Genomic DNA, 144,179 nt, shown 5'->3' with positions numbered 1-144,179 from the left:
TTAAGCAACAAACTTCCTGCAAAAATAAATAATAAAAAATCCATGGCATGCAAGCAAAATACCATTGAAAGGTTACCACCCTGTGTGCCACATGCATCCGAGTAGTTCTTTTTTTTCTTTTTTTTTTTATGAAGATCAATTTATTTAATCAGAAAAGAAGCACAAAAGAGATCCATGATAAGGGCAACACGTTAAAATTAGTCATGTGATGACAAATTATTGGAGTATTGTAAATAATAACATGGTTTGTGAAATGCGTATGGTGGCTAATCTCAAAGGCTTGAAATGGTGCGTCCTTCCCAACGAATTCTTTCTAGATTCCAATAGATGAACACATCCTTTCTGCCTTTGAGATAAGTGACAAAAAGAAATCCAGTAAACTTTCCAGTTTTTGAGGAACATTGACACTAAAATAGGATTACCATTTTCCCTCAAACAAGAAATCCTGGGCTTCCATAGATGCTTCCTGACCTACAACCAGTAGCAAGTTTATAACGCTCTTTCAAATCTGGAAGGTGAAATCCCTAATTTTAAAAATTCTCAAATTCCCAAAATCCCCAAATCCCCAATTTGTAAAATCAGAAAAACCCAAATTTAGGGTCCACATTCAAATCTGTAAGCCCTAAAATCCCCAAATCCCTAAATGAGGGTCCACATTCGAATTGGAAATCCACAAATTACTAAATCCCCAAATTCATATATCAACATTGAGATTGATAGAGAAAGAAGGAGAGAGAAATACCTCGCGTTCGTGAATCTAATTCAATCGAGCTTCAGAGAGAGAGAGAGAGAGAGAGAGAGAGAGAGAGAGAGAGAGAAGAGGAGGTCGTGATTGAGAGAGGAATGAAGGTGTTGCATGATAGGGAGGGCCTTGGGCCACCACTCGGCCAAACGAGGATGGGCAGGGAGAGAGATAGGGCATCGAGGATGGGGCTGTTTTTGTCGGGAGTCAAGATGGAGAGAGATTGAGAGAGATGGGGAGTTGAGATGGAGAGAGATGGGGAGTTGAGATGTAGAGAGAATGAGAGAGAGAGAGAAGTGGGGAGAAGATGGAGAGAAAGGAGTGAGAGGGCTATGATTGTTGGCGCTGGAATGAAAGGTGGATGCGAGAATGAAATTAGGTTTCCTTTTATGCGCGCGGACGCCCACTTGAGACGAATGGTGATGTGTTAGGGCTACGTGTGGCCCACCATAATATATGTCATTTATCTGTGCCATTAATTAAATTAAAATCATTTTTTAGGGCTTTATCCCAAAAAATTTGGCAAATAGAAGGCTCACATGTACCACACCAGAAATCAACGAAAGGCACCTAATCTCCATTGTTTCCCATGGTGTGGTCCACTTGAGCTTTCAATTTATCTAATTTTTGGGACTAATGCATTAAAATGAATTTCAAAATGGATGGACGGCTTAAATTAAATACAAAAATTGTGGTGGGCCCCATAGAACTTTTAACGGATGTGCCTTTGTGGTGGTGGTACAGTTATTTAGCTACGGATTAAATCCGTAGTAATATAGCTACGGTTTATATCCGTAGCTAAAACCTCTCATAATCCATAGCCTTTGCTCGATTTTTTGGTAGTGTAAACTACGTAAGGTACTAATGTATCGAATATCCTAAGGCGGGGTCCACTGAAAGGATGGTGGATCTAACCCATGAATCAAGATAAACTACAATAGTGGATATACCAAATCTGATACCACATATTCTTCCATCTACAGCAAGGGGTGATGATATACTAATCAATGGATGGTCTAGGCATCATGCTTATAATAAGAAGGGGCCTCACAAGTGAGTCTAATGGTTATACAATAAGGTGAGTTGAGAGGGTGAAACTATGTACAACAAGTGGACTTCATCACCCTGTATCATACAACAAACTGGGTCTTCCTATGGGGCTTGATATGAATATAAAATGGGTTCTTAGGTTTGGATGATTACTATAAGGCATGGTGGAAAGCACCATCATCAATGGGGGCCCAATGGATTTGGATAGCCCAATAAGGGAAGGTGGGGAGTGGCTTTACAATGGGCCCTAGGGAGATTTACACTGGTGGGCCTTTAACCACTATTGTTCCTAAGGTACGACCCATTTGGGACTTTGGTTTGACTAACAATGGGGCCCACGGCCCTTATACTATCTAGAGGACAGATGGATAGTGCGTGTACAACACACACGTCATGGTGGGCCTCATAAGGTAGCCCATAGCCTAGGAATAATGGGTGGATAGTGTGTATAACACATACATTAAAGTGGGCCTCATGGGGCAGCCCATGGCCCCAAAAAGTGGATGGACAACATGCATACAAAACATATATCATGGTGGGACTCATACATCACAATGGGCCTCATCATATGGGCCTACCCATCACCATGCGCCTCACACACGGGCCTCATATATACAATGGGCCTCATACATAAACAAGTGGACCTCATTACAGCAGGTGGGCCCTGCACATACAGCATCTGGGCCTTGCACAAATAGCAGGTGGGTCAGCACCGTCCCAGCTGGACGGTGTGGATACAGTACATACATCACGTGGGTTCCATGTCCAGGGACTGGACGGCGTGGAATAAAACACATTCATCAAGGTGGTCCCACGTCCAGCCTATTTGGACGATGGGGATAAAACACTTACATCATGTGGGTCCCACATCCACATGGATGGACAGTGTGGTGACAACACATATATCATGGTAGGGCCCACATGATCTGGACGGTCTAAATAAAACAGATACGTCACATGGGCCCACCGTCCCAGCTAGACGGTGGAGATGAAGCACATACATCGGGTGGGTCAGCACCGTCCCAACTGGATGGTGTGGATGCAACACATATGCCTGGTGGGTCCCACTATCCCATGCAGTTGGACGATGTGGACGCCACACGTACATCAAGGTGCATCTAGCTCCGTCCCAACTAGACAGTGTACGTATAATAGGTGGACCCCACCGTCCTTAGCTTGACGGTGTAGGTAAAACAGATACATCAGGTGGGTCCACACGTGTGGCCCATCAACCTTGAATAGCTGCTATTTGTGTTTTCCCTTCATCAGGGCTTGTCCAAAATGGACAGGCAGGTGGACCTGTCTGCTGGACGTCAACAAGGTGGGCCCATCAAACGAGACGACATGGATACAACACATAATTCATGGTGGGGTCCACATGTGTGGGCCACCTTGCTCCCAAACCAAGATAACATTTGTGTTTTCCCTAGTCCAGGCCTGCTGAGAGTTAAACACTTTCTATCCAAAACCAATCACACATCAATCCTAAACTCATGCACAAAACATAAAATATTTACAAGAGAGAGGGAGAGAGAGAGAGAGAGAGAGAGAGAGAGAGAGAGAGAGAGAGAGAGAAAAAAGTGTAGGGGAGGGGTGCCGTATACCCTCCCTATAATGATCAAAATAATCAAAGGGTCCCAACTGTGGGCCCTTAAACTAAAACAATGGTGGACACCCTTTCTAAATCTTTGATCAAGTCCTTCAACAAAGGAAAAAAGATCATGATGGGGTATAAATGGTCTAGGGCCCCTACCCATAAAAGCCAAATTTGCCTTAAAATGAATTGAAAACGGACGGATGGCATGGGTAATGTAAAGAATTGTTGTATTTTAAAAAGGAATTTAAAATAAATATACCAAAGTAAAAAATGAGAAATTAAAATACCCAAAATTCAGTTTAGGGTTTCCGTTGTTCAAGGACAACCACACAAAAAAATTTATTAACAATTATTTCTTGCTTTTATTATCAAAACAAAGGGTTAAAAAAAAAAAACCAATTGAAATCATTAAAATACAAGAAACCCTAAAGAAGTTGGATTCATAATTTAAAATGAAATTGAAAACAAATCGAGCATAGCAGAAAGTAAATTCAAGCTATTACAACATTCTCAAATGGAAAACAAATTTATTAATAAAAACAAAAGGAATAAAAAAATGAGGAATAGACAATCAAAAATAAAGGTTTAAGGGTTTGCCCGTGTGCACCAATTATCCAACAAACAAAAATTATCCACTCCAATTCCTCACAAGGGAATTGCTTCACTAAAGATGGTTTTCCAGTTCACCCAAAATTAAATTTGGCGTATGTGGGCTTACACTTAAAAACCCCACTTCGGTTTTTTGGCTTTCCTCGAAACCAATATAACAAGATTTTTCCGCAAATCTTGAAAGAAACCAAAATAATAGAAAGGAATTTACAATATGTAAAATACGAATTTTCTTCGTTAAGCGGTAGAACCAAATCAAAGAGATGATTGAAGCCAATTCAATGTAAACTTGATTACAATGGCTATTCTAATAATTTTAAGGGAACCTAAGTTTGGGTTCCTATTGGAGCTCTAACGGCAACATGTTTAGACCAAGATGGAAATCCAATCGAGCCTATAAAGTTGGGAAGTTTAAATAAGCACACTTACTTAATGGAGCAGTTATTTCAAGTTGACAGGATTGGCTTGAATCTTAATTAAATCGTTTTCCAGATTCTGATTTTATTAAAAGTCTTGTCTTGTGTTAGAGTGTCTTGAAGTCAAACTTAAAAGATATTTGAAAAATTAGGGGATTGCCCTTTCACACGGGTGTAGGCACCTACACTTGTATTTGCCACTCTAAACCCAAAGGTTCCATACTTCATCAATTTTCATTCAAATCCCGCATTCATGGGTCAATATTCTGGACATCGAACTAAAATTTTTCCAATATTAACATGAGAAATCTCCTGACAATTCCCAAGGACTAGTCGAAGAAGGCATAGGACAAGTCGAAGAACAGACCAATCACATTAAAAATAACATTCGACTTATGAATCTTCAAGGTCATCCTATGGTCAAAAAAACCTCAATCATGAAGTATGGACTTGAAGCATTAGGAACAAGTACCTTGAAGCCTTGAATTTGATGTATTGAATCTTCATGAACCAACGAAATGGTTTTTCCCTTACTTATTCCTTACTTTAATTGATCGAGTTCACTTGAGTTTCAATCGATTTCAGTTGAGTCTTCCTTTACTTTCTTTTAATTATCACATTCTTTCATTCAAACACTTGTCAAGAGTTTTCTTTTTATTATTGTTAATGAATGTTGTGCTTAAAGCTTCACTTAACAAGTTATGTATAAAGTATAATGGATTTTGGCACTACAAATTTGACAACAAGGAGGGATAGAAACTATAGCACTCACAATCTAAACTATTGACAAAACACAACCATAATAAACAAAAGGATAACAACGGTTAATACCCAAATCAAATTCAATATTCAACATTCCCAGCCATTATCATTCAACAAGTCAAACATATTTCCCTTGAAATCCCCGATAAATAAAATGTACTCCTTTCACAATCACATTAAAACAAACCATTCCCCCTTTTTGTAAATATGAAAAGGAAACTAAAAAAGGAATGGAGTAAACATGAGGAGGAAATAGGTAAGCAAAAGAGTCAAATACCAAGATGCATCACAATTCCAAAGATAAATAGAATTAAGAACAAATATCCAAAAAAAATAACTAAATAATCAAAAAGAGCAAAGTAATAAAGTTTTCTCCAAAAGTTTCAAGAAATAGGAATTAGAATTGAAGGAGAGGAAAGTGGTTTGGTCAGTTTTTCAACCCAAATTTCCATGTTTTAATTGAAATCAGAGAAAAGCATTTTCCCAATTAAAAAATTTAACTTTACTTTAAGACTGGGAGGTCAACATCGATGGTCAAAAGGAATCTAATGATCCTAAGGTGTGTTCGGGTGTGTTATAGGGGTCGATGTATAACTCAGGTGGGTCAACCTTTAATCAACGTGGGACTGTGTTCACGTTGAACCAGGAATTCATTTACGTGCATTGATTCACGTAAAATCTGGACTTGCATGCACAGCTAGGGAAAAATCAGGTGGGGTCCACAGTGATGCTTGTTAAGAAATCCACTCCGTCCACCAGCTTTAAAAATCATGTTTTATTACCCGAACGAGGATACAGATTAGACACAAAGATTCTGTGGAGAATTCTGTATTTGGGTAACAAATACCTTGCGGGGAGCGCATTCCCTTTTTGAGTCCATTGAACATCCATATTGCACAAGTCTTTAGTTAGCATACGTTTTTCAGCCATTGAGGGTTTATCAGTTAAATTATGAATTGGAATACCCTCATCATTCACAGGAATTTCCATAAGGGCTGAAATTAAATGACGATCAACGTCAAATGGCCCTTCTCTAGTAGAAATTTAGAAAGTTAAATTATCCTGTGAAAATGCACTAATACATGAAAACATGGATTGGGCAATGGACCGGTATGCAGGCCCACCCCAATGCAATAAGTTAGTCCAACCTATAGCTTCAAGCATAGGAAGGATGTCAAATGGAGCAATGTGATTGACATCAACAGAATGTTCAACGATAACCTTACGAGATCTAATGTCCCTAACAAATGATGGATCATCATTGGGAACAAGAAGATGACGTTTAGAGATAGGGGTTGATCTGGAGGAAGAAGAAGGACCACGTGAAGTAGTTTTCCTTCCTCTAGAAGCCATTTGCAACAAGGAATTAAAGGAATAAAGAAGTTGCAAAGGATTGAGAAGTGGGTTTGCTTAAAACAGATTTTTCAAAATCTCAACCCCAAATCTCAATGATTTTCAAGATAGAAAGCTTCAAGAGAGAAAAGGAAGCAATCTTGACACAAATATGCAAGAAAAATGGATTTGAAACACTAACCTTGAAGAACTTGAAGGATGGGTTCGACGAGTCGAAGTTCGGCTCCAAGGAGAAGAAAGAAGAAATGAGGAAGAAAGAGAAAAATTCCTAATTTCAAGTGAAACCCGTGCTACACGACTGGTCGTGGGTATCTACGACCAGTCGTAGTACGACTGGTCGTGTATACTCACGACTGGTCGTACAAACCCCAAAAATTCAATTTTACTTGCAATTTAAATAAAAAATAGGAATTCAATCTAGCAAATATATACAATATTATATAAGAAGGCATAAATTATCAATTTAAAATGCACATGCCAAGATCAAATTTCATCTTTTTGAACCTGCTTTTATCAAGAGGTTTTGTGAAAATATCAGCACGTTGATCTTCAGTAGGAATATATTCTAGAGATATAAATTTTTCTTCTACTAATTCCCTTATATAATGAAATCTAATGTCAATATGCTTAGTACGAGAATGCTGAATAGGATTTTTTGAAATATTTATCGCACTGGAATTATCACAATGTAATAACATAGAATCCTGTTTAATTCCATAATCACTTAGCATTCGTTGCATCCAAACAAGCTGTGTACATGCATTACCAGCTATACTTCAGCTTTTGAAAGTGATATAGAATTTTATTTCTTACTAAACCAGAAACTAGACAATTTCCAATAAAAAACAACCACCACGGTTAATTTTCTATCATCTAGATTACCAGCCCAGACCAGCATCCGAGTACCCAGATAATTGGACATTGGTTTCATGAGGATACCAGAGACCTAGATTTACAATATTTGCGACATATCTAATAATTCGCTGAAATCAAGTGAGATTCTTTTGGATCGATTGATATCTTGCGCAAATACCAACACTTAGTGAAATATCAGGTCTACTAGCAGTTAAATATAACAAACTACCAATCATACTCCGATAAAGTTTTGAGTCAACATTTTTACCATTAGAGTCTTTTGATAGTTTCAGGGTAGTACTCATAGGAGTATCGAAATTCTTTTCATTCTTAAATCCAAATCTCTTGATTAGATTCAAGGCATACTTAGATTGAGAAATGAATATTCCTTTAGGTTATTGCTTTACTTGCAATCCAAGGAAATAAGTCAATTCCCCAACCATGCTCATTTCAAACTGTGATTTCATCAAATCTGCAAACTCAGTAGTCAAGTCAGTACAAGTTGATCCATAAATGATATCATCAACATAAATTTGTACCATTAAGATATGATCATTATGTTTTTTAACAAAAAGAGTTTTATCAATAGATCCCATTTGAAAATTATGAGTTAAAAGAAATTTTGTTATTTTCTCATACCATGCCCTAGGTGCTTGTTTTAATCCATAAAGTGCCTTTTTAAGCCGATATACATGATCAATATTTTTGGAATCTTCAAATCCCATTGGCTGTTCAACATAGACTTCTTCATGTAAATCGCCATTTAGAAAAGCACTTTTCACATCCATCTGATAGATCTTTATCTTTCTAAAACATGCAATGGATATAAATAGTCTGATAGATTCAAGACGTGCTACTGGTGCAAAGGTTTCATCGAAATCAATCCCTTCAATTTGAGTATAACCTTGTACCACCAGTCTAGCCTTGTTTCTAATTATATTTCCACATTCATCAGACTTATTTTTGAAAATCCATTTTGTTCCAATGATGTGTTTATCTTTAGGTCTTGGTACGAGATACCAAACATCATTTCTTATGAATTGGTTGAGTTCATCTTGCATCGCAACAATCCGGTTCTCATCAGCCAGAGCTTCTTTTACGTTGATGGTTCAATTTGGGATGTAAAACATACATAATTACATATATCCTCAAGTTGTCTACGGGTGCGAACACCGGTGAGAGGGTTTCCAAGAATTTGTGTGGTTGAATGATCTTTAACAGTCCACAACTCAGAATCAGTTTGATTCGATGAAGTATCGGGTTTATCAATGAGTAGTACTTCATCATTATTTGAATTAGAAGTTGGTGTGTTTAAATGATCATCAATGACAACATTAATGGATTCTTGAATCACACCATCCTTTTGTTCAGGACCCTATAAGCTCGACTGTTTAAAGAGTATCCTAGAAAAATACCTTCATCACTCTTCGTATCGAACTTTCCCAAATTTTCACGATCACGTAAAATATAGCACTTGCTGCCAAAAACTCGAAAGTATTTAATAGTAGGCTTTTTATTAAACCACATTTCGTAAGCCGTTTTATTATTATCTTTTCTAGTGTAGACTCGGTTAATAATATAGCAAGCTGTGTTGACTGCTTCAGCCCAAAGATTTTTAGAGAGCTTCATGCTATTCAACATAACATTAGCCATTTCTTGAAGCACCCTATTCTTCCTTTCTACAATTCCATTTTGTTGTGGAGTTTTGGGAGCAAAGAATTCATGTAATATTCCTTGGTCGGTACAGAACTTCTCAAAATTGCTATTCTCAAATTCAGATCCATGATCACTACGAATTTTACTGATTTGAGAAGATTTTTCAGTTTGAATCCTTTTGAGAACTTTTCTTACTTCTTCAAGGGTTTCAGATTTATCCCTTAAGAAGACTACCCAAGTGAATCTGGTAAAGTCATCGACTATTACCAAGATGTACTTTTTACCACCACGACTTTCCGTTCTGGTAGGTCCTATCAGGTCCATGTGGAGAAGTTCGAGTGGTCTTGATGTGGTATTTGAATTCACCTTTTTGTGTGAGTTCTTTGTTTGTTTGCCTATCTGGCACTCACCACATATTTTATCTAATTTCTAAAGTTTGGGTAAACCTCTTACAAGTTCTCGTTTGCTCAATCGATATAAATTTCGATAATGTACATGTCCAAGACGTTTGTGCCATAAGTCGGTCTCATCTGTATGGACCATGTAACATGTTTGATTAGATGAGCTGGATTCACTAATAATATAGCAATTTTCAGACGTTCTACGTCCAGTTAATATTACAGAACCCTTATTGTTTAGTATTTCACAGCTTTGATTAGAAAACCGAACATTATGGTTATTATCACATATTTGTGATATACTAAGCAAGTTGTGCTTTAGGCCTTCAACGTATAAAACATTGTTAAACACGAGAAGATTAGAAGGTTGAAGCGTACCTTGGCCTATTATCTTGCGATTGCTACCATCACCAAATGTGGTTGAACCATCAGCATGTCTTTGAGATCGGTGAATAAAGCTTTGTCACTTGTCAATGCCTGGAGCATCCACCGTCTAGGTACCACTTTGAATGACTTGTTGCTTTGAAAGCGTGTGAGCAACCAAGCGGGTGACTTTAGGAACCCATTTCATAAGCTGTTTTGGGTTTAGGAACATAGTTGGTCTTCTTTTGTGTATACTTGTAGGAATGACCTATAGAGTTAGATTTTAATAGCTCCTTGAGTAAATCAACTATCTTTTCAGCTAGTGGATTTCGATTCTGATTAAAGTTGACTTGGCTGTTTCTAGGTTTTTGAAAAGTTTTTGAATTTTTTGAAAAATCTTGATAAGTATTTTTCCCTTTTGAGTTTGAGGACTCTCCTTTAACAAACATAGGAGGAGTATACATTTGTTTAAGAGATAAATTTTTATCATAGCCCAACCCGGATCGATCGCCACATTTTCTTGATCCGGATAACAGTTTTTCTAACTTTGGATCACCTTGGGCATATTTCCATGTGTCCTTTAAACTTAGAAGAGAAGATACTTCAGTTTTAAGATTCTCAATTTCAGATTTTAAATCAACAATTAGTGAGTTTTTGAATTCCAAATCACATTTTGATTTTTCAAAATTATCTGAAATTTGTGATTTTTCTAAGACAAGTGAATCAAAACAATTTTTGAGTTTGGAAAACTTTTCTTTTTGAAGTTTAAGTTTGCACAATTTTACAACTTTCCTTATATAGGGCATTGTAAGCATCTTGAAGATCATCTTCATTTTCACATTCACTATTCAGATTTTCTTCACTTGTAGAGTCATTATCTGAAAATGTGAATTTGGCTAAAGTCATAAGAGCTTTGACTTCATTGCCCGACTCAGTTTCAGAATCTTCTGATTCAGAAGAACCTTCAGAATCAGATGATTCATCCCATGTAGCCAACATACCCTTCTTCTTGGGTTTGTCCCTTTTAGGACATCTATTTGCTAAGTGCCCATATTCTAGACAGTTGTAACATTGACTATCTTTCAAGGATTTTCGAGATTTGGGTCTAAACTTCTTTTTGTCATTTGATTTTTGAAAATCAACCCTTTTCTTGCTTTTGAAAATCTTATAAAATTTTTTAGCTAAAAGAGCCATATCATCTTCTGAATCAGAATTTTCTTCTGAATTACATTTAGAAGATTTTAGTGCGATAGATTTACCTTTAGGAGCTTTAAAGTTTAACTCGTAGGTTTGTAGTGAACCAACTAGTTCTTCTACCCTCATATTATCCGTATCACGAAGTTCCTGGATCGCGGTTACTTTTGAATTGAACCGTTCAGGAAGTGAGCGTAATATTTTTGCACACACTTTACTTTCTGGGATCTTATCGCGAAGACCCCACATTGAGTTTACAATGTCATTTAATCTAGTGTAAAAGTCCATAAACATTTCATTTTCCTCCATATGAATTTCTTCAAATCTGGTTGTGAGGAGTTGGACTTTAGATTTTTTGACAATTGTAGTACCCTCGTGTGTCATTTCTAATGTATCCCAAGCTTGCTTTGCAGTATCACAAGAAATGATTCTTTTGAACTCATCCGGTGATAGTGCGCAAGTAATTACATTTAGTGCTTTAGCATTTGCACTACTCTCACTTTTCTGAAGGGTGGTCCATTGGGTGTGGTTTTCATAGATTTTGAAACGTCAACCCCAGTAACTTCCATGATAGGAGGATTCCATTCAATCACTGTGGCTTGCCACACATTTTCATCCATTGATTTGAGGAAGATCCTCATTCTGGCTTTCCAATAGGCATAGTTGGATCCATCAAAGGGTGGAGGCCTAGTGACTGAAAGGCTATCAAAATTTGACATCTTAAATAGCTTAAATCGTTAGCTCAGGAATTAAATCCAAAAAAAATGAGCTATTAGGCTTTGATACCACTTGAAAAGGCCAAGCTATATGTCCTAGAGGGGGGGTGAATAGGACAATGCCAAATAAAAACTTATAACAGCGGAATAATAAAGAAAATGATAGCCAAAGTAAATTACAATGCAGTAAATTAAAATGACCTCAAAATTCAGATCTTGAGAGGTTGATACAAACGTTGTTCTAAGGACAACCTTACACCAAAAACAGAGTTTATGGTAGGACAACCTTATTTCTAGAAAGGTCTTTGTATCAAGTCTCAAATCGAAGAGGAATATAAAAAGAAATACAAACTGAATTGAAATAACTTGTAATTAAAAATGTATTGTTCTAGGGACAGCCATACACCATAAAAATGGCAGGGCAACCTTGCTGGAACAACTTTCAAAATGAAATTGAAAATCAAGCTTATAAAGGAATAGCAGAAAGTAAATTCTAAGCTATTACAACATTCTCACAAAGCTTGAAATAATTACAACATTCACCACCATACATACATCCCACAAAAGGAATAAAAAAAAATAGAGGAATAGATCAATCAACCACAACTCAAAGGTTTATAGTGGTTCGCCTGTGTGTTCACCAACTGTTATCCAACAGCCACACAAAAAGCTACTCCACTCCTAATATCCTCACACAGGGGATATTAGCGTTCACTAAAGATAGGTTTTCCCAGGTTCACCCAAAACCCTTACAATTGTGTCTTTGTATGTGGGCTTACACAATTAAAAAAACCCCACTTCTGAGTTTTCCTGGCTTTCCTCAGATAACCAATATAACAAGATTTTTCTGGCAAATCTTGAAAGAAACCAAAATAATAGAAAGGAATTTACAATATGTAAAATACCTGAATATCTTCTTCGTTGTAGCAACCCGGTAGAACCAAATCAAAGTAGATGATTGAATGTCCAAGTTCAATGTCCAGTACTTGATTACAATGGTTCTAGTTCTAATAGATTTTAAATTAAACCAAATAGGGCTTGCCTTAATTGATTTTGATTCCAAAGAAAGGGAATAACAATTCCTCTTTTCAAATCAGATTGGAATAGTAGAAACAAAATCAATTAAAATAAAGCTAAGGAAAGAAGATATTAAATAAGCACACTTAGCTTGGATGGAGCACAGAATTATCTCTCAGAAGTTCTACGAGGATTGGCTTGAATACTATAATTAAATCGATGATTTCTTCTGAGATTCGTGCACTATTTATAGGTGAAAAGATCTTGTCTTCGACTGGTCTAGAGTGCTCTTCGACTAGTCGAAGCTCTAACAGATATTTGAAAAATTCGGCGGGATATGCTCAGACCGTTCTACGACTGGTCGTAGCTCTCCTACGACTGGTCGTATGTCACCTACGACTGGTCGTAGGTTTGCTTCGACTGGTCGTAGGACCTGCAAAGGTTCCATGGACTTCGAGTCGTAGATTTTACGACTGGTCGAAGATCAGTCGACACTGTTCCTACGACTGGTCGAACAGATTCCTGGACTAGTCGAAGGCTAACAGATTTTATCCGGAATATGTAACAAACTTACGACTGGTCGAGGATTTTCTTAGACTGGTCGAAGCAAGTCTAGGACTAGTCGAAGAAGACCTAAGACTAGTCGAGGAACAGACCAATCACATGTAAAATAACATTCGGCTTATGTATCCGAAATGACCTACTTCTAAGGTCATCCTATGGTCAAACAAACCTCAATCATGAAGTATGGACATTGAAGCATTAGGAACAAGTGACCTTGAAGTATCAGTCTTGAAGTCTTGATGTAGTTGAACTCTTCATGTAACTCAATCTTGAAAGTGGCTTGAGTTTCAGCTTGAGTCTTGAGTTCAGCTTGAGTCTTGTCTTGTGAGCAGTTCTTTCATTTAAGATCTTGAGTCTTGTACTTGAGAGCTTGTGAGCAGTTCTTTCTTTTCAGCTTGAGTCTTGTGAGCAGTTCTTTCATTCAAGATCTTGAGTCTTGTACTTGAGAGCTTTGCTTGTTGTGAGCTTAGCTTGTTAATGAATGTTGATGCTTGAGAGAGCTTCACTTATGCAAGTTATGTATAACAGAGTATAATAGTGATTTTGGCACTACAAATTTGACAACACACAGGGATAGAAACTATAACACTTACAACTTCTTCTTTTTTCCTTAGAATGCTAAGCTCCTTGGCTTATTCTTTGATGGTGGATGATGAAGGTTGAAGGGTTGGGATGAGAGATTTTAGGTAGGAAGTGGGCCACACACTTAGGTTCTTCTCTCCTTAGGATTTTCTCTCTTAGTTGCTTGGGATTTTGGGTAGAGAAATGAGATGAGATGGAGTGAAATGAGAGAGGAGTGGTGTTGTGTAAGAGGGATGGGATGAGATGAATGAGTGTGTAAGAAGAATGACATGAGAGGTATGGGTTGTGTTGACTTTTGGGTGAGAAAGGGGTGGGCGCCATGCTTTGTTGGTAAGAGAGGGATAGACTAGGTATGGGTAGTGATGGCTTGTACTTGATTGATTGATGTGATAGGTTGGGTAGAGATTCTTCTCTCGGAATTTACAACGCACAACATTTCCTCAAAATATATGAGGGCCCACTACTCCTAGCTTGGGTATTGCATTGGTGTATAAGACACAGCGTTGGAACCGCAGCGATGGTACGGTCGCTAGGGTATAGGTTTCGAGTCAAGTCAACTCAGATCTTCTGGATACAACTTAGGATCATGCATAATCACTGTATACAGGTCACGAGTTGCCAAAATTCAACAGGGAGGATCGCGGGAGTTGTTGGAATGGTATGGTACTAGGATACAGGCCTTACAGCTCTCCTCTTCTAATAAAAATTTCATCCTCAAAATTTACACTATCATATAACTAGAAATAACTTATAAGGGAAGAGAAAACATAGCATCATATATAATCAGAGATAACATACAAAATACAATCAATCAATGAAGAGATGGGGATAGCACTTACGAATCTCAGCCTCCCGCTCCCAAGACGCCTCGTCTACACTATGATGACCCCACTGAACCTTCACTAAGGGAATGACATTAGTCCGGAGGACCTGCTCCTTCTGATCAAGGATATAAACTAACTGCTCACTGTAGGAAGCATCCTCACGAACCTCTAATGGCTACCAATCAATAACAGGAACGATGTCTAACCCACACTTCCGCAACATAGATACATGGAAAATGTTGTAGACGTTAGACAACTGAGGTGGCAAGGCAAGCTAATAGGCCACGGCGTTAACGCACCTAGTGATCTTGAAAGGTCTAATGAATCTCAGGGCAAGCTTACCTTTCACTCCAAAATGAACCACACCTTTCATGGGTGAGACCTTGAGATACACTTGGTCCCCAACGATAAACTCCAAGGGACGACACTGACGATTAGCAAAACTCTTTTGCTAGCTCTGAGCTATGCGTATCCTCTGCCTGATGATATCGATGACCTCTGATGTCTATTGCACAACTTGGGACCTAGGAGACACTACTCTCCAACCTCAGTTGAATAACTCAGAAACCTACACGGTTTGTTATATAATGCCTCAAAAGGAGCCATGCCAATGGTCGTCTGATAGTTGTTGTTATATGTGAACTCATCCAATCGTAGGTGCTCATCCCAGCTACTTGAGAATTCAATCACGCAGGCCCAAAGCATATCCTTAAGGATCTGGTTGACCCTCTCAGTTTACCCATTGATCTGCGGATGATAAGCAGTGCTGAGCTACAAAATAAACCCTATCACCTTTTGGAAGCTCCTCTAAAACTGAGACGTGAACCTCGTGTCTCTGTAAAAAATGATCAAAACTGGGATGTCATGCAGTCTCACAATCTCCTCGATGAATATCCTGGCAAGCCGGTCCAAAGGCTAGGTGGCACGAATCACAAGAAAATGCGTCGACTTCATCAAACGATCTACAACAATTTAAATGGCGTTATGACCACGCTTAGTCCTCGGTAAACCCATGATAAAATCTTTGGATACATGCTCCCCCTTCCACAATGGGACGCTCAACGACTGCAATGGACCTGGGGGTCTCTGATGATTGGCCTTGATACGCTGACACATGTCATACTCGGCCATAAAATTGGCAATTAACATTTCATCCCTACCCAAAAATACTGCCTCCTCATGTCACGGTACATCTTCGTGAAGCCTGGGTGGATAGTAAACCTCGATTGGTGTGCCTCGGTCATCAAATCTCTGTGCAAATCTAGAACATCCGGGACATGCAATCTGCCTCTGAAATGGAGCCCACCATCGGAACCGATCTGCCAATCTGCCTGCTCCACGGATGTGGCCTTTACCCGTTAATCTTGTAATGACTAGTCTGTCTGATGAGCCTCAATCACCCTTGTGACAAGAGAGGGTTGAATTGACAGGCTCGATAGCTAAATAATAGTACACTACAGACCAAACTCAAAGTCATACTCTGTTATATCCTCGAGCATCCTCTACTCCTAGACCATCATATGTGCTATCAGGCCCCATAGCTGACCGCTAAGGGCATCCGTCACCACGTTCGCCTTACCTGGGTAGTACTGAAGATCGAAATCGTAGTCCTTCAGGAGCTCTATCCAATATCTTTGCTTCATATTCAACTTCGACTGTGAGAAGAGATACTTTAAGCTCTTGTGGTCAGAGAAGAGCTCGAACCTAATGCCATAAAAATAGTGCCTCCACACCTTTAGTGCGAAGACAACTGTAGCCAACTTTAAATCATGCATGGGGTAGTTTTGCTCATGGACCTTAAGCCGGTGAGACGCGAAGGCCACTAGTTTCTCGTGCCACATCAGGACATCACCCAAACCAATATGTGAGGCATCTGTAAAAATCACGAATCCATCACTCTTAGAGGAAGACTGAGGACATGTGTAGATGTTAGACGGTCCTTCAGCTCTAGGAATGCCTGTTCATATGTATCGTTCCACATAAACTCTACGCCCTTTCAGGTCAACCTGCTCAACAGTGCTGGGATACGGGAGAATCTCTCAATAAAGTGTCGATAATAGCCCACCAAACTAAGAAAACTACAGATCTTAGACGCATTCGTGGGCTGGCCCCACTGACGTATTGCATCTATCTTCAAGGTGTCCATTGCGATGCCCTGCCTCATCACCACGTGATTGAGGAACTTCACCTCCTCTTGCCAAAACTCGCACTTCTCCAGCTTCGCATAGAGCTAGTGTGTACGGAGGGTCTGCAAGGTAATCTCCAGATGCTACTCATGTTTCTCACAGGTCCTCGAATATATCAGAATGTCATCGATGAACAGCATAATAAATTGATCAAGATAAGGATGGAAGACCTCATTCATCAACTGTATGAATACGATGAGCACATTGGTAGTCCGAAGGACATGACCTGAAACTGAAAGTGACCATAGCGCATCCTAAAAGCTGTCTTCGAGATGTCCTCCTCTCGGACCGAATCTGATGATATCTGGACTATAGGTCAATCTTTGAAAAGAACTGTGCACCTTGCAGCTGATCAAATAAATCATCTATCCTTAGGAGTGGGTACTTGTTCTTGATCTTGACCTTGTTGAGCTCGCGGTAATCCACACAAAGCCTCAACGAGCTATCCTTCTTCTTCACGAAGAGTACTGGCGCTCCCCATGGTGAACTGCTCGAACAGATGAAACCTAACTCACACAACTCATTCAACTGCTTGTGTAGTTCCTGTAACTCCAATGGTGTCATACGATACGGGGCCTTCGAAATAGGAACGATACCGAGCACGAGTCAATCTGAAACCTAGTGTGCCGATGAGGTGGTAACCCCAGAATCTCCTAGAACACATCAGAAAAATCATAGATGACTGACAGCTGGTCGATACTCAAAGCAACTGACTCCTCACTAGCACACGGCAACAGGCAGGAAAGTTGCACTCCTCTAGGCTCCACTACAAACTGGAACTGCGGCACATTGGGTATATAAAACATGACTATCCTCACGGAGCACTCTAATACAGCGTAATACTCGGTGAGCCAATCCATGCCCATGATGACATTGAACTCAGACATCGACAACACGAACAGATCAGTAGGTAAAAAGATATGCCCAACCAGAATGCGGCAAGACGAGTAAAATTATCCTAACACTGCGGTCTTCCCCAAGGGAGTCGATACTAACAAGCCCTCACGAGCAAACTTGAATGGCAAATCAGTCAATTGAAAGAAATCCTCAGCCACAAAGGAATGCGATGTACTAGAATTAAACAATATAGCTGCAATGCATGCAGAAATAGGGAGGATACCCTCGATGACCCCTTAGGATGACTGAGGGTCCTGCTGGGCGACGTAGAATCTAGCTTGAGCTGGATGGGGAGGTGCCTGTCCCCTCTAAGGTCTTATTACTGCTGCTGATGTGGCCAAAACTGCTGCCTCTACTGCTGTGACCTCTGAGGGTGGCGCTGTTGCTGCTACTGTGGAGGTCTCTTCTATCACTTCTATTGCAGTGGAGGCTGTTGTGGCACTCTCGGTTGTTGCTGCTGTTGAGGGTGGGGACACTCCCTCTTACGGTGTCCCATCTCACCGCATCCATAATAAGTACCTAAAAATGGCCCTTGAGGTGGTGCTGGAGCTGCTGCTAGTGCTACTAGTGCTCTGGTGGCTAGGCGGGCTATATGCTTCTGCTAAGACCGAGGCTGTTGCTGCTGCTAGGAGCCACTGAACAGGGCCCTCCTCTTCCGGTCTCCCCTCTAACACCGACCCCTCTGTGAACCTACCCACTCAGCCTTATAAACCTGGGCCCTCCAAACTACCTCCTCAAAGGTCTAAAGTATATGGCCAACAACATGACCCTTGAGATTATAACGTAAGTCGTTCTCGAAACAGCGGGCCTTTCGTCCCTCATCATCAACTAAATACGTTGTGTATCTGGACAGTGTGATAAAGCGATCCTCGTACTGAGCTACAGTCATATCCCCCTGCACCAGAGTCTCGAACTCCAGTGCATGCTGCTGTCGGATGTGGTCGGGGAAGAACTTTCGGTCAAACTAGTTAACAAAGTCCTCCCATGTCCAAATAAAATTAGGCCCTATGGCACGGGCGACGGAGGCCCATCAATGCTCGACCTTGCCCTCAAGTAGATATACCACCAATGGGACCCACTGTTGGGTCATACATCGCATAGTCTCGAACATCTTCTCCACCTAGGAGGGCCATCTCTTTGTCACAGTCGGGTCGGGTTCACCATGGAATCACAGGAGATCGAGCCGAAGAAAGTCTCACAATAGGGCGCTCGAGTGCTCCTACTCTGCCCAGTCTAGTGTCTTAATGGGGCGCCTGCCTTACCCTTAAAGGGCGGAAGTCATAGCCTAGAGCATTTGTTGTAACTGATTGGTACTCACAGACACTGCGGTGCCACGTTAGCCTTAGACGAGGGTGCAGAAGTCTCAGGTGGGGGAGTGAGAATCTCAGGTGGGGGAACAAGAGTGGCTCGGGTCACTCTCCTAAGTGACATGTCCTATAAGAACAAGGGGCCTATCAACCTTGAGACCTCTTAAAGGCACATACGTTAAGGGTCTATAATAGAAAATCACTAAGTTTTCCGAACTCGGTACCTAATCATTCTAAATTCATAGTAGATATGTGATGTGATCCTCAGGTATGCCCAAGTTATGCTTTGATACCAACTTCCATCATGCCCCAAACTCGAAGACCGGGCTTACAGAATTCCTGATCGCCGAATCCGACGCTGACAGCCTCCGTAGTACCCCATTCTCAGCTTCCAGCGCCCATACGCCAGATTCCGATCCTAAGATCCTACAAGGAGGATTTTCAATGTGATTTTTTTATAAAGGAGAATAACAACAAGCATAACTAAGTCACAAACAACATCACCACATATCCCCTATAATAAGTCATTAAGTACAATGCAAAAATGGAAATACAAGAATAATGAAAACTCCAAAAGGATCTGTCGCACACTCTTATCACAGTAAAACTAAGTCCTTGTGTTTCCTGCATGCAACGGTAACACATAAGCTTATAGAAAGATTAGAGGGTGGTGTATGTGTGTGCGTAATATATTTACCAAGTATGCAATATCAGAGTAATGCAGAAAATGTTGGCATGTCCATGAATACTATCAGCGGTACCAAGGCTATATGATACAAGGCCTACGTGACAAAATGTCATATGCAAGATGCATCTCAAGCATGCCAGTCCTCATCTAAATCCATATAACAATATAGTTCCTCTTTGGAATATCACAGGGGTCTAGTGCACTCTATATTAGTTACCCCTCCCTCGGGCGTGTAACCAAGTGAGTGAAAGAGACCTCACTACCCACCTGGCCAGTAGTCAGCCAATATCTACCCGGCTCATCAGTAGCAGTCCCATTTTCGAGCGGGTCAAACTTAGCCTAGCTCTGCCCTTACACCTTGGGCAGATAAGCCACACCCCCTCCCAACCAACCACGACACAGTGGGAGATGCCTTCTACTGGCATTCGGCGCTCGGGCACTCATGTATCCACTTAGTCTAGATGTTGGACTAACCTCTGGTACCATAAGGGTTTAGGGACTTTCACCCAAGTACATCTATAGCACCCCAGTGCTAGAACCAATATTTTCAATATCCAATCTGACCATCCATGATATGCCTATGGAGGCCACAACCCTAATATTGCTAGGGCATATAATGATCATGTCACATAAATGCAATATGCATGAGTCATACTATCCAGTCATGCACCAATCCTACGTGTATCACGCGCTCATGTGGGGTAACTCCGTCTTTTAGGGAGTCCTATAACAATCAGCCCAATGGCATGTGCTATGATGAATCACTCTTCATAACAAGAATACAAATGTTACGTATGGGCATGTATCATGATGTAATACTAAGCATGTTCTCAGATGTAGCAGACAATAACCGTCCTTAACCAGTATTCATATAAACAGAGTAGGAGCGGAACGATATGCCCTACTAGGCATGAAGCAGTTTATATGGTACGACCTATGTTAGACTATCATAACCTACTCAAGGTACTAATGTATCGTGTATCCTATGGTGGGGTCCACTGACAGGATGGTGGATCTAACCCACGAATTAAGATAAAGTACAATAGTGGATATACTAAATCTGATACAACATTCTTCCATCTATGACAAGGGGTGATATGTTATAATCAATGGATGGTCTAAGCGTCATGCTTACAATAACAAGGGGCCTCATGGGTAAGTCTAATGGTTATGCAATAAGATGAGTTGAGGGGGTGAAACTATATACAACAAGTAGGCTTCCTCACCCTGTATCATGCAACAAACCGAGTCTTCCTATGGGGCTCGATATAAATACAAAATGGGTTCGTGGGTTTGGATTATTACTACAAGGCATGGTGGAAAGCACCATCATTAATGGGGGCCCAATGGATTGGGATAGCCCAATAAGGGAAGGTGGGGAATGGGCTTACAATGGTCCTTAGGGAGATTTGCAACAGTGGGCCTTTAACCACTATTGCTCTAAAGGTACAGCCCATTTGGGACTTGGGTTTGACTAACAATGGGGCCCACAACCCTTATTCTATCTAGAGGATGATGGATAGTGCGTGTACAACACACACGTCATGGTGGGCCTCACATGGTAGCCCATAGCTTAGGAAGAATGGGTGGATAGTGTGTATAACACATACATTAAAGTAAGCCTCATTGGGGAGCCCATGGCCCGGAAAAGTGGATGGACAACATGCATATAACACATATATCATGGTGGGCCTTATACATCACAATGGGCCTACACATCACCATGGGTGTCACACACGGGCCTCATATATACAATGGGCCTCATACATAAACAAGTGGGCCTCATTACAGTAGGTGGGCCCTGCACAAACAGCAGGTGGGTGAGCATTGTCTTAGCTAGATGGTGTGGGTACAACACATACATCACATGGGTCCCATGTCCAGGGACTAGACGGCATGGAATAAAACACATTCATCAAGGTGGTCCCACGTCCAACATATGTGGACGGTGGGGACAAAACACTTACATCATGTGGGTCCCACGTCCACATGGTTGAACGATGTGGTGACAACACATATCATGGCAGGCCTCACATGATCTGGACGGTTTGAATAAAAAAGATACATCACATGGGCCCATCATCCTAGCTGGATGGTGGAGATGAAGCACATACATCGGGTGGGTCAGCACCGTCCCAACTAGACAGTGTGGATACAACACATATGCCTAGTGGGTCCCATTGTCCCATGCAGCTGGACGGTGTGAACACCATACGTACATCACGGTGCATCCAGTACCGTCCCAACTGGATAGTCTACATACATCCGGTGGACCCCACTGTCCTCAGTTGGACAGTGTCGGTAAAACAGATACATCAGGTGGATCCACGTGTGTGGCCCACTAGCCTTGAATACAAGTTGTTATTTTCATTTTCCTTTCATCAGGGCCTATCTGCTGGACGTCAGCAAGGTGGGCCCCTCAAACGGGATGGCGTGGATATAACACATAATTCATGGTGGGGTCCACACGTGCAGGCCACCTTACTCTCAAACTAAGATAACATTTGTGTTTTCCCTAGTCCAGGCTGGCCAGAATATGGGCAGCAAGGTGGGTCCGTTCATGGACACCGAGTCGGCCCACTAAATGGACAGCGTAGATAAAACTCATGCATCATGATGGTGGGCCATCAACAGGGAAATAGAGAGAGAGAGAGAGAGAGAGAGAGAGAGAGAGAGAGACGTGTGGAGGGGAGGGGCTCCGCCACTATGAGCCCTCCCTATACATGATACAAAGCATACATCAAATGGGTCCCACCACATGTGGGCCCTAAAATCATCAAAATCAATAGTGGACGTCCTTTTCTCACTAATCAATTGCAAGGTCTATATGACCTTTTAACAATAGGAAAATAAACATCATGATGTGGTCCATGGAGAATGGCCCCATCATGGGATAAACATATGAATCATGGTGGGCCATCGACCACACCTATGGTCCAAAGTGAGATCCATAACATCAATCGGTAGGCCCCCCTTGGCCCATCATCAAAGTCACAAATCTACTCCTATAAACACCCACTGATTCCACTTCTTCTTAGTTCCTTAGAATGTTAAGCTCCTTGGCTTCTTATTTGATGGAGGATGATGAAGGTTGAAGGGTTGGGATGAGAGATTTAGGGTAGGAAGTGGGCCGCACACTTGGGTTCTTTTCTCTCCTTAGGATTTTCTCTCTTGGTTGCTTAGGATTTTGGGTAGAGAAATGAGACGGGATGAAGTGAAATGAGAGAGGAGTAGTGTTGTGTAAGAGGGATGGGATGAGATGAGTGGGTTTGTAAGAAGAATGACATGAGAGGTATGGGTTGTGTTGACTTTTAGGTGAGAGAGGGATGGGTGTCATGCCTTGTTGGTAAGAGAGGGATGGGCTAGGTATGGGTTGTGATGGCTTTTACTTAATTAATTAATGTGATAGGTTGGGTAGAGACTCTTCCTTCGGGATTTGCAATGTGTGGTGTTTCCTCAAAATATACGTGGGCCCACTACTCTTAGCTTGGCTATTGCATCGGTGCACAAGACATGACGTTGGAACCGCAGCGACGACGCGATCTATAGAGTATAGGTTTCGAGTCGAGTTGACTCAAATTTTCGAAATACAACTTAGGATCGCATGCAATCGTTGTCTACAGGTCGTGGATTATCGAAATTCGATGAGGATCACGGGAGTTGGCGGAATAGTGTGGTACTAGAATACGGGCCTTACAAATATGGTATAATTTTTTAGGCATCTAATTTATACATTATCAACACCTAGAATTCTCGGGCATGAGTATGTACTCGAGCTACGAAAATTTTGGGATGTTACACCATTCCCCTAATCTTTCGGAAACATTTATATTTTACTTGTAGTAGAGTACGTTATCAAGTGGGTTCAAGTGATCCCGTGCCAAAATAATGATAATCACGTGGTCATTAGATTCTTGAAAGAAAACATCTTATCCCAGTTCGGAACACCTCGAGTCATCACAAGCGATGGAGGGTCACACTTTTATAATATGCCATTTGAAGCCTTAATGAAGAAATATGCCATTTCACATAAAGTGAGTACCCGCTATCACAAATAGATAAGCGGTCGAGCAAAAAATTTCAACAGGAAAATTAAATAAAATTTGGAGAAAACGGTTAACCCCAATCATAAAAATTGGATGCTTCAAAATCACACCTTTTTTTTTCATTTAGATTACATTCAGTTACATTCACGAAGGTAAACATTCACGAGTATAAAATCAACTGCATTTTTCATTAGTGTAAAAAGCTTCCAACTAATATTCAAATGCCCTCTTATGGGAGCATTTAAATCATCTTAAAGTAAGTGGCGAAAAATAAATAAATAGATTTCAATGCCATTATTCTTCTTTATTCAAACATCTATTTCACAGATTGATCATTGTCTGTATCGTCAACCTGTAATTCACCTGCAACATCTATATGGTTGGAGAGGGTCAATACCCTACTCATAGTGATGGTTATCCTTTACGATTATCAATAATTTAAGAGATTCATAAGAGTAATATAAAGGTTTTGATACGTCTCGTACTCCACCACTACAAGTGATATCAGTATGCACAACCAATATATATATATATATGAATGCATGTTTAGCAAAGTGTGTGTCGCTCATCATACGTAGTGATTGTCATAATGTGAAATATAATTCATAGAAAACTTGACTCATCCCACATCCTATAACTACGGAGATACGCCGGCATGTCCAACACTACCGTTGATTTATGTGAACACCTCGAGGTGGCACAACATATGAGTCGGATGAATTACGTGACATGATTTGTTCATGGAGTGACTATTTGTGATATCCAATCCTAAAAGTGATGTAACATGCATTATGAATTACTTATATCGATTTGTGCACCATTACCTAAACCCATGGAATTACATGTCGACCAAAAAGGTCACTACCCAGAGCTCATTACGTCCATAATAAAATATTTGAATCACTAGTTGTGAAACCTCTAACACATTAGTTACACCAAAGAGAAAATAAATTGAATCATGGGAGTTTTGGAATTCCATGACACATGCCCAAGCCATAAGGGTGGTAGCACAAGGCTAACCTAATAAAGGGAAAAGTAGCATTAAGTTGTCTTAATAAAAAAGAAGAGTAGCAGATAAGCTAACACGACAAGAATAAGAGGAGAGGAGTGAAAGTCCAACTCCATATAGAGTGGAATCACGTGTCACTCTCAAAATTGGCAAAGGGTAAGACTTATATCCATTGCTGAACATAAATTCATAAATATCACACATAATTAAAATCATACCTTAACCATAATTCTTAAAGGATAAATAATTTATAATGGTAAATCAAGCAATTGTATGCAGGATTCATAGTAATATGGAAGCATGTAAAAAGAAAAAGATAATTCATATCAAATTAAATTAGTATAAGCTTAAAGGAATCCCTCACCTTACTCTTAGATCTAAACCTTGGGTATATATCCATGTAGGAAAGCTTCTACATGAATCACGACATCGCTTGAGTAAGAGGGAGATACCATATGTTTGGAGAAGGAAGTAGATGATGGACGTCTATGCTTCTCTTTCTCTTTTTTTTTTCTGTTTCTTTCTCTTTCTCTCTTCATTAGGTATTGGGAGATTGGGCATGTGAGTGGAGAGGGAAATGCACACCCCTTTTTAAAAAGAGTGGGCATGTGAGAGGGGTGTGTTTCACATCCCACTTGGATTGGGTTTCTCTAATTTTCTCTTTTATAACGATTTTTCTTTAAATTTAATTTATCCATTGTGTCAAGGTCATCGAATAGAGCCAGGTATATATTTTTCTTGGTGATCCAAAATTTAGATTGGCCTATCTTGAAAATTCTCCTAATGGGTGCCTAAACAAACTTGATCTCAATTAATGGTCCACACTTAATGATCAGGGCCCAATTTTAGAAGAAATGTGTAGTCAGGATAGGCAAAGAGTTGGACAAAATTTGGTGGTTGATCGATGGTGGAAAAAGCCTAAATCTAAAATTTCACCTTTTTGTACAAAAAAGAATAAACTGGTTTCAATCTTCAACGGTATAGGATCATAGATCAGGGCCTAAATTTTATAGAACCTCATAGTCATATGAGACCAAAGTGTGGTCCAAATTTGAGTTGCGATGGATGGAAGGAAGTAGTTTAATTGGAAGATCTAGATTTATAAGGAGTCGTTAGGCCTTGATAGGATAACTTTGTGCCTAAGGAAAAGTTTACTAAAATGGGTCTTTATATTTCACACTTAGTTTATATGGTAGACAATCTAAGTTGTTCATATGAAAGGAAATATCCTACTACAACTAGCCACGAGTTTTCTTCACTTGATGGACACCAAAATCAACGATTAAGGGGCTGATTTGTCAATTGGATTACTTTTACAATGATTTAAGGGTTGAAATTTAACATATATGATTAATTTATGATACATAGGCATGGTATAAAATTTTACATCAAACGGATCGTGAGAACCATGTGATCAAGAATTTAAGGGTCTAGGTTAATGACATTTTCGTAATTATTACTGATATGAGAGTTTTGAAAAATCTAATGGTTCTATATGGTTATAGGTATATTTCTAAATAATTCTTACAAAAGAACTTATATCTAATTCATTATGAATAAAGAATTATTCACCATATTAATTAAGAGAATGTACATATATCAACCAACATAATGGATGGTCAATGACATGTTGAGAATAGAAAAACTTGATGGTTAGTACTATAATCATGTATATAAATAGGTGTACAGTCAGTTTTGTAACCGAATGAACACAAGTGGGTTTTTGGAGTGATCAAGAGGTATAACATGTATACCGTTAGATTTAAGTGACTTGTTCATATGTGTAAGTTTCTTAGATTGTAGTTTTGATGATAGGTTAAGCATATTCCTAGGTGGTGAATAAGATATATCGATTAGAATCTTAATTTGATATGTGTATACACAAATGCAGATATCAAGTAGTTAGTTTATTATGATCGGGTGGTCCAAACTCAAAGTGGCTGATCAAATATCTTTACCCATTGGTGGATAGTTGCTTGAACTACTGATTATGATAGACAAGTGGGAATACTTGGACATGTGATGATCTTGTCTTAAAATCATCGGTCAGATGGCTTGATCTATGGATGAAGATCATTCTTAACGGTCAGATTCATGTTGGAGAATAGATGTAAGGTTAGGATAGTTAGATTAGTATCATACACATGTACATATTAAGTTAAATTTCAAGGTAACACTCGAGAACTTTCAATATTCGAGTATTGAAAAGTTCGGGATGTTACAATAAGACCCCTATTAGAATGTCTCCCTTTAGACTCATCTATGTGAAGCCTTGCCATTTACCTGTGGAACTGGAACAAAGGGCCTACTGGGTAATTAAAATTTTGAGTTTCAATTTGAACAACGCTGGCTCACTACGCAAACTTCAATTGAATGAATGTGAAAAAATTCGAAACTGAAAGGATGAGCTATATATGTCCTTGGGGGGGGGGGGGGGGGAATAGGACAATGTAAAATATTTTGATATAATGTAGAATAATAAAACAAATATTCTTAATTACTTAGAGTATTGAAATCTTAATTCCAAACAGTTCGTAGGACAACCTTTACCTAAAAGATTTAGGCAGGACAACCTTATTTCATAACGTCTTTGAAATCAAAATACCAAACTTATAAAGAGACAATCAATCACAAGGAAATCAATAAATAAATAAACATTCACCACCACTACTCAAGGAGTTATAGTGGTTCGGTGCTTAGCCCCACACCTACTCCACTACCGAAATTATTACTCATGTAATTTTGGCTTTCACTATTCTAAGGTTTTCACAGGTTCACTTTAACAACCTTATATAGTTCTTGTGAATTTCACATGATATCACAACAAAACCTAATTTGTGATTTTCATGGGCTCACCACAAAGCAACCCGCTGAGATTTCTGGGCAATCTCAGAAAAACTCAAATGAAATAAAAGTAAATACAATTCTTATCTATCGATGTCGAGTCGAAGACGTAGCTGTAACTTGATTGCAACGATCTTCTTTCTTGGGATATTGATGAAGCCGCATACATGTTCAATCCAAAAAGAATGTATGGATCTAATATATTTTCAATAAACAAAAACCTTAATGCTCCAAATTCAATTATCTAATTCTTAAGTAAAGTATGTTAATTTGACTTTCGAGCTGAAGGATCTCCTTAAAAAGTTTGATTCCAAAGCCAACATTCATATACCTGACGACTTTAAGGTGGTCAATCTTAGCATACTCGAGATTCCTTGGGAAGTATGCATTGGGATGAATCTTTGCCCTCATGACAGACAGAATAATTGAATTCTTAAAACCATGACTGTCAAACTTTGTTTTCTTCTATGAAAATATACTTGGTGTAAGTGCTCTTATTTGTAGCACACATGAGTTGTCAAATTTTATAGACAAAGATACTAGTTAGATCGCAAGTATACTTCAATCTTTTACGATATCTTATTAAGATCTGCTTAAGACTGGCTCAACAGCTTAAGACTTAAAGAGGTCGTACGGTTTCAAGATTAAGATCTCTGTATATGCCAACCACCAAGTGGAATGACCCTAGAAAGACCTTAAGTTAAATCCTTTTGATAAATGGTTAAAACAATCAATCTGCAGTGTAAGTTCACTAAAGTTTGACTAGCCCAACTTTAGCTTCGGCTAACTTAACTTTCTTTAACTAACCTAACTTTAGTTTCGGCCAGGTTTTCACATTTAAAAGTTTGAAAAATCTTTTACAAATTCGGCCAACCCAACTTTGGGTTCAGTCAGCCTAACTTGAAGTTCGGCCATACCAAACTAATTTTGAGTCAGTTTCTAGCAATGAATTCTCGATTTTTGAAGGGATTCGGCAAGCAAAATTTTGGCTCGAGCCAGCTTAATTTTTAATAAATCTTATCTCGTGCAATCCGATCGTCATTGGAACGGAATCGTTGGAATCCGGCTAGCTGGATCAATTCTTAGGCTAACCGAATTTCCAAATTCTTTGGATATAAAAAAGAGACCTTCTCTCATTCTATTCTATAAAGAAATTCACCAATAAATCTTATGCAAGTTAAAGAGAAACTTAAGTCCTCCCTAAGCTATCTGTGTGGTAAATATTATTTTTATTTACCTTATTCAATTCTCATTCTCAAGTTAATGTTAAATGCAATTAGAGAGTAATATATACTCTACTTAAGAAATAGAGAATTGAATCTTCAACATTAGGATTGATATTCCTTAAAATACATTAAATCCCTATATTCTTTCTGGTTGAAAAATACTACCTCTTCGACACTGAAGAAAGAACAACGCTACTTCAAGCCTCGATTACATCTTCAAATTTCCATTCAAATATAAGTACAAATTTTCAATTAATATTACTTATTTGGGTTTTTCTAAGATAGCCTGAAAATTCCTGTGGGTTTATTTGTGATAGGCCATTAAAATCACAAAAGGGGTTTTGTTGTGACAGCCCATGAAAATCATAAGAACTGTAAGAGGTTGTTAAGGTGAACCTATGAAAACATTAAAATAGTGAAAGCCAAAATTATGAGGATAGTAATTTTAGGAGTGGAGTAGGTGTGAGTTTAAGCACCAAATCACTATAACTCGTTGTACATTTGTGGTAATTATTTTATTTAATTCTGTCTCTTTTTGTTGTGAAAGTTTGATTTTAAAGATATCGTGATATAAGATTGTCCTGTTTAAAATTCTAGGTGAAGGTTGTCCTACAAATTATTTGGAATCAAGGTTTCAATACTTTGTGCAATTGAGATTGTTTATTCTGCTTTATTTCAAAAAATTTGGTATTGTCTTATTCAACACTCCTCCCCCCCCCCCAGTATTGTCTTATTCAACACCCCCCCTCTAAGACATCAATAGCTCATCTTTCAAGTGGTATTAGAGTGAGGTTACTCTTTTTGGGGATTTACCTTCTAAAGCTAGATCCAGAGGTATAAGATGTTAAATTTTGAAAGTTTATCCATTACCAGGCCACCTCCCTTTGGTGACTCAAACTATTCATATTGGAAAGCCATGATAGGATTTTCCTCAAATCCATTGATGAGAGTGTGTGGCAAGCCACTGTAATTCAATGGATCCTTCCTATGATGGAAGTATTAGCTGAGAATGGAACCACGTCCATGAAAGAAACTACTTATACTTTCTCGACGACTGTTTAGAAAAGTGAAAGTAGTGCTAATGTTAAAGCCTTAAATGTAATAACTTGTACTCTATCACTAGATTAATTCAAAAGAATCATTTCCTATGATACAGCTAAAGAAGCATGGGATAAACTTGAAATGACGCATGAATGAATTAACATTGTGAAAAAGTCTAAGATCCAAATCCTCACAACCAAATTTGATGAAATTCGTATGGAAGAAAATGAATCATTTATGGACTTTTATATGAAACCGAATGACATAATCAACGTTATGTGGTGTCTTGGAGATAGAATCCATGAAAGCAAGGTTTGTACAAAAATGGCACGGTCACTTCTTGATATGTTTATTTTGAAAGTTATTATTATATAAGAATTGAAGGATATTGATACTATGAAGGTTGAGGAGTTAGTTGGATCCCTTTAAACTTATGAGCTAAATTTTAAGGCTCCTAAGAACAAGTCCATTGCCCTCAAATCCTCTAAATCTAAATCAAAAGATTCTAATGTAAATTTAGATATTGAAGAAAATGAGGACGATATGGCTATTTTGGCAAAGAAATTGTATATAATTTTTAAAAATAAGAAAAGAATGGATTTTCAAAAACCATTTGACAAAAGAAAAGGTGTCATGTTCCAAACTTGGAAACCGGGCTCACAAAATTCCCGATCGCCGAATCCGGTGCCGACAGCCTCCATAGTACCCTATTTTCGGCTCTCGACACCCATGTACCAGATTCTAATCCTGGGATCCTACAAGGAGGATTTTCAATATGAATTTATTTCATAATAAGTATAACCATAAGCATAACCCACAAACAGCAACCAATAACATCACCACATATCCACTACAATCAAAATCTTTTAAGTACAATGCATAAAGGGAAATACAAGATAATGTCGGAACTCCAAAAGCTCGGCTGCATGCTCCTGCTTATGCTCAGTTATGTCCTAGTGTAACCTGCACGCAACGGTCATGCATAAGCTTATAGAAAGCTTAAAGGGTGGTGAAAATGTGTGCGCAAGGTAGAAATGAAATTATGTAATATCAGAGTAATGCCGAAATGCTAGTAAGTCCGTGAATACTCTTAGCCTTACCAAGGCTATACGATGCAAGGCATGAATGCTATCGGCCACACCAAGGCTATGTAATGTAGGGCATGAATGCTATCGGCCACACCAAGGCCATGCGATGCAAGGCCTACATGGCCAATGTCATATGTAAGAGGCAATCACAAGAATACCAATCCTCATCTGAATCCACAAAATAATACAGTTCATCTCTAGAATATCACCAAGGTCTAATACACTCTACACTAGATTATCACCCCAACTGGATGTGCAACGATGCAAGTGGAAGAGACCTCACTACCCACCTAACTAGTAGTTTGCCAATATCAACCCATCACAGTAGCAGACCCATTTACGAGCTGGTCAGACTCAACCTAGCATTGCCCCCTACCCTTGGGTGGGTGAGACCACACCCCCTTCCAACCTACCAGGACACATTAGGAGATACGGCCTAATGGTATTCGACACTCATGCGCTCATACCTCCACTTGGTCTTGACGTTGGATCATCCTCTTGGTACCATAAGGGTTTAGGGACTTTCACCTTTGGACATCATAGCGCCCCTATGCTTTAACAAGTATTTTCGATATCCAATCTTGCCATCCACACTATACTTGAGGAGGCCATAACCCTAATGTCACTAGGGTATATAGTAACCATATCACACAATGCAAGATGCATGAGTCATATAATCCAGTCATGATTCAATCTTGCACATACCGTGTGCTCATATGTGGGACAACTCTGCCTATCAGGGAGTCTCATAAATAACCTACTTAATGGCATAACATTATGATCAGTCACTCCTCATAACAAGCATGCAAATGATGCGTATGGGCCTGTATCATAATGCTATGCTAACACATACTCATAGTCGGCATCGATAATCAGCCTATAGATAAGGCGGGGTCTATAGAAGGACAATGGATCAGATCTATAACGTGAAGATCGATCTTCAGTAGTGGATATACCAAATTTGATACCATATATTCATCCATCTATAGCAAGGGTGAATCACACAATAAGTGGGCTTCCTTACCCACCCTATTATAAGGCTGGCTAGGCTACCAATGGGGCCCAATAGATATAAATGGGCTAGCATTAATGGGGGCCCAATATTTTGGGGTTAGCCCATTATGAATAGATGGGTCATACTAATACCAACGGGACCCGGTAATTTGGGTTAGCTCAAAAAGGTGAGATGGTCGTGAGCTTAATAATGGGCCCTAGGGAGATGTACAATGGGGACATTTAACCACCATTGATCCCAAGGCATGACCCATTAGAATCTATCTTATGATGGAGCCCATAGGCCTTATACTAGCTAGGAGAATAGTTGGGCATCATAGCATTATTATATACATCATGGTGGGCTCACACATCATGATGGCCTCACCTCATGGGCCTCTCATATATCACAGTGGGCCTCTCATTCATTACATTGGGCTTCACACAAGGGCCTCATATACATCACAATGGGCGTCACTCAAGGGCCTCATATACATCACAATGGGCGTCACTCAAGGGCCTCATATACATCACAATGTGTACGTGCTATAGTTTTATGCTCCTTTGGTTGTCAAATTTTGTGGTGCCAAAACCTCAATCTATGTCTTATGTAGCTCATTGGTATATATGTTCAAGACATTACATATAGGTTCAAGACATTGCATCACCTCTCTAAACACTTTGCTTCAAGTCAAGAACGAAGAACTACTTCAAACCATTTCAAGAAATATAAGTACAAGCTACAACGAAAGAAATGATCTTGTTCAAAGACTCAAGTTAGTATACAACTTAAGATGAAGTATAATTCAAGCTCTAGAAGATCTCAAGTTCAATGCTACATGTATAGAGATCTCAAAATTCACAATCTTCAATTGTCAACGATCATCTGAAGAAATGAAGTGTCAATGTCCATACTTCACATTTAAGGTATGAATGACCTTAGATTGACCTTAGGGTAGGTCATTTTGTATACATAATTCAAGTTAAATCTTTTTATATGTATTTGGTCTGTACTAAGACTAGTCTTGGACCTTGTTTGACTAGTCCTAAAACTGCCTCGACTAGTCCAAGAAATTCCAAGACATGTGCTAAGTTTGTTGCAATTTTTTGGATTTTTTCGGTTGAGCTACAACTAGTCCTGGAGTCTGCTCGACCGGTTGTAGGAACAGTGACGACTCGATCCAGGACCAGTCGTGCACTTACGACTCAATCTATAGTGACTAAACCTAGTGTCACATGACCAGTCGTGAACAGCCTACGTTCAGTCGTGGATCGATTTTATCTGATCGCGCTTATAATTTCAAAAATATGTTTCTTCTAAGACCAGTCGTAGTGTCCTCAGGATCAATTGTAGATGCGATTTCTATAAATATAAATAGAACACGAATTTCAGAGTTTGGTAATCCAATTCAAGTAAAATCAAGGCATCACTCTGAGATAAGTTTGTGTTCTTCTTTAAGCTACATTGTACATATTTAAAATTCTCTTTTGTTAGCTTTTCTTATTTGTTTTTATTTCTGCATTACAATCTAATTTGAAAGAGGAATTGGGATATTCCACTTCTTGGAATCAAAATCAAATAGAGCCAACCCAACTTGATTTAATTTAAAATCAATTAGAACTTAGAACCATTTCAAAGTGAGTATTAGACATTGAACTTCTATATTCAAACTTCTACTCCGATTGGTTCTTCCGGGCTATAAGAAAAGGAGCTATCCAGGTATTTTACTTTATTATAAATTTCCTTCTTTTGGTTTTATTTGAGATTAAGCCAGAAAAATCTCAATTTGTTGGTTATCTGAGGAGAGCTAGAAAATTCAGAAGTGGGGTTTTTGAATTGTGTAAGCTCATTTGAAAGACAAAATTGTGAAGGTTTTAAGTGAACCTGTGAAACCTATTTTCATAGTGAACACTGATATCCCTTATGTGAGGATATTAGGAGTGGAGTAGCAAGCTGTGTGGCTGTTGTTTAATAGTTGGTGTACACACAGGCGAGCCACTATAACTCTTTATGTTTTGTGCATGTGTGATTTATTTTCTATATCTTTTATCATTCAAGTTTGTGGGATGTATGTGTGGATGTGAATGTTGTAATATTTACATTTCAAGCATTGTGGGGAATGTTGTAATAGTTTAGAATTTATTTCTTGCTATTTCCTTTATTTCCTTTTAGTTTGAGCTTTTAATATTCAAATTGTTCTAGTAAGGTTGTCCTGCCATAAACCCTTGGTTTTTATGGTGCAAGGTTATCCTTAGAGCAACATTGGTATCAACCTCACTGTTCTAGTATTTAAAGGTAGCTTTACATTTTCATACAGTGATTGGTTTATAGTGCTATCTTTACTTTATTCATTTAAAATCCGTTGTTAAAGTTTTAATTTGACATAGTCCTATTCAACCCCCCCTATAGGACATATAGCAAGGCCTTTTTAAGTGGTATCAGATCCTAATAGCTCATTTTAATTGTTATATTTTTGGATTTATTTCCTAAACTAATTGATATAAGCTATTTATAAGATGTCAATTTTTGATAGTCTTTCAGTCACTAGGCCTCCACCATTTGATGGCTCCAATTATGCCTATTGGAAAGCCAGGATGAGGATTTTCCTTAAATCCATGGATGAGAGCGTGTGGCAAGCCACAGTGACTGAATGGACCCCTCCTACTATTGAAGTAAATGGTATCGATGGATCCAAATCAATGAAAGTCTCACCTTATTTTTCTTGGATCACACTTCAGAAAAGTGAGAGTAGTGCTAATGCAAAAGCACTAAATGCAATCACCTGCGCACTATCACCAGATGAATTCAAAAGAATTATATTTTGTGATATTACAAAGCAAGCTTGGGATATTTTAGAGATGACACACGAGGGAACATCAATTGCCAAGAAATCTAGAGTCCAACTCCTCACAACCAAATTTGAGGAAATACATATGGAGGAAAATGAAATGTTCATGGACTTTTATACAAGATTAAATGACATTGTGAACTCTATGTGGGGTCTTGGTGATTAAATGTTCTAAATGTATTTCTCAAGAAAATTCTGATTTTAAAAAATTTTGAAGATGATATGGCCGTTTTAGCGAAAAAGTTTTACAACATTTTTAAAAGTAAAAAGAAGGTTAACTTTCAAAAATCAAATGATAGAAAAAGATCTAAATCTAAATCTAAAACTTGGAAATCTTTAAAAGATAGCCAATGTTACAACTGCCAAGAATATGGGCATTTAGCAAATAAGTGTCTTAAAAAGGATAAACCTAAAAAGAAAGGAATGTTGGCTACTTGGGATGAATCTTCTGGCACTGAAGCCTCTTCTGAATTAGAAGATTCTGAAACTGATTCGGGCAATAAAGTTAAAGCGCTTATGACTCTAGCCAAGTTCACTTTTTTAGATCATGATGATTCTACTAGTGAAGAAAATTTGAATAGTGATCATGAAAATGAAGAAGATCTTCAATATGCTTACAATGCCCTATACAAGGAAAGTTGCATGATTGCGGTAAAACTAAAGCTTCAAAAAGAAAGGTTTTTAAAACTTAAAGAAAATTTTGATTCTCTTATTTTAGAAAAATCCAATACTTTAAATTTTTTTGAAAAATGCAAATGCGATTTAGAATTCAAAACCTCCCAAATTGAAAATTCGAAATCTGAAAATGAAAAACTTAACTTGAAATCTCTTCACTTTTGAGTTTAAAGGATACATGGAGGTATGTCAAGGTGATCCAAAATTAGAAAAACTTTTGTCTGGATCAAGAATATGTGGTGACCGATCTGGTTTGGGGTACAATAAAAGGGCTCCTCCTAAACAGAAGAATACTCTTCCTAAGTTTGTAAAAAGAGAGTCCTCAAACTCAAAAGAGAAAATTTCTAATCAAAAGTTTTCTAAAAATACCCAAATATTTCAATCTTTTAAACCTAAAAGTAATCATATCAACTATAAAAATCAGAACCAAAACCCTTTAGCTGAAAAAATAGTTGATTTGCTTAAGGAGCTCTTAAAATCTAACTCAGTGGGTCATTCGTACAACAACTACAAACATAAGAAGACCAACTATACTCCTAAACCCAAAACGGTTATGAAATGGGTTCCTAAGGTTACTTGCTTGGTTACCCACATGACTTTCAAAGCTTTAAGCCATTCAAAGTGGTACCTAGACAGTGGATGCTCCAGGCACATGATTGGTGACAAAGGTCTGTTCACTACTCTTAAAGACATGACTAATGGTTCAGTCACATTTGGTGATGGTAGCAACTACAGGATTATTGGCTAAGGTACGGTTCAACTTTCTAACCTTCCTTTATTTGAGAATGTTTTATACGTTGAAGGTTTAAAGCATAACTTGTTAAGCATTTGTCAAATATGCGATAAAAATTATAGTGTTAAATTTTCTAACCTAGGGTATGAAATTTTAAACAAAAATGGTTCAGTAATATTAACTGGTGGTAGAACTTTTGAAAATTGCTATATCGTAAGTGATTTTAGCTCATCTAATCAACTATGTTACATGGTCAATACTGATGATACTAAGTCGTGGCATAAACGTCTTGGACATGTACACTGTCGCAATCTATATAGATTGAGCAAAAGAGAACTAATAAGAGGTCTACCTAAACTACAAAAAGTAGACAAAATATGTGGCGAATGTCAAATTGGCAAGCAAACTAGGAGTGCTCACAAAAAGGTGAACTCCAATGCCACATCAAAACCACTCGAGCTTCTCCATATGGATCTTATAGGACCAACCAGGACGGAGAGTCGAGGTGGCAAAAAATATATATTGGTAGTCGTGGATGATTATACCAGATTCACTTAGGTAGCCTTCTTAAGGGATAAATCAGAAACCTGTGATGAAGTAAAAAGGATTCTCAAACGCATTTAAACTGAAAAAGGTTCTCAAGTCAGTAAAATCCATAGTGATCATGGATCTGAGTTCGAGAATAGCAGTTTTGAAAAATTTTGTTGCAATTAGAGAATATCACATGAATTCTCTGCACCTAAAACACCACAACAAAATGGAATTGTTGAAAGAAAAAATAGAGTGCTTCAAGAAATGGCAAATATAATGTTGAATAGTATGAAGCTCCCTAAAAATCTTTGGGCTGAAGCCGTTAATACTACCTGTTATACAATCAATTGAGTTTATAAAAGTAAGTCAAATAATAAACCTGCTTATGAACTATGGTTCGATAAGAAGCCTTCTGTCAAATACTTTCAAATTTTTGGCAGCAAGTGTTATATTTTATGTGACCATGAAAATCTGGGTAAGTTTGACACTAAGAATGATGAAGGTATCTTTTTAGGTTAATCTTTGAACAGTCGTGCATATCGAGTACTGAATAAGAGGACTGGTGTTATTCAAGAATCCATTAATGTGGTCATTGACAATCACTTAATTACACCTGCCTCAAGTTCAGATAGTGATCTTTTAATTGACAAACCAGATACTTCATCAAATTAATCTAACTCTGATCTTAGGACTGTTAAAGATCATCCAACCACTCAAATTCTTGGAAACCCTCTCACTGGTGTGCGCACTCGTAGACAACTAGAAAATATATGTAATTACGTGTGTTTTACATCCCAGATAGAATTGGCTAACGTAAAAGAAGCTCTTACTGACGAAAACTGGATAGTAGCGATGTAAGAAGAGCTTAACCAATTTGTGATAAATGAAGTTTGGTATCTTGTTCCTAGACCTAAAGATAAACATATTATTGAAACTGAGTGGATTTTCAAAAATAAGTCTGATGAACTTGGTAATATCATTCGAAACAAGGCTAGATTGGTTGTACAAGGGTACACTCAAATTGAAGGTATTAATTATGATGAAACATTTGCCCCAGTAACTCGTCTTGAGTCAATCAGACTATTCATATCTATTTCCTGCTTTAGAAAATTCAAAATTTATCAAATGGATGTGAAGAGTGCCTTCTTAAATGGTGATCTGCATGAAGAAGTGTATGTTTAACAACCAATAGGTTTTGAAGACCCTAAAAACACTGATCATGTCTATCGCCTTAAAAAAGCTCTCTACAGATTGAAACAAGCTCCCAGAGCATGGTATGAAAAGTTGACTAAGTTTTTACTAAGTCATAAATTTCAAGTGGAAAGTGTTGATAAGACTCTTTTTGTTAAAAAACATAACAATAATATCTTAATGGTACAAATCTATGTTGATGATATTTGTGGATTTACCTATACTAACATGACTGTTGAGTTTGCAGATTTAATGAAATTTAAGTTTGAAATGAGCTTGGTTGGGGAATTGAATTATTTCTTAGGATTGCAAGTGAAACAACAATCTGATGGCATTTTTATTTCTCAAACCAAATATGCTCTGAACTTAATCAAAAAGGTCAGATTTAAGAACGGTAAGAATTTTGATACTCCTATGAGTACAACTTTAAGACTCTCAAAAGACTCTATAGGTAAAAATGTGGATCATAAATTATAACGTAGTATGATTGGTAGTTTACTTTATTTAACTGCAAGTAGACTTGATATTGCTTTAAGTGTTGGTATTTGCGCTAGATATCAGTCTGATCCTAAAGAGTCACATTTAACTGTTGTTAAGAGGATTATGTGATATGTCGCAAGTACTTCTAAATTGAGTCTCTGGTATCCATATGATACTAGTGTTCAATTGGCTGGGTACTCGAATGTTGATTGGGCTGGTAATATTGATGACAGGAAATCAACCAATGGTGGTTGTTTTCATATTAGAAATTGTATGTTTTCTTGGTTTAGCGAGAAGCAGAGTTCTATATCGCTCTCAACTACTGAGGCTAAATACATTGCAGTATGAAATGCATGTACTCAGCTTGTTTGGATGAAATTAAGCGATTATGGAATTGCACAGGATTTAATGGTTTTATATTGTGATAATTCAAGTACAATAAATATTTCAAAAAATCCATTTTAGCATTCACGTATCAAGCACATTGACATTAGGTTTCATTACATTCGTGAATTAGTGGAAGAAAAGCTGATATCTTTGGAATACATTCCGACCGAGACTCAACTTGCTGACATTTTCATGAAACTGCTCGACAAAAGCAAGTTTAATAAATTGAAATTTGATCTTGGTATGTGCATTCTAAATTGATTATTCATGCATATTTGTATCATAGTGTATATATATTTGATAATTTATTAATTTCAATTTCAATTTTTTATGAAAAAATGCATATTTTAGTCGGTACACGATTAGTCGAGGATGTACTCGACCAATCGTGGCACGACCGATCGAGGACATCCCACGACTAGTTGTGTAGCGCGCCGGAAATTTTAAAAATTAGGGAAAACTTCATCTTCTTCATTTCATCTTTCCTTTCCAACGAGTCAACGCCTGACCAGTCGTACCCACCTTCCTAGATCTTCAAGGTTAGTGCGTCATTTGTATTTTTCTTGTAGATTCTAGTTAATATTACTTCATTTTCACTCTTGGAGTAATCTATTTTGTCATTCATTGCAATTTTGGGCTTTTCTTTTGAAAAATCTGATCTAGCAAAACCCCACTTCACATCTTTTGAAGCTACTTGTTTCTTTGAATCTTTTATTACAAATGGATGCTAGAGGGAAAAAAATCTTCCCGTGGTCCATCATCTTCTAGATCAACTCCTATCACTCGGCACCATCTTCGGTCACCCGAAGATGATCCCTCACATGTGCGAGATTTGCGTATGCACAATGTCATTGTTGAAAGACCTATTGATCTTAACCATATTGCTCATTTTGGTATCCTTCCCCTACTATAAGTTGTAGGATTGGCTAACATCTTACATTGGGGTGGGCCTGCATACCAGTTTATTGCTCAGGCCATGTTTGCATGCATCTTTGACTTTTCGTTTGAGAATTTAATGTTTAAAATTGATGCTAGAGAAGATCCATTTAATGTTGACCGCCATCTGATTTTGGGCCTTATGGACATACCTGTCAATGACAAGGGTATTCCTCTTCATACTCTAGTTGAGAAACCCTCAGAATCAGAAAAACGCATGCTCACTAGAGCATTATACAATATGGATGTGCAATGGACTCATAAGGGGAATGCGCTCCCCTCAAAGTACTTGTTACCCAGATATAGGGTTCTACACCAAATCTTTATTTCAAATCTGTATCCGCATTCTGGTAATAAAACAGAACTGACTTCCTTTATGGTTCGGGTTTTGCATTCTGTTATCTCTGGTGTAAATGTCTGTCTGCCTTCGTTAATATGTCATTCCATCATTCAGTTCATCTCCATCCAGGTCATAATGATATTCCATTTACCTATCTTATGACTGTTTTAGCTACTCACATGCTAGTTGTTATGCCTGTTGGAGAGGCTCCTATTCATCATCACTCTAATATAAACAAGATGAAATTGGAATTGGCTCCTAGCCAAGTGAATGTGGGTGGTGCTGGAGCTGAGGCTGTGGATGAAGAAGAGGTTGACGATCTTCCTCCTGATGATATTAATATGGATGATATTTTTGATGAAATTGAATTAGACTATGGAAATGATCCTGACTATAAGCCATCTGATTTTGATGCTCGTCTTCGTGCTCTAGAGGAAAAGGTAGAGAATATGAATGTTGCCCATGATTTACAGTTTAAATATATGTATAAGTATCTTAGGCGCTTAAACAAGGGCCTTCATCAACTTGATTCTACCATACCTGCTCCTTCTTAAGGATTTAATTAAGTGCTTTACTCTTGGTCTGTAATAACTTTACTTCTACTTTTGTTAGCTTGTGAACTTTTTTTGGTTAACTAACTTTTGTTTAAACTAGTTAATGGCCTGTGGACTTTAATTTACTTATTTCTTGACTAGTTAATCTATTTATTACTCCTGTTTATTATCTTTTTCCATTTTTCTTCCTTTGTCATATTGTGACGAAAAGGGGGAGAATTTATTTGTTATTGCATATGGATTTATATATTACTATTGATTATGGATAATATGGACTATGGTAGTAGCATATGGATTGATATATTACTATTAATTATGGATAATATGGACTGAATATATGTGTGCTACTCAGGGGAAGTAAGTAAGAAAGAATTTGTGCTAGTTAATGACAACTGGTGCATGATTCTTTAACCAAGCTATAACTAGTTCTCTTATATGTGACTGGTGCATGATTCCTTATTGAGCATGTAATGCTTCTCTTATTTTGATTGGAGTGTGTTTTGTCATAAATTTAACAAAGGGGGAGATTGTAAGTGCTATGGTTTTATGCTCCTTTGGTTGTCAAATTTTGTGGTGCCAAAACCTCAATCTATGTCTTGTGTAGCTCATTGGTATATATGTTCAAGACATTGCATATGGGTACCAGACATTGCATCACCTCTCTAAATACTTTTCTTCAAGTCAAGAACAAAGAACTATTTCAAACTATTTCAAGAAATACAAGTACAAGCTATAACGAAAGAAGTGATCTTGTTCAAAGACTCAAGTTAGTGTACAACTCAAGATGAAGTATAATTCAAGCTCTAGAAGATCTCAAGTTTAATGCTACATCAAGTATAGAGATCTCAAGCTTCACAATCTTCAATTGTCAACGATCATCTGAAGAAATGAAGTATCAATGTCCATACTTCACATTTAAGGTATGAATGACCTTAGAATGACCTTAGTGTAGGTCATTTTGTATACATAATTCAAGTTAAATCTTTTTATATGTATTTGGTCTATTCTAAGACTAGTCTTAGACCTTGTTTGACTACTCCTAGAATTGCTTCTACCAATCCAAGAAATTTCAGGACCTGTCCTAAATTTGTTGTAATTTTTTAAATTTTTTTGGTTGAGCTACGACCAGTCCTGGAGTTTGCTCGACCGGTCATAGGAACAGTGAAGACTCGATCCAAGACCAGTCATGCACTTACGACTCAATCTACAACGACTAAACTTGGTGTCACATGACCAATCGTGGAACGGTTTTATCTGATCGCGCTTATAATTTCAAAAATCCATTTCTTATACGACTAGTCGCAGTGTCCTCAGGATCAATCGTAGATGTGATTTCTACAACTATAAATAGAACACAAATTTTAGTGTTTGATAATCCAATTCAAGTAAAATCAAGGCATCACTCTGAGATAAGTTTGTGTTCTTCTTTAAGCTATATTGTGCATATTTAAAATTCTCTTTTATTAGCTTTTCTTATTTGATTTTGTTTCTGCATTACAATCTAATTTGAAAGAGGAATTAGGATATTCCACTTCTTGGAATCAAAATCAAATAGAGCTAGCCCAACTTGATTTAATTTAAAATCAATTAGAACTTAGAACCATTTCAAAGTGAGTATTGGACATTGAACTTCTATATTCGAACTTCTACTCCAATTGGTTCTTCCGGGCTACAACAAAGGGAGAAATCCAGGTATTTTACTTTATTGTAAATTTCCTTCTTTTGGTTTTATTTGAGATTAAGTTAGAAAAATCTCAATTTATTGGTTATCTGAGGAGAGCCAGAAAACTCAGAAGTAGGGTTTTTAAATTGTGTAAGCCCATTTGAAAGACAAAATTGTGAAGGTTTTAGGTGAACCTGTGAAACCTATTTTCATAGTGAATGTTGATATCCCCTGTGTGAGGATATTAGGAGTGGAGTAGCAAGCTACGTGGCTGTTGTTTAACAGTTGGTGTACACATAGGTGAACCACTATAACTCTTTGTGTTTTGTGGATGTGTAATTTATTTTCTATATCTTTTATCATTCAAGTTTGTGGGATGTATGTGTGGATGTGAATGTTGTAATATTTATATTTCAAGCATTGTGGGGAATGTTGTAATAGTTTAGAATTTATTTCTTGTTATTTCCTTTATTTCCTTTCAGTTTGAGTTTTTGATATTCAAATTGTTCTATTAAGGTTGTCCTGCCATAAACCCTTGGTTTTTATGGTGCAAGGTTATCCTTAGAGCAACATTGGTATCAACCTCACTATTCTAATATTTGATGGTTGCTTTACATTTTCAGACAGTGATTGATTCATAGTGATATCTTTACTTTATTCATTTAAAATCTGTTGTTAAAGTTTTAATATGGCATAATCATATTCACCCCCCTCTAGGACATATAGCTAGGCCTTTTCACAATGGGCCTTACTCATGGGCCTCATATACATCCCATTGGGCCCAATGCAAAGGCCTCATATACATCACAATGGGCCTCACTCAAGGGCCTCATATACATCTCATTATGCCTCACACGAAGGCTTTATATACATCACATTCGGCCTCACCAAATGGGCCACATATACATCATATTAGGCCTCATACAATGGCCATAAATACATCATATTGGGCCTCACACAAGGACCCATGGACTAAGCACAAAGGATGGATTGTGAGTGCATCACATACATCATAGTGGGCTTGATGGAGCAGCCCATATAGTCTAGAAAATAGATGGACAACATGCTCAATGTACGCAACCAGGTGGGCCTCATAGTTTAGCCCAAATGTCCAGAAAATAGATGGACAACATGAATATAAAACACATACAACATTGTGGGCCTGCAAGGTAGGCCCTAGCGGGACGGCCTGGATAATATACAGATCATGGTGGGCCTACACACGTAACAGGTGGGCTTGCACAATCCAAATCGGCCCCACCAAATAGACAGCTTGGACAAAACATGTACATCCTATGGGATCCATAGAGGACAGCTTGGATCAAACATGTACATCACGTGGGGCCCACGTCCCATGTGGACGGTGCGAATACAACACATGCATCATGGTGAAGTCCCACCGTCTAGCAGGCTGGACGATGTGGATGTACAATGCATTCATCAAAGTTGGGCCCCAAATCACCGTCCAAGAATGGACGGTGTGAATATACAACACACACCTCAAAGTGGGCCTCACCCCCACACATGCAGCACGTGTGGGGTGCATCCCACGTCCAGAATTGGATGAACGGCGTGGGTGTAAAACACATACATTACGGTGGGGTCCTCGTCCCTGCTGGATGGTGGAGATCCCACACGTGTAGGGTGGGTCCCATCATACAGCGACAGACGGCTTAGATAAAATATATAAATCAGGTGGGTCCTCACATGTGGGACCCACCAGCGTTGGGATAAAGTTGTTATTTGTGTTGTCTCTCATCCATCTCGGCACGCTAGATGTCTAACAGACAAACGACCTGGATGGAACATGTATAGCATGGTGGGTCCATGTCCAGGGGCTGGACGAATGGCCTAGATGTCACACATGCATGGTGGGGTCCATAAAAAGGTGGGCCACCCCACAGACCAAGCTAATATTAATGTTTTTCCCTTAACCAGGCCTGCACGGTCTGTCCAGCTATGCAGGCCCAATCTGGGCAGTAAGATGGGCCCTATTTGCTGGATAGTGGGTGTCCCAATACTTAGACAGCCATGATAAGATATATACATCATTAGGTGGGCCATCATTCAAGGAAAAGAGGAGAGAGAGAGAGAGAGAGAGAGAGAGAGAGAGAGAGAAATGTGAGATGGAGGGGCCCCGCCACTATGGGTCCCTCATTACATGCATCATACATCATACATTCATCAAGATGGGTCTCATGCATTGCATGACCCTACATTAAAAAAAAATTTGAGGTGGGGATGCCATCCCCACCATGAATTAAGGGTCTAGATGACCCATCAATAGCATGGATTACATCTAATCATCATGATGGGGTCCATGGAGAATGGCCCCATCATGGATCATGCATGCAAAAGGATGGGCCATCCATTGATTTGTGGGTCCTACATGATCCTATGCAATAAAAACTAAAGATTCATGAAAGAAGAAAAGAAACCTAGTCCTAAACATGCACCCACCATGGATCTTGAACTTCTTCTTCCTCCAATGGGTTCCAATGCTCCAAGGGAACAAGATTTAGTGGTTGAGATGGAGTTTGGAGGGTTGGATTGGGGGTACTAGAGAGTGGGAGTTACTGGATTTTTGGAGAAGGGTGGGACGTCCATGGCTTCTTGCTAGGGAGAATGAGAAATGAAAGAGAGAGGGAGAGAGATAAGAGAGAGAGAGGGGTAGTTTTCTAGGCAATGATGACTTATAAGAGAGGCATGGGTGGCTAGTAATGAGTACATGTAAGAGGCATGGGGCTATGGGCTACGGTAGGGTGATGTCACCCCTAAGGTGAAATCATCCTAATGATGAGTTTTTAGGAAAATGTACAATATGAAATAGGTGGGTCACACAATTAAGCGATTAATGCCCAGAATAATGCGCGGGCCATAACTTACAATTTAAGCGTTGGATTGGAGCACGAGATGCGGCGTTGGAACCGTGGCGACGATGCGGTCGCAATGGCATAGGTCTCTAGTTGAGTCTGCTTGGGTATACAGGTTGTGACTTAAGGTCGTGTGCAAATACTAACTACAAGTCGTGGGTCACCGAAATTCGACTGGGAGGATCGCAGGATCCTACGAAACGGCAAGATACTAGGACACAGGCCTAATAACTCTCTCCTCCTAATAAAAATTTCATCCTCGAAATTTACTATCATGCAGAACAAAGCAAGGGAAGAGAAAGCATCATATATATGTGTATGTATGTATATATATATATATATAACAATCAATGCAATACAAAGCATAATCAATCTACAAATAGATGAGGATAGTGCTCTCTAATCTCAGACTCGCGCTCCCAAGATGCCACCTGAATGTTCACAACCCCAAGTGTAGGGTCGCAATGTAGTAATAATCTCGGTGTGACCGAGCTCGCATCCACAGGGACTAATCTCATGTGTTTTCTGAAAGCGACTAGAAGAAGAACTAGAAAAAGATGAAAACTTAAATTTGAAATATTTAAGAGTAATTGTGAGAGATTTAATGAAAAAACTTAATAAATTCAAAGGTGGGAAACTAGGGTTTTCAAGGATCCGCTTGTAGAGATCAGGGAGATCTATGCTTGATTCAAGTCACACGATTGGAATCAGAGTCCCATCCTATCCAATTGGAAGATATCTCAGTAAAATCAAATCTGAACTTCCTTTGACCTAGTTCTCAATGGATGAGAGGTGTGAGAACTGGAAGTGATTCCATCACAAAACCATGCCTAAGAGACAAGGCAAACAACAACAATTTACCAATCCCATAATCAATCTGGGAGAATTATGAAAGTTAGGGATGATTCCATCATCCATCCATGCCTAAGGGACGATGGTGAACAACAAGATTTCCAAATTTCACGATCTTAATATATGAAAAGAACATACTCAAAGTTATCGCAGATCTATTATAATTTGAGTCACAACAAACCATTAAAAACTGAAAGTGTTCCTTATAATCAAACTAGAATCAAAGATAGTTCAATATAGACATGAATCAAAGTAATAAAAAACAACCCATCACACTACAAGCTTCACCTATTAGCCCTAGCTAAGAGGTTTAACCAACCATAGATATGATTGAACTAGAATCTTTTAAGAAAAATATAAAAACTACCAAGGAAAGGGAAGAAAAACTCTTGACGACGGCTTCTCCACGCTTTTGCTCCACTCAACAAACCCTAGATGATGCCTAGGGGTGCCCTAAGGATCCCTATTTATAGTTTTAGGTCTTAAACTTTTGCATCGAGTGGAAATTGTCTCAAATTTACGTAGTCCGCACAAGTTTTGTGTAACCCTCAACTAGTCATGGGATATCCTCGACCGGTCGACGGTCTCCTTCGAATGGTCGAGTAGGTCAGAAATTTAGTTGTTTTACTCGCTGGAGTTCCACTCAAGGCACCTTCGGTCAAGCGAAGGCTAGGACTGGTCGAGCATACGCAGGATGGTCGAGTTGGAGCCAGGACTAGTCGAAGATGGTCGAATTTCACTTCAAAACTCCAATTTTCTTCGTTCTAGACTTGATTTTCTTGGATCTCTAGTATGTGCATTCTTCATTCTTGGTTTCTTTAGATCCATTCTTGGCTTTGGTGATTCTTAAGCGTTAATTCATGATTTTAACATCGTTTTCAATCTAAGCTCTTAAAATCACCTTGCAACACGAACATGATTAAAATAAAACATTAAGCATTATTATATTCATAAAACCAAGAAATAGATGGGGTCCAATATGTAATATTTGACCCTCAACACAATCCCAACCAACATTTTGCTAGTCCCCAGCAAAGTATGTGAAAAATTAGTTTAATGCGCAATGTTCAGAAAACAATCTTTTATGTATTAAGTATACATGAGTAGACTCAAGATGAGAAATTGAGATTTTAAAAACCTAGAGCTGAGCCACGTAAGCAATTGATCAAGTAGGTTCTTTATTCATTAAGTCAATGTATAGTTCGCATATCACGTTTTTCAACGTGCTCAATGAAAATACTATCTTTTCATAATGTTAGCCATGCTCATCACTTCAAGATTGGTTGAAAACTCAAGTACTGATTCCGAACTCATCCCCTTTTCCTTCTTTTTCCAGTTTTTTATTTTATATCGATAGTCATTTGTATTTATTCCTCTTCTTTAGACATTACATCCTTTTCAAAGACATTTTTCATTCCTCTTAAAGATATTGTCATTCTTCATTCTTTATGACCTCTTTGTCGATCTCCTATTTTTTTAACTGGTTCTTTCTTCTTTTAAGGTGGATAAAATTCTTTAGACTCAGTTCTTAATATCTTTCAATGATCATCATACTAACAATCAGAAAATCTAGTACTATTCATAAAACCAATTTAAATAACATAATATTTGAACTTACTCTTAATTAGTTGAATGTATGAACCATAAGTGATAGGTCACTTAGTTGCTCCAACTCCAATAATCCAAAATTCAATTTCTATCTTATCTTCATACTCAAAACAGTCTTAAATACACAACTCATCGCTTTCCAAACAAATAAACATTGAAAAATTTTCAAAAATTTTACAAATTTTGCTCAAAACTAAGAAAATACTTATTAAGTTACCTAATCTCCCATTCCTAACCTAAAATCTACATTGTCCTCAATGTAAAAGAAATAAGTACAAAAGAGACAACGTAGTTGAAAGAGAAGTGATGGAAAGATAGTACCTGATGAAGAGATTTTATGGCTTTTTCCAAAGGATTTCAGCGTGAAGGTAGGTTAGCACAAGAGTTAAACCAACAAAAAGCAAACTATCCGAAAACAAACAGAAAACAAACTATCCTAAACAACATAAAGCCGACTATCCTAAACATAACATGAAAGCAATAAATATAACTATACCTCCTCCAGACTAGGAGATTAATCTTGATAAATGGGATCATTCAGAGGTATGTACATGTCCTTTGAATCAAATTTCTCAACAAATGGCTTTAATCGATGTCCATTTACTTTAAAATCATTGCCATTGTTTGGATTCCGAATCTCGACAGCCCCATGAGGATAGACATTAGTAACAATGAAAGGACCGGTCTAACAAGATTGGAGTTTTCCCAGAAAGAGATGTAATGAGAATTATACAAGAGAACTTTCTGACCTGGTGTGAATGATTTCTAAAGAATGAATTGGACATGAAACACCTTCATCCTATCCTTATAAATTCTCATGTTCTCATACGCATCATTCCAGATTTCTTCGAGTTCATTCAATTGAAGTTTGTGTAGTGAGCCAGTGTTATCCATATTGAAATTCAAATTTTTGATTGCCCATTAGGCTATATGTTCCAACTCCACATGCAAGTGGCAAGCCTTCCCATAGATAAGTCTAAAGGGAAACATTCCAATAGGGGTCTTAAATGCAGTGCGGTAAGCCCATAAGGCATCGGTCAATCGGATTGACCAATCCTTATGGTCAGGGTTAACCCTCTTTTCCAAGATGTGTTTAATTTTCCCATTAAAAATCTCAGCTTGCCCACTTGTTTGTGGGTGGTATAGAGTGCTCACTTTATGGGAGATGTCATATTTCTTTATTAAGTTCGCAAATGGCTTATTACAAAATTGTGAGCCCCCATCACTAATGATGGCTCGAGGCATTCTAAACCGTGAAAGGATGTTCTCTTTTAAGAATTTAATGACCATTTGATGGTCATTGTTCCGACATGGAATCGCTTCGACCCATTTAGTGACATAATCTACGATGAGCAAAATATATAAATTTTCAAAAGATTGGGGGAAATAGTCCTATGAAATCAATGCCCCAACAATCAAATGCTTCAATGATCAAATGGGGTTAAAAGGCATCATATTTTGACAAGACAATGCTCCCAACTTTTGACAACACTCACAAGCTTTCAAAACTCATGAGTGTCCTGGAACATAGTGGGCCAGTAAAAGCCACATTGCAGAATCTTGGCCATGGTCTTTTTTAGCAGAAAAGTGACAGAAGGAGATGACACTTCAGTGTTCATTGTCTAGCACACATCTCCTTAATATTTGGTCTAGGCAATATTTAAACAAATATGGATCATCCTAAAAAAACTTACGAACCTCGGTGAAGAATTTTTTCTTATCTTGCGCTGTCCAATGTGTCGACATGAAACTTGTGGCAAGATAATTAGCAATATTAGCAAACCAAGGTGAATGGGAGACTTTGAACAATTGTTCGTTAGAGAACATGTCATTTATGTGTCATCTCAAGGGAATCAGAGAGGTCACGGAGGGAAAGATGGTCAGCCACTACGTTTTCTACTCCCTTTTATCTTCTATTACTAAATCAAATTCTTATAGTAGGAGGATCCATCTTATCAGGCAGGGCTTAGCATCATTCTTAGAAAGAAGATACTTGAGTGTCGCATGATCTATGTAAATGATGATCTCGGATTCGATCAATTAGGACCTAAATTTATCCAAAGTGAACACTACGACTAAGAGTTCCTTTTCCATAATAGAGTCACTTGGGCAGGATTTAGGATTTTACTTGAGTAGTGTATAACATAGGGCTTCTTATCTTTTCTCTGGCCTAGGACCGCCCCAGGAGCATAGTCAGAAGCATCACACATAAGTTCAAAAGTAAGGCTCTAATCAGGTGGTTGTATGATAGGTGAAGTGGTTAACATGCCCATTGCTCAGTCCACTCGAATGGTGCATCCTTTTGAAGTAGATTACATAAAGGATGAGAGACGTGACTAAAAGTCCTTTATGAATCTCCTGTAAAAACCGGCATGTCCTAAGAAGGATCACATGTCTCGTATGTTCTTAGGTGGAGGTAAGTTAGAGATAAGATTAATTTTAGCCTTATCTACCTCAATTCCCTTAGACGAGATGATGTGTCCAAGGACAATTTCCTTTCGAACCATGAAGTGGCACTTCTCCCAAATCAGTACCAAGTTCTTTTCTTCATATCTTTTCAGCACACATTTGAGATTCTCTAAGCAATCACTGAAATATGGACCAAAGACAGAGAGTCATCCATGAAGACCTCTAGATATTGCGCCACCAGAAAAAATACTCATCATACATCACTAAAAAGTGGTGGGGGCCTTACACAGTCCAAATGGCATCCTTCGGTAAGCAAAGGTGCTAAAGGGACATGTGAATGTGGTCTTTTCCTAATCTTCAGGAGCTATCTCTATCTAGTTGTATCTCGAATATCCATCAAGGAAATAGTAATAGGAATGACCAACTAACCTTTCCAAAATTTAATCAATGAAGGGTAAAGGAAAGTGGTCCTCCCTCGTGACGGTATTTAACTTCCTATAGTCAATGCACATTCTCCAACTAGTAGTAACTCTAGTTAGCACGAGTTCATTGTTGGCATTGGCTATGATGGTGATTCTGGACTTCTTGGGAACCACCTGAGTTGGACTCACCCATTGACAATCAGAGATAGGTTATATGATACCCACATCCAATAGTTTAAGAACCTCGACCTTAACCACTTTCTTCATATTTGGATTTAGTCTACGTTATGGTTGTTGTGAGGTTTTCGCATTATCCTCAAGATAAATGCGGTGAGTACAAATCGAAGGGTGAATCCTCTTGAGATCCACAATCGACCATCTAAGGGCTCCCTTATGCTCAATGAGAGTAGAGATGAGCATACTCTCATGTTCTTGCTCAAGGTGGAAAGAAATCACCACCAGATATATCTCATCTTGACCTAAATAGATATACTTCAAATTAGAGGGCAATGGTTTTAGGTCAAGCTTTGGTGCCTTAAGGCTAGATGGTAGAGGCACTTCATTGGTTTAGGGCAATTATTCAAATTGTGGCCTACACCAGTTAACTTCAAGTACTGGCGTAGTATCAAGCATGACATACAACTCCCTAATAATGTCATCATCAAAATCATGGGAGTGGGCCACGTACATCTCTAGAGGATCAGAGGATAAGGTCAAGGGTGTCCTATCTTCTACGAAAGAGTCAATTATGTTAATGTCATGGAAATCGTCATCATCCTCTAACCCTCTGCCGTGTTGAAAAAGATATTAAACTCCAATGTCATATTTTTAAAAGACAAACCCATGACTCAATTCCAGCAAATAATGATTGCCATTGAAGTGTCAAGGAATGAGCTACCAAGAATGATTATAATTTAAGTTCACATGTTCACGATGGGTTGACTATCCAAGATGATAAAATCTACCGAGTAATAGAATTTGTCAACTTGGACCAACACATTCTCGATTCTCACTCTTGGTACAAGAACCGAGCGATCAGCAAGTTGTAATGTAGTTCGAGTGGGTTTTAATTCACCCAAATCCAGGTTGTTCGTATACCAAGGAATCAGATTTACACTCGCCCCTAAGTCAAAAAGTGCATGCTTAATGAGATAATTCCCAATTATACAAATAATGGTTGGGCTACCGGGATCTTTGTATTTTTGTGGCACATCTTGCTTTAGGATGACACTCACTTTTTCAGTTAAAAAGATTTTCTTTTGAATATTTTGCCATCTTTTGGTCGTACACAAGTCTTTCAGAAATTTAGCATATGAAGGTATTTGTTTAACTGCATCCAGTAGAGGAATATTGACCTTCACTTGTTTCAACACCTCTAGAATGTCCTAAGAGTTATAGAGAGGTTTTAGTGTAACCAACCAATGGGGGAATGGGGCAATCGGCTTGCCCTAAAGTTTCGATTTTAATTCTTGTGGGGCATGGCTAGATATATCATTGTTGTCCTCTTCCGGGTACTTAGGCTTTTCAGCCCTAACTAGAATGGTTTTGTCAATGGTCTTCCCACTCCTAAGATTGGTGATAGATTTAGCTTGCTCCATCTGATCTGAAGAGCTTGGATCACTTATCTCGTATTGCGGTTTAGGATTGGGAAGAGGTTGAGCAGGAAGAATCCCTTTTTCCCCAATTGAATTTTTTATCTCATGCCCTTGTATGGCCTTTAAAAGGTCTTGAAGGGTTTGCAATATACCCTTATTGATAAGTTCATGGTTTTGAATATGTTTCCAGACCGGATCCTCTTGAAGTCTCCCTTGGTTTGGAATTTGATTGAAGAAACCTTGAGGGGTAGTAGTTTTTCCATTCCTCCAACTAGAGTTATATGTATTTGAGGTGGGTCCACTAAAAGGTCTTTGGTAGTTGTTCACGGTATTTGATTGCTCATTCAGAATTTCTTGAAAAATAGGTATTGTTAGACAATTTTCAGTTGCATGTATGTTACAAGTACAAATACCGCAAATAACTTCCTTAGCCTTATCCTTCTTAAGTTCCATGGCCTCGAGTAGTTTCCTTGTGAGACTAGCCACTTTAGCATTTATATCATCTTCCTCCTTTAGAATATACATTCCTCCCATTTCCTTTGATTGAGTAGGCTTAGAAATGGTGGGTTTTGGGGAGATGTACCATGATGGTGCGTTTTCAGCAAGTTTGTCTAGATAGTCCCACACATCATCGACATCTTTGTTTATGAATTCCCCATTGCATATTGTCTCGACCAATTGGTGCATGGAAGATGTTAGTCCATCGTAGAAGAAATTTGTGATGCGCCACATTTTAAAAACATGTTGTGAGCATGAACTAACAAGTTCCTTAAACCGCTCTCAACATTGGAAGAATGTTTCATCCTCCTTTTAGGCGAAGTTCATGATTGACTTTCTAAGGGTGTTCGTTTTATGGTATGAGAAAAATTTTCTTATGAACTCCCTTATCATGTCATTCTATGTGCCAATAGATCTGGGACGTAGTGAATGCAATCACGTTTTAGCTTTTTCTTTTAAAGAAAAGGGAAAGAGTTTCAGACTGATCGTGTCCTCAGACACGTTAGGAAAACATAAAGTGGCTATAATCCCGTCAAACTCTTTCAAGTGCAGATATGGACTTTCAGATTCAACTTTATGAAATTTTGGAAGGAGTTGGATCACCCCTGACTTGATATTCATATGTCCTGTATTTTTCTGGAATAACTATGCATAAGGGTGTGCTCACCCTTGCCGGTTGTAAATAATCTAGCAAAGTACAAGGTGGGGGTGTTTGATGCACCTTATTCTTATCCTGGACTTCCTCAACCGAGGTTGAGGTTGTCTTCCCGGTTGATTAGCAGCCATGACCTCAATTAACTTTGAGAATCTCAAGTGGTGTTTAATCCTATAATGGATAGATAACCCCTCAACTAATCCTCCTTCACTCAAGAGGCGTTGAGTATTGTCACGAACCCACTTGGGCATGAAACACTCTCAGCCCTTAATTTCAGAATCTAACCTACCTAAAAGAAATAAGGAAATAGAAATTTGGAAAAAAAAAAGAGAATTAGAAAGAAGTTAACAAATTGGAAGTTCCTAATTTAAGATCCTGTAAAAAAAAAAAAAAAAATCAGTTTCTAAAAATAGAAATAGAAAGTCTTTAAACCTAGAATTAGAAAGTTAAATTAGTTTCTAAAATGAAAAAACAAAGTTTATAAAAAAGAGAAAATAGAAAGTTTATAAAAAAGTTAGATTCTAAAATCACTTTGGGAAAGTTTCTAAACCTAGAAAGAAAGTAAGTTAGTTTCTAAAAATAAAAGAAATCCTAGAATTAGAAAGTTTCTAAAAATAGAAAATAAAACCCTAATCTTAACCTAATCTCAAAACTAATTAATCTAAAAAAAAAATGCAACCGTTATTCCCGACAATAGTGATAAAAACTTGTTCACAACCCCAAGTGTAAGGTTGTGATGTATTAATAATCTCGGTGAGACCGAGGTCGAATCCACAGGGACTAATCTTGTACATTTCTAAATTTAACTAGAATCAAAACTAGAAGAAGATGAAAACCTAAATCTGAAATATTTAAGAGTAATTGTGAGAGATTTAATGAAAAACTTAATAAATTCAAAGGTGGGAAACTAGAGTTTCATTGAACCACTTGTAGAGATCAAGGAGATCTATGCTTGATTCAAGTCACGCGATTGAAATCGGAGTCTCATCCTATCCAATTAGAAGATATCTTAGTAAAATCAAATCTAAACTTCCTTTGAGCTAGTTCTCAATGGATGAGAGGTGTGAGAACTAGAAGTGATTCCATCACAAAACCATGCCTAGGAGACAAGGTAAACAACAACAATTTACCAATCCCATAATCAATCTGGGAGAATTGTGGAAGTTAGGGATAATTTCATCATCCAACCATGCCCAAGGGACGATGGTGAACAACAAGATTTACTAATTTCAGAATCTCAATATATGAAAAGAACATACTTAAAGTTATCGCAGATCTATTGTAATTTGAGTCACAACAAACCATTAAAAGATGAAAGTATTCCTTATAATCAAACTAGAATCAAAGATGGTTCAATATAAACATGAATCAAAGCAATAAAAAATTACCCATCACGCTACAAGCTTCACCTCTTAGCCCTAGCTAAGAGGTTTAACCAACTGTAGACATGATTGAACTAGAATCTCTTAAGAAAAGCGTAAAAACTACTAAGAGAAGAAAAACTCTTGGTGACGACTTCTCCACACTTTTGCTCCACTCCACAAACCTAGATAATGCCTAGGGGTGCCCTAGGGACCCCTATTTATAGTTTTAGGCCATAGACTTTTGCACCAAGAGTAAATTTTCAAAAATCATCTCAAATTTACGTAGTCCGCTCAAATTTCCAGTAACCCTCGACCGGTCGAGGGTCTCCTTCGACTGGTCGAGCAGGTAAAAAATTTAGTTATTTTACTCACTGGAGTTTGAGTCAAGGCACCTCGACCGATCAAGCGGAGGTCAGGACTTGTCGAGCGTACGCAGGACTGGTCGAACCGAAGCTAGGACTAGTCGAAGATGGCCAAATTTCACTTCAAAACTCCAATTTTCTTCATTTCGGACTTGGTTTTCTTGGATCTTTAGTATGTGCATTCTTCATTCTTGATTTCATCAGATCCATTCTTGGTTTTGGTGATTCTTGAGCGTTAATTCCATGATTTTAACATCCTTTTTAATCCAAGATCTTAAAGTCACCTTGCAACACAAACATTATTAAAATAGAACATTAAGCATTATCATATTCATAAAACCAAGTAATAAATGGGGCCCAATATGCAATATTTGACCCTCAACACTCAATAGAATGGTGACCCCACTGGACCTTCACCAAAGGAATGACCTTAGTTCAAAGGACCTGCTCAAAATAGGAAGCGTCCTCACGGACCTCAAGTGGTTGTCAATCAATTACCAGAACGAGGGCTAATGCACACTTCTGTAGTATCGAAACATGAAAAACGTTGTGGATTCCAAACAACTAAGAAGGTAAGGCAAGCCTATAGGTCACGGTGCCAACGCGCCTAGAGATCTCAAAAGGTCTAATAAATCTCGGGGCGAGCTTGTCCTTTGCTTTAAATCGAACTACACCCTTCATGGGTGAGACCTTGAGATACACTCTATCTCCAATGACGAACTCAAGGGGACGACACTGACGATATGTAAAACTCTTCTGCTGACTCTGAGCTGTGCGCATACTCTGGCTAATGACCTTGATAACCTTTAATGTCTGCTGTACAAGCTTGAGACCTAGGAGACGACGCTCTCCTACCTCGATCCAATAACTGGGGGATCTACATGGCTTGCCATATAGGGCCTCGAAGGGAGCCATGTCAATGGTCGCCTGGTACTTGTTGTTATATGCGAACTCAGCTAGGTGTAAATGCTCATCCCTGCTACCCAAGAAGTCAATCACGCAAGCTCTAAGCATATCCTCAAGGATCTGGTTGACCCTCTCAGCCTGCCCATCGGTCTGTGGATGATACGCGATGCTGAACTGCAGGGTAGACCCCATCGCCCTCTGAAAGCTCCTCCAAAACTTAGATATGAACCTCGGGTCTCGGTCAGAAACGATTGAGACTGGAACGCCGTGCAGTCTCACGATCTCATCAAAAAATAATATGGCAAGCTGGTCCAGAGGCCAAGTCGCATGAATCGTAAGAAAATGTGCTGACTTCATCAAACGATCCACAACAACTCAGATGGCGTCATAACTATGTCGAGTCCTCGGCAAGCCCATAATGAAATCTGTCGATACGTGCTCCCACTTCCACGTTGGGATGCTCAATGACTGCAATGGATCAGGGGATCTCTGATGATCGGCCTTGACCACAAAACTAGTGATCTGACACTTCATCCCTACACAAAAGTACTGATCCCTCATGTCGCGGTACATCTTCGTTGAGCCTAGGTGGATAGAAAACCTTAATCAATGTGCCTGGGTTGTCATGCCCCAAACTCAGAAATCAAGCTCACAAAATTTTCGATCTCCAAATCCGACAGCGACAGCCTCCGTTGTACCCCATTCTCAGCTCCTAGCACCCATATACCAGATTCCGATCCTGAGATCTTACAAGGAGGATTTTAAACATGAATTTGATTCGTAACAAGCATAACTATAAGCATAACCCACGAACAATAACGATAACACCATCACAAAAATCTACTATGATCAAAATTTAAGTACAATGCGCATAAAGGGAAATACAATAATAATAATGAAAATACTCCATAAGCTCTACGACACGCTCCTGCTCCTGCTCAGTTACGGCCTAGCATCACCTGCACGTAACGGTCGTGCATAAGCTTATAGAAAGCTTAGACAGTGGTGAAAGTGTGTGTGCAAGGTAGTAATGCAAGAATGTAATATCAAAGTAATGCGAAAATGCTGGTAAGTCCATGAATACCATCAGCCTTACCAAAGCTATATGATGCAAGGCCTACAAGGCCAATGTCATATGGGAGGTGCAACTCAAGCATACCAAATCTCATCTGAATCCTCATATCAATACACTTTATCTTTGGAACATATATATATATATATATCATTGGGGTCTAGTACACTATGCACCAGATCGTCGCCCACTGGACATGCAATCATGCAAGTGGAAGAGACCTCACTATCTGCCTACCAATATCTGTGTAGCACATCGATAGCGGACCCATTTATGAGCTGGTCAAACTCATCCTAGTTATGCCCCCTACCCTCGAGCGGATAAGGCCACACCCCGTTCCAACTGACCATGACATAGAGGGAGATGCGGCATACTAGTATACGGCCCTCGTGGGCTCATGTATCCACTCGGTCTCGATATTAGAGTCATCCTCTGGTACCATCGAGTTTAGGGATTTTCACCTAGGGACATCTATGGCGCCCCGATACTAGTAGCAGTATTTTCGGCGTCCAATCCTACCATCCACAATATGCTTGTAGAGGCTATGACCCTGATGTCGCTAGGGTATAAAAAAATTATATCACACAAATGAGAGATGCATGAATTATATTATCTAGTCACGTAGCAATCCTGCGTGTACCACGTGCTCATGTGAACAACTCCTCCTATCAGGGAGTCCCATAATAATTTTCCCAATGGCATGTGTTATGATCAATCACTCCTCATATCAAGCATACATATGATGCACATGGGCATGGATCGTGAGGCTATACTAAGTATGTTATATGATGATGATGTACTCTCCTCACATCGAGGATGGGCCTAGATGGCCTACTGATATCGAGAATGGGCCTAACGATCATGGGGGCCTAACGGTTTGTGTTAGCCCACTAAGGGGAAGTAAGAATGAGCCTAACAATGGGGCCTGGGGAGAGTTACAATGTGGACATTTAACCATCATTGTTCTTACAATGTTGACATCAAACCATCGGTGCTCCCAAAGCATGGCCCATCATAAACATTATTACATACATCATGGTGGAATCACACATCACATGGGTCCTCATATACATCGCTTTGGGCCTAACACAAGGGTCTCACATATATCGCATTGGGCCTCACATTCATCACATTGGGCCTCATACAAGGGCCTCATATACATCGCATTGGGCCACATCCCATGGGCCTCAAATATATCACAATGGGGCATGTCCCATGGGCCTCGAATACATCACAATGGGCTACATCCATGGGGCTCTCATACATCACATCGGGCCTCATCATATGGGCCAATATACATCACATCAGGCCTCATTATATGGGCCAATATACATCACATAGGGGCTCATATACATTATATTGGGCCTCATCAATGGGCCACAAATACATCATATTGGGCCTCATCAATGGGCCATAATTACATCATATTGGGGTGGGCCCTTCACATTCCAAATGAGCCTACCAGATGAACAACATGGGTGTATAACACTTACATCAAGTGGGCCGCACGTCCAGCGGTTCGGACGGCGCTGATAAAACACTTACATCACCTGGGTCCCACGTGGACAGCAGAGATGAAATAAATACATTAGGTGGGCTCGGCAGATGGATGGCGTAGACATAAAACACATACATCATGGTGCACCCACATAGCACCATCCAATGATAGACGGTGTGATGTACAACACAACATCAAGGCAGGGCCCACTATAATGTTTATTTTCCATCCAATTTGTTCACAAGGTCACAAAGACCTGAATTAATAGGGAAAACAAATTCCATATTGATCTAGAACTTCTGTGACCCCAAACGGGTTTCAATGGTAGACATTCAATCCTCCACTGATTTTTGCAGTGTGGTCAATTAGATAGACAGATCTGTCTTATTTTCCTTCTCAAGCCATAAGAGGAGCTCACAAAGTGGATGAACAGTTTGGATAAAACAGATACATCAGAGGTGGGTCCCACTGTCCTGCAGCTACTGGACGGTGCAAGATAAGACCCATACATCAAGGTAGGCCCCACATGGCACCGTCCAGAGGGACAGTGTTGATATACAATACATGCATTAAAGGTGGGTCCCACTCGTCAAGCGAACGGACGGTGGGAATGAAACCCACAGAACTTCTAACGTCAATACAACAACCATATGGCTGGGCTGCTGGCCCACTTGCAGATAGACGGTCTGGATTTAACACATACCTCAAATCAGACCCACATATCTTGCTAATGTCAATGCAGCTATATAGCTAGTGAAGGTACTCCAACCAATTCGTTCCATGCAGGTGGGTCCCACCATTATATATATATATATATATATATATATTCATTCCTGCTCCAGCCTCCAGGGGACCGGACGGTGTGGGCTACTGCACATGCAGCAGGCCCCACCGTCCATGATCCCACATGGATGGGGTCCATGTCCCAGCAAGGGACAAACGGTTAGGATAAAACCCACACATCAGGTGGATTTCCACCGTCCATATAGTGGACGGTGTGGATATATAAATCATGGCAGGCCCCACATGGTGGGGATACAACACATATATTAGGTCAGGGCCCCATCGTCCCTCACTAGATGGTGGATGGCATGGATGAAAGGCATACATCAGTTGGGTCCACACGTGTGGGACCCACCAGCTTTTTGGAAAGAGCTGATATTTGTGTTTTCATATGGCTTAGACTAGCTGGATGTCCAGCAGACGAACGGCCCTGATGAATCATGACATCTGGTGGGTTCCAAGGGGATGTGGCCCACCAAGACTTAGATCAAGCTGATATTTGTTCGTTTCCCTTCATCCTGGTTAGCCCAAAAATGGGCAGCAAGGTGGGCCCCATTCGCTAGATGTCTAGAAAATCTGAATGGCAGCGGGAAGGGGCCCAACAAATGGATGGTCTAGATCAAGTGGGCCACAATCCATCGTAAAAGAGAGAAAAAAGAGAGATAGAGAGAGATCGACATATTGGAGGGACCCCACCACTATGGGCCCCTTTTTGTTACAACACAAACATTAAGATGGGTCCCATCACAAGTGAGCCTTACATAAAAAATCAAGATCCTATGCTACGATCACCCATCGATTGCTAATCTTCTAAGCTCCATGGAATCTTAAACTCTTAAGCTTCTTCTTTAATGGAAGATGATGAAGATTGAAGGGTGGAGATGTGGATTTAGGGGTAGGGAGTGGGCTACACTTGGCAAATTTTGGAGCTTCCCAAGCTTGGACGGTTGCTATCCTTGGTGCTTGGGAAAAATGGGTAGAGAATGAGAGAGAGAGAGAGAGAGAGAGAGAGAGAGAGAGGTGATGGGATGAAAAGGGATGGGTGAGTGATGTGTAAGTGATGGGTGGAGTGGTGTTGTGTAAGAGATGGGATGGAAAGGTATGGGTATTAATGACTTTTAGGTGAAAGAGGGACGGATATGGTATGGGTTGAGTACTTTCTTGTACTTGATTGATTGATGTGATAGATTGGGTAAAGATTCTCTCAGGATTCACAACGTGTGACGTTTCCTTAAAATATACGTAGGCCCACAACTCCTGGCATGTATCGTATTAGTACACGAGACATGGCATTAGAATAGTGGCGATGGCGCGGTCACTAGAGTACAAGTCTTGGATTGAGTCAACTCAAATATACGGGATGCGACTTAAGGTCAGTGCAAACATCGATTATAAGTCATGGGTCACCAAAAATTGATGTGGAGGATCACGGGAGTTTAAGGAATGGTATGGACTAGGATATGGGCCTTACATTGATCATAAGATATCTGCACAACCCTGGAATATTCGGGACACATAATCAGCCACTGAAGCAAAGTCCACCATCAGAACCAACCTACCAATCTGAGTAACTCTTGAATGTCGCCTTTGCTCGATAACTCTAAAGTGACTCATCTGACTGTTGAGCCTTGATCACCCTTGCAATAAGAGAGGGTTAAATTGATAGGCTTGATAATTGAATGATAGAAGAATGCAAGTCAAACTTGAAGTCATACGATGTAATATCCTCGAGCATCTTCCACTCTTGAATTATCATATATGCCACCAGGCCTCATGTTTGACGGCTAAGGGCATCTGCCACCACGTTCGCCTTGCCTGGGTAGTACTGAAGATCAAAATCATAATCCTTCAGGAGCTCCATCCAACGTCTCTGCCTTATGTTCAACTCAGACTACTTCAAGTTCTTATGGTCGAAGAAGAGCTCGAACCTAACCCTATAGAGATAGTGCTTTCATACCTTTAGTGCAAAGATGAATGCTACCAGCTCCAAATCATGCATGGGGTATTCAGCTCATGGACCTTGAGCTAGCGAGATGCATAAGCCACTGGCTTCCCGTGCTACATCAGGACAACACCCAAGCCAACATGTAAGGCATCAGTAAATACAACAAATCTGTCACTCCCAGAGGGAAGAGGACAGTAGTGGATGTGAGGTGGTCCTTTAGCTCCATAAATGCTTGCTCACAGGTATCACTCCGCACAAACTCTACACCCTTTCGGGTCAACCTAGTCAGTGGTGCTACGATATGAGAGAATCCCTCAATAAAGCATTGATAATATCCTGTCAAACCAAGAAAATTGCGGATCTTAGATGCATTTATGGGCTAGCCCTACTAATGCACTACATTAATCTTCGAGGGGTCCAGTGCGACACCCTCCCTCATCATCACATGACCGAGGAACTTCACCTCCTCCTACCAAAACTCACACTTATCCAGCTTTGCATATAGTTGGTGGGCAAGGAGGGTCTATAAAGCAATCTCCACATGCTGCTACAGAAGGATAGCATATGATTGGTTCTACCAGATCAGAATGTCGTTAATGAAGACCACAACAAACTGATCAAGATAAGGATGGAAGACCTCACTCATCAACTACATGAAAATGGCAGGAGCATTATTCAATTCAAAGGACATGACTTGAAACTCAAAGTAACCATAGCACGTCCTAAAAGTTGTCTTCGTGATGTCTTCCTCTCGGACTTAAATTTGATGATAACTGGACCGCAAGTCAATCTTCGAAAAGAACTGTGCACCCTGTAGTTGATCAAATAAATCATTGATCCTCAGAAGTAGATACTTGTTCTCGATTGTGACCCGGTTGAGCTCGTAGTAACCCATACAGAGCCTCAACGAGCCATCCTTCTTCTTTATGAAGAGTACCGACGCTCCCCACGGTGAACTGCTCAGATGGATAAAGCCTAACTTGCACAACTCATCCAACTACTTCTGCAGTTTCCACAACTTCAACGGTGTCATAAGATGCGGGGCCTTCGAAATAGGTATGGTACCGGGCATAAGATCAATCTGAAAATTGGTGTGTCAGTGAGGCGGTAATCTTGGAATCTCCTGGAACACATCGAAAAAATCACAAACGATTGACAATTGATCAACACTCACTCCTACGGGCTCCTCTACTGTACACGACATCAAACATGACAACGGCTCTCCTTTGGGCTCGGCTACAAACTGGAACTATGGGAAGTCGGGTATACGTAACGTGACTATCCTCGTGGAGCAGTCTAAGTGCTATGGTCTCATGCTCCTTTGGTTGTCAAATTTTGTTGTGCCAAAACCTCTATCTATGTCTTGTGTTTGTATGTTGATATATATATATATATATATATATATATATATATATATATTCAAGACACGACATCACAATGCTTCAAGTCAAGTACGGTGATCGACTTTAAGAAATGCAAGGTCATGTATTTTGTCCTCTTCTGTAAGCATCAATGTTCAGAGCTACATTGATAAGAAGAGTGTTTGTTCAAGACTCAAGTGCAACTCCAGATGAAGTTTAAATTCAAGCTGTAGAAGATCTCAAGATCAAGCTAAATCAAGTAGAGATTTCAAGCTTCATGAGGTTCAAAGGTCAGCCTTCATCTAAAAGAATGAAGTTTCAATGTTCATACTTCATGTCCTAAGTATGAATGACCTTAGATTGACCTAAGGGTAGGTCATTTTGTATACATAATTCAAACTGAATCTTTTTATATGAATTTGGTTTGTTCTAAGACTAGTCCTGGACCTTGTTCGACTAGTCCTAGCACTGGTTCGACCAGTCCAAGAAATTTCACGACCAGTCCTAAGTTGTTGTAAATTTTCAGAATTTTTTAGTTATTCTACGACTAGTCCTAGAGACTGTTCGACCAGTTGTAGGAATGGTCATGACTCGTCCTTCGACCAGTCCTAGATCTATGACTTGAACTACAGCAACCAATCTTGGTTTCCTACGACCAGTCCTAGGTCAGATATGACTAGTCATAGAAATTCTAAGACTAGTCGTAGAACGATTTTTTAAGATCGCGCTTAAAAAATTTAAAATGCCGTTGGTTCTATGACTAGTCAAAGGGTTCCCAAGACCAGTCGTAGATGAGATTTTTGCATTTATAAATTGAACACAAATTTCAGAGTTTCATAACTGAATTCAAGAAAATTCAAGGCTCCACTCTGAGATAAGTTTGTGTTCATTTTAAGCTACATTGTGCATATTTAATATTCTCCTTTGTTAGATTTTCTTATTTGATTTTGTTCCTATATTCCAATCTTATTTGAAAAGAGGAATTGCTGTATTCCGTCTTCTTGGAATCAAAATCAAATAGAGCTATGCTTAATTTGGTTTAATTTAAAATCAATTAGAACCTAGAACCATTTTAAAGTGAGTATTGGACATTGAACTTCTATATTCGAACTTCTACTCCAATTGGTTCCACTGGGCTGCTACAGAAGGAGAAATCCATGTATTTTACATTTGTGTAAATCTTCTATTCTTTTTAGTTTTCTTTTGAGATTCACCATAAAAATCTCATTGTGTTGGTTATCTGAGGAGAGCCAAAAAACTCAGAAAGTAGGTTTTTGGATTGTATAAGCCCAAGTTAAAAAGACACAATTGTGAAGGTTTTAGCTGAAACTGTGAAACCTATTTTGATAGTGAACGCTGATATCCTTTGTTTGAGGAGATTAAGAGTGGAGTAGCTGTGTGGCTGTTGTTGAACTGTTGGTGTACACACAGGCGTACCACTATAATTTTGTGTCTTGTGGTTTGAATGTTCATTTAATTTCTATATCTTTTATCATTCAGATTTGTGGGATGTATGTGTGGATGTGAATGTTGTAATATTTACATTTCAAGCATTGTGGGAATGTTGTAATAGTTTAAAATTTATTTCTTGCTATTTCTTTAGTTCCTTTCAGTTTGAGTTTTTGATATTCAATTTGTTCTAGTAAGGTTGTCCTGTCATAAACCCTTAGTTTTTATGGTACAAGGTTTTCCTTAGAACAACATTGGTATCAATCTCTTTATTTGAGTTTGCTTTACATTTTCATATTGTGATTTGTTTAAAGTGCTATCATTCCTTTATTTAAATTCCGCTATTAAAATTTTTATTTAGCATAGTCCTATTCACCCCCCCCCCCCTCCCCCCTCTTTAGGACATATAGCTAGGCCATTTTAAGTGGTATCAGAGCCTAATAGCTCATTTTTAATTCTTTATTCTTAGATTTATTTCCCGAGCTAATGATCTAAGCTATATTTAAGATGTCAAATTTTGATAGCCTTTCAGTCACTAGGCCTCCACCATTTGATGGCTCCAATTATGCCTATTGGAAAGCCAGGATGAGGATTTTCCTCAAATCAATGGATGAGAGTGTGTGGAAAGCCACAGTGATTGAATGGATCCCACCTACCACTGAAGTACCTGGTATCGATGGTTCAAAATCGATAAGAGTAACACCGTATTTCTCAGGGACCACTCTTCAGAAAAATGAGAGTAGTGCCAATGCAAAAGCACTAAATGCAATCACTTGCGCACTATCACCAGATGAGTTTAAAAGAATTATATCCTGTGATATACAAAGCAAGCATGGGATATTTTAGAAATGACACACGAGGGTACATCAATTGTCAAGAAATCTAAAGTCCAACTCCTCACAACCAAATTTGAGGAAATTCATATGGATGAAAATGAAATGTTTATGGACTTTTATACAAGATTAAATGACATTATAAACTTTACGTGGGGTCTTGACGATAAATTCCTAGAAAGTAAAGTGTAAGCAAAGATACTACGCTCACTTCCTGAACGGTTCAACTCTAAGGTAACCGTGATCTAGAAACTTCATGATACGGACAATATGAGGGTAAAAGAACTATTTGGTTCTTTACAAACCTATGAGTTAAATTTTAAAGCTCCTAAAGGTAAATCTATCACTCTTAAATCTTCTAAATTATTTCTCAAGAAAACTCTGATTTAGAAAATTCTTAAGACGATATGGATCTTTTAGCGAAAAAGTTTTACAAGATTTTCAAAAGTAAGAAGAGGGTTGATTTTCAAAAATCAAATGATAAGAAAAGATCTAAACCTAAATCTAAAACTTGAAAATCTTTAAATGATAGTCAATGTTACAATTGCCAAGAATATGGGCATTTAGTAAACAAATGTCCTAAAAAGGAAAAATCTAAAAAGAAAGGAATGTTGGCTACTTGGGATGAATCTTCTGTCACTGAAGCCTCTTCTGAATCAGAAGATTCTGAATTTGAGTCGGGCAATGAAGTTAAAGCCTTTATGACTCTAGCCAAGTTCACCTTTTCAGATCATGATGACTCAACTAGTGAAGAAAATCTGAATAGTGATCATGAAAAGGAAGAAGATCTGTAAGATGCTTACAATGCCCTATATAAGGAAAGTTGTAAAATTGCCGTAAAACTGAAACTTTAAAAAGAAAAGTTTTTAAAACTCAAAGAAAATTTTGATTCACTTGTTTTAGAAAAATCCCATATTTCAGATTGTTTTGAAAAGACTAAATGCGATTTAGAATTCAAAACCTCCCGGATTGAAAAACTTAAATCTGAAAATGATAAACTTAAGCTTGAAAACTATTCACTTTTGAGTTTAAAGGATACATGGAGGTATACCCAAGGAGATCCAAAGTTTGAAAAACTTTTATCCAGATCTAGGAAATGTGGCGACAGATCCGAGTTGGGCTATGATAAGAATATACCTTCTAAATAGAAGAATACCCCTCCTAAGTTTGTAAGAGGAGAAACCTCTAACTCAAAAGGAAAAAAGTACTTATCAAAGTTTTTCTAAAAAGGATAAAACTTTTCAAAAACCTAAAAGCAACTATATCAACTATAAAACTCAAAACAGAAACCCTTTAGCTGAAAAAATAGTTGATTTGCTTAAGGAGCTCTTAAAATCTAACTCAGTAGGTCATTCTTACAACAATAGACAGAAAAGGACCAATTATACTCCTAAACCTAAAACAGTTATGAAATGGGTTCCAAAGGTTACCTGCTTGGTTGCCCACACTACATTCAAAGCGACAAGCTATTCAAAGTGGTACCTAGATAGTGGGTGCTCCAGGCATATGACGGGCGACAAGGCTTTATTCACCGACCTTAAAGATATGACTGATGGGTCAATCACATTTGGTGATGGTAGAAACTACAAGATTATTGGTCAAGGTACGGTTCAACTCTATAACCTTCCCTTATTTAAGAATGTTTTATATGTTGAGGGGGTAAAACACAACCTGTTAAGCATATCTTAAATATATGATAACAATCACAGCGTGAACTTTTCTAACCAAGGTTGTGAAATTTTAAACAAGAAGGGTTCTGTAATATTAGCTGGTCACAGGACTTCTGAAAACTGCTATATTGTAAGCAATGGTAGGTCATCTAATCAATCATGCTACATTGTCCATACCGATGAAACAGAATTATGGCATAAACGCCTTGGACATTTACACTACCGTAATTTATACAGATTGAGCACGAAAGAACTAATAAGACGTCTACCTAAATTAGAAAAAGTAGACAAAATATGTGGTGAATGCCAGTATGACAAACGAACACGGAGCTCTCACAAAAAGGTGAACTCCAATACCATATCAAGACCACTCGAGCTTCTCCATATGGACCTTATAGGACCTACCAGGACAGAGAGTCGAGGTGGCAAAAAGTACATACTGGTAATCTTGGATGATTTTACCAGATTCACTTGGGTAGCCTTTTTAAGGTATAAATCAGAAACCCTTGATGAAGTAAAAATGATTTTCAAACGGATCCAAATTGTAAAAAGTTCTCAAGTTTATGAGATCCATAGTGATCATGAATCTGAGTTTGAGAATAACAATTTTGAAAAATTCTGTAGTGATCAGGGAATATTGCATGAATTCTTTGCGCCCAAAACACCACAACAAAATAGAATTGTGGAGAGGAAAAATAGAGTGCTTCAAGAAATGAGAAATATAATGTTGAATAGTATGAAGCTCCCTAAAAATCTTTATGCTGAAGCCGTAAATATTGCCTGCTATATTATCAACTGAGTTCATACATGCAAATCTAATAATAAAACTACTTATGAACTTTGGTTTGATAAGAAGCCTACTATCAAATACTTTCGACTTTTTAGCAGTAAGTATTATATTTTATGTGACTGAGAAAATCTGGGAAAGTTTGACACAAAAAGTGATGATGGGATCTTTTTAGGATATTCTTTAAACAATCGTGCATATCGTGTTTTGAACAACAGGACTGGTGTGATTCAAGAGTCCATTAATTTGGTCATTGATGATCACTTGAATACACCTACCCCTAGTTCAGATAATGATGAAGTACTTTTGATTGACAAACCAGATACTTCATCAAGTCAAAATAATTCTGAACTAAGGACTGTCAAAGATCATCCAAACACTCAAATTCTTAAAAACCCTCTCACTGGTGTGCGCACTCGTAGACAATTAGAAGACATATGTAACTATGTGTGTTTTACATCCCAGATTGAACCAGTAAACGTAAAAGAATCTCTTTCTAATGAAAACTTGATAGTAGCTGTGCAGGAAGAACTTAATCAGTTTGTTCGAAATGATGTCTGGTACCTTGTTCCTAGACCTATACATAAACATATTATTGGAACAAAGTGGATTTTCAAAAATAAGTCTGATGAACTTGGTAATATTATTCGAAACAAGGCAAGACTGGTTGTACAAGGGTACACTCAAATAGAAGGGATTGATTACGATGAAACCTTTGCCCTAGTTGCTCGCCTTGAATCAATCAGACTTTTTATATCCCATTGCATGCTTTAGAAAGTTTAAAATTTATCAAATAGATGTAAAGAGTGCCTTTTTGAATGGCGATTTACATAAAGAAGTATATGTTGAACAACCTACAGGGTTTGAAGACCCTAAGTATACTGATCATGTATACCATCTTAAAAAAAATCTATATAGTCTAAAACAAGCTCCCAGGGCATGGTACGAAAAATTGACTAAGTTTTTACTAAGTCATAATTTTCAAATGGGTAGTGTCAATAAGATGCTCTTTGTTAAGAAACATAACGATGATATTTTAATGGTTTAGATCTATGTTGATGATATTATTTATGGATCGACATGCGACATGTACTAACATGACTGTTAAGTTTGTAGATTTAATGAAATCTAAGTTTGAAATGAGCATGGTTGGGGAATTAAATTATTTCCTAGGGTTACAAGTAAAACAACAACCTGATGGTATTTTTATTTCTCAAACCAAGTATGCCTTGAACTTGATTAAAAAGTTCGAATTTGAGAATGGTAAGAATTTTGATACTCCTATGAGTACAACTCTAAGACTCTCAAAGGACTCTACAGGTAAAGATGTGGATCCTAAATTGTATTGAAGTATGTTTGGTATTTTACTTTATTTAACTGTTAGTAGACCTGATATTGCTTTACGTGTTGGTATTTGTGCTAGATATTAGTCTAACCCTAAAGAGTCATATCTAACTGCGGTTAAGCGGAATATTCGATATGTCGCAATTTCTGTAAATTTGGGTCTTTGGTATCCATATGATACTAGTGTTCAGTTGGCTGGGTACACTGATGCTGATTGGGCTGAGAATATTGATGATAGGAAATCAACCAATGGTGGTTGTTTTTATATTGGAAATTGTTTAGTTTCTTGGTTTAGCAAGAAGCAAAGTTCTGTATCACTCTCAACTGCTGAGGCTGAATACATTGCAGCTGGAAATGCATGTACTCAGCTTGTTTGGATGAAACGTATGTTAAGCGATTACGGAATAGCATAAGATTCTATGGTCTTATATTATGATAATTCCAGTGCTATAAATATTTCTAAAACTCCAATCCAACATTCACGTACCAAGAACATTGACATTAGGTATCATTACATTCGTGAATTAGTGGAAGAAAAGTTAATATCCTTAGAATACATTCCAACTGAGACTCAACTTGCTGACATCTTCATTAAACCGCTCGACAAAAACAGGTTTAGTAAATTGAAATTTGATCTTGGTATGTGCAATTTAAATTGAATATTCTTACATACTTGTATCATAGTGTATTTATATTTGTTAATTTAATAGTTTAAATTTCAATTTTTTATGAAATTGCATTTTTCAGTTGGTACATGACCAATTCATTTCCACTTCACTCTCCAACGAGCCGACACCCGACCAGTCGAACGCACCTTCATTATTTTTCAAGGTTAGTGGTTCTTTTACATTTTTCTTATAGATTCTTGTTAATAGTACTTCATTTTCACTCTTGGAGTAATCTATTTGATCTTTCATTACAAGTTTGGGATTTTTTATTGGAAAATCTGATCTATCAAAACCCCACTTTAAATCTTTTGAATCTATTTGTTTCCTTGAGTCTTATATTGCAAATGAATGTTAAAGGAAAAAAGAAAACTTCCCGTGGTCCATCATCCTCTAGATCAACTCCTATCACTCGGCGCCACCTTCGATCACCCGAAGATGATCCTTCATCTGTGCAGGATTTGCGTATGCACAATGTCATCGTTGAACATCCAGTTGGTCTTAACCATATTGCTCATTTTGGTATCCTACCTCTGCTCCAATTTGTAGGTTGGGATAACATCTTACATTGGGGTGGGCCTGCATACCAATCTATTGCTCAATCCATGTTTGCACGCATTTCTGACTTTTCAAGTGAGAATTTAACATTAAAAATTGATACTAGAGAAAGGTCCATTTGATGTTGATCGTCATCTGATTGCTAACCTCATGGAAATACCTGTTAATGATGAGGGTATTCCCATTCATACTTTAGCTGAAAAACCCTCAGAATCAGAAAAGCATATGCTCACTAGAGATTTGTGTAATATGTAAGTGTAATCGACTCATAAAGGGAATGTGCTCCCCTCAAAGTATTTGTTACCCAGATACAGGGTTCTTCATAGAATCTTTATTTCAAATCTATATCCGCATTTTGGTAACAAAGCCGAACTAACTGCTTTTATGGTTCGTGTTTTACATTCTGTCATCACTGGTGTTAACATCTGTCTGCCTTCTTTAATTTCTCATTTCATCATTTAGTTTTGTCTCCATCCAGGTCATTGTGATATTCCTTTTGCCTATCTTATGACTGTTTTAGCCACTCACATGCTCGTGGCTATGCTTGTTGGAGAGGCCCCTATCCATCATCTTATTTTTAACAATTCAAATATTAACAAGATGAAATTGGGATTAGCTCCTGGCCAAGTGGATGTTGGTGGTGGTGGTGCTAAAGCAAGGAATGAAGAAGAAGCTGGCAATCTTCCTCCTGACGATGTTAATATGGATGATATTTTTGATGAAATTAAATCAGACTCTGGAAATGATCTGGACTATCAGCCTTCTGGCTTTGATGAGAGGTTGCGGTCTCTTGAGGAACAGGTGGCTGAAATACTTGTAACCCAAGCATCTCAGTTTGCTTATATGCGCAAGTATATGTGGCGCGTTACTAAGGGTTTGCACAAAATTGATCTATCTATTCCTACTCCTTTAGGATTTGACTAAAAGTTTCTATCTGTTGGTCTGTAAAAACTTTAATACTATTTTGCTCTCTCAGTTTGTAAGACTGATTTTACTTGTCTTTGGATTTGACTGGTTTATGATGTATGGTATGTGCACTTTATTTCATATCTTACCTACTTTACTCTCCTGATTATTATTCTTGTCCATTTGTTCTTCCTTTGTCATTTTGTGACAAAAGGGGGGAGAAGGCTTTTGGAAGCTTTTGGTATGATTACTTATGGATATGGAAGTGATATAAATAGGGGGAGAAGTTTTGGTTTGATTACTTACGGATATGAAAGTGATATAAATATGAGTAGCATTATATTTCTCGATATCTATGTGTGCAGCTACTCTAGGGGAGTAAGTTTAGATGAATGTTGTGTGATAGTTTATGACAACTAGTGCATGATTCATTAACCAGGCTGTAACTGGATCTCTTATTTAACTGGTGCGTGATTCATTATTGTGCATGTTGTGCTTCTCTTATTTTATTCGATTATTGAAGTGTGTTTTGTCACAAATTTGGCAAAGGGGGAGATTGTAAGTGCTATGGTCTCATGCTCCTTTGGTTGTCAAATTTTGTTGTGCCAAAACCTCTATCTGTGCCTTGTGTTTGTATGTTGATATATATATATATATATATATATATATATATATATATATATATATATTCAAGACATGACATCACAGTGCTTCAAGTCAAGCATGGTGATCGACTTCAAGAAATGCAAGGTCATGTACTTTGTCATTTTTTGTAAGCATCAATGTTCAGAGCTACATCGATAAGAAGAGTGTTTGTTCAAGACTCAAGTGCATTTCAAGACTCAAGTGCAACTCAAGATGAAGTTTAATTTCAAGTCGTAGAAGATCTCAAGATCAAACTACATTAAGTAGAGATCTCAAGCTTCATAAGGTTCAAAGGTCAACCATCATATGAAAGAATGAAGTTTCAATGTTCATACTTCATGTCCCAAGTATGAATGACCTTAGATTGACCTTAGGGGAGGTCATTTTGTATACATAATTCAAACTGAATCTTTTTATATGAATTTGGTCTGTTTTAAGACTAGTCTTAGACTTTGATCGACTAGTCCTAGCACTGGTTCGACCAGTCCAAGAAATTCTACGACTAGTCCTAAGTTGTTGCAATTTTTTAAAATTTTTTGGTTATTCTATGACCAGTCCTAGAGACTGTTCGACCAGTTGTAGGAATGGTCACGACTCGTCCTTTGACCAGTCCTAGATCTACGACTCAAACTATAGCAACCAATCCTGGTTTCCTATGACCAGTCTTGGGTCAGATATGACCGGTCATAGGTGGTCTAAGACCAGTCGTAGAAATCCTAAGACTAGTCCTAGAATGGTTTTTTTAAGATCGCACTCAAAAATTCAAAATGCCATTGGTTCTACGACCAGTCGAAGGGTTCCCAAGACCAGTCGTAGACGAGATTTTTGCATCTATAAATTGAACACGAATTTCAGAGTTTCACAACCCAATTCAAGAAAATTCAAGGCTCCACTCCGAGATAAGTTTGTGTTTATTTTAAGCTACATTGTGTATATTTAATATTCTCTTTAGTTAGCTTTTCTTATTTGATTTTGTTCCTATATTCCAATCTTATTTGAAAAGAGGAATTGTTGTATTCTATCTTCTTGGAATCAAAATCAAATAAAGCTATGCCCAATTTGGTTTAATTTAAAATCAATTAGAACCTAGAACCATTTTAAAGTGAGTATTGGACATTAAACTTCTATATTCAAACTTCTACTTCGATTGGTTCTACCGGGCTGCTACAAAAGGAGAAATCTAGGTATTTTACATTTGTGTAAATCTTCTATTCTTTTTGGTTTTCTTTAAGATTTGCCAAAAAAATCTCATTATGTTGGTTATCTGAAGAGAGCTAGAAAACTTAGAAAGTGGGTTTTTGGTTTGTGTAAGCCCAAGTTAAAAAGACACAATTGTGAAGGTTTTAACTGAACCTGTGAAACCTATTTTGATAGTGAACGCTGATATCCCCTATGTGAGGATATTAGGAGTGGAGTAGCTATGTGGCTATTGTTGAACAGTTGGTGTACACTCAGGTGAACCACTATAATTCTTTGTGTCTTATGGTTTGAATGTTCATTTAATTTCTATATCTTTTATCATTCAGATTTGTGGGATATATGTGTGGATGTGAATGTTGTAACATTTGCATTTCAAGCATTGTAGGAATGTTGTAATAGTTTAGAATTTATTTCTTACTATTTCCTTTCAATTTGAGTTTTTAATATTTAATTTGTTCTAGTAAGTTTGTCCTGCCATAAACCCTTAGTTTTTATGGTGCAAGGTTGTCCTTAGAACAACATTGGTATCAATCTCTTTATTTGAGTTCGCTTTACATTTCCATATTGTGATTTGTTTAAAGTGCTATCATTCCTTTATTTAAATTCCACTGTTAAAATTTTTATTTGGCATAGTCCTATTCACCCCCCCTCTAGGACATATAGCTAAGCCATTTCAGAGCAGTCCAAGATGGCGTGGTACTTAGCAAGCCAATACATACCCAAGTGTTGAGGTACAAAAAATATTCCATCTCATTGCATGTCCATTGCATTGGTCAGAGAATTCCACGATATAGATCCTTCCCCAGGTTGTAGACTCCTTATTTTGCAGTGAAGTGGGTATTTTGGTAAAATCAGTGAGTTAGGGTATTTTGGTAAAAATCAGTGAGTTGAGGTATTTTGGTAAAAAGAGGTGAAGAGGGTATTTTGGTAAAAAAAAGGTGCACGGGTGTCATTTTAATGGAGAAGGGATGTACACCACCATTTAAGGGAGTGGTTGGTGAACACCACTATGTAAGGAAAGAGATGGAAGTTGTATGAGGAAAGAAGTGGTGGTGAACACCACTGTGTAAGGGAGGAATGCCTATAAATACTCCCTCCCATGCCTCATTTGGACAGGAGAAGAAGGAGACAAGAGAGGGAGAGACATAAGAGAGAGAAGTTGGAGATAAATGGGGAGAGGAGCTCCTCATTGTGTGCCGCCTTTTTATTGTGTGTTATGGGGTGTGCGATGTACAATGTATGTTCCGTACACCACTCTCCAAAAAGGAGTTCCGCACACCACTCTCCAAAAAAGAGTTCCACACCACCTTCTTAAAAGGAAGTTCCGTACAATCCCATTGTGCGCCAAACCCTCTTGAGCACACAATGCTCCTTTTTCTCCCTTGTCTTGAGGCTAGTGCACAACGCTCCTTTCTCTCCCTTGTCCTAGGGCACAATGCCCATTTCTGTGCCACTTCTTGTGGAATGTTGTTCACATTCCAAATGTTGTGCGCCACTTCTCTTATAGCTTTGTCCTAATACAAGCGCACAACGCCACTTTTCAAGGAGAAGCTTGGTGCACAATCTTCTCCAACGCCATTTCATATGCGACTTTCTCCTGATACCATGGTTATGTGTCACTTTGGTTGGATGCTTGTCCTAAGACAATGGTTGTGCACCAGTTTGGTTGGAGGTTTGTCTTAAAGGAGGGCTCTCTGTGCGACTTTGAAAGGGAACTTGTCCTGATGCTTAGCTTCCAACGCCACTTCCTATGGAAAGTTGTCATGAGATAAGCCTTTTAACGCCACTTCCTATTGAAAGTAGTCCTGAGATAAGCATTTTGTTGTCTTAACGGATACTCCATGTGCCACTTCAAGAACATGAGAGTATGTTTGCCTCTAGTCTCATTGAGCACAAAGGAGCCTTTGGATGGTCGATTGTGGACCTCAAAGGAATTAACCCTTTGATTTGAACTCACCGCATTTATCTAAAGGATATTGTGAAGACCTCTCGACAACCACAATGTAGATTAAATCCAAACATGAAGGAAGTGGTTAAGGTTGTGGTACTTAAACTATTAGATGTGGGTATCATATACCCTATATCCGATAGTCAATGGGTGAGTCCAACTTACGTGGTTCCTAAGAAGTCCAGAATCACCATCGTAGCCAATGCTAACAATGAACTCGTGCCAACTAGAGTTACTACTGGACGGAGAATATGCATTAACTATAGGAAATTGAATATCGTCACGAGGAAGGACCATTTTTCTTTGCCCTTCATTGATCAAATTTTAGAAGGTTAGATAGTCATTCATATTATTTCTTCCTTGACGGGTATTCGGGCTATAAATAGATAGAGATAGCCCTTGCAGATCAAGAAAAGACCACATTCACATGTCCATTTGTCACCTTTGCTTACTAAAGGATGTCATTCGGACTGTGTAATACCTCCACCACTTTTCAACAATGCACGATGAGTATTTTTTCAAACATGGTGGGGCAATATTTAAAGGTCTTCATAAATGACTTCTCTATCCTTAGTCCATCCTTTAGCAATTGTTTAGAGAATTTTAAATGTGTGTTGAAGCGATGTGAGGAAAAGAATTTGGTACTAAACTGGAAGAAGTGTCATTTCATGGTTCGTAAGGGAATTGTACTTGGACATATCATCTCGTCTAAGGGAATTAAGGTAGATAAGACTAAAATCGATCTTATCTCTACCCTACCACCACCTAAGAGCATACGAGACATCCGATCCTTCTTTAGGACACACTGTGTTTTATAGGAGATTCATAATGGACTTCAGTCACCTCTCTCGTCCTTTATGTAATCTACTTCAAAAGGATGTACCATATGAGTGGACCGAGGAATGCCAAGAAGCTTTCTCTAAGTTCAAGTGCATGTTAACTACCGCACCTATCATGCAGCAACCCGATTGGAGCATTCCTTTTGAGATAATCTGTGATGCGTCTGACTATGCTATTGGGGCGGTGCTAGGCCAAAGAAAATAAAAGAAGCTTTATGTTATTCATTATGCAAGTAGAATTCTAAATCATGCCTAAGTGAATTACTCTACTACAGAAAAGGAACTCTTAGTAGTGGTATTCGATTTGGACAAGTTTAGATCCTACATGATTGGATCTAAGATCATCATCTACACTGATCATGCGGCACTCAAGTACCTTCTTTCTAAGAATGATGTTAAGTCTTGCTTGATAAGATGGATCTTCCTACTCCAGGAATTTAATTTGGAAATAAAAGATAAAAAGGAAGTAGAAAACGTAGTGGCTGACCATCTTTCGAGACTTGACATCCTTGATTCTCTTGAGACGTCACCTATAAACGACATGTTCCCAGATGAGCAATTGTTTAAAATCTCCCACTCACCATGGTGTGCTGATATTGCTAATTATCTTGCCACAGGTTTCACATCAACACATTGGACTGCACAAGATATGAAGAAATTCTTTACTGAGGTATGAAAATTCTTCTAAGATGATCCGTATTTATTTAAATATTACCCAGACTAGATTTTAAGGAGATGTGTGCCAGACAATGAACACGAAAGTGTCATCTCCTTCTATCACTCTTAGGCATATAGTGATCACTTCTCTGCTAAAAAGACCATGGCTAAAATTCTGTAGTGTGGCTTCTATTGGCCCACTATGTTCAAAGATACTCATGAGTTTTGCAAAGCATGTGAGTGTTATCAAAAGTTAGGAGCATTGTCCTGTCAAAATATGATGTATTTGAATCCCATTCTGATCATTGAAGTGTTTGATTACTAGGGCATCAATTTCATGGCACCATTCCCCCACTCCTTTGGGAATTTATATATTTTACTAGCTGTAGAATATATCACTGAATGGGTCAAAGCGATCCCGTGGCAGAATAATGACCATCAAACAATTATTAAATTCTAAAAAGAAAACATCATTTCCCAGTTCGGAACACCTCGGTCTATCATTAATAATGAATAAATATGGCATCTCTCATAAGGTGAGCACTCCATACCACCCATAAATAAGTGAGCAAGCTGAGATTTCCAACAAGGAAATTAAACATATCTTGGAAAAAAATGGTTAACCCTGACCGAAAGGATTGGTCACTTCGATTGACTGATGCTTTATAGGCTTACCGTACAACCTTCAAAACTCTCATTGAAATGTCTCCCATTAGACTAATTTATGGGAAAGCTTGCCACTTACTTGTGGAGTTTGAACATAGAGCCTTTTGAGATATTAAGTATTTGAACTTCAACTCGGATGACGTTGGCATGCTACACAAACTACAATTGAATGAACTTGAGGAAATCCCGAACGATGCGTACGATAAATTGAGAATTTACAAGGACAAGATGAAGGTGTTCCATGACAGAAACATCCTTCGAAAATCATTCTTGATTGGCTTAAAAGTCCTTTTATACAATTCTCAGTTACATCTTTTTCTAGGTAAACTCCAATCTCATTAGACCGACCCTTTCACTATTACTAATGTCTATCCTCATGCGGCCATTGAGATAAAGAATCCAACAAATGATAATGCTTTCAAAGTAAATGGACATCATTTAAAGCCATTTGTTGAGAAATTTAGCCAGAGAAGGAACCTTTCTGCATGATTGAGTAGTTTTCCACTGCTTTCCCAGTTTAGGATTAAGATTTATTTACTTTCTTAGGATTAGTTTGTTTTTCATAGTATAGTTTAGTCACTAGAACCACATTTTATTGGAAGATCGTATTCATTTCACAAGTTCTTCATCTACTCCCCTTTATTTTCCTTTTTCTTTTTCTTTTTCTTTTTCTTTTTTACATTGAGGACAATATAGATTTTAGGTTAGGGGTGTGGATTAGGTAAATTAATCAGTATTTTGTGTAGTTTTGAGTAGAAATTATGAAAATTTTTAATAAATTTTTAAAAATTTCAAACTAAAACTTGTTTGGAAGAGATAGTTTGTGTAATTAAGAATGCATTGAGTAGGATAATAAGATGAAGATTGAATCTTGAATTGTTAGAGTTTGATCACCTGAGTGGATTTTCACTTAGGGTTCTTAAATGATTAAGAGAAAATTTGTATATCATGTTAATCTAAATCACAAAACATGTTCAATTTGCTTCCTTAGGATATGCTAGAATTTCTAATTGTTAGTATGTGAATCATTGATAGATTTTGAGGATTAAGTCTGGAGAATTTTATCCACCTTAAAAGATGAAAAACTAGTTAAAACACAAGAAATCGACAAAATGGTTAAAATTGAAAAAAATAAATAGAGAATGACAACGTCTTTGAAGGGATTGAAAAATGTCTTTAAAAAGAATGTAAAAGTCTGAAAAGAATGAATAAGAGTAACTATCGATATAAAATCTAAAACTGAAAAAAGAAAGAGAAGGGGATAAGTTCAGAATCAGTACTTGAATTCTTAAACTACTCTTAATATGATGAACATGGCTGACATTATGAAACAATAGTGTTCTAATGAGAAGTAAGTTAATTTTCACTGAGCACATTGGAAAAACTTGATATATGAACGTATGCCCTGATTTAACCAATGAAGAACCTATTTAAGTGATTGCCTATGTGATTCGGCTCTAGGTTTTCAAAATCTCACTTTCTTGTCTTAACTCTACTCATTCATACTTGATCGCACAAAAGATTGTTTTTTGAAAAAGGTTTTGAACTTTGAAGCTAGAAGATTATTTTATGCATATTTTTACTCAAGACTAGCAAAATGCTGGTTAGGGAGTGTGTTGTGAGTCAAATATTGCATATTTCCCCCCATTTATATCTTAGTTTTATGAACATGATAAATCTTAATGGTATATTTTATACATGTATGTGTTGCAAGATGAGTTTAAGAGCTTGGATTGAAAAATGCTAAAAACATGAATTTAAGGCTCAAGAATTGCCAAAGCAAAGAATGGATCTTTGGAGACTAAGATTGAAGATTTCAAGACCCCATGATCCAAGAAAACTAAGTGGAGAAGGAAGGAAATTGGAAGAACAAAGTACTGAAATTCACTTCACAATCTGTGTCATTGACCACTATTCGATGGCATCGAAGCTATTGTTCGATGACATCGAACCTAGGTCGATGACATCAAATTTTCACAAGAAAGTCAAGTTGGTTGTTGGATATATTGGATGTAATTCTCGATGAATCGAAGACATGTTTAATGACTTAAATAAGATGCTCGATGACATTGAAGATTGTTCGATGGCATCAAATTTATTAAAGAAATTAAAGCAACTCGCTGGACTGTTTTGGACGCTTTCTCAATTTTTTCAATGGATCGAAGACCCTTCGATGGCATCGAAGGACTTCTTGATGACATCAAAGGAAGGTTCGATTACATAGAGACTTACACAATGAGAAAGGAGAAAAGGCACGACTTCTGGATTTAAACCCCTTCAATGACATCAAAGGTCGTTCGATGACATTGAAGCGTTATAAAAAGCTTACACGGAGAGCGTAAATTTGAGGCAGTTTTGTGATTTTGCAGAACTTAGCCTATAAATATGGGTTTCCTAAGTCTTTTGGTGATATCTAGGGTTTAGAGGAGTAGAGCAAAGGGGTGGAGCCATCTCCCAGGAGTTTATTCTTCTCTTCTTCTTAGTTTTTAATGTTTTCTTTGAGGATTTTAGATCCAATCATGTCTATGGTTGGCCAAGTCCCTTAGCTTTGGCTAAGGAGTGAAGCTTGTAGCATGTTTGGGATGTTTTTGTTTGGTTCTTATTCTTGTTGAACTTCTTTGATTCTGATTTGATATTTAATGAATATTTTTAGTTTTTAATCATTTGTTGTGACTCAAATTACAATAGATATACAATAGCTTTGAGTATCTTCTTTTCCTTGATTTGAGATTGTAAAGATAGTAAATCCTATTTTTCACCATCGTCCTTTCGGCATGGTTAGGTGATGAAATCTCTTCTAAGGTTCACAATTCTTCTCTATTCGGTTGTAGGATTGGTATATCTTGTTGTTTGCTATTGTCTTTAGGGTATGGTTTGATGATGGAATCACTTCTAATCCTCACAACTCTGATCCATTGAGAATAAGTCAATGGAAGTTCAGATATGATCTCACTAATATATCTTCCAATTGGATAGGATAGAACTCCAATTACAATTGTGTTCCTTGAATTAAATAAGGAAACATCCTAATGGCTGCAAGTGGATCCCTGGAAACCCTAGTTCCCACCTTTAAATTCTTAAGTTTTAATTAAATTACTCACAATTACTTCCTTATATTCTTGAATTAGATTTAGATCTTCTTCTAGTTCTAATTCTAATTAATTTCAGAATACACACAAGTTCAATCCTTGTGGATTCGACCTCAGTCTCACCGAGATTATTACTATGTCGTGACCCTACACTTGGGGTTCTGAACGGTTGGGCATGAAACACTCAAAGCCTTCAAGTTCTAAGCAACTAAAGCCTAAGAAAAAAAAAAGAAAAAAAATTATAGAAATTAGAAATCTGAAAAGAAAAGAGTTGGAGAGGAGTTACTTGATGAAAGTTTCTATGTAAGTTGCTATAAAATAGAAAACAAGGTTAGTTTCTAAAAAACAAATTGAGAAATCATATAGAACAAGCCAAAAGAGATAGTCAGCCATTACATTTGATATTCCCTTCTTATTTCTTATTTCAAATTCTTGAAGTAGAAGGATCCATCTCAACAAACGAGGCTTAGTGTTCACAACCCCAAGTACAGGGTTGCACTATAGTAATAACTCGATGAGACCGATGTTGAATTCACAGGAACTTGTACATATTCTGAAAATAATTAGAACTAGAACTAGAATATGATCTAAACTATAATTTGGAATAAGAGAAATTAATTGTGAATAAACTATCAATAATAAAAGGGAAACTAGAGAACCAAGGATCCACTTGTAGGTATTAAGATGCTACCTTACTTGATCCAACAAACACAACTGGAATCGAAGTCATATCCTATCCAGTTAGATGATAGAGCAGTTAAACCAAATCTGAACTTTCCATTAAATTAGTTCCCACATGAAGCACCATTGTGATGATCATAGGGAATTCAAACATCTATCATGCCTAGGAGACAATGGTGGATCACGAATTTTACAGAACTCATAATTACAAAACAAAGATAAGAAGATATCAATAGTTGTCCAAGCATCTATTGTAATTGAAGTCACAATAAACCATAGAAAACTAAAAATATTCCTTTATTCAAACTATAAATCAATAGAAGTTTAATATAACTGTGAATCAAAGTAAGATAAACATTTAAACAAACTACAAACTTCACCTCTTAACTCTAGCTAAGAGATTAGCCAACCAAAGACATGATTGAAACTAAAACTCTTAAAGAAAACATAAAAACTAACCAGAAGAAGAAGATTGGGGAATAAGGAATGACTTCTTTAAGTTGTCCAACACCTTGCTCCACTCTTCCAACCCAAATTCATGCTTAGAAACTCCTAAAAGAACCATATTTATAATCTTTGGTTGGATTGACTTTGAATCCGCTTTAATCTTACACAAAAAGTTATGCTTTGGTCGGACTGAATTAAGGGTGAAAATCTCACATTCTCATTGGACTGTTTTAAGCGATTTCAGTCGGATTGAAGTTGAACTTTGGAGGTATCGAAGTATGTTTTTTGAATTATTTCTGGAATTTCTATTTTAGACTCAGTATTTTAGAATATGATTTTTTTGGCCAATTTTTTAGATTTTTTTTTCTTCACTTCAAATCTTCGATTCTCTTCATTCCTTACTTGGTTTACTTAGATCTTTAGCATATGAATTCTTCATTAATGACTTTTAAATCTCTAAACCTTCATTTAGTAACTTTTGAGCATAAATATTTTCTTTAAGCATTCTTTTTTCCTTAGCTTTCATAATCACCTCGCAAGAGAAAACATGTGAAAATATATCAATTAAGCGTATTTATGTTCCCAAAACCAATGACTGACAAGGGAGAAATATGTAATATTTGACACCCAATATGTGGCTTACCTAAATTGAAAAAGAAAGAAAACAAAATATGTAGTGCCTGTCAGATAGGCAAGCAAATTCGGAGTAGTCACAAGTGACTCCTTTCTGAGGTTGGATGGGAGAAAATTTTACCACATGGTGGGAAGGCTTACCGATCCATTATACAAGGTGTGTACGCATCTATATCTAAAGTTTCTTTAGATGATTTATTTTTGAAAGTTGAAATTTTAGAAGCAACCGTCACCATAACACCTTCCACCATCTTTATGTTGATGGAAATAGAAATGGCGGAAGATGGGATTCCTATTTCCAATCTTTAAGATAAAATGAAAAATTCTAAGAAAGTAGCTATTACCTGTGTGCTATGTGGCTTTAATGCTGAATGAAGGTCTGCTAATGCCCTACCCACTAGTAAGTTATTTCCCAAACACTGCCTCCTTCATTGAATTTTCACTTCAAACGTTTATCTAAGGGTAGGAAATAAGACTGGTCTTACTTCTTTTATGGTTAGAGTTGTTCATGCTATTGCCACGGGTGTTCATATTTTTCTTCCTACCTTATGTCACGCCCCAAACTAAAAAACCAATCACATAAAATTCCTGATCGCCGAATTCAGCACCGACAGCCTCCGTACTACCCCAATCTCGGCTCTCGACACCCATATAACAGGTTCCGATCCTGAGATCCTACAAGGAGGATTTTCAACATGAATTGTTTCATAATAAGCATAACCATAAGCATAACCCACAAACAATAACAAGAACACCATCACAAGATCCACTATGATAAAAAACTTTTAGTACAATACATAAGGAAAATACAAGATAATGTTAGAACTCCAAAAGCTCAGCTGCACGCGCCAATCTCAATGTTACTGCGACGTCCTAACGTCACTTGCATGCAACAATCATGCATAAGCTTATAGAAAGCTTAGAGGGTAATATATGTGTGTGGTCAAGGTAAGTGCTAAGTATGCAATATCAGAGTAATGCGAAAACATGTTGGTAAGTCCATGAATACTATCAAACGTACCAAGGCTATGCGATGCAAGGCATGAATGCTATCAGCCACACCAAGGCCATGCGATGCAAGGCATGAATGTTGTCGGCCATACCAAGGCTATGCGATGCAAGGCTTACGTAACCAAATATCAGATGTAACACAAGCATACCAATCCTCATCTAAATCCACATAATAATATAGCTTATCTCTAGAATATATATATATATATATATATATATATATATATATATATCACTAGGGTCTAGTATACTCTATGCCACCTTGTCACTCCTGGAGTGCACAACTGGGTAAGTGTTACGTCGATAACAGACCCATTCCTCGAGCTGGTCAAAATCAACCTAGCTTTGCCCCCTCCTCTGGGGTGGGTAAGGCCACACCCCCTTCCAACAGACCACGACACAGTGGGAAGCATGACCTCCTGGTATTCGGCACTTAGCGCTCATGTATCCACTTGGTTTAGACGTTGGAGCAACCTCTTGGTGCCATAAGGGTTTAGAGAATTTCACCTAGGGACATCTATCATGCCCCATATATAGAAAAGGATTTCTGATGTCCAATCTTTCCATCCACGATATGCCTGTGAAGGCTATGGCCCTGATGTCGTTAGGGCGTACAGTAATCATGTCACACAAATGTCAGATGCATGAATCAAACTAATCAGTCATGCAGCAATCCTGGGCATATCGCGCAGTCATGTGGGCAATTCCTCCTATCAAGGAGTCATAATAATCCATCCAATAGCATATGTTATAATCAATCACTCCTCATCTCAAGCATACATATGATGCACATGGGCATGAATCATGGTGTTATACTAAGCAAACTCATAGTCGTAATCGATAATCAGCTTGTATATAAGGTGGGGTCCATAGAAGGATAGCAGATCTGATCTATAACATGAAGATCGATCCTCAACAATAGATATACCAAATCTGATAGCACGAATTCTTTCATTTATGGCAAGAGGTGATGATGCATCCTCCTCATAACAAGGATGGCCTTAAATGGCCTACTCATATCGAGAATGGGCCTAAGGATGTGGACCTTTAACCATAATTGCTCACAAGGTAATAGGCTTAGCAACAGGCCTTCGGGAGGCTTACAATGTGGACATTTAACCATCATTGCTCCCAAGGCATGGGCCATTTAGAGCCTATCTTATAATGGGGGCCCATGGCCTTATACTAGCTAGGAAATGGATGGGCATCATAGACATTATTATATAAATCATGATGGGCTCACGTATCGTAATGGCCTCACCACATAGGCCACTCATATATCACATTGGGCCTCATTATATGGGCCTCACATGTATCACATCGGGCCTCACATACATCTCATTAGGCCTCATCTCATAGGCCTCATATACATCACATTAGGCCTTATCATAAGGGCCTCATACACATCACAATGGGCCTCATACAAGGGCCTCATATACATCACATTGGGCCTCACCACATGGGCCTCATGTACATCATATTAGGCCTCACACAAGGGCCACATATACATCATATTGGGCCTCACTACATGGGCCTTATATACATTATATTGGGCCTCACCACATGGAACTCATGTACATCACTTGGGCCCCACCACATAGGCCACGTATACATCATATTGGACCTCACTACATGGGCCACATATACATCATATTGGGCCTCGCCACATGGGCCTCATGTAAATCACATTAGGCCTCACCACATGGGCCACCTATACATCATATTGGGCCCCACCACATAGGCCACGTATACATCATATTGGACCTCACTACATGGGCCACATATACATCATATTGGACCTGCTAGGTGTTACAAGGGACGACCCACTGATGGACAGTGAGGATATACAACACATCCATCAAGGTGGGCTACATGGATGGGGCCCACATCCCATGGACGAATGAACGACGTGAATACAACACTTACATCAGGGTGGGCTCCACGTCCAACCCATCTGGACGAATGACATGGGTAAAATAGATACATCATGTGGGGTCCATGGACAGACGGGGTGGATAAAACACATATATCACAGCAGGCCCCACCGTTGGACGGTCTGGATATACAACGCACACATCATGGTGGACGCCACCGTCTAAGGACTGGACGGTGCAGATACAACACATATCATCAAGGTGGGCCCCACCCTCACATGTGCAACACATGTAGCGTGGGTCCCACGTCCAGTAAACGAATAGACAATGTGGCTATAGAATACATATATTCAAGGTGGGTCCCACCGTTGTCCACACGTGTGGCTCACCATAGTATTGGATAAAGCTTATATTTATTTTCTCATTCGTCCAGGGGCATTGGACGGTACTAGCAGTGCTGGACTATTTAGCCAGCTGCTGGACGTCAGCAAGGTGGGCCCCATGGGCGGTCGGCATGGATGAAATATATACATCATGTAAGGGGTCCACGTGGGTGGGCCACCCATCCAGAAAATCGAGCTGATCCTTGTATTTTCCCTGATCCAGATTGGCCCGAAAATGGGCAGCAATCCCAAAAATCCAGATGTGTGGGCATCCCGTGTTTGGATAGCAACATGCATCAAGTGGGCCATCATGCAAGGGATTAAGAGAGAGAGAGAGAGAGAGAGAGAGAGAGAGAGAGAGAAGAAGAAGAAGAAGAGAGAATCGGCCATGGGAGGGGACTCCGCCACTATGAGCCCTCCAATCACATCAAAACCATACATCAAGATCCACACATGGGTCCCATGCATTGCATGGCCCTTCATAAAACAAATCTTAGGTGGGGATGTCATCCCCACCATGAAATCAAGGACCAGATGACCCATTATAGCCATGGATTAAATCAAAACATCATGATGGGGTCCATGGAGAATGGCCCCATCATGGATCATACATGCAACAAGGATGGGCCATTGGCCACATCCAAGGGATCAAGTAAGATCTCCGCCATTGATTGGTGGGTCATACATGGTCCTATGCAATAAAAACCAAAGATCTAAGAAATGAAAGAAAGATCTAGTCCTAAACATACACCGGCCATGGATCTTCAACTTCTTCTTCCTCCAATAGGTTCTAGAGCTCCAAGAGGGTTGATCTAATGGTTGAGATGGGTTTTTGATGGTTGGATATGGGGGATCTAAAGGTAAAAGAGGGTTGGAAATGGAGGGGCTGCCATGGATGTCCAAGCCTCTCTTGTTTGAAAATGAGAAATGAAGAAGAAAGGAAGGGAAAGAGAGAGATAAGAGAGAGAGAGAGAAATGATTGCTTCTAGGTAATGATTGCATGTGTAAGGATTGCTCTCATGATTACCTAGCAAGCATGGGATAGGATGATGTCATCCCTAGGCTAGTAGCCTGGGATGACATCACCCTCATGATGACTCCTCAGGAATGCAATATATCTGGAATCTCACGACCTGCAATGTGCTGTCCACGGTCGGGATGGAACGCGGGCCACATCTCACGATATAAGCGTCGGATTAGCTCGCAAGATGTGGCATTGGAACCGCGGTGATGGCGTGTTCGCAATGACATAGTTCTCGGGTCAAGCCAACTTGGATTTACATGGTGCGTGTCATGCCCTAAAAGTCAAAAATCGGGCTCACAGAATTCTCGATCGTCGAATCTGGTGCCGACAGCCTCCGTAGTGCCCCATTCTCGGCTCCTAGCACCCATATGCCAGATTCTGATCCTAAGATCCTATAAGGAGGATTTTCAATATGATTTTTTTTTATAATGGAGCATAACCACAAGCATAACCAAGTCACAAAACAACATCACCACATATCTACTATATCAAAATCTTTTAGTACAATGCAGAAAGGGAAATATAAGATAATCAAAAGAACTCTCAAATAATCTGCCACACGCTCCTGCCTCAGCGCTGCTGCGATCCAATGTCACATGCACGCAACGATCATGCATAAGCTTATGAAAAGCTTAGAGGGTGGTGTAAGTGTGCGTGCAAGGCAAGTGCCAAGTATGTAACATCAGAGTAATGAGGAAATGTGCTAGTAAGTCCATAAATACTATCAGTCATACCAAGGCTATTCGATGCAAGGCATGAATACGATCGGCCATACCAAGGCCATGCGATGCAAGGCATGAATGCTATCCACCATACCAAGGCCATGCGATGCGAATCCTACGTAACCAAATGTCATATGCGAGATGTAACACAAGTATGCCGGTCCTCATCTGAATCCACATAATAATACAACTCATCACTAGAATATCACCGGGGGTTTAATACACTCCACACTGACTACCACCTCCCTAGCCACACAGCCCAGCGAGTAGAAGAGACCACATTATCCACCTAACTAGTAGTCTGCTAATACCTACCCCGCTCGTTGATAGCAAACCCATTTGCGAGCTGGTCAAACTTGGCCTAGCTTAAAGCCCCCTCACTCGGGCGAAAAAGGCCACACCCCCTTCTAATCGACCATGACATAGTGGGATACACGGCCTACTGGTATTCGACACTCGTGCGCTTATGTATCCACTCGGTCTAGATGTTGGAGTATCTCCTAGTACCAAAAATGTTCTAGGACTTTCACCCAAGGACATCTTATGTGCCCACAGTGCTAGAGCCAATATTTTCTATTTTCAATCCAGCAATCCATGATGTGCATATGGAGGCCACGACCCTAATGTCGTTAGGGTGTATAATGATCATGTCACACAAATGCAAGATGCATGGGTCATACCATCCAGTCATGCATCAGTCCTGCGCGTACCACGGGTTCATGTGGGGCACTCCGTCTTATAAGGAGTCCTGTAAATGTCTCAGCCCAAGGGCATATGCTATGATCAAACACTCATATCAAGCATACATATGATGTGTATGGGCATGAATCTTGGAGTTATACTAAGAATGTTATATGATGATGAACTATCTTTATAACGAAGATAGGCCTAAACGGCCTACACAACGAGTATGAGCCTAACAATGGGCCCTAGGGAGAGTTACAATGCGAACATTTAACCATCACTACTCTTACAATGTGGACGTCAAACCATCATTGCTCCTAAGGCATGGCCTGCCATAAACATCATTACATACATCATGGTGGAATCACACATCACAATGGTCCTTATATACATCACATTCGGCCCCACATAAAGGCCTCACATACATCTCATTGAGCCTCATATACAACAAGTGGGCTGCATCCACAGGTCACACCAATGGGCCTCATATACATCAAGTGGGCCGCATTAATGGGCTGCACTAATGGGCCTCATATACATCAAGTGGGTTGCATCACATGGGCTGCACCAATGTGCCTCATATACATCAAGTGGGTCACATCAATGGGCCGCACCATCTACACCATTCATCTATTTTAGAGATCTTTTTAGAGCATTACCAAAAAGTAAATCACATCGAAAGATCATCTGGACCATACCACAAATAACAATGGAGATAATGATTTCCACCCTTAAAATTACCAGGGCCCACCATAACATTTATTTTCCATCCAATCAGTCCATAATGTCACAAAGACCTAGTTAAAGAGGAAAAACAAATATCATTTTGATCCAAAACTTCTGTACTCCTAAGGAGTTTCAATGGTGGATGATCAATCCCCACTGATTTCTGCAGTGTGGTCCACATAATGGACTGCTGGATCTAACACACATATCATGGTGGGTCCTATCTAGATGGACGGCTAGGATGAAGCAAATATCCCAAGCGAGACCCACAGAACTTGCTGACAAAAGTACAATAGCTATTTCGTGCGGGTACCAGCCCACCATCCATCAGATGGACAGTTTGGATGAAGAACAGATGGATGGTGGGGGTACAAAACATATACATCACAGCGTGGCCCACGGATGCTTGTACAACAGCTGTTGTAGCGGCTACTGGTCCACCATCCATCAGACGGACGGTTTGGATTTGAAACAGATGGACGGTGGGGATTTGATCCATGCATCACGGTGTGGTCCACCATCTAGACATCTAGATGGTGTGGATCATCACATACACCATGGTTGCTCCATTGGACCTGCTGACATCTCATGTACCAGCTGTTTAGCTGGTGGGACCCACGGATCCTGTTGCTGTGTATACAGTAGCAACACATATATATAATATTATATCATATATTAGTATCTGTTATTTTTATTTATTTTTATTTTTTTTGTCAAAAACATGCCAGCATCCAGTCCAGGCCCTGGACGGCCTGAACAGCGTGCCTAGCCCACGGATGGACGGGTTGAATGCGTTGTGCATTAAGGTGGGGTCCACGTCAGCGCTGTCCACCTGATGAATCAAGTTGGTATTTGTGTTCTCTCCATCATCTATACTGTCCAAAATGGGCGGTAAGGTGGCTGCAATGTGGGCCCTGGTTGGGTCCACTCAATGCTCAATATGGATGAAATACATACATCATAGGCGGGCCATAAAATTAGGGAAAGAGAGGGAGAGAGAGAGAGAGTGAGAGAGAGAGAGAGAGAGAGTGAGTGAGTGACAGAGAGAGGGATGCATGTAGTGGAGGGATCTCGACACTATGGGCCCTCCCTTCCATGCATTACAATATACATCAAGTGGGTCTCATTACATGTGGGCCCAACAATCAAAACCAATGGTGGAGATCCCTTCTCCATTAAAATGCAAAGTCTAGATGACTCTTGTCATACAAGGCAATTAAACAGCATGATGGGGTCCATGGAGAATGGCCCCATCATGGGATGGATATATGAATCATGGTGGGTCATCGGCCACACCTAGTGTCCAAAGTGAGATCCATACCATCAATCAGTAGCCCCACTTGGCCCATCATCAAAACATGAAATATAAACCTATAAACACCCACCATTAGATCTTTTTGTTCCAATGGAATGCTAAAATCCTTGGCTCTCTCTTTGATGGAGGTTGATGAAGGTTGGAGGGTTGAGATGGGAGATGAGAGGGGTAAGAGGTGGGCCACACTTGGCTCTCTTGAAACTTAGAATTCCTTGGATGGCCAACCTCTTTGGTTGCTTGAAAAAGTGAGTAGAGAAAGAGAGAGAGAGAGAGAGAGAGAGAGAGAGAGAGAGAGAGGGTGGTTGTAAGAGAGAAGTGATGGGTGTGAGTGATGGATGGAGTGATGTAAGAGTTGACTTTGGGGTAGCTTGTGTAAGAGGGGTATGGGTGGTGTAAGAGAGGTGACATGTGAGGTATGGGTGTTATAGGTTAAGTGATGGGTTGAGTACTTGAATGATTTGATTGATTGATGGGATAGGTTATAGAGATTCTCTTAGAATTCACAACCCGCTGCATTTCTTCGAAAAATATGTGGGCCGACAACTCTTGGCCTGGGTATCTGATCGGTACGAAAGATGCGGCGTTGGAACCGCTGTGACGATGTGGTCATGATGGTACAAGTCTCGGCTAGAGGTATGACTTAGGGTCGCACGCAAACGCTAATTACAGGTTAGGAGTTACCAAAATTTGAGTGGGAGGATCGCGGGAGTCTATAGAACGGTACGGATTAGGATACGAATCTTATAGCTTTCCCCTCTTAATAAAAATTTTATCCTCGAAATTTATATTATCGTTGCAACTAAGCAAAACTCATAAAAGGAGAGAAATCATGGCATCATATATAATCAAAGATAATACAAAATACAATCAATCATCAAAGAGATAGGGATAACGTAGTGAATCTTAGCCTCATGCTCTCAAGACGCCTCGTCTACGCTATGATGACCCCACTGCACCTTCACCAAGGGAATGACCTTAGTCCGAAGGAACTACTCCTTCCGATCAAAGATACGAACTAGCTACTCATTGTAAGAAGCATCCTCACGAACCTCCAACGGCTGCCAATCAATAACAGGAACGATGTCTAACCCACACTTCCACAACATAGATACATGAAAAATGTTATGGATGTCAAACAACTAAGATGGCAAGGCAAGCAGATAGGCCATGGCGCCAACGTGCCTAGTGATCTTAAAAGGTCCTTTGAATCTCGAGGCAACCTTACCCTTCGCTCCAAAATGAAACACACCCTTCATGGGTGAGACTTTGACATACACATGGTCCCCACTGGCAAACTCCAAGGGACAACACCAACAATTAGTAAAACTCTTATGGCGACTCTGAGTTATGTGCATCCTCTGCCTGACAATGTCAATGACATCTGATGTCTGTTGCACAAGCTTGGGACCTAGGAGACGCCGCTCTCCAACCTTGGTCCAACAACTCAGAGATTTACACGATATGCTGTATAATGCCTCAAAAGAAGTCATGCTAATGGTCGCCTGATAGTTGTTGTTGTACCCAAATTCAGCCAATCGTAGGTGCTCATCCCACCTACCCGAGAAATCAATCACGTAAACTTGAAACATATCCTCAAGGATTTGGTTGACTCTCTCAGTCTGCCCATCAGTATGTGGATGATATGTGGTGTTGAGCTGCAAAATAGATCTCATCGTTGTCTGGAAGCTCTTCTAAAACTAAGACGTGAACCTCATGTCTCGGTCAGAAACGATCGAAAGTAAAATGCTGTGCAGTCTCACAATCTCATCGATGAATAACCTTGTAAGCCGGTCTAAAGTCCAGGTCGCAAGAATTGCAAGAAAATGTGTCAACTTCATCAGAAGATCGACGACAACCTAGATAGCGTCATGACCGCGCTAAGTCCTCGGCAAATTCATGATAAAATCGGTAGATATGTACTCCCACTTCCACAATGGGATGTTCAACGGCTGCAAGGGACTAGGGGGTCTCTGATGGTTGACACACTGGCATGTGTCACACTCGGCCACAAGACTGGCTATCTGGTACTTCATCCTCGCCTAAAAATACTGACGCCTCATATTGCGATACATCTTCGTTGAGCCAGGATGGGTGGAAAACTGCGATCGATGTGCCTCAGTCATAAGATCTCTACATAACTCAGGAATATCCTGGACACATAATCGGCTTCTAAAGTGAAATCCACCATCAGAACCAATCTGCTAATTTGACTAAGTCTCAGATGATGCCTTTGCTTAATAACTCTGCAATGACTCATCTACCTGCTGAGCCTCGATCTTCCTTGCGATAAGAGAGGGTTGAATCGACAGACTCGATAACTGCATAATAAAAGACTACAATCTGATCTCAAAGTTGAATGCTAACACATCCTCAAGAATCTTCCACTCCTGAATCATCATGTGCACTACCAGGCCTCATGGCTAATGACTGAAAACATCCATCCCCACGTTCGCCTTGCCCAGGTGGTACTGAAGATCAAAATCATAGTCCTTCAGGAGTTCCATCCAACACCTTTGCCTCATGTTTAGCTTGGACTAAGAGAATAGATACTTCAAGCTCTTGTGGTCGAAGAAGAACTCAAACCTAACCCCATAGAGATAGTGCCTCCACACCTTCAGTGTGAAGGTAACTACTGCCAGCTCCAAATCATGCATGGAGTAGTTTAGCTCATGGACCTTGAGTTAGTAAGACACATAAACCACTGGCTTCCCATGCCGCATCAGGACAACACCCAAGCCAACTCACGAGGCATCGGTAAATACAACAAATCCATCACTCTCAAAGGGAAGAGTGAGGACAAGAGCAGACATGAGGCGGTCCTTCAACTCCATAAATGCCTGCTCACATGCAACACTCTAAATGAACTTGGCGCCCTTTCGAGTCAACCGGGTCAACGGGGTTGCAATACGGGAGAATCCCTCAATGAAACGTCGGTAGTAGCCCACAAAACTAAGGAAACTATGAATCTTAGACGTGTTTATGGGCTAGCGGCATCAATCTTCGAGGGGTCCACTATGACACCCTACCTCATCACCACATGACTGAGGAACTTCACCTCCTCCTATCAGAACTCGCACTTCTCCAGCTTCGCGTAAAGCTGGTGTGCACGAAGGGTCTGTAAAATAATCTCCAGATGCTGCTCATGCTCCTTACAGGTCCTCGAATATATTAGAATGTCATCGATGAACACCACAAAAAACTGATCGAGATACGGATGAAAGACCTCGTTTACCAACTGCATGAATACTATAGGTGCATTGGTCAGTCTAAAGGATATGACTCGAAACTTAAAATGACTATAGTGTGTCCTGAATGCAATCTTCAGGATATCCTCCTCACGGATCCAAATCTGATGATAACCGAAACACAGATCAATTTTTGAAAAGAACTGTGTACCCTACAGTTGATCAAATAAATTATCAATCTTCAGGAGCGGATACTTGTTCTTAATCGTGACCTTGTTGAACTCATGGTAATCCATGCAAAACCTTAACGAGCCATCCTTCTTCTTTATAAAGAGTACCAGCGCTCCCCAAGGTGAACTACTCGGACGAATAAAGCCTAACTCGCTCAACTTGTCCAACTGTTTCTGCAGTTCCCCCAACTCCAACAGTGTTATACGATACGGGGCCTTCAAAATAGGTGCAATACCGGGCACGAGATCAATCTGAAACTCCGTGTGCCTACGAACTGGTAAACCCGGAATCTCTTGGAACACATCAGGAAAACCACAAAGTAACTGACTCCTTAACAACACACGACAACAGGCAAGAAAGCTGCTCTCCTTTGGGCTTGGCAACATACTGGAACTGCGGTACGCTGGGTATATAGAACGTGACTATCCTCATGGAGCAGTCCAATATGGTGTGATACTCGGTAAGCCAATCCATGCTCAGGATGACATTAAACTTGGATATTGGCAATGCAAACAGATAGGCTGGCAAAAAGATATCCCCAACTAAAATGGGGTAAGATGAGAAAAATCGCCCCAACACTGCAGTCTTACCTAAGGGAGTCAATACTGACAAATCCTCATGAGCAGACTCTAATGAAAAACCAGTTGATCAGCAGAAATCCTCAGCTACAAAGGAATGCGATGAACAGAAATCATACAATACACGTGCAATGCATGTAAAAATAGGGAGAGTACCCTTGACGACCCCTCCTGATGACTGAGGGTCTTACTTGGCGGCATAAAATCTGCCCTGGGCCGGCTAGGGAGGTACTTGTCCCCTCTGAGGTCTTTACGGCTGAGGGGGAGGTCTCGGAAGCTGGTACTGCAGTCGTTGATGCTGCTATGGAGGCTAATGCAGTGCCCTCGACTGCTGCTATGTGGATGAGGACACTCGTGCCTATGATGTCATGTCCTACCATCTAAAGCAAGCACCTGGGAACGGTTCTGGAGGGGGTGCTGGGGGTGTCACTGGTACTCGGAATGCTGGGCAGGTCATGCGTCGCTGATGTGGACAATGTTGCTGCTATTGGGAGCTACCTGAGGGCGCCTTCCTCTTCCGGTCTCCTCTCTAGTCATAGGCCCTTTGAAAACTGCCCCAATCTGCCTCATAGACCTGAGCCCTCTACACAATCTACTCAAACGTCGAAAGCATATGTCCGATCACGTGGCTCTTAGGGGAAGGATGCAAGTCGTTCTCGAAACATCGGGCCTTTCGCCCCTCATCATCTATAAGATATGTCGCGAACCTCGATAGCTCGATGAAACGTGCCTCATACTGTGACACGGACATGTCCCCCTGGACCATAGTCTCAAACTCTAAGGCGTACTGTTGTTAAACATGCTCAGGAAAGAACTTCTAGTTGAACCGGTCAACAAAATTCTCCCATGTCCACTTAAAATCAACCACTTCTGCTCGGGCAACTGATGCCCACCAGTGCTGAGCCTCGCCCTGGAAAAGAAATACAGCTAATAGGACTTACTGCTGGGTAGTACATCTCATGGTGTCAAAAATATTATCCACCTCATAGCGCCATATCTCTATTGTAGTAGGGTCTAGCTTGCCCTGGAAGCATGGGGGATCGTGCTGTCGGAAGTCTCGGAGAAGGGCGCTCGGGTGCTACCGCTCTGCTTGGGCTGGCATAACAGTGAGACGCCTACCCTGCCCCTAAAGGATAGTAGTCATCGCTTGCAGCATCTGTTAAAGTTGAGGGTACTGTTGGGGCTACACTGGTCTCACATGGGGGAACGGGAGTCGGTCGAGTCGCTCTCGTAGGTGCCATGTCCTACAGGAAGGAACAAGGGCCTGTTAACCTTCAGAATCCTCGAAGGCACACACGTTAAGGGTTTATGTTAGAAAATTGCCACGTTATTCAGACTTGGGACCTATTCATTCTAAGTTAATAGCATATATGTGATGTGATCCTCAAGTATTCCCAAGTTATGCTCTTATACCAACTTTTGTTATGCCCCAAACTCGGAAACCGGGCTCATAGAATTCACGATCACCGAATCTGGTGCCAATAACCTCCGTAGTGCCCCATTCTCAGCTTCCGTCACTAATACACCAGATTTCGATCCTGGGATCCTACAAGGATGATTTTCAATATGAATTTTTTTTGTAATGGAGCATAACCACAAGTATAACCAAGTCACAAAACAACATCACCACATATCCACTATATCAAAATCTTTGAGTACAATGCGGAAAGGGAAATACAAGATGATCAAAAGAACTCTAAAATATTATATCCAACATCACCTGCATATAACGGTCGTGCATAAGCTTACAAAAAGCATAGAGGGTGGAGTAAGTGTGTGCGCAAGGCAAGTGTCAAGTATGCAATATTAGAGTAAGGGGGAAATGTGCTAGTAAGTCCATGAATACTATCAGGCATACAAAGGCTATGCGATACAAGGCATGAATGCTATTGCCCATACCAAGGCTATGCGATGCAAGGCATGAATGCTATCGGCCATACCAAGGCCATGTGATACGAGGACTACGTAGCCAAATGTCATATGGGAGATGCAACACAAGCATGCCGGTCCTCATTTGAATCCATAAAACAATACAACTCATCTCTGGAATATCACTGGGGTCTAATACACTCACACACTGACTGTCGCCTCCCTAGCCGCACAGCCCAGCTAGTGGAAGAGACCACACTATCCGCCTGACCAGTAGTCTGCCAATACCTACCCAGCTCATTGATAGTGGACCCATTTGCAAGCTGGTCAAACTCAGCTAGCTTAAAGCCCCCTCACTCGGGTGGATAAGGTCACACCCCCTTCTAACCGACCATGACATAGTGGGAGACGTGGCTTATTGGTATTTGACACTCGTGCACTCATGTATCCACTCGGTCTAGATGTTGGATTATCTCCTGATACCGAGAAGGTTCTAGGACTTTCACCCAAGGACATCCTATGTGCCCACAGTGCTAGAGCCAATATTTCTGGTATCCAATCCGGCCATCCACGGTGTACCTATGGAGGCCACGGCCCTGATATCGCTAAGGCATATAGTGATCATGTTACACAAATGCGAGATGCTTGAGTCATACCATCTAGTCATGCATCAGTCCTACACGTATGGCGCGGTCATGTGGGGCACTCCGTCTCATAAGGAGTCCCGTAAATGTCTCAGCCTAATAGCATATGCTATGATCAAACACTCCTCATATCAAGCATACATATAATGTGTATGGCCTGAATCATGGAGTTATATTAAGCACGTTATATGATGATGAACTATCTTCATAACAAAGATGGGCCTAGACGACCTGCACACAATGAGTACGGGCCTAACAATGGGCCATAGGGAGAGTTACAATGTAGACATTTAACCATCATTGCCCTTACAATGTGGATGTCAAACCATCATTGCTCCCAAGGCATGGCCCGTTATAAACATCATTACATACATCATGGTGGAATCACACATCATAATGGTCCTCATATACATCACATTCAGCCCCATACAAAGGCCTCACATACGTCTCATTGGGCCTCATATACACTAAGTGGGCCGCATCAATGGGCCACACCAATGGGCCTCATATACATCAAGTGGGCCGCATCAATGGGCCTCATATACATAAAGTGGGCCGCATCCACGGGCTACACTAATGGGCCACATATATATCAAGTAGGTTGCATCCACGGGCCGCACCAGTGGGCCTTATATACATTAAGTGGGCCACATCATTGGGCCTCATATACATCAAGTGGGCTGCATAACATGGGTCACACCATTGTGCCTCATATACATTAAGTGGGTTGCATCAACGTGCCACACCATCTACACCATTCATCTATTTTAGAGATCTTTTTAGAGCATTACCCAAAAATGAATCACATCGGAAGATCATCTGGACCTTACCACAAATAACAATGGAGATAATCATTTCCGCCCTTTACCAGGGCCCACCATAACGTTTATTTTCCATGCAATCTGTCCATATGGTCACAAAGACCTAGTTAAAGAGGAAAAACAAATATCATTTTGATCCAAAACTTTTGTACTCCTAAGGAGTTTCAATGGTGGATGATCAATCCCCACTGATTTCTGCAGTGTGGTCCACTTGATGGACGACTGGATCTAACACACATATCATGGTGGGTCCCATCCAGGTGAACAGCCAAGATGAAGCAAATATCCCAGGCGGGACCCACAGAACTTGTTGATGCAAGTACAATAGCTATTTGCTACGGGTACTGGCCCACCATCCATCAGATGGACGGTTTGGATGAAGAACTGATGGACGGTGGGGGTATAAAACAAATACATCACAGCGTGGCCCACGGCACTCGCGGTTGTACGTATATCAGCTGTTGCAGCGGCTGCTAGCCCACCATCCATCAGACGGACAGTTTGGATTCAAAACAAATGGATGGTGGGGATTTGACCCATACATCACGGTGCGGTCCACCGTCTAAACATCTGGATGGTGTGGATCATCACATATACCATGGTTGGTCCGCTGGACCTGCTGACCTCTCATGTACTAGTTGTTTAGCTGGTGGGACCCACAGATCCTACTGCTGTGTATACAGCAGCAACACACACACACACACATATATATATATAATATTATATCCTATATTATGTATCTGTTATTTTTATTTTTATTATTATTTTTTTGTCAAAAACGTGTCAACATCTAGTTCGTGGGCCCACAACTCCAACGGTGTTATACGATACGGGGCCTTCAAAATAGGTGCAATACGGGCACGAGATCAATCTAAAACTCCGTGTGCCTACGAGAACTGGTAAACCCGGAATCTCTTGGAACACATCGGAAAAACCACAAACAATGAGGAGCTAGTCAAAACTCAAAGTAATCGACTCCTCAACGGCACACCACAAGATAAGAAAGTTTGCTCTTCTTTGGGCTCGCAACAAACTAGAACTGGTACGCTGGGTATATAAAACGTGATTGTCCTCACGTAGTAGTCCAATATGGTGTGATACTCAACAAGCCAATCCATGCCTAGGATGATATCAAACTCGGACATTAGTAAAACAAACAATAGGTCAAAAAAGATATCCCCAACTAAAATGGGGTAAGATGAGAAAAATCGCCCCAATATTATAGTCCTCCCCAAGGGAGTCGATACTGACAAACTCTCATGAGCAGACTCTAATGGAAAACCAATCGATCAGAAATCCTCAGCTACAAAGGAATGCGATGAACAGAAATCATACAATACACGTGCAATGCATGTAAAAATAGGGAGAGTACCCTTGACGACCCCTCCTGATGACTGAGGGTCTTACTTGGCGGCATAAAATCTGCCCTGGGCCGGCTAGGGAGGTACTTGTCCCCTCTGAGGTCTTTACGGCTACTGCTGCCATTGCGACAACCTGATTTACTACCTCTGCTGCTGAGGGGGAGGTCTCGGAAGCTGGTACTGCAGTCGTTGATGCTGCTATGGAGGCTAATGCAGTGCCCTCGACTGCTGCTATGTGGATGAGGACACTCGTGCCTATGATGTCATGTCCTACCATCTAAAGCAAGCACCTGGGAACGGTTCTGGAGGGGGTGCTGGGGGTGTCACTGGTACTCGGAATGCTGGGCAGGTCATGCGTCGCTGATGTGGACAATGTTGCTGCTATTGGGAGCTACCTGAGGGCGCCTTCCTCTTCCGGTCTCCTCTCTAGTCATAGGCCCTTTGAAAACTGCCCCAATCTGCCTCATAGACCTGAGCCCTCTACACAATCTACTCAAACGTCGAAAGCATATGTCCGATCACGTGGCTCTTAGGGGAAGGATGCAAGTCGTTCTCGAAACATCGGGCCTTTCGCCCCTCATCATCTATAAGATATGTCGCGAACCTCGATAGCTCGATGAAACGTGCCTCATACTGTGACACGGACATGTCCCCCTGGACCATAGTCTCAAACTCTAAGGCGTACTGTTGTTAAACATGCTCAGGAAAGAACTTCTAGTTGAACCGGTCAACAAAATTCTCCCATGTCCACTTAAAATCAACCACTTCTGCTCGGGCAACTGATGCCCACCAGTGCTGAGCCTCGCCCTGGAAAAGAAATACAGCTAATAGGACTTACTGCTGGGTAGTACATCTCATGGTGTCAAAAATATTATCCACCTCATAGCGCCATATCTCTATTGTAGTAGGGTCTAGCTTGCCCTGGAAGCATGGGGGATCGTGCTGTCGGAAGTCTCGGAGAAGGGCGCTCGGGTGCTACCGCTCTGCTTGGGCTGGCATAACAGTGAGACGCCTACCCTGCCCCTAAAGGATAGTAGTCATCGCTTGCAGCATCTGTTAAAGTTGAGGGTACTGTTGGGGCTACACTGGTCTCACATGGGGGAACGGGAGTCGGTCGAGTCGCTCTCGTAGGTGCCATGTCCTACAGGAAGGAACAAGGGCCTGTTAACCTTCAGAATCCTCGAAGGCACACACGTTAAGGGTTTATGTTAGAAAATTGCCACGTTATTCAGACTTGGGACCTATTCATTCTAAGTTAATAGCATATATGTGATGTGATCCTCAAGTATTCCCAAGTTATGCTCTTATACCAACTTTTGTTATGCCCCAAACTCGAAAACCGGGCTCATAGAATTCACGATCACCGAATCTGGTGCCAATAACCTCCGTAGTGCCCCATTCTCAGCTTCCGTCACTAATACACCAGATTTCGATCCTGGGATCCTACAAGGATGATTTTCAATATGAATTTTTTTTGTAATGGAGCATAACCACAAGTATAACCAAGTCACAAAACAACATCACCACATATCCACTATATCAAAATCTTTGAGTACAATGCGGAAAGGGAAATACAAGATGATCAAAAGAACTCTAAAATATTATATCCAACATCACCTGCATATAACGGTCGTGCATAAGCTTACAAAAAGCATAGAGGGTGGAGTAAGTGTGTGCGCAAGGCAAGTGTCAAGTATGCAATATTAGAGTAAGGGGGAAATGTGCTAGTAAGTCCATGAATACTATCAGGCATACAAAGGCTATGCGATACAAGGCATGAATGCTATTGCCCATACCAAGGCTATGCGATGAAATGCCAAAATCCTTGGCTCTCTTTTTGATAGAGGTTGATGAAGGTTAGAGGGTCGAGATGGGAGATGAGAGGGGTAGGAGTTGCGCCACACTTGGCTCTCTTGGAGCTTAGAATTGTTTGGATGGCCAACCTCTTTGGTTGCTTGGAAAAATGAGTAGAGAAAGATAGAGAGAGAGAGAGGGTGGTTGTAAGAGAGAAGTGATGGGTGTGAGTGATGTAAGAGTTGACTTTAGGGTAGTTTATGTAAGAGGGGTATGGGTTGTGTAAGAGAGGTGACATTTGAGGTATGGGTGTGATAGGTTGAGTACTTGATTGATTTGATTGATTGATGGGATGGGTTGTAGTGATTCTTTCAGAATTCACAACGTGCTGCGTTTCTTCAAAAAATACACGGGCCCAGAATTCCTTGCTTGGGTAATGCACCGGTGAGCAGGACACGGCGTTGGAACTGTGTCAACGGTGCGGTCACGATGGTACGAGTTTTGAGTCGAGCCGACTCAAATCTACAAGGTATGACTTAGGGTCACGCGCAAATGCTGATTACAGGTTGAGGGTTGCCGAAATTTGATAGGGAGGATCATGGGAGTCTACGAAACTGTACGGACTAGGATACAGATCTTACAATATGCCTTAAGGTCGCGTGCAAATGATATCTACAGGTTCCGGGTCATTGAAATTCGACCGGGAAGACCGCGGGATCCTACGGAATGACGAGATAATAGGACATAGGCCTGACAGCTCTCCCCTCTTAATAAAAATTTCGTTCTCAAAATTTACTATCACGAAGAACAAAATAAAAGTAAGAAGAAACATGACATTACATATATAGATATATCGATCGATACAGAGCACAATACAAGCAAAATCAATCTACAAAAAGATGGGGATAGTGTTATCTAATCTCAGCCTTGGGCTCCCAAGACGCAACCTCAAAAGAATGGTGACCCCAGTGCATCTTCACCAAAGGGATGACCTTGGTCCGAAGGACCTACTCCTGATTAAGGATGCAAACTAGCTACTCAATATAGGAAGCATCCTCATGGACCTCAAGAGGCTACCAATCAATCATGGGAATGGTGTCTGACTAACACTTCCACAGCTTCAAAATATGGAAAAGGTTGTGGATGCTAGACAACTGAGAAGCTAAGACAAGCCTATAGGCCATGGCTCCAACACGCTCAGTGATCTCAAAAGGTCCAATAAGTCTCGGGGCAAGCTTGCCCTTCACTCCAAATCGAACGATGCCCTTCATGGGTGAGACCTTGAGATACACTATATCCAACAATGAACTCCAAGGGATAATGCCGGCAATCATTAAAACTCTTCTACTAGCTCTAAGCTGTGCGCATCCTCTGCCTGATGATGTCAATAACCTCTGACGTCTGCTGCACAAGCTTGGGACCTAAGAGACAGTGCTCTCTAACCTTAGCCCAACAATTAGGAGATCTACATGGCCTGCTATACAAGGCCTCGAAGGGTGTCCATATTAATAGTTGCCTGATAGCTGTTATTATATGCGAACTCAACTAGTCACAAATGCTCATCCCAACTACCCGAGAAGTCGATTACGTAAGCTCTAAGCATATCCTCAAGGATCTATTTGACCCACTTGGTTTGCACATCGGTCTACGGATGATACTTGGTGCTAAAATGTAAGGTAGACCCCATCATCCTCTGAAAGCTCCTCCAAAACTAAGACGTAAACCTTAGGTCTCGATAAAAAACGATCAAGATTGGAACATCATGTAGTCTCATGATCTCATTAATGAACAATCTGGCAAGTTGTTCCAAAGTCCAGGTCGCACAAATTGTGAGAAAATGTGCTGACTTCGTTAGACGATCCACAACAACCCAGATGGTGTCATGATTATGCTAAGTCCTAGACAAGCCCATAATGAAATCTGTGGATACGTGCTCCCACTTCCACGTCGGGATACTCAACAGTTGCAATGGACATGGGGGCCTCTGATGATCAGCCTTGACATGCTGGCATGTGTCACACTCAACCACAAAATTGACGATCTAGTGCTTCATCCTCGCCCAAAAATACTGACGCCTCATATTGCCATACATCTTTGTTGAGCTAGGGTGGATAGAAAAATGCGATCGATGTGCCTCAGTTATAAGATCTTTATGTAACTCAGGAATATCTAGGATACATAATCGGCCTCTAAAGCGAAGTCCACCGTTAAAACCAATCTGCCAATCTAACTGACTCTTAAATGTTGTCTTTACCTGATAACTCTGCAACGACTCATCTGCCTGCTGAGCCTCGATCACCCTTGCAACAAGAGATGATTGAATCAATAGGCTCGATAACTGAACGATAAAAGACTGCAAGTTAAATTCGAAGTCATATGCTACAATATCCTTAAGCATCTTCCACTCCTGAATTATCATATGTGCCACCAGGCCTCATGGCTGACATTTAAGGGCATTTGCCACTATGTTCGCCTTGCCCGGGTGGTACTAAAGATCAAAATCATAGTCCTTCAGGAGCTCCATCCAATGTCTTTACCGTATGTTCAACTTGGACTGTGAGAAGAGATACTTCAAGCTCTTGTGGTCGGAGAAGAGCTCGAACCTAACCCCATAGAGATAGTGCCTCTACATCTTCATTGCGAAGATGACCACTTTTAAATCAAGCATTGGGTAGTTTAGCTCATGGACCTTGAACTAGCGAGATGCATAAGCCACTGGCTTCACGCGTGGGGTAGTTTAGCTCATGGACCTTGAACTGGCGAGATGCATAAGCCACTGGCTTCTTGTGCTGCATCAAGACAGCACCTAAGCCAACACACGAGTCATCGGTAAACACCACAAATTCATCACTCCCAGAGGGAAGAGTGAGGATGGAAGCAGATGTGAGACAGTCCTTCAGCTACATAAATGCTCACAGGCATCACTTCACACAAACTCTGCGCCCTTCTAGGTCAATCTGGTCAGCGGTGTTGCGATACAGGAGAATCTCTCAATAAAGCATAGATAATATCTCACAAAGCTAAGGAAACTGCAGATCTCGGACGCTTTCTTGGGCTAGCCTCACTGACACACTATGTCTATCTTTGAGGGGTCTACTGCCACACCCTACCTCATCACCACATGACCGAGGAACTTTACCTCCTCCTGCCAAAACTCATACTTCTCTAGCTTCCAATAGAGTTGGTGGGTATAGAGGGTCTGCAGTACAATCTCCAGATGCTGATCATGGTCCTCGTGGGTCCTCGAATATATCAGAATATCATTGATGAAGACCATAACAAACTGATCGAGATAAGGATAGAATATCTCATTCATCAATTGCATAAATATCGGGGGTGCATTGGTCAGTCCGAATGATGTAACTTGAAACTCAAAGTGACCATAACACATTGTGAAAGCATTCTTTGGGATGTCCTCCTCTCGAACTCAAATCTGATGGTAACCGAACCATAGGCCAATCTTTAAAAAAAAAACTATGCACCCTGCAACTGATCAAATAAATCATCAATCCTCAGGAGAGAATACTTGTGCTTGATCATGACCCAGTTGAGCTCGCAGTAATCCATGCAGAGCCTCAATGATCCATCCTTCTTCTTGATGAATAGTACTAGCACTCCCCACGGCGAACTACTCGGATGAATGAAACCTAGCTCACATAACTTGTCCAACTGCTGCTGCAGCTCCCACAACTCCATCGATGTCATATGGTATGGGGCCTTTGATATCGGCATAGTACCAAGCATAAGATCAATCTGAAACTCAACATGCTGGTGCGGCGGCAACCTTGGGATCTCCTCGAATACATCGAGGAAATCACAGACAATTGGCAACTAATTAATGCTCATTATTACAGGCTCCTCTACTGTACATGACATCAAAAAAGATAGTGGCTCTCCTCTAGGCTCAACTACAAACTGGAACTGTGGCAAGTTAGGTATAAAGAACTCGGCTATGAATGAATCGGGCTCTCCTTGGAATTGCAGGGGATCGAGTCGAAGAAAATCTTGCAATAGGGCTCTAGTGCGCTCTTACTCTACTTACTCCAGGGTCTTAGCGGGATGGCTGCCTTGCCCATTGATGGTGGCTATCACAACCTGAAGCATCTGCTGCAACTAGTCAGCACTAACTGATATGGTAGGGGTTGCGCTGGTCTCGGACGGAGGCGTAGGATTTGCAAGAGTCTCGAGCATGGGAACAGGAGGCTCAGGTGGGGGACAGGAACTGCAGGTGGTGGAGTGGGAGCCGCTCGAGTCACTCGGGCACCTCCCCTAGGTGGTATGGTCTATAGAAAAGAACAAAGGCATCTATCAGCCTTGAGGACCCTCGAAGGCTCAAATGTTAGGGAACTAAACTAGAAGGTTACGCACTCGGGAACTAATTATCTTAAGCTCATAGTAGACATGTGATGTTATTCTTAGTTATTCTCAAGTTATGCTCTGATACCAACTACTGTCACACCCCGAACTCGAAAACCAGGTTCACAAAATTTCCAATCGCTGAATCTGACGCCGACAGCCTCCATACTACCCCATTCTTAGCTCCCAGCACCCATATACTAGGTTCTGATCCTGGGATCATACAAGGAGGATTTTTAACATGAATTTATTCATAATAAGTACAACCATAAGTATAACCCATGAACAATAACAAGAACACCATCACAAGATCCATTATGATAAAAAAACTTTATGTATAATGCATAAGGGAAATACAAGATAATTTCAAAACTCCAAAAGCTCGGCTATATGCTCCAATCTCAATTCTGCTGCGGCATCCTAACGTCACCTACCCGTAACGATCATGCATAAACTTATAAAAAGCTTAGAGGGTGGTATACATGTGTGCTTAAGGTAAGTGCCAAGTATGCAATATCATAGTAATGCAGAAACATGCTGGTAATTCCATTAATACTGTCAATTGTACCAAGGCTATACGAAGCAAGGCATGAATGCTATCATCCACACCAAGGCCATGCAATGCAAGGCATGAATGCTGTTGGCCATACCAAGGCTATGCAATGCAAGGCCTTCATAGCCAAATGTTAGATGCAACGCAAGCATACCAATCCTCATCTGAATTCACATAATAATATAGCTTATCTCTGGAATATCACTCGGGTCTAGTACACTCCAAACCAGATTGCTGCCCTATCGCACGCAATAAGGTGAGTGGAAGAGACCTCACTATTCGCCTCACCAGTAGTCTACCAATATCTACCTGACACATCGATAGTGGACCCATTACTCGAGTTGGTCAAACTCAACCTAACTTTGCCCCCTCCTCTCAGGCGGGTAAGGCTGCACTCTCTTCCAACCAACCACGACATAGTTGAAAGTATGGCCTCTTAGTATTCGGCACTTGGCACTCATGTATCCACTCGGTCTAGACGTTGGAGCAACCTCCTGGTACTATAAGGGTTTAAAAAATTTCACCTAGGGACATCTATCGTGCCCCATATATTGAAAAAGATTTTTGGTATCCAATTCTATCATTCACGATATGTCTGTGGAGGTTATGGCCCTGATGTCACTAGGGCATACAGTAATCATGTCACACAAATGCGAGATGCATGAGTCAAACTAATCAGTCATGCAGCAATCCTTCGCATATCACGCGCTCATGTGGGCAACTCCTCCTATCAGGGAGTTCCATAATAATCCACCCAATGGCGTATGCTATGATCAATCACTCCTCATATCAAGCAAACATATGATGCGCATGGGCATGAATCATGGTGTTATACTAAGCATACTCATAGTCATAATTGATAATTGGCTTGTATACTAGGCGGGGTCCATAGAAGGACAGCGAATCTGATCTATAACATGAAGATCGGTCCTCAACAATGGATATACTAAATCTGATACCACAGATTCTTCCATTTATGGCAAGAGGTAATGATGCATCCTCCTCATAACAAGGATGGGCCTAGATGGCCTACTCATATCGAGAATGGGCCTAAGGATGGGCCTAGGGAGGTTACAATGTGGACCTTTAACCATCAATTCTCCTAAGGCAATGGGCTTAACAACGGGCCTTCGGGGGGCTTACAATGTGGACATTTGACCATCATTGCTCTGAAGGCATGGCCCATTTTGCCTATCTTATAATGGGGGCCCATGGCCTTATACTAGCTAGCAATTGGATGGGCATCGTAGACATTATTATATACATCATGGTGGGCTCACATATCATAATGGCCTCACCACATGGGCCTCTCATATATGACATTGGGCCTCATCATATGGGCCTCACATACATCACATTGGGCCTCACACGAGGGCCTCGCATACATCTCATTGGGCCTCATCTCATGGGCCTCATATACATCACTTTGGGCCTCATCATAAGGACCTCATATACATGACATTGGGCATCACCACATGGGCCTCATATACATCACATTGGGCCTCATCACATGGGCCACATATACATCATATTGGGCCTCACTACATGGGCCACGTATACATCATATTTGGCCTCACCACATGGGCCTCATGTACATCACATTAGCCCTCACCACATGGGCCACATATACATCATATTGGGCCTGCTAGGCGTTACAAGGGACAACCCATTGATGGACGTGCTGGATAAAATATACATCATAGTGGGTCCCACCCTCCAGGGACTGGAGGTGCTGAACTATTGGAGCATAAAAATAATGACGAAAGATTGAAAAGGAGAAGATCAAAAGGGAGTTGGAGGAATGAAGAAGAAAGAAGAAAATCAAGCATCATGTTCAGTAATTGCGCAGGTCACACAACCAATAATTAGTTGCGCGGGCCGCGCAAACAACTTCATTCATTATGCAGGCCGCGCAATGGATTTTCATCATTGTGCAGGCCCCGCAATTGACTTCCACGTTGCGCGGATCACGCAACCAAGATCAGAGGTAGATTGTTATGGATGGTCAGATCTGATGCAAGGTGGGCCCCATGGCACAAAGATCGAGGGTTCGCATGTGTGGAGGCCTATAAATACCCCAGTCCCCCTCTCATTAGAGAGAGAAGAATTTCGTAAGAGGAGCAGAGCTCTGAAGGAAGATTGAAGGTGAGAAGGGAGAGCAGCTATTGGTTGTGCAGGCTACGCAATCAAAAAACTTATTGCGCGACCAAGCCATTATATGGCAAATTACAAAAAGGGCCAAGGTGCTGCCTAAATCGTCCAGTTCGATCTTCACCGCTCCACGCTCTCCTTTTGCACAAGGGACAAGCTCAAAAGGGGGAAAGACGAATGATCAAATCAACACAATATTCCTCCTAAGGAGATGACCAAAGTACAAGTCGAAATGCTGCCGAATTCAAAATTCGACATTCGAACTTTGCCAATTTATGTATTTCAAATAATCTATCTTAGAATTAAGGGATATTAAAGGATGTAAATGAACTCAGTATTGTTAATACGATGACTATTCTGTATATTATCTCTTTGGTATATTCTAATAAGATAATTCCCCAAATCCAATTCATTTGTTTCTTGTTCGAAATAAAATGGTGACTCCACTGGGGAATTACTTATCTTATTTGATATTAACATTGAGGGTATTATAGAACTTTCATTGTAGTTTGGTGTCGTTAGACGCTAAAATGACGACTTTAAGTGGGAACATCCTCCCATTCATCTCTAAGATAGATTATGTAATTCTTTAAGTAATAACTATAATTTAATTTTATGTTCTATATCTAAAGAGATCAAATTGTAAATTTCGACCAATGGCAATTTCTGCAAGGAAGGTGAACTTCTATTTCACTACGACCGGATTCATGGTGGAATATGTGCCGAACTAGCCTCTGAAACACAGGGCTCAGCTTCCTACAAGTGAAAACAACTCAACCTGAACAATAGCTAGAGTTGTATCTATTTTTCCTTAAGCACCAGAAGGTGACAAGGACTAGACTGTTGTGATGTCTCGCATGACAAAAGCACGGAATACAAGAAGCCCCAGAATGAATCCGCCTTCGCCAAGAGTTAGAGGACTGAGAACATGTAATGTTACTAGGAGGAATCCTGAACTCGCCCCTCCTGCGATATATCCCGAGCGAATAACTCCACAGTTAACGTCGCGCGACTTCCCGGCTTTGGTTGCCCCAAGAGTCAAATGGACAAAAGAGCAAAAAGGTAAGGCATTACTAGTAAGTTCACCAATGTCTGTATTGCCCCAATTAATGAATGGAAATGGGAGCACAAAGAAGTTGAATGAAACTCCATCCTCTCCTCTCTTCGTAAGTCCTATTACGTCAACATATTCCCACCCCACTCCAACTAAGAGCGGAGAAGCCACAATACTTATGGCCAAAAGAAACTAGGAAAATATGCCAACTATGGAGGATCGTATGAATGAAATGGAGGAAGCACAGAGAGCACTAATGGAAGTGCAGAAATCTTAAAGAAGCCTTAGTGACTCTCGCACATAATGTAGCCTAGATAGCGGCTCCCCCGATGATGGGCATAATGAATGGACAAGAGAACCAACTCGAAGGCTTTAAACCACCGGGGACAGGATCACTTGGGTTTGTCCTAATAGCGAGAACTGTGACACAAAAGAAGGTGAGACAAGTTGTCGAGGAAGCTGTTAGAGTAGACAAGGAGCATGAGAATACTGGTCATTTCAGATATCAAACGCTGTACCCAAGAGAGGTAAAAGACATCCCGTTCCCAGCCAACTTCAAGCATCCAGATTTTCAGAAGTTTAATGGAGAAGGGTCATCGGAGGAGCACTTAACGCACTTTATTACTAGCATGAGAATTTTTTCTACGATACCACAGTATTGCTTGCGATTGTTTGGATCATCTTTGATAAAGAAAGCATTCCAATGGTATTCCAGCCTGGCCCCGGGGTCGATACGCACTTGAGAACAAATGCAGGACACCTTCATGTCAAAGTTTTTCTTTTCAGAGAGTGATGTCAACATTATGGAATTGGCTTCTATATGACAGAGAGAGGGGAAACTGGTAGAGAAGTTTATAAATAGATGGAAGACTGTTGAGGCATAAAAAGAGAGGGAGACAACAGAAAAAGCATTGTGTGTAAACAATATGTTCAAAAAGATTGTTGTGCGGAAAAAATGAGCATTATGCGGAAAAAGTGGTCATTATGCAGAAAAAGTCATTGTGCGTAGATGCTTGGAACACACAGTGAAGTCCGAACAAAGGGGAACGTGCACAGTGAAGTCCGGACAAAGGGAAACACGCACAACGAGGTCCGCACAAAGGGGAAGCGAACACCAAGGTCTGCACAAAGGAGAAGTGCATAGTGCTTATGTGGCATATTCGCACATGTGAGAGGGCTATAAATACCCCTTGACCCCTCTAAGGGGGTCATTAACAACCAATCACGGAGAGAGAAGAAATCGAAGAAGAGGAAAGACAGAGTCCGCAACTGTTGGGCGGAACAGAATGTGACTCTGAGGCACAACAAGAGCGGCACACAAATGCCTTGTTAGAACTTTGAAGATTTGCAGCTAGTCAGTGCACAATAACTTCTAGCACAACATTCAATATTATGTTTTAATGTTTTATACATTTATGCATAATTTGGGTGCTAAATACTGATTGTATATTATAATCTGTTAGTATTTTATTTGGGATCAAAGGAGAAAAGGATGTGAAGAACTTGGAATAAATGAATAACGTGATTATCTTTCTTGTCTTCTTTTGATAATTAATCAAATGAATGAAATGTCCCAAATGAAATACATCTGTTTCTTGTTCGAAACGAAATGGCGACTCTACTGGGGACTTTTCATATTCATTTCAACATTAACCTAAGAATTACAAAGGAGATAATCACAACTATTTGGCATCTTCAAGGCGCCAAAATGGTGACTCTCAATGGGAACATCCTACCTTTCATCTCCAAAATAGAATACGATTTAATATGAGTACTAATTTTTCCTTAATTTGTGAATATGAACGACAGGAGAAGAAGAATATTGCACCCAACCGATCAATGGCAGTCATTCAAGGAAATGCAATTTTCTACTTCACCACGATGGGATTTATTGTGGAGTATGCTGATAAACAAGCTGGACTTAGTGAAGGTAAACGGGTAACAAACAACCAAACAGAATCACGGGCAGTTGTTACAGTCGTAACTGCTTTGCCAGCGTCATAAGGAGAAAGAGATGAATGGATCGTCATCACTCGCAGAAGGACAAGGACTCAGAATGTAACTGTAACAAGAATAAGCTCACCATTGAGAAGAGTTAGGGGGCCGATAACACGAAATGCCGCCAGAAAAAATCCTAAACTCGCCCCTCTTGCGATATACCCTAAGCGGGCAATTCCACAGCTGACATTGCATGACTTCTCGGCTTTAATGACCCCGACAGCCAGATGGACGAAAGAGCAAAAGGGCAAAGCACTGCTAGTAATTTCATCGCCATCTATTTCACCCCGATCGATCAACGACAACGAGAGCACAGAGAAGTCGAATGAAACCCCATCCTCCCCTCTTTTTGTGAGCCCTATCATGTCAACGCATTCTCATCCCACTTCGACCATAGCCTCATCAAAGAGTGGAGAAGTCGCAATACACATGGCTGGAACAAATCAGGAAAATACGCTAACTACAGAGGACTGTGTAAATGAAATGGCAAAAGCACAAAGAGCACTAATGGAAGAATGCAGAAATCCCAGAGAAGCCTTAGCAACCCTCGCACACAATGTTGCCCAAATCACAGCACCCCACGTGGTTGAAGATGTGAATGAAAGAGAGCAACACCCCGAAGGGTCGCAGTTGCCGAGGACCGGGTCGCATGGATCTGGTCCCACAACGAGAATAGTGACACAGGAAGAAGTATGACAAGTCATTGAAGAAGTAGTTAGGTCAGAAAAAGAACGTGAGGGCACATGAAGATTTAGATATCAGACACCATACCTGAGAGAAGTGGAGGATATCCCTTTCCCGAACAATTTTAAACATCCAAACTTTCAGAAGTTCAATGGGGATGGATTGCCAAAAGAACACCTGATGCACTTCATCACCAGTATGAGGAATTTCTCCACAGTACCCCAATATTATCTCCAATTATTTGTGTCTTCTCTAACAAATAAAGCGTTCAGGTGACATGCTAACCTAATGCCTGGGTCGATAAGAACATGGGAACAGATGCAAGATGCGTTCATGTCAAATTTCTTCTCATCAGAACGTGATGTCAGTATCACAGAACTAGTTTTAGTGCAACAGAGAGAAGGAGAGCCAGTGGAAAAATTTATAGACAGATGGAAGACTTTAGGACCTTCTTGCAAGCAATTACTAGAAGAAAAAGAATAGGTGAAAATGTCCCTGAACTCCATGAAAATCGGAATAGCATTTGGTCTCACCAGCGCAAACATCAGAACCTTCCGCGACTTGGCTACAAAAGCATATGCTCTAGAAATAATGACTTGGAAGATGCCAGCATTCAATTATGAAATGGTTAGAAAAAGATCTTAGAAGTTGATCACAAATATGGTTAATAATGAAAATTGGAACCGGGAAGCAAGAGAAGTGAAAGGTAAAAGGACAAAAAGGAGAGAAGAGTTGAGTCGCCCTAGAGGGAGATTTTACGACAAGAGACCCCAATCGTTGAATTCTCATGAGGGTTTCACATTTGAAAAAGAGGACATACTCCTCATGATAAATTAGTTGCTAAAAGTTGGAACAATTGAATTACCGCTTTCGAAACGTCCCGATGAGGCAGCTAAAACAAAGGAAAGAGACTTCTGTCATTATCATCGCCTAGTAGGGCACCCGACAGAAAATTGTTATACACTGAAGTGTATTATACAAAGGATGATAAATAAAGGTGAAATAATAGTCGAGAAAGAGAAAGAAAGGGACAGAAGGGCGACAACAAACGAACTCACCTTACGAGAAGATTATTAGGAGAGGACAAGGGTGAATGATCAGAAAACAACAAGGAAAGTTGTCGTGACTACCTTGCGATCAAGGAAGAAGATGGTAGCCCACCAAGTTTGAAAAATGAAAAAGCAAAGGCAGAAGAAGCCAAGAGTCACGGCAGCAACAATAACGGCGGTGAAAAGGAAAAGGGAAAAGAGACAGGGAAAGTGACTTATAACATTATAAGTCACTTGAAAGGCGTTCCGTCCTGATTGAGTGTTTATGATGCTCTGAAGTTGTCAGAAGACTCCAGACAAAGCTTAATTAAAGCATTATTTGATGAATAAGGGAAGTGTTGCTGACTGAGTTATAAGGTAAAATGAATAATGCTTGATAATGGGTCTACTGTACACCTGTTGCCATTAACAATGCTGAGTAAATTAGGTTATCGACGCTTGAACCTATGCCCTAGTGGAATGATGATACAGGGCTTTAACCAAGACGGACAGCGTGCGCTTGGGAAGATCACAATAACGCTGAAGATTGGAGAACTAACTACGAATGTCATCTGCCAGGTTATAAATGCAGTGACTACACATAATCTCATTCTGGGAAGACTATGGATGCATCAGTATGGCATCATACCTTCTACCCTGCACCAGTGTTTCAAATACTGTAAAGATGGGGTACAACATAAAGTGTTAGCCGATGCGAGACCGTATATAGAAGCTGAAGCTTTCTTCGCAGAAGCGAGTTATTATGATGCATTTACCAATAAGGAAGAGAAAGAGAACGATGAGAACAAAAATCAAGAAAATGCTTGCATGGAAATAGTGAAAGAAAAGGGAACGAAGTTGCCTATAATAGAGAAAGCAAAGAAGAAGTTCTAGTTTGACCCAAAGCATTTGCAACAGCCAGGGCAACCACTGTTAATGTTGCTATCGCCTGAACAATTGGAGATTCTGTAATCAAATTATACAGTACCACTCCTGTATGCTGAGAGTAGTAGGCCATTTCCCCTCATTCCGAAAAGGTTTTGTGTTAAACCCAGTGCAAGGTATCCAGAACCGATCGAATTCTATGCTCCCTCAGAAATAAAACAAGATGAAACAATCAGCAGTGGGGTGGGAAATGGAAGCTCAATGCCCAGAGAATTAGAAAGATATAGCTTGGTAAGTCAAAAAATCATGAAGAAAATGGTCTTTGACCGCGAAGAACCCATTGGTTTATATTATGGAAAAGGAATTTAGATTCAAGTTGGGGCCAATCAAAAGAAACGAGAAAAATTCCGAGGACTGGGGGCAGAATCTTTCGTGAATATGGTGACGGCCGACCAAATAGTAGAAATGGACCTGGATATAATCAGCATGCTAGAGACAGCTCCAAAGCAAATGAAGGACAGAGGGCAACCAATGATCAACAACTTGAAAGAGATAAATTTGGGAACAAAGGAAGAACTGCGAAACACTTTCATAAGTGTCAGTTTATCAGATGAAGAAGCTGATCATTACATTAATCTCTTAAGGGAAAATAAAGATGTCTTTGCTTGGACGTATGCAGAAAAGCCAGGTCTAGAGCCGGAAGTAGTGATGTAGAATATCTCTAAAGACAAAAGACCCATTAAGCAAACACAGAGGCGGTTTCACCCAGATCTGGTTCCCAAGATAGAAGAAGAAATAAGCAAACTGATAAAGGTGGGATTCATCAGAGAAGTTAAATATCCCAAGTGGATATCAAATATAGTTCCATTAAAGAAAAAGAATGGGCAGATTAGGGTTTGCGTTGACTTCAGAGATTTGAATGAAGCATGTCCAAAAGATGATTTTTCGCTGCCGATAACCGAAATGTTAATTGATAGCACCTCGAAGTATTCTATCATGTCCTTTATGGATGGCTACACCAGCTACAATCAAATACGAATGGCGCCCAATAGCTTTCAGAACTCCATTGGGGATATATTGTTATAAGGTCATGTCGTTCGGTCTCAAGAATGCAGGAGCAATGTTTCAGAGGGCAATGCAGAATATATTTCAAGACATGATGCACAAGCATGTTAAGTGTTATGTGGACGACTTGGTGGTCAGGTCGAATCATCATGAGGAACATTGTGAACATCTGGCGTCAGTCTTCTGTCAAATTAGAAAGAAACAGTTAAAGATGAACACGGCTAAATGTGCGTTTAGAGTATCGTCAGTAAAATTACTTGGTTTTGTGGTGAGACATAGGGTTATCGAAATAGATCCAGAGAAAGTTAGAATCATTCGAGATATGCCTCCTCCGAAAATGTTGAAAGAGCTAAAAAGCTTATAGGACAAGTTAACATATATCCCCGCTTTATCTCAAACCTAGCAGGTAGATGCCAGCCTTTTTCTCATGAAGAAAGGAACAGAATTTATATAGGATAAATCCTGCCAGAATGCCTTCGATTCGATAAAAGAATTATTGAAACAGCCTCTAGTATTAACAGCCCCCGTGAAAGGAAGGCCCCTAATTTTGTATATATCAGCAGCTGAGAATTCACTAGGAGCCCTGCTGGCACAAGTGAATGAAGATGGAAAAGAAGTAGTACTTTATTATTTAAGTCGAACATTGATTGGTGCAAAATGCAACTATACGCCTATCGAAAAAATATGCCTGGCACTGGTGTTTGCAATTCAGAAATTAAGACATTGTTGTTTGTCCCATGACATAACTTTGATATCTCGAGCAGATCCCATTAAGTTTTTTATGAGAAGGCCGATATTGTTAGGAAGGTTGGCAAAGTGAATGTTACTATTGTCAGAGTATGCCATCACGTACGAGCCAGCGAAAGCAGTAAAAGGACAAGCAGTGGGAAATTTTCTAGCGGCTCATCCTATGACAGGTTGCGGGGCTATTTTTGATGAATTTCCAGATGAACAAGTCATGATGACAGAATTGCCTAAAGCGTGGCAAATGTTCTTTAATGGGGCGGCTTGGGCAACGAGGGCAGGTGCTGGGGTAATATTCATTACCCCACAGGGTGATTTGTTGCCTTATTCTTTCACGTTAGGTATGGCGTGTACGAATAATGAAGCCGAATATAATGCCCTTATTATCGGGATGGAGATAGCCAACGAACTAAGAATAAAAGATCTGTGAATTTACGGGATTCTAAGCTAGTCATAAATCAGGTGGGACTGAATTTGAAATAAGGAAACCGAAACTTTTGTCGTACTATCGAAGAGTACAACATTTATTGGAGAAACTTTTGAACATTGAAGTCAAGCATATACCACGAAATGAAAATGCGAAGGCCGATGCTCTGGCCAGTCTAGCAGCAGCACTGTCTTGCCCAGATTGAAGCCCTCTGTAAGTAACAATCGAAGAATGGAGATTCTTGCCTTCAGCAGAGGTAATTGGTGAAACAATGGAATCCCTACTAGTATCATGCTTAGAAGTGACAATAGATGATTGGCGTCAGCCTTTCATTGACTATCTCAAATACGACATCCTGTCAGACGATCCAAAAGGGAAATCACAAATTAAGTAGAAAATAGAAAGATTCATTTGTGTAATGAGGAATTATACAAAAGATCTTATAATGAAATGTTATTGCGATGTCTAAACAAAGAAGAGGCAAGCCAAGTGCTACACGAGGCACATTCTGGGGAATGCGCGGCGCATCAAACCGGGAGGAATCTGTTCCACCGAGTGCACCGGATGGAATATTACTGGCCGACAATGTTTAAAGATGCAATAGATTATGCAAAATGGTGCCATGAGTGTTAAATTCACAGAGACATCATACATGTCCCTCCTGAACACCTTCATCAATTAGTTACTTCTTGGCTTTTTGCCGCGTGGGGACTTGATGTCATTGGTCCCATAAATCCACCATCTTCTAGAGGAAAACAATATATATTAGTAATAACGGACTATTTCTACAGATGGACAGAGGCGGTTGCACTATGAAGCGTTAAGGAGAAAGATGTTGTTAATTTCATTCGACATGCGATAATATATCGCCATGGTATCCCAAAGAGAATCATTACAGATAATGGTGCTCCTTTCAAGAATAGGGGAATGGAGAAGTTATGTCAGAAATTCGAGATTCACCAGTCATTCTCAACACCCTATTATCCACCAACCAATGGGCTGGCTGAAGCATTCAATAAGACAATTGTAAAAATACTAAAGAAGACGGTGAGCGAAAATAAGCATGACTGGGATGAAAAACTACAGGAAGCTCTATGGGCCTATAGAACAACGCATCGTACAGCGATACAGGCTACCTCATATTCGTTAGTTTATGGTGTAGAAGTTGTCATGCCGATCGAGATACAAGTCGCTTCACTAAGGGTAGCAGTGCATCAATCAATTACAGACGATGAAAACGCAAAGATACAGCTGACAGAATTGGATTTGCTTAATGAAAAAGGCTGGCAGCCAAGCAACGCTTACAATTATATCAAGCTAGAGTTTCTGCCACCTTCAATAAAAAGGTTAAACACTGATCTTTTGGGAAAGGGGATCTGGTTTTGATGTTGAAAAGGCCGATAATAGTCACTCGAAGAATAAGGGCCAAGTTTGCCTAAATGGGGTGGGCCGTATGTAATAACTGAAGTTTACTCCAATGGAGCGTACAGAGTCACAGATTAAGATGGACGAGGCATAAGTAAACCGATCAATGCTCGCTTCATCAAGAAATATTACTCCTGACAGTAGGGGAAATTTTGATTTAGAAGATGATTAAGATGATTCTTCTATGTCAAAAGGGGGTAATCACAGATGAAAAGATGAGATGATGAAATAGCCCTTACAGGCATAGCCTTATATTCTATCTTTATGAGCAAAAGAGCTGCGAAAGATAAAGTCATGTAGTCCCCCTCACGAGAATGAATAAAAAGTGCAAACTTTGCTGGCCGCGAAAGCGTTAATGATTGCTACCAAGCATTGATTATCGCAAAGTGTTGATGATTATTGCCAGATTTGCCAAACGTCGATGATTATCGCCAAAATTAGCAACTGTCATTGTTATCATCAATCGCTCATATAAGCTTATTGTATCAAAATTGCTATCATCGTCAGGCTGATACATGGTGTTAAACATAATATGAATGTTCTTAGGACATCATCAGCGACGCTGAAATATCAATTATTAATTTATTAATTTTGGCAGCAGAACAGATTATGCAGCCAACCACATATAAAGTTGATGACAGTGATGGTAGCTTACTTCTTAAGGCAGCCTAGCCAAGCCTTACATGGCCAACTACGCATAAGACCTATCACTTTCGCCATTCAGACAACAGTGAGAAGCCAATGGCCTTAAAAAGCCCGTGAAGGCCATCATGTGCATACCCATGCGGGCAGCGGACAGACAGCGACTAAAAGCCCTAAAAGGCCAAAAAGTCATAAAACTGCCAGTCACGTGTGAGACCAATGCCGTTTGTGAGGTCTCCGAAAGTGTCATGGACGAGGACAAAAATACCCTACCAGGAATGGGTCCGAACTCACAAATGAAGAAAATCCAGATCCCTGGTTTGATTTCGGTATTAACTCATGAGGAAAGGCAGAAACCTACTCATCGATGGACCGACGACCTTGGATTTGGTACCTAAGGTAGCCTGGTAAAGCCCCGTGAACTCTAGAGAGTTACTATGGCCATCCCTGTGCGTAAACCCCACTCACGACCGTGACTGCTCTAACTAATTTTACAAGTTGTTTATACATCATAGCACAAAAAGAATGTTTACATACAATGCCTACAAATCTTTAGTTATGTACAAAATCTCTAAGTAATGCTGTAACTCTTCTTTTAATTGAGATTGTGCTACAGCGGTTGTGCGCTCAGCTTCAAGGATCATGCTAACCTGATCAGGAGCACCAACTAGTTGAAAAGGCCTAGCTATATGTCCTAGAGGGGGCGTGAATAGGACAATGCCAAATAAAACTTATAACAGCAGAATTAAAAAGAATATAATAGCCAAAATAAATCACAATGCAAGAAAGTAAAATAACCTCAAAATTCAGATCTTGAGAGGTTGATACAAATGTTGTTCTAAGGACAACCTTACACCAAAAACTAGAGTTTATGGTAGGACAACCTTATTTCTAGAAAGATCTTTGTATCAAATCTCAAACCGAAGAGGAATACAGAAATAAATACAAACTGAATTAAAATAAATTGTAATCACAAATGTATTGTTCTAGGGACAGCTATACACCATAAAAATGGCAGGGCAACCTTGCTGGAACAACTTTCAAAAGAAATAGAATATCAAGCTGATAAAGGAATAGCAGAAAATAAATTCTAAACTATTACAACATTCTCACAATGCTTGAATTAAATGATTACAACATTCACCACCATACATACATCCCACAAAAGAATAATTAAAAATCAGAAGTATAAATCATTCAACCACAACACAAGGGATTATAGTGGTTCGCCTGTGTGTTCACCAACTGTTAAACAACAGCCACACAAAATGCTACTCCACTCCTAATATCCTCACACAGGGGATATTATCGTTCACTAATAAAATAGGTTTTCCCAGGTTCACCCAAAACCTTTACAATTGTGTCTTTGTATGTGGGCTTACACAATTAAAAAAACTCCACTTTTGAGTTTTCCTGGCTCTCCTTAGATAACCAATACAACAAGATTTTTCTGGTAAATCTTGAAAAACCAAAACAAAAAGGAATTTACAATTAAATGTAAAATACCTGATTATCTCCTTCGTTATAGCAGCCCGGTAGAACCAAATCAGAGTAGATGATTGAATGTCCAAGTTCAATGTCCAGTACTCAATTACAATGGTTCTAATTCTAATAGATTTTAAATTAAACCAAATAGGGCTTGCCTTAATTGATTTTGATTCCAAAGAAAGGGAATAACAATTCCTCTTATTAAATTAGATTGGAATAGCAGAAAAAAAATCAATTAAATAAAGCTAAGGAAAGAGAATATTAAATAAGCACACTTAGCTTAGATGGAGCACAGAATTACCTCTCAGAAGTTCGACAAAGATTGGCTTGAATGGATTAATTAATTTAATTATTTCTTCTGAGATTCGTGCACTATTTATAGGTGAGCAGATCGCGTCTTCGACTGGTCTAGGGAGCTCTTCGACTAGTCGAAGCAATAACAGATATTTGAAAGATTCGGTGGGATAAGCTCTGACCGTTCTACGACTGGTCGAAGGTCTCCTTTGACTGGTCGTAGGTCACCTTCGACTGGTCGTAGGTTTCCTTCGACTGGTCGTAGGTCACCTTCGACTGGTCGTAGGTTTCCTTTGACTGGTCGAAGAACCTGAAAAACATCGCTGGATTTCGAGTCGAAGTTTTTCGACAGGTCGAAGATGCAGTCGACACTGTTCCTTCGACTGGTCGAACAGATTCCTGGACTAGTCGAAGCTTAACAGATTTCATCCGAAATTTGTAACAAACTCACGACTGATCGAGGAATTTCTTAGACTGGTCGAAGCAACTCTATGACTAGTCGAAGAAGGCCTAAGACTAGTCGAAGAACGGACCAAACTCATGTAAAATAAACATTCGACTTATGTATCCAAAATGACCTACTTCTAAGGTCAACCTATGGTCAGTCAAACCTCAACCATGAAGTATGGACATTGAAACATTAGGAACTAGTGACCTTGAAGTATGAGCCTTGAAGTCTTGATGAAGATCGATCTTGAAATCTTGATGTAACTCAATCTTGAAAGTGTCTTGAGTTCTTTACAAACTGCCTTGTACTCTTCTTGAAGTCTTGCAGCTTGAGTCTTGTCTTGTGAGTAGTTCTTGCATTCAAGATTGATCCTTGTACTTGTGAGCTTTGCTTGTTTATAAACGTTGATCCTTGAGAGAGCTTCACTTATGCAAGTTATATATAACAGTGATTTTGGCACCACAAATTTGACAACAGACAGGGATGTAAACTATAGCACTTACAATCTCCCCCTTTGTCAAATTAGTGACAAAACACATAACCAAGATAAACATAAAGTAAAACAACTTGTGAAAGAGTTATGAATCAGGTCATATCAACTGGCTTACCTGCAAATCAATATTTAATATGCAACATTCAACATTCAACCAGTTTCATTCAACTAGATCAAACATACTCCCCCTGAGTAACATAACCAATGCTACTCCTCTCACAATCACATCGTTAAGAACAAACCATTCTCCCCCTTTTTGTCACAATATGACAAAGGAGAACTAAATAAAGGGAAATATGAGAGTAAACATGAGGAGTTATGAGAGTATAACAAAATAGTGATAGAGATACTCAGCATAGCTACACATAGAATAAATATCCATCATAAAACATAGATAGTATCCAACTCAAAATCAGTCAACCAAGTGCTAAGTTATAAAGTTATTACAGACCAGAAGTCTCATATAAACTAGTCAGAACCAGAACCAGATGACAGAGCAGGAATAGAGGGATCAAGTTGGTGCATGCCTTTGTTCAATCGCCTAAGATATTTGCGCATGTACTTAAATTGTAAATCATGAGCAACAGACATGTTTTCCAACTTTACATTTATATTCTCAACTTTACCCTCTAATGCACTTAGACATGCATCAACATCAGATGGTTCAAAATCTGGATCATTTGTTGAGTCAGAATCCAGTTCCTCAAAAATGTCATCCATATTAATGTCATCAGCAGCTTCTTCATGACCACCACCACCACCACTACCTTGTTCAGGAAGTAGATCTAGCTTCATCTTATTGATATTAGTATTGTTGAAGATCAGATGATGGATAGGTGCCTCATCAACCGGCATATCGACTAACATATGAGTAGCCAATACAGTCATTAAATAGGCAAAAGGAATGTCACTATGACCAGGATGGAGTCTAAATTGAAGAATGAAATGACAGATTAAGGATGGTAAACAAATCTGAGTACCATTGGAAATAACATGGATAACACGAACCATAAATGAAGTCAAGTCAGATTTATTACCCGAACGAGGATACAGATTAGACACAAAAATTTTGTGAAGAATTCTGTACTTGGGTAACAAATACCTTGTGGGAAGTGCATTCCCTTTTTGAGTCCATTGAACATCCATGTTGCACAAGTCTCTAGTGAGCATGCGTTTTTCAGACATTGAGAGTTTATCAGTTAAGTTATGGATAGGAATACCCTCATCATTCACAGGAATGTCCATAAGGACTGAAATTAAATGACGATCAATGTCAAAAGGCCCTTCTCTAGTAGATATTTTAAAAGTTAAATTATCCTGTGAGAAAGCACTAATACATGTAAACATGGATTGGGCAATGGACCGGTATGCAGGCCCACCCCAATGTAATAAGTTAACCCAACCTACAGCTTCAAGCATAGGAAGGATGTCAAAAGGTGCAATATGATTAACATTAACAGGATGTTCAACAATAACATTACGTAATCTAATGTCCCTAACATATGATGGATCATCACTGGGAACAAGAAGATGACGTTTAGAGATAACGGTCGATCTGGAGGAAGAAGAAGGACCACGGGAAGTAGTTTTTCTACCTCTAGAAGCCATTTGCAACAAGGATATCAAGGAATTAAGAAGTTGCAAAGGATTGAGAAGTGGGTTTACACAAAACAGATTTTTTAAAATCCAAACCCCAAATCTCAATGAAATTCAAAATAAAAAGCTTAAAGCTTGAAAAGAAAACAATCTAGACACAAATCTGCAAGAAAAATGGATTTGAAACACTAACCTTGAAGAACAAGAAAGATGGGTTCGACAAGTCGAAGCACGGCTCCTTAGAGAAGAAAACCGAAATGAGGAAGAAAGCAAAAATCCCCAAATATAAGTGATTCCCGAGTTCTACAACAGGTTGTGGGTATCTACGACCGGTCGTAGGACGACTGGTCGAGTATACTCACGACTGGTCGAAGAAACCACAAAAATTCATATTTCTTGCAAATTATACAAAAATTAGAATTCAATCTAGCAAATATATACATTATAATACAAGTAGGCATAAATAATCAATTTAAAATGCACATGCCAAGATCAAATTTCATCTTTTTGAACCTGCTTTTATCAAGAGGTTTTGTGAAAATGTCAGCACATTGATCTTCAGTAGGAATATATTCTAGAGATATAACTTTTTCTTCTACTAATTCCCTTATATAATGAAATCTAATGTCAATGTGCTTAGTACGAGAATGCTGAATAGGATTTTTTAAAATATTTATTGCACTGGAATTATCACAATGTAATAACATAGAATCCTGTTTAACTCCATAATCACTTAGCATTCGTTGCATCCAAACAAGCTGTGTACATGCATTACCAACTGCGATATACTCAGCTTCAACTGTTGAAAGTGATATAGAATTTTGTTTCTTACTAAACCAGGAAACTAGACAATTTCCAATGTAAAAACAACCACCACTGGTTGATTTTCTATCATCTAGATTATCAGCCCAGTCAGCATCTGAGTACCCAGCTAATTGGACACTAGTCTCATGAGGATACCAGAGACCGAGATTTACAGTACTTGCGACATATCTAATAATTCGCTTGACAGCAATCAAGTGAGATTCTTTTGGATCAGATTGATATCTTGCGCAAATACCAACACTTAGAGAAATATCAGGTCTACTAGCAGTTAAATATAACAAACTACCAATCATACTTCGATAAAGTTTTGAGTCAACATTTTTACCATTAGAGTCTTTTGAGAGTTTCAGGGTAGTACTCATAGGAGTATTGAAATTCTTGCCATTCTCAAATCCAAATCTCTTGATTAGATTCAAAGCATACTTAGATTGAGAAATGAATATTCCTTCAGGTTGTTGCTTTACTTGCAATCCAAGGAAATAAGTCAATTCCCCAACCATGCTCATTTCGAACTGTGAATTCATCAAATCTGCAAACTCAGTAGTCAAGTCAGTACAAGTTGATCCATAAATGATATCATCAACATAAATCTGCACCATTAAGATATGATCATTATGTTTTTTAATAAACAAAGTTTTATCAACAGATTCCATTTGAAAATTATGACTTAAAAGAAATTTCGTTAGTTTCTCATACCATGCCCTAGGTGCTTGTTTTAATCCATAAAGTGCCTTTTTAAGCCGATATACATAATCAGTATTTTTGGAATCTTCAAAACCCATTGGCTATTTAACATAGACTTCTTCATGTAAATCACCATTTAGAAAAGCACTTTTCACATCCATCTGATAGATCTTTATCTTTCTAAAACATGCAATGGATATAAATAGTCTGATAGATTCAAGACATGCTACTGGTGCAAAAGTTTCATCGAAATCAATCCCTTCAATTTGAGTATAACCTTGTACCACTAGTCTAGCCTTGTTTCTAATTATATTTCCACACTCATCAGACTTATTTTTGAAAATCCATTTTGTTCCAATGATGTGTTTATCTTTAGGTCTTGGTACGAGATACCAAACATCATTTCTTACGAATTAGTTGAGTTCTTCTTGCATCGCAACAATCCAGTTCTCATCAGTAAGAGCTTCTTTTACGTTAGATGGTTCTATTTGGGATGTAAAACATACATAATTACATATATCCTCAAGTTGTCTACGGGTACGAACACCGGTGAGAGAGTTTCTAAGAATTTGTGTGGTTGGATGATCTTTAACAGTCCTTAACTCAGAATCAGTCTGATTCGATGAAGTATCGGGTTTATTAATGATTAGTACTTCATCATTATCTGAATTAGAAATTGGTGTGTTTAAGTGATCATCAATGACAACATTAATGGATTCTTGAATCACACCAGTCCTTTTGTTCAGAACCCTATAAGCTCGACTGTTTAAGGAATATCCTAGAAAATATCTCCATCACTCTTCGTATCGAATTTTCTCAAATTTTTACGATCACATAAAATATAGCACTTGCTGCCAAAAACTCGAAAGTATTTAACATTAGGCTTTTTATTGAACCACAATTCGTAAGCTGTTTTATTATTATCTTTGCTAGTGTAGACTCGGTTAATAATATAGCAAGCTGTGTTGACTGCTTCAGCCCAAAGATTTTTAGAGAGCTTCATGCTATTCAACATGACATTAGCCATTTCTTGAAGCACCCTATTCTTTCTTTCTACAATTCCATTTTGTTGTGGAGTTTTGGGAGCAGAGAATTCATGTAATATTCCTTGGTCAGTACAGAACTTCTCAAAATTGCTATTCTCAAATTCAGATCCATGATCACTACGAATTTTACTAATTTGAAAAGATTTTTCAGTTTGAATCCTTTTGAAAACTTTTCTTACTTCTTCAAGGGTTTCAGATTTATCCCTTAAGAAGACTACCCAAGTGAATCTGGTAAAGTTATCAACTATTACCAGGATATACTTTTTCCCACCACGACTTTCTATTCTGGTAGGTCCTATCAAATCCATGTGGAGAAGTTCGAGTGGTCTTGATGTGGTATTTGAATTCACCTTTTTGTGTGAGGTCTTTGTTTGTTTGCCTATCTGGCACTCACCACATATTTTATCTAATTTTTGAAGTTTGGGTAAAACTTATACCTCTTATAAGTTTTCTTTTGCTCAATCTATATAAATTTTGATAATGTACATGTCCAAGACGTTTGTGCCATAAATCAGTCTCGTCTGTATGGACCATGTAACATGTTTGATTAGATGAGCTGGATTCGCTAATAATATAACAATTTTCAGACGTTCTACGTCTAGTTAATATTACAGAACCCTTATTGTTTAGTATCTCACAGCTTTGAGTAGAAAACCGAATATTATGGTTATTATCACATATTTGAGATATACTAAGCAAGTTATGTTTTAAGCCTTCAACATATAAAACATTTTTAAACATAGGAAGATTAAAAAGTTGAACCGTACCTTGGCCTATAATCTTGCAGTTGCTACCATCACCAAATGTGACTGAACCATTAGTCATATCTTTCAGATCCGTGAACAAAGCTTTGTCACCTGTCATATGCCTGGAGCATCCACTGTCTAGGTACCACTTTGAATGACTTGTTGCTTTGAAAGCAGTGTGAGCAACCAAGTAGGTAACTTTAGGAACCCATTTCATAACTGTTTTGGGTTTAGGAACATAGTTGGTCTTCTTTTGTGTATATTTGTAGGAATGACCTATAGAGTTAGATTTTAAGAGCTCCTTGAGTAAATCAACTATCTTTTCAGCTAGTGGATTTCGTTTCTGATTAAAGTTGACATGGCTGCTTTTAGGTTTTTGAAAAGTTTTTGAATTTCTAGAAAAATCTTGATAAGTACTTTTCCCTTTTGAGTTTGAGGACTCTCCTTTAACAAACATAGGAGGTGTATACTTTTGTTTAGGAGGTAGATTTTTATCATAGCCCAACCCGGATCGATCGCCACATTTTCTTGATCCGGATAACAGTTTTGCTAACTTTGGATCACCTTGGGTATATTTCCATGTGTCCTTAAGACTCAGAAGAGAAGATACTTCAGTTTTAAGTTTCTCAATTTCAGATTTTAAATCAATAATTAGGGAGTTTTTGAAATCCAAATCGCATTTTAATTTTTCAAAACAATCTAAAATTTGTGATTTTTCTAAGACAAGTGATTCAAAACAATTTTTGAGTTTAGAAAACTTTTCTTTTTGAAGTTTAAGTTTGACAGCAATTTTACAACTTTCCTTATATAGGGCATTGTAAGCGTCTTGAAGATCATCTTCATTTTCACATTCATTACTCAGATTTTCTTCACTTGTTGAGTCATTATCTAAAAATGTGAATTTGGCTAGAGTCATAAGAGCTTTAACCTCATTGCCCGACTTAGTTTCAGAATCTTCTGATTCAGAAGAACCTTCAGAATCAGATGATTCATCCCATGTAGCCAACATACCCTTCTTCTTGGGTTTGTCCCTTTTAGGACATCTATTTGCTAAGTGCCCATATTCTTGACAGTTGTAACACTGACTATCTTTCAAAGATTTTCGAGATTTGGGTCTAAACTTCTTTTTATCATTTGATTTTTGAAAATCAACCATTTTCTTACTTTTGAAAATCTTGTAAAATTTCTTAGCTAAAAGAGCCATATCATCTTCTAAATCAGAATTTTCTTCTGAATTACATTTAGAAGATTTTAGTGCGATAGATTTACCTTTAGTAGCTTTAAAGTTTAACTCGTAGGTTTGTAGAGAACCAACTAGTTCTTCTACCCTCATATTATCCGTATCACGAAGTTCCTGGATCGCGGTTACTTTAGAATTGAACCGTTCAGGAAGTGAGCGTAATATTTTTGTACACACTTTACTTTCTGGGATTTTATCGCCAAGACCCCACATTGAGTTTACAATGTCATTCAATCTAGTGTAAAAGTCCATAAACATTTCATTTTCCTCCATATGAATTTCTTCAAATCTGGTTGTGAGGAGTTGGACTTTAGATTTTTTGACAATTGTAGTACCCTCGTGTGTCATTTCTAATATATCCCAAGCTTGCTTTGCAGTATCACAGGAAATGATTCTTTTGAACTCATCCGGTGATAGTGTGCAAGTAATTGCATTTAGTGCTTTAGCATTTGCACTACTCTCACTTTTCTGAAGAGTGGTCCATTGATAATATGGTGTGACTTTCATAGATTTTGAACCATCAACCCCAGTAACTTCCATGATAGGAGGATTCCATTCGGTTCACCGTGGCTTGCCACACATTTTCATCCATTGATTTGAGGAAGATCCTCATTCTGGCTTTCCAATAGGCATAGTTGGAGCCATCAAAGGGTGGAGGCCTTGTGACTGAAAGGCTATCAAAATTTGACATCTTAAATAGCTTAAATCGTTAGCTCAGGAATTAAATCTAAGAATTAAAAAGAGTTATTTGGCTCTGATACCACTTGAAAAGGCCTAGCTATATGTCCTAGAGGGGGGGGGGGGGGTGAATAGGACAATGCCAAATAAAACTTATAACAGCGGAATTAAAAAGAATATGATAGCCAAAATAAATCACAATGTAAGAAAGTAAAATAACCTCAAAATTCAGATCTTGAGAGGTTGATACAAATGTTGTTCTAAGGACAACCTTACACCAAAAATCAGAGTTTATGGTAGGACAACCTTATTTCTAAAAAGATCTTTGTATCAAATCTTAAACCGAAGAGGAATATAGAAATAAATACAAACTGAATTAAAGTAAATTGTAATCACAAATGTATTGTTCTAGGGACAGCCATACACCATAAAAATGGCAGGGCAACCTTGCTGGAACAACTTTTAAAAGAAATAGAATATCAATCTGATAAAGGAATAACAGAAAATAAATTCTAAACTATTACAACATTCTCACAATACTTGAATTAAATGATTACAACATTCACCACCATACATACATCCCACAAAAGAATAATTAAAAATCAGAAGTATAAATCATTCAACCACAACACAAGGGATTATAGTGGTTCGCCTGTGTGTTCACCAACTGTTAAACAACAGCCACACAAAATGCTACTCCACTCCTAATATCCTCACACAGGGGATATTAGCGTTTACTAACAAAATAGGTTTTCCCAGGTTCACCCAAAACCTTTACAATTGTGTCTTTGTATGTGGGCTTACACAATTAAAAAAATCCCACTTCTGAGTTTTCCTGGCTCTCCTCAGATAACCAATACAACAAGATTTTTCTGGCAAAATTTAAAAGAAACCAAAACAAAAAGAAATTTACAATTAAATGTAAAATACCTTATTATCTCCTTCGTTGTAGCAGCCCGATAGAACCAAATCAGAGTAGATGATTGAATGTCCAAGTTCAATGTCCAGTACTCAATTACAATGGTTCTAATTCTAATAGATTTTAAATTAAACCAAATAAGGCTTGCCTTAATTGATTTTGATTCCAAAGAAAGGGAATAACAATTCCTCTTATCAAATTAGATTGGAATAGCAGAAACAAAATCAATTAAATAAAGCTAAGGAAAGAGAATATTAAATAAGCACACTTAGCTTAGATGGAGCACATAATTATCTCTTAGAAGTTTGATGAAGATTGGCTTGAATGGATTAATTAATTCAATTATTTCTTCTGAGATTCGTGCACTATTTCTAGGTGAGCAGATCGCGTCTTCGACTGGTCTAAGGAGCTCTTCGACTAGTCGAAGCAATAACAGATATTTGAAAGATTCGGCAGGATAAGCTCTGACCGTTCTACGACTGGTCGAAGGTCTCCTTCGACTGGTCGTAGGTCACCTTCGACTGGTCGTAGGTTTCCTTCTACTGGTCGAAGAACCTGAAAAACATCGCTGGATTTCGAGTCAAAGTTTTTCGACAGGTCAAAGATGCAGTCGACACTGTTCCTTCGACCGGTCAAACAGAATCCTGGACTAGTCGAAGCTTAACAGATTTCATCCGAAATTTGTAACAAACTCACGACTGATCGAGGAATTTCTTAGACTGGTCAAAGCAACTCTAGGACTAGTCGAAGAAGGCCTAGGACTAGTCGAAGAACGGACCAAACTCATGTAAAATAAACATTTGACTTATGTATCCAAAATGACCTACTTCTAAGGTCAACCTATGGTCAGTCAAACCTCAACCATGAAGTATGGACATTGAAACAATAGGAACTAGTGACCTTGAAGTATGAGCCTTGAAGTCTTGATGAAGATCGATCTTGAAATCTTGATGTAACTCAATCTTGAGGGTGTCTTAAGTTATTTACAAACTGCCTTGTACTCTTTTTGAAGTCTTGCAGCTTGAGTCTTGTCTTGTGAGTAGTTCTTGCATTTAAGATTGATCCTTGTACTTGTGAGCTTTGCTTGTTTATAAACGTTGATCCTTGAGAGAGCTTCACTTATGCAAGTTATATATAACAGTGATTTTGGCACCACAAATTTGACAACAGACAGGGATATAAACTATAGCACTTACACTAGTTCAGATTCCAAAGAAGCAGCAGCTTCTCCACTCTTTGTCCGTTCAGCTTGTACGGTATCAATTAATTGATTGTTTGTTTCAAGTTCCACTCTGATCTGACAAATAGTTGCATCTTCCACTTCCCACTAACTCTTGAGTAATAGAATATCCTTCTTAAGAAAAGCAATTTGATCACCAATGTTTGCCTTATTTCTGTCGAAAACCTTCAATTTCTCATGGAGAGACTGACTAACAGTATTATAGTTAGCAAGAACATCATCTGCCTAAGAGAGCTTCTCCTTAAGAAGCGTTAATTCCTTCCGACGATTGAGAATCTCAGGAGCAATGACCATACTCTGCTCTATTTCTAAGTTCTTCATGGAGTCATAAAATTGTGATAAGGAAGTGTAAAGAGCCTAAACATCCACATGTGCCAGGTGAGCTAAGTGAGTAAGAACTACTAGAGAACTATCCAAAAAGGGCCATTGAGTTGGATCTTTAAAAGCACCAACAATGACAGAAATCGCATTCTTGAAAAGCCCCAAAATAAGACGTGGCACCTTTTCCAAGGAGAATTTATTGAAGGCCGCTGTCACTGAGTTGGATCCTTCAGATCGACTGGGAGTTGGCACGATTGAAACTAAAAGATAAGAGGGGAATATAAGTTCAAAAGAAAACATATGCGTATTCAATACTGATATAAAATAAGAAAAGAAAATATATACTTGGAGTAGGAACAACAACGAAGACAACTGGAACAGAATGAGTCGCAGGTGCTATAAAACTGGGGACTTCCGTGGTCATAACCGCATTGAAAGAAAGTTCCTGAACTCCTATGGTGCTTGAGTCGAGAGTACTTAGAGTGGGGACATCAACCAGATTAGAAAGAAATTCCAGACTCCGAGTTGCCGGCTCAATAGGAGAAGGGCGTATAGCAAGGGACTTGTTAATCTGAGCAGGGGCATCAGATGTTTGAGGGACTGATGGCAAAGTTTCTTCTTGACCGTGAAGAAGAAGTACGTTCCCCATCATTGCCTAAATATCAGATGGTTGAGCCTCTGCATCCCTTGAAGTTAATGTTCCAAGAGTAGCCATCTCAGCAACATCCACAATACAAGGGGAATACGAAGCATCAAAAGAAAGAAAGATATTTGCACCAGGATAACCACCATATTCACCATAATCAAGTTACTCTTCATTATCCAGAGAAGTCTCCGAAATGGGATGGGAAGTATCAGGATGACTAGTTGGAGCCTCAGGAAGAGACGACCTAACTTCAGCATCGCTCTCTTCCCCAATGTTTATCTTAGCATCAGTATCTGCATCTAGCAAAGCATCTCCTTCATTAGTAAGACTTGTGGGATAAGACGTATCTTCGCTCGTAGTGTTTGCACAATATTCTGACGAGCTATCTTCCTCCAATACAATTTGTTTTCCTTTATAAGTAGTCTTCACAGGAAGAAGACGTGCACCTCGGGAGGGAGAAGGAATTGGTTGTGCCAAAACCTTAAGAGATAGTGACTTAGCACGAGAGCGGGTCATGGGGGAAGTAGTAATGACAATTCGACGTATAGCTGGAGAAGTTGTGGCAGTGGAACGATTGGCTTCAGTTTCTGTGAGATCCACGATAGGAAAAATCGTGGTAGTTGCATGTTCGACAGGTTGAGAAGTTGCGGGAGGGACAGGTTCTGTAACTAGACGAATAGCAGGAGCAGGACCCGTATGTTGATTTTCTCCTACAGGAGTAGAGGAAGATAGAATACCCCCTGCAGTTTCAAATTCATTGTGAGGACTTACCAATCGTTCTCTCTGATTTATCAGATTTAAAGGGGAACCGAAAGCAATCCAGCCTTCAAGAGTGTTCGGAGGCTTTATCTCTCTGATAGTCTCTTCCACAGAAATTTTTTGATGAAGTTGCCCCGGGACAGTGGCTTGATCTTTCTCGTAAAAGTACCTGATCCCTTGTTCCGATCTGTAATTCCTCAATCGCGGGGGAGGAACCCAGATAGGGCGATCCATCGAAAAGCAATTGGGCACTAAATAGTAATGATGACTCCACCATCGCATCCAGGTATATGAAGCTGTTACTCTGTTTATACTCTGGGAGGATGAATCGAGAGCCAAATTTTCTAGTTAGGAGCTGCTTCCATATCAGAACCCAGTTGTAAGGACCAACTCTGTAACTCCTCATTGTTCTAGTAACTTCCTCACCTGCTTGCGGCATGGCTTGATCATACCCAAACTGTCTGGCGAATCGACTCGCGTAATATGGTTCTCGCCAGAACTCTAGTCCTTCCTGTAACAAAAGACTGCAAGAACGAATGCAGAGAAAGAAAGTCCTTTCAATAGGGTCTAAGTCTTGGTTATCCTCCACATCTCTATCTTTAGCCTCACAATCTAAATAAAAAGGAAAGAAGTCGATGATTCTGTGTTATCAATTTTATCCATTATCCATTTGTATCCCTTCCTTATCATTTTTCACTTCAGAAAATGCCACAAGGGTAGATGATCAGGATGGACATAAGCCTTCTCCAAATCATTGTATGTCCAAGGGAAATAAATGCCAAGCCACCCGGAGAAGTAATGTCATGGAGTGAAAGCATATGAAACTCCTAGCACCGAGCTTGAGTAGTGCGTCGCGACATGACTGAAAGCTCGGTATAATGAACATAAGACAGGAGGGGCCAAGGAATATCTCTTTTTGCCTTTTGCCATCACACCCACTGCCACAAATAAAGTTGGCCAAATATGAACAATCGTGGCTGCTGCATGTTCGACAAGCTGAGAAGTTGTGGGAGGGACAGGTTCTGTAACCAGAGGAATATTAGGAGCAGGACCCGCAGGTTGATTTTCTCCTACGGGAGTAGAGGAGGCAGAATACCCCCTGTAGTTTCAAATTCAATGTGAGGACTTGCCAATCTTTCTCTCCGATTTGTCAGATCCAAAGGGGAACCGAAAGCAATCCAACCTTCAAGAGTGTTTGGAGGCTTTATCTCTCTGATAGGCTCTTCCACAGAAATTTTTCGATGAAGTTGCCCCGGGATGGCGGCTTAATCTTTCTCGTAAAAGTACTTGATCCCTTGTTCCGGTCTGTAATTTCTCAATTGCAGGGGAGGAACCCAGATAGGGAGATCCATTGAAAAGCAATTGTGCATTAAATAGTAATGATGACTCCACCATCACATCCAGGTATATGAAGCTGTTACTCTATGTTTATACTCTGGGAGGATGAATCGAGAGCCAAATTTTCTAGTTAGGAGCTGCTTCCATATCAGAACCCAGTTGTAAGGACCAACTCTGTAACTCCTCATTGTTCTAGTAACTTCCTCACCTGCTTGAGGCATGGCTTGATCATACCCAAACTGTCTGGCGAATCGACTCGGGTAATATGGTTCTCGCCAGAACTCTAGTCCTTCCCGTAACGGAAGACTATAAGAACGAATGCAGAGAAAGAAAGTCCTTTCAATAGGGTCTAAATCTTGGTTATCCTCCACATCTCTGTCTTTGGCCTGATAATCTAAATAAAAAGGAAAGAAGTCGATGGATTCCGTGTTATCAATTTTATCCACTATCCATTCATATCCCTTCCTTATCATTTTTTGCTTCAGAAAATGCCACAAGGGCAGATGATTAGGATGGACATAAGCCTTCTCCAGATCATTGTATGTCTAAGGGAAATAAATGCCGAGCCACTCGGAGAAGTAATGCAATGGAGCGAAAGTAAATGAAACTCCTAGCACCGGGCTTGAGCAGTGCGCCGCGGCATGACCGAAAGCTCGGTATAATGAACATAAGACAGGAGGGGCCAAGGAATATCTCTTTCTGCCTTCTGTCGTTGCACCCACTGCCGTTGCACCCACTGCCACAAATAAAGTTGGCTGAATTAATTCCAAACTTTTTGAACTAGGAAGCACAACTATGCTTAACCAGTAAGCCAGAAAAGTAACTAGTTCAGTTTTGATTGTGAATTCGATCGGGCCCTTTATTTTCTTGCGATTAGCTTCTAGCTCAGCATAGTGACTGCCAGGGAACCTAAACAAAGAAGTGAGAGAAGGGGGAGGAAAGGTCAGTGAGAAATTCACATTTACAGATAAGTATTATTGGAGAGGTAAGAAGAGTGTTAAAATGCTTACACCAAGTATCGGGAAAAATGGGCTAGCCATTGAAGGGGAGAAATCTTGTGAACATCGGTGAAGTAAGAAGTTTCCCGAAAGAGCTCAATGGTTGTCACCGTAATTTTGGGCACTTTGTTGGGCGCAACATAGGCAAACTCTTGGTTCGAGGGAACATATTCACTAAGAAAGGATCCAGAGATGGGCAGGCCGACCATCCTATATAAATCCCATAAAGTGATACTTACTTCCCCTACTGGAAGATGGAAAGAATTCGTAGTGGAAGACCAGTACTTCAGAAAACCTTTGTAGATCATCGTATCTTTTTGAAAGAATTCTGAAGTGGCTTCTATGGCATGATATAGCCTTGCCGCAGTAAGGACATCTTTATGCTTCTCCAAATTCGCTTTGGTCCAAGCACTGTAATACGGACGAACGGTCCAAAGACCTCGTTTTGGAATTCATCTTTAGCCCACAAAGAATTGCGGTGACAAAAGCGTTGCTGAATTGTCTCGAAGAAATGAGTATAATATAAGGAGTGAGGGTTGTGACACGGTGTGAGGAAGCGCATGTATCTGATTTGCCCGGTCTTATGGGTTAAGCCTTTATCTATGACATAACACTCAAGAATTTGTAGCTCCTTAATCACCCAATTGGATACATATAAAAGCTTGTTCTGTGTCATGTAGTCTGTTGGTTCGCTTTGAAGAATAGATCGGTGACACTGAAGTTATAGAGGAAGAGCGATGGTCTCATCTTTATATGTGTTGCAAATTTTAATCGCTTCAATAGCCAGCTTGACTGAATCCCAAGCATTTTGGAAACGCCTTCAGTTATGTTCTCGAATCTTCTCTTGGAAATCTTCATCTTGGCTCTTCTCTCTTGGTCATTTTGGAACAGACGGGGAAGGGGAAGCCTCTATAGCAGAAGGATGAGTGTCATCAGTGCGATAGTTGGCCGTGCATTTCAACCAATCGTCCCAATTAGATTCTTGTCCTGAAAAGGGAGGTCCCTTTGATACCACTTGAAAAGGCCAAGCTATATGTCCTAGAGGGGGTGAATAGGACAATGCCAAATAAAAACTTATAACAATGGAATAATAAAGAAAATGATAGCCAAATTAAATAACAATGCAAGAAAGAAAAACAACCTCAAAATTCAGATCTTGAGAGGTTGATACAAACGTTATTCTAAGGACAACCTTACACCAAAACAGAGTTTATGGTAGGACAATCTTATTTCTAGAAAGGTCTTTGTATCAAGTCTCAAATCGAAGAGGAATACAAAAACAAATATGAATTGAATTGAAATAACTTGTAATTAAAGATGTATTGTTCTAGGGACAACCATACACCATAAAAATGGCAGGGCAACCTTGCTGGAACAACTTTCAAAATGAAATTGAAAAACAAGCTTATAAAGGAATAGCAGAAAGTAAATTCTAAGCTATTACAACATTCTCACAAAGCTTGAAATAATTACAACATTCACCACCATACATACATCCCACAAAAAGAATAAAAACAATTAAAAGAATAAATCAATCAACCACAACTCAAAGGATTTATAGTGGTTCGCCTGTGTGTTCACCAACCGTTATCCAACAGCCACACAAAAAGCTACTCCACTCCTAATATCCTCACACAAGGGATATTAGCGTTCACTAAAGATAGGTTTTCCCAGGTTCACCCAAAACCCTTACAATTGTGTCTTTGTATGTGGGCTTACACAATTAAAAACCCCCACTTCTGAGTTTTCCTGGCTCTCCTCAGATAACCAATATAACAAGATTTTTCTGGCAAATCTTGAAAGAAACCAAAATAATAGAAAGGAATTTACAATATGTAAAATACCCGAATATCTCCTTCGTTGTAGCAGCCCGGTAGAACCAAATCAAAGTAGATGATTGAATGTCCAAGTTCAATGTCCAGGACTCGATTACAATGGTTCTAGTTCTAATTGATTTTAAATTAAACCAAACAGGGCTTGCCTTAATTGATTTTGATTCCAAAGAAAGGGAATAACAATTCCTCTTTTCAAATCAGATTGGAATATAGGAAACAAAATCAATTAAAATAAAGCTAAGGAAAGAAGATATTAAATAAGCACACTTAGCTTAGATGGAGCACAAAATTATCTCTCGAAGTTCGACGAAGATTGGCTTGAATACTATAATTAAATCGATGATTTCTTGAGATTCGTGCTCTATTTATAAGTGAAAAGATCAGTTCTTCGACTGGTCTTGAGTGCTCTACGACTAGTCGAAGCTCTACAGATATTTGAAAAATCCGGCGGGATATGCTTTGACCGTTCTACGATTGTCGTAGCCCTCCTACGACCGGTCGTAGGTCCTGAATATCTTCAGTTGGACTTCGAGTCGTAGATTCTACGATCGGGTCGAAGATGCGTAAACACTGTCCTACGATCGGTCGAGATTCCGTGACTAGTCGAAGGCTATGATTTTATCCTAATTTGTAACAAACTTACGATCGATCCAGGAAATGTTTAGATCGGTCAAGCAAGTCTAGGACTAGTCGAAGTAGACCTAAGACGGTCGAAGAACAGACCAATCACATGTAAAATAACATTCGACTTATGTATCCGAAATGACCTACTTTCTAAGGTCATCCTATGGTCAAACAAACCTCAATCATGAAGTATGGACATTGAAACAAGAGACCATGAAGAATGAGCCTTGAAGTCTTGATGTAGACTAAACCTTGAAGTAGCTCAATCATGAAAGTGGCTTGAGTTTCAACTTGAGTCTTGAGTTCAGCTTGAGTCTTGCCTTGTACTTTCTTTTTCTTTTTAGCTTGGGTCTTGTGAGCAGTTCTTGCATTCAAGAGTCTTGTCTTGTGATCAGTTCTTTCATTCAAGATCTTGAGTCTTGTACTTGAGAGCTTTGCTTGATGTGAGCTTAGCTTGTTCATGTATGTTGATCCTTGAGAGAGCTTCACTTATGCAAGTTATATATAACAGAGTATAATAGTGATTTTGGCACTACAAATTTGACAACAAACAGGGATATAAACTATAGCACTTACAATCTCCTCCTTTGTCAAATTAGTGACAAAACACATAACCAAGATAAACATAAAACAACTGGTTAATACATGCAAATCAATAAGCAACATTAAACATTCAACCAGTTTCAACATTCAACAAGATCAAACATATATTCTTCTTGACACCCCACTCCCCGAGTAACATAACCAATGCTACTCCTCTCACAATCACATTAACAACAAACCATTCTCCCCCTTTTTGTCACAAGATGACAAAGGAGAACTAAATAAAGGAATGAGAGTAAACATGAGGAGGAAATAGAGTATAGCAAAAGAGTCATAGAGATACTCAAGATAGCATCACAGATATCCAGCATAAATTTTACATGAAAAACAAATATCTATACAGCATAGAATCCAACTCAAACTCAATCAAACAAGAGCAAAGTAATAAAGTTATTACATACCAAAAGTCTCATAGAAACTAGTCGGAATTAGAACTTGAAGATGGAGTAAGAATAGAAGGATCAAGTTGGTGCATGCCTTTGTTCAAGCGCCTTAGGTATTTGCGCATGTATTTGAATTGCAAATCATGAGCAATAGACATGTTCTCCAACTTAACATTAATATTCTCAACTTTATCTTCTAATGCACTCGACGTGCATCAAATCAGATGGTACAAAACTGGATCATTAGCTGAGTCAGAATCCCGTTCCTCAAAAATATCATCCATATTAATATCAACACCAGCTTCTTCAGGACCACCACCACCACCACCTTGATCAGGAAGCAGATCCAACTTCATCTTATTAATATTTGTATTGTTGAAGATCAGATGATGGATAGGTGCTTCATCAACAGGCATATCGACTAACATATGAGTAGCCAATACACATAAAGTATGCAAATGGAATGTCACTATGACCAGGATGGAGTCGAAACCGAATAATGAAATGACAGATCAAGGATGGCAAACAAATCGAGTACCATTTGAGATAGCATGGATAACACGAACCATAAATGAAGTTAAATCGATTTATTACCCGATCGAGGATATAAATTAGACACAAAGATTCTGTGAAGAATTCTCGTATTTGGGTAACAAATACCTTGCGGGAGCGCATTCCCTTTTGAGTCCATTGAACATCCATATTACACAAGTCTCTAGTGAGCATGCGTTTGTCAGCCATTGAGGGTTTATCGGTTCAATTATGAATTGGAATACCCTCATCATTCACAGGAATTTCCATAAGGGCTGAAATTAAATGACGATCAACGTCAAATGGCCCTTCTCTAGTAGAAATTTGAAAAGTTAAATTATCCTGTGAAAATGCACTAATACATGAAAACATGGATTGGGCAATGGACCGTTATGCAGGCCCACCCCAATGCAATAAGTTAGTCCAACCTACAACTTCAAGCATAGGAAGGATGTCAAATGGAGCAATGTGATTGACATCAACAGATGTTCAACGATAACCTTACGAGATCTAATGTCCCTAACAAATGATGGATCATCATTGGGAACAAGAAGATGACGTTTAGATAAAGGGGTAGATCTGGAGGAAGAAGAAGGACCACGTGAAGTAGTTTTCTTACCTCTAGAAGCCATTTGCAACAAGGATTTAAAGGAATAAAGAAGTTGCAAAGGATTGAGAAGAGGGTTTGCTCAAAACAGATTTTTCAAAATCTCAACCCCAAATCTCAATGATTTTCAAGATAGAAAGCTTCAAGAGAGAAAAGGAAGCAATCTTGACACAAATATGCAAGAAAAACGGATTTGGAACACTAACCTTGAAGAACTTGAAAGATGGGTTCGACGAGTCGAAGTTCGGCTCCAAGGAGAAGAAAGAAGAAATGAGGAAGAAAGTGAAAAATCCCCAATATGAAGTGAAATCCGTGCTCCACGACTGGTCGTGGGTATCTACGACCGGTCGTAGTACGACTGGTCGTGTATACTCACGACTGGTCGTACAAACCCCAAAAATCCAATATCTTGCAATTTAAACAAAAATTGAAATTCAATCTAGCAAATATATACAATAATATACAAGAAGGCATAAATTATCAATTTAAAATGCACATGCCAAGATCAAATTTCATCTTTTTGAACCTGTTTTTATCAAGAGGTTTTGTGAAAATATCAGCACGTTGATCTTCAGTAGGAATATATTCTAGAGATATAACTTTTTCTTCTACTAATTCCCTTATATAATGAAATCTAATGTCAATGTGCTTAGTACGAGAATGCTGAATAGGATTTTTTGAAATATTTATCGCACTGGAATTATCACAATGTAATAACATAGAATCCTGATTAATTCCATAATCACTTAGCATTCGTTGCATCCAAACAAGTGTAGCTCAATCTTGAAAGTGTCTTGAGTTCTTTACAAACTGCAATAGAATTTTGTTTCTTACTAAACCAGGAAACTAGACAATTTCCAATGAAAAAACAACCACCACCGGTTGATTTTCTATCATCTAGATTACCAGGCCAGCATCCGAGTACCCAACTAATTGGACATTGGTTTCATGAGGATACCAGAGACCAAGATTTACAGTACTTGCGACATATCTAATAATTCGCTTGACAATAATCAAGTGAGATTCTTTTGGATCAGATTGATATCTTGCGCAAATACCAACACTTAGAGAAATATCAAGTCTACTAGCAGTTAAATATAACAAATTACCAATCATACTCTGATAAAGTTTTGAGTCAACATTTTTACCATTAGAGTCTTTTGATAGTTTCGGGTAGTACTCATAGGAGTATCGAAATTCTTGCCATTCTCAAATCCAAATCTCTTGATTAGATTCAAGGCATACTTAGATTGAGAAATGAATATTCCTTCGATTGTTGCTTTACTTGAAATCAAAGGAAATAAGTCAATTCCCCAACCATGCTCATTTCAAATGTGATTTCATCAAATCTGCAAACTCAGTAGTCAAGTCAGTACAATTTAATCCATAATTGATATCATCAACATAAATCTGTACCATTAAGATATGATCATTTTGTTTTTTAACAAACAGAGTTTTATCAACAGATCCCATTTGAAATTTATGACATATAAGAAATTTTGTTAGTTTCTCATACCATGCCCTAGGTGCTTGTTTTAATCCATAAAGTGCCTTTTAAGCCGATATACATGATCAGTATTTTTGGAATCTTCAAATCCCATTGGCTGTTCAACATAGACTTCTTCATGTAAATCGCCATTTAGAAAAGCACTTTTCACATCCATCGATAGATCTTTATCTTTTTAAAACATGCAATGGATATAAATAGTCCGATAGATTCAAGACGTGCTATCGGTGCAAAGGTTTCATCGAAATCAATCCCTTCAATTTGAGTATAACCTTGTACCACCAGTCTAGCCTTGTTTCTAATTATATTTCCACGTTCTCGGACTTATTTTTGAAAATCCATTTTGTTCCAATGATGTGTTTATCTTTAGGTCTTGGTATGAGATACCAAACATCTTTTCTTATGAATTGGTTGAGTTCATCTTGCATCGCAACAATCCAGTTCTCATCGAAGCGCTTCTTTTACGTTAGATGGTTCAATTTGGGATGTAAAACATACATAATTACATATATCCTCAAGTTGTCTACGGGTGCGAACACCAGTGAGAGGGTTTCCAAGAATTTGTGTGGTTGGATGATCTTTAACAGTCCTCAACTCAGAATCAGTTTGATTTGATGAAGTATCAGGTTTATCAATGATTAGTACTTCATCATTATCTGAATTAGAAGTTGGTGTGTTTAAATGATCATCAATGACAACATTAATGGATTCTTGAATCACACCAGTCCTCTTGTTCAGGACCCTATAAGCTCGACTGTTTAAAGAGTATCCTAGAAAAATACCTTCATCACTCTTCGTATCGAACTTTCCCAAATTTTCACGATCACGTAAAATATAGCACTTGCTGCCAAAAACTCGTAAGTATTTAACAAGAGGCTTTTATTGAACCACAATTCGTAAGTCGTCTTATTATTATCTTTTTGTGTAGACTCGGTTAATAATATAGCAAGTGTGTTGACGCTTTGACCCAAAGATTTTTAGAGATCTTCATGCTATTAATCATGACATTAGACATTTCTTGAAGCACCCTATTCTTACTTTCTAAAATTCAATTTTGTTGTGGAGTTTTGGGAGCAGAGAATTAATGTAATATTCCTTGGTCGATACAACAGAACTTCTCAAAATTGCTATTCTCAAATTCAGATCCATGATCACTACGAATTTTACTGATTTGAGAAGATTTTTCAGTTTGAATCCTTTTGAGAACTTTCCTTACTTCTTCAAGGGTTTCAGATTTATCCCTTAAGAAGACTACCCAAGTGAATCTGGTAAAGTCATCGACTATTACCAAGATGTACTTTTTACCACCACGACTTTCCGTTCTGGTAGGTCCTATCAGGTCCATGTGGAGAAGTTCGAGTGGTCTTGATGTGGTATTTGAATTCACCTTTTTGTGTGAGTTCTTTGTTTGTTTGCCTATCTGGCACTCACCACATATTTTATCTAATTTCTGAAGTTTGGGTAAACCTCTTACAAGTTCTCGTTTGCTCAATCGATATAAATTTCGATAATGTACATGTCCAAGACGTTTGTGCCATAAATCGCTCGTCTGTATGGACCATGTAACATGTTTGATTAGATGAGCTGGATTCGCTAATAATATAGCAATTTTCAGACGTTCTACGTCCAGTTAATATTACAGAACCCTTATTATTTAGTATTTCACAACTTTGATTAGAAAACCGAACATTATGGTTATTATCACATATTTGTGATATACTAAGCAAGTTGTGCTTTAGGCCTTCAACGTATAAAACATTTTTAAACACAGGAAGATTAAAAAGTTGAACCGTACCTTGGCCTATTATCTTGCAGTTGCTACCATCACCAAATGTGACTGACCCATCACATATCTTTCAGATCGGTGAATAAAGCTTTGTCACCTGTCATATGCCTGGAGCATCCACCGTCTAGGTACCACTTTGAATGACTTGTTGCTTTGAAAGCAGTGTGAGCAACCAAGCCGGTGACTTTAGGAACCCATTTGATAACTGTTTTGGGTTTAGGATAATTGTTGGTCTTCTTTTGTGTATACTTGTAGGAATGACCTATAGAGTTAGATTTTAATAGCTCCTTGAGTAAATCAACTATCTTTTCAGCTAGTGGATTTCGATTCGGATTAAAGTTGACATGGGTGTTTCTAGGTTTTTGAAAAGTTTTTGAATTTTTAGAAAAATCTTGATAAGTACTTTTCCCTTTTGAGTTTGAGGACACTCCTTTAACAAATATAGGAGGAGTATACTTTTGTTTAGGAGGTTGATTTTTATCATAGCCCAACCCGGATCGATCGCCACATTTTCTTGATCCAGGATAACAATTTTTCTAACTTTGGATCACCTTGGGCATATTTCCATGTGTCCTTTAAACTCAGAAAGAGGAAACTTCACTTTTAAGTTTCTCAATTTCAGATTTTAAATCAACAATTTGAGAGTTTTAAATTCCAAATCGCATTTTGATTTTTCAAAATTATCTGAAATTTGTGATTTTTCTAAGACAAGCGATTCAAAACAATTTTTGAGTTTAGAAAACTTTTCTTTTTGAAGTTTAAGCTTGAACAATTTTACAACTTTCCTTATATAGGGCATTGTAAGCATCTTGAAGATCATCTTCATTTTCACATTCACTATTCGATTTTCTTCACTTGTAGAGTCATTATCCGAAAATGTGAATTTGGCTAGAGTCATAAGAGCTTTGACCTCATTGCCCGACTCAGTTTCAGAATCTTCAGAAGAACCTTCAGAATCCGATGATTCATCCCATGTAGCCAACATACCCTTCTTCTTGGGTTTGTCCCTTTTAGGACATCTATTTGCTAAGTGCCCATATTCTAGACAGGTTGTAACATTGACTATCTTTCAAAGATTTTCGAGATTTGGGTCTAAACTTCTTTTTGTCATTTGATTTTTGAAAATCAACCATTTTCTTGCTTTTGAAAATCTTATAAAATTTTTTAGCCAAAAGAGCCATATCAAAATCAGAATTTTCTTTTGAATTACATTTAGAAGATTTTAGCGCGATAGATTTACCTTTAGGAGCTTTAAAGTTTAACTCGTAGGTTTGTAGAGAACCAACTAGTTCTTCAACCCTCATATTATCCGTATCACGAAGTTCCTGGATTGCGGTTACTTTAGAATTGAACCGTTCAGAAAGTGAGCGTAGTATTTTTGCACATACTTTACTTTCCGGGATTTTATCGCCAAGACCCCACATTGATAATACAATGTCATTCAAAATAGTGTAAAAGTCCATAAACATCTCAAATTCCTCCAAAAGAATTTCTTCAAATCTGGTTGTGAGGAGTTGGACTATAGAATTATTGACAATTGTAGTACCCTCGTGTGTCATTTCTAATATATCCCAAGCTTGCTTTGCAGTATCACAAGAGATGATTCTTTTGAACTCATCCGGTGATAGTGCGCAAGTAATTGCATTTAGTGCTTTAGCATTTGCACTACTCTCACTTTTCTGAAGGGTGGTCCATTGGTAATATGGTGTGGTTTTCATAGATTTTGAACCATCAACCCCAGTAACTTCCATGATAGGAGGATTCCATTCAATCACTGTGGCTTGCCACACATTTTCATCCATTGATTTGAGGAAGATCCTCATTCTGGCTTTCCAATAGGCATAGTTGGAGCCATCAAAGGGTGGAGGCCTAGTGAGTGAAAGGCTATCAAAATTTGACATCTTAAATAGCTTAAATAATCATCGAAGAATTAAATCCAAGAATTAAAAGGAGCTATTAGGCTTTGATACCACTTGAAAAGGCCAAGCTATATGTCCTAGAGGGGGTGAGAATAGGACAATGCCAAATAAAAACTTATAACAGCGGAATAATAAAGAAAATGATAGCCAAATTAAATAATAATGCAGGAAAGAAAAACAACCTCAAAATTCAGATCTTGAGAGGTTGATACAAACGTTATTCTAAGGACAACCTTACACCAAAAACAGAGTTTATGGTAGGACAACCTTATTTCTAGAAAGGTCTTTGTATCAAGTCTCAAATCGAAGAGGAATACAAAAACAAATATGAACTGAATTGAAATAACTTGTAATTAAAGATGTATTGTTCTAGGGACAGCCATACACCATAAAAATGGCAGGGCAACCTTGCTGGAACAACTTTCAAAATGAAATTGAAAAACAAGCTTATAAAGTAATATCAGAAAGTAAATTCTAAGCTATTACAACATTCTCACAAAGCTTGAAATAATTACAACATTCACCACCATACATACATCCCACAAAAAGAATAAAAACAATTAAAAGAATAAATCAATCAACCACAACTCAAAGGATTTATAGTGGTTGGCCTGTGTGTTCACCAACCGTTATACAACAGCCACACAAAAAGCTACTCCACTCCTAATATCCTCACACAGGGGATATTAGCGTTCACTAAAGATAGGTTTTCCCAGGTTCACCCAAAACCCTTACAATTGTGTCTTTGTATGTGGGCTACAATTAAAAAACCCCACTTCTGAGTTTTCCTGGCTCTCCTCAGAAAACCAATACAACAAGATTTTTCTGGCAAATCTTGAAAGAAACCAAAATAATAGAAAGGAATTTACAATATGTAAATTTCATGAATATCTCCTTCGTTGTAGCAGCCCGGTAGAACCAAATCAAAGTAGATGATTGAATGTTCAAGTTCAATGTCCAGTACTCGATTACAATGGGTCTAGTTCTAATAGATTTTAAATTAAACCAAATAGGGCTTGCCTTAATTGATTTTGATTCCAAAGAAAGGGAATAATAATTCCTCTTTATCAAATCAGATTGGAATAGCAGAAACAAAATCAATTAAAATAAAGCTAAGGAAAGAGAATATTAAATAAGCACACTTAGCTTAGATGGAGCACAAAATTATCTCTCGGAAGTTCGACGAAGATTGGCTTGAATACTATAATTAAATCGATGATTTCTTCGAGATTCGTGCTCTATTTATAAGTGAAAAGATCGGGTCTTCGATTGATCTAGAGTGCTCTACGACTAGTCGAAGCTCTAATAAGATATTTGAAAAATTCGGCGGGATATGCTTTGGACCGTTCTACGACCGGTCGTAGCCCTCCTACGACGGGTCGTAGGTCACCTACGACCGGTCGTAGGTTTCCTTCGACCGGTCGTAGGTCCTGAATATCTACGGACTTTGAGTCGTAGATTCTACGACCGGTCGAAGATGCAGAAACCTTGTTCCTACGACTGGTCGAACAGATTCCGGGACTAGTCGAAGGCTAAGATTTTATCCGAATTTGTAACAAACTTACGATTGGTCGAGGATTTCTTAGACGGTCAAGCAAGTCTAGGACTAGTCGAAGTAGACCTAAGACTGGTCGAAGAACAGACCAATCACATGTAAAATAACATTCGACTTATGTATCCGATATGACCTACTTTCTAAGGTCATCCTATGGTCAAACACACCTCAATCAGGAAGTATGGACATTGAAACAAGAGACCATGAAGAATGAGCCTTGAAGTCTTGATGTAGACTAACCCTTGAAGTAGCTC

The sequence above is a fragment of the Magnolia sinica genome, chromosome 16, assembly GCF_029962835.1.
Source record: "Magnolia sinica isolate HGM2019 chromosome 16, MsV1, whole genome shotgun sequence".
NCBI lineage: Eukaryota > Viridiplantae > Streptophyta > Magnoliopsida > Magnoliales > Magnoliaceae > Magnolia > Magnolia sinica.
The sequence above is the reverse complement of the archived record's forward strand: the minus strand, read 5'-3'. Positions refer to the sequence as shown.